Source organism: Gopherus flavomarginatus, chromosome 2 (genome assembly GCF_025201925.1).
Source record: "Gopherus flavomarginatus isolate rGopFla2 chromosome 2, rGopFla2.mat.asm, whole genome shotgun sequence".
Classification (NCBI taxonomy): domain Eukaryota; kingdom Metazoa; phylum Chordata; order Testudines; family Testudinidae; genus Gopherus; species Gopherus flavomarginatus.
Window position 1 is genome coordinate 229,733,024 of NC_066618.1, and position 123,365 is coordinate 229,856,388.

General features: G+C 41.8%; 2 protein-coding genes across 3 annotated transcripts; one reads left to right on the top strand and one right to left on the bottom strand.

Moving 5' to 3' along the window:
- The first annotated feature begins 20,322 nt into the window (after window positions 1–20,322).
- RGS20 (regulator of G protein signaling 20) lies at window positions 20,323–54,887 on the top strand. Its single transcript, XM_050938942.1, has 5 exons — window positions 20,323–20,402; window positions 42,517–42,665; window positions 51,489–51,575; window positions 52,514–52,748; window positions 54,381–54,887. Exons 2-5 carry the CDS (start codon window positions 42,520–42,522, stop codon window positions 54,567–54,569), a joined length of 657 nt encoding a protein of 218 aa, XP_050794899.1. The 5' UTR covers window positions 20,323–20,402; window positions 42,517–42,519; the 3' UTR covers window positions 54,570–54,887.
- Window positions 54,888–59,751: 4,864 nt separating this feature from the next.
- TCEA1 (transcription elongation factor A1) lies at window positions 59,752–118,276 on the bottom strand. Of its 2 annotated transcripts, XM_050938929.1 has the most exons (10): window positions 117,973–118,276; window positions 102,875–102,937; window positions 96,911–97,016; window positions 89,965–90,052; window positions 81,044–81,192; window positions 74,501–74,557; window positions 72,788–72,942; window positions 68,199–68,345; window positions 66,580–66,651; window positions 59,752–61,070 (listed from the first exon to the last, which is right to left on the bottom strand). In XM_050938929.1, the coding sequence occupies exons 1-10, from the start codon at window positions 118,039–118,041 to the stop codon at window positions 61,062–61,064; spliced, it is 915 nt and encodes a 304-aa protein (XP_050794886.1). In that variant the 5' UTR covers window positions 118,042–118,276; the 3' UTR covers window positions 59,752–61,061. The 2 variants fall into 2 exon arrangements, with proteins under 2 accessions (XP_050794886.1, XP_050794887.1); XM_050938930.1 differs by lacking the exons at window positions 102,875–102,937; window positions 117,973–118,276 and adding an exon at window positions 99,527–99,607.
- Between the last annotated feature and the right edge of the window lie 5,089 nt (window positions 118,277–123,365).

Here is a 123,365-nt window from a genome sequence, read left to right on the forward strand (position 1 = left end):
AGGAGAATATATAGTAAAATGAAGAGATCCAGATTTTTACTGACATTACCCCCAGATGCGTTCTGTTCATACGTGTCAAGAATATACTCTGGAGAGACTGTATGAAGACAACCTGGTATGTGGGATGTGTTCAGATGTAGGGCAATACAGAAATCACTCGGGTGCAACATTAACTACCCTTTTGTAAAACTGCAGAGCTAAAGTATTTTTCTTTAGCTAAAAACAAATTCCCAGAGGTGATAACTGTCTACCAGAGGTTTGAAAGCTGACTGAGGGTATGAAACATTATCCATGCAGAATGTGGGTGTGAGTGCAGTTGCAAAGGAAAGAGGTCAAATCCTTCTTGAGCTCTGGATTTTTCAGAATTGGTGCAGCTCCACTGTGTTGTGGGGCAGACAGCTTGATCCCTGGAACGCATGCAGGGGCTTTATACCTTCTCTGCACTGCAAAGCCCAGCTCCATTAGACTCAGTGAGCACCAGTGAGGCAGGAGGGAGCGAGTTTGGAGACAAGCTGTAAGCGGGTGGAGCCAATAGAGCATGGATGAACTAGCTGTTTCCAGAACCAATACATGTCATAGAATCATAGAAGTTAGAGATGGAAATGGCTATTAGATTATCCATTCCATCTCCCTGGGGCCAGGGCAGGGTTGTTCTCTAGAGTACATTTTCCTGTTATCCAGACCATGACCCAAGACCTACACAGCCCCAATTCTGCTGCTGTATTTTCTTGTAAAATTGAGGACCTCACTATTACCAGTTATGTAAACAGATGACTTGTGTTGTCAGCAATTTCATTTACCTACAATACAAACATGTAGTAACTAAACATCCCAAATGGCAGCTCTTCCACCACTTTCTGGAGAGGCTAATCCACAGCCTATGAGAGGAAACTTTTCCTGTTGCTCAGAATAAAACTTTCCTTTCATAATTTCATGTCATTATTCCCAGTCAGATGCCCACATACCACAATCTACTGATTTTTATTAATAATTGGAGATATACCAATCTCCTAGAACTGGAAGGGACCTCGAAAGGCCATTGAGTCCAGCCCCCTGCTTCACTAGCAGGACCAATTTTTGCCCCAGCTCCCTAAGTGGCCCCCTCAAGGATTGAACTCACAACCCTGGTTTAGCAGGCTAATACTCAAGCCACTTATTGTAGTGCCCAGGAGCCCCAGTCATGGACCAAGACTCTCTTGTGCATTCTGGTACCATGTCACATAAGGAAAATAAAGCATGCTTAGGAGCTACTGAAGCTTGGAGGCCACACTAGCAATCAGTGCCATTCCAAGGCATTTTATGCCCTGGAGACAGGAGAATTCCTTCTCTGTAAGCCTACAGAGAACCCCTGTACTAAGCCAGTGTACTCTAGCATGGCACAGAGTTTTAGGTTTAAGTCTTCATACGTGATAACAGAAGTCTTACTGTTAATTAAAATATGTTTTTCATGTTAGGCATCATTAGCCTGCAGCTAACATTGATGTCAAAAGGAGTTCTCTCTGTTCAGGAACTGCAAGACTGGATTTGTTCAGTGATATAACTTAGGAATCCAATCTATAAATATATATTACCCCCCATCACCACAGATGGGAAACTGAGGCAGAGACATTAAATGACTTGCCAAAGGTCACACAGCCTGTGGCTGGGCTGGGGTACAAAACTAGATTTTATAAGATTCAAGACCAACCCTCCTGCCCTAAGGATAGGCAAAGTCAGGTTTCTTTGTTTGTTTTTTTACAGTGACACAGAAGTCTATAAGAAACTCAGAGGTTTTCTCTCTGGTAAAAAGTTGCTACATATGACACTGATCACTAACTACAAATATTTTCTTTAGTTCTATGGATCTGGTTTGCTATTGTTTGAAAAGGATGATAGGAATTTGGAGCTTGATCAGTGCAGTGCTAACTCCTGCTCTTCTTCCTCTCTTTGCCAAGACACGTATTTCAGCCTTCAATGAGTTCTCAAACTTTATTCTTCCTAATGTGAGCACTGCTTCTAATGCTAAACTGCCATATGATACACCAAGCCTAAGAGCACCAAGTTAAAGCATTTAACAAATGGGACTTAAAAAATCATTCTAAGTGACTCTTGAGCAAGTTAGATTCTTATATATTCTTGACCATGCTTCCAAAAATCATTTAAATGAGAGGGGAAATGTATTTGAAAAGTGCTAGGCACCATTTAAAATACTCATGGTGACACTTAAATTAACTCTGTGAGCTGTTTATTTCTAGACTTTATTTGCAATTGCTTGAAATGCCAGGAGGGCAGAGGAATGTCAACACACTAGGAATTAACAAGGGTGAATCAAGCAGTTGCTGATGCAACATTAGGGGCTCAAGATTTCCTGAAAGCTGTAACACACTTGTTGTTGGAGGCTTAATTAATTACTGTTCTAAAATTCTTTGAGATCTTCAGATGAAAGATCTTTCTGTAAAGTGTGAAGCAATACTAATTCATGACATGACCTTTGATAGTTACATGGACCACATGTGGTGTAATAGGGCTCTGACATTCCATTTGGGCTCAGCTCACACATTTCAGGATTCTCAGGTGAAGTGGGAAGGTGTAAAAGTGTGTGTTTACTATGTAGCACCCCCTGCTGGGGGAAATGGCTCTGAGGTGCTCTGCCTCAATTTCTCCTTCACAAGTTCCCAGGAATAATCCACAGAGGCTTATGTCCAATATTAACCCCCATTTTGGGGAACTGGTTTATCAACATAAAATAAACCCAAAGAAAAGTTTATTCCACCCAGTCTCACACTGGGCACAGCATCTCCTCCCTAAGGTCTGTCTGGCTCCCAGCCTCTCCACTAGGTACAGTTATTAGCCCTTCCCAGGCTCTGCTGATTTAGTCTGTCCCCTGGAGGTCAGGGGGTTGCACAGTCCCCCATTTTGGGCCTTTGCTGGATTTTCAGTCTGCGCCTCCAGCTGCTTCCTTCCTCGGCCTTTCAGCAGCAACTCTCCTCTCTCGTCCCTAGCCTCCCTGAGCTGAGAGAGGTCCACAGGTGGCAGCCGCTCCCTACTGCTGTCTCTCCCTTTGAAAGGCCCAGGTGCCTCCCTTAAACCCAACTGGGCAGCAGGTAGGTAATCAGTCACAGGTGGACTGCGCACCTTTGCCCCCTCTTAAAGGGGCCAATCTGGCCATTTGCTTAACTCTAGCATATATACGTATCACCCCTTTTCATTCTCAAAACACTTTATAAACACTGGGGCACAATGTCTTACTCAGGCCAAGCTCTCATTGACTTCAGCTGGAGCCTTTTTCTGAATACGTGAATGATCAGGACCTAAATAATTGTGCCTCAGGTTAGCTACATAATTTGTGCAAGGTAACATACCAGCTCAATAGCTATGCTAAAAATGAAACCCAAGCGTTTTGACCTCAGCTCTAACCATTTGGTCGCAGTCCCTATACAGATAGTTTTCCAACACACCGCTTGTCTCAGTGTGCTCTGTGTCCCAATGTATTCCTGTCAAGTGAAACCATTTAATTTTAGCTCCTTTAAGAGGGATGAGGTGCTTTGATCTTTCATACTTCCATCTGAATGCAAGAGCTGAGGTTTCACTTTGTACAGGAATGATTCACTTAGGCAGAAACAAAGAGAGAGCTCGTCACAGCTTCTTTTTTCAATGCTATTCTGCAATTGCAAGAACATAAAAAAAATAAACAAGAGACATTTTGATTCACAAAGGCTTTTACTTTAGCATCAAGGAAAACTGCTCTGAGAGATTTTATGACTATATGTACTGTTCAGTGTTGCTCGAGAGCCTGTAATAATTCTACAGGCTATAATTAAAGGGCAATCTCTGCATAAATAGTCACAGTAATAACTTATGCACATTAATGGCAGATTACTTGCATATTAATTAAGTGTAAGCTATCCAGTCATCAGGACCATTTTATACAAATTTGCAGTCTTGCTATTTTCACAGTTGTTTGATTGATGTACTTTATCTTTGAAATAGCCCTCAAATTCTCTCCTCTTGCCATGTACTTTGAAATGTAAATATGTTAAATCCTGAGTTAATTAGGATAATACTGTCAAAGAATGCAAAAAATATAACCTTCTTTCACACTAATTCAGACTCCTGAACATGGTTCCATAAATTGTTCAGCAAACCAATCCTAGACTGTCCTGTATCAAAAGGGTTTATGTTTTCATGACTATAAGCAGACCTCTTTAAGTGAAACAAAATATCATGTCAGTACTAAATTCTTCATTCACCCTGAATTCTGAACAGACTAACCATGGGGACATGGAAAATCTAAACACTCTTCACTCACATAGGGAGAGGGAAGCAGGAGCCAGCAACACTGAATTGATGGTGTGGGAGGAGGTGGAATCAGCAGCTCTGCTACTTCTCTCATCTTCCCCCTAGAACCACTGAAGTCCCTCCTACTTAAGTCTGCCTGGGTTGAGTCCAGGGCAAGCCAGGGGATAAGCCACACTGTGGGGCATGCTCCTCAGGTCTGGTGAATGGCTACATGGAAGCAAGTGGCAATCAAGAAAAATATTGAATTAAAATGTAGTACTTTTGTGTATCCTCAGTCCTAGAGCTACAGCCAGAGCATCTTCAGAGCTGCTCTGACTTACAGTGCCAGCATGCTGTCAGGGCTCACCAAAGCACAGTGAGCTTCAGTCATGCCCCATTTCATCCCCAGCATACCTCTCAGGACCAGGAACTGAAGGCATAAAGCTGGTCATGTCAGTTGTATACCAACCAGGAATTTCTCAGTGCCAGGGAAATTCCTATCTGCCTTGGCAGGGTAGCTTTTCAGGCCCTTTGCAGAGTAGGGACCATAGCAGAGTAGGGACCAAAAGATATGGGCCATTCTGCTCTACTTAGTGAATCCTTTCAATAGCCAAAGCAAAGATATCAAGCAATACATTGCTTGTAAACAACATTCTTTGCTTGATAAGTGCTTTCTGTGAACCTTACAAATATCCTGTAGTCATGGACTGCATTTCATTGGCAGATTCTTTCCACAGCAACTGGGGGAATATAACTGTAGAGTTCAAGCCTTTATAAGCTTGATCAGCACAGCTCAGCACTGCTCTCTCATTTAGTTTAATAATAGGATGGCCCTTCCATCCCATTTATTTACAGTAGGTTACAAAAAATGCATCCCATTTGCTTACTCAAAAGAAAAAATGCACTGAGAGAAAAGAAATTCTAACAACAAATCTTAGTTTCAAAAACTGTTAAAGGTGGTTGGGCAGCTGCCCCCCACAGGTACATGAAGGGTTAAAGCAGCCCTCAGGGAGGCTGCGCAAAACCCAGCCAATGGGAGGAGGGCTTGTAGAAAGCCAATCAGGAGAAGGTTTGTTGGAGCAGCCAATCAGGGCCAGAAAGGGCCATATAAGAAGGGCCGCTCACTGGAGATGGGGGCAGTCTCTCCCCAGAATGAAAGGGAAGACTAGCTGTCTTAGAGGAATGCCTTGGATAGAGCAGTGCTGGACAGGGTCAGGGGACCAATAGAGAGTTCCACTCTGAGGACTGCCAGACTGAGGGCCCTGATACAAAGGGCTAGGAAGGGACTAGAGCTCCAGGGAAGTGGCCTAGGAAAATAGGTGGTGGGAGTTGAAGAAGTGGCAGCATGTGGCTGCCAGCTATGGGGTCCCTACGTAGGGGCCTGGAGTTGTGGGTGAGCCTGCTTCCTGCTTCCCCCCACTTGCCCCAAAGTAGGTAGCCAGTATTTGGACTGCATTTTACCCCTTGAGGTCAGGGGCTAGACCAAAGGCTGCAGCAGGCCACAGAAGCAAGTGGATAGACTAGAGATTTGCCGCTTCCTCCAGAAGGGGGGAGAAAGTGGAGTGGGGCACAGCTGGAGGGCAATGCCCAGAAGAGTGTGATACAGGTCTTAGAGGTGGAGCAGAAGTGACAGCAGTGAGACACCACTAGTGGAAGGTGCACTGACAACCAAGAGCTAATTCCCAGCACTGCCAGCAGGAGGCGCTGAGGTAGTGAGTCCTGCCCCATTACTTAGTGACAGCTACATATGTACCTATCACATCATGTACAAGGTCAAAGCCCTAGAAAATCAGGACGTGAAAAGTTACGGACATCATAAATCTCACTGTAAGTGAAAACACATTATTTAGATCAAGTATTTGCAAATACATATGTCTTCACAATTGAAGAACCCTAACTCCCGAGTCAAACTGAATACTATCCTTTCATCAATAACCACAAAAACAAACACAGCATGGAACGTTTCTAAACAAAGAAAAGCTATTAAAGAAACATGACAATTTTCACAATGATCAGCCTCAGCTGCAAGTATAGATACCTATCAAATTTCACTAATATTATACATATAAAATATTATCCTAAAGAACCATTATAAGTACAGTACAACATTTCCACTGTCAATTGAGAAATATATTAACTGACTACAACAGACAGGCAACACTTGCCTGACAACTCTACACAGTTAACAGGTGATGATCTGGATGGAAAATGTTGCAGCAGTGAGTGAGCAAAACAAATGTAAGAGGTTCATTATCCCATCTACATCTTAGGGGTGGGAATACCTTTCCAGAGATTTAAGATCTAGGGTGCGGGCTGACTAGTTCACATGAAGGAATGTTAGGACCAACCAAATTTAAGGGGAAGGCTTGGGCTGGATTTTGTCTCATTTACTTTTCAGTTCCTTCTGTAAATAAAACAAATCTCCAAGTTTTGGCCTGCTATAACCTGTGTGCATTGTGTTTTGGAGCAAGATGGGGAAGTCACTTGCTCACAGAGATATGTTCTACCTAATTGTATTCTTTAAAGAAAAAATATTTAGATATCAAAATCCAGAACAAAAATCTATGTGTCAGAGTTAGTTTGTTGTGTTGTGAGGAAATATTACTTTTTTTATATGTGAATAACATGTAGACATTTACTGTGATAAGTGTCACATTTATAATATCTTAACTATTCATTTACTCATTTCAGTGCTTGGTTTTTGTACGTTTCTTATTAATCTTAACTTTTTTTTTAAACAAGAGTTCAGATCATTCTTTTGCTATGGAAAAACCCACCGGAGGGACCTCTGGGAGAGGGAATGTCTGTGGATTCTCTTGTGGAGTTCTTCCATAAGGGTACAGATAATAGGATGGCTTTTATACCTTTCAGACCTCCCAAGGACTAGGCTGTGGGCCTCTGTGAAGAGTGACCCTCACCGTTAGTGCCCTGGGGAATGTCAAGTGGTCCCCCTCCCTGATATCTACCCTTTCTGCTACAACTTTGTCCCTTCTTTTGCAGCTCAGCCCTCTGGCTGGGTCCCACATTCCGATCCACTCCTTTTAGGGTATACAAAAGAAAGTCCAATAATGAAAAAGTTTTTTGGTGCCCACAAGAGCTTCCAGGTTTTTTTCCTTAGCTTTGGGCACAGGGCCTTCCCCATCTGGATTCCCCACTAAGGGGTAGACTTCTACTGTTGCCCCACCTCTAGGGGTGGATAGGGGAGCCCAGGCCTGCACTCTACACCAGTTTCAATCTAAAGCCCGATGATGGACAGCCAAGTTCTGCACCTTTGGGTGCTAAATAGGTGCCTCCCTGGATCACTCTCTACCTCAGTCCCTTTTTCAACCCACAAAGTAAATTAAAGAACTGAATTAAAAATAAAGTTTCCCACCTTCCCTAACAGTCACTAGTCTCTCCTTTGCAAGCTCGATCAGGTCTCAAGCAACAGGAGCACTGGAGTGATGATTTCCTCAGACCAGATTTCTGTTCCCTTCTACTGCTTCCCTTCTGACCTGCTCTGCTCCCTGTTTTAAGCTCTACCTCCAGCTTGCACAAGCTCTGCAGGTGTGGCCAGGCAGGGTTGCCTGGGCCCGGAATTGCTCCTTAACCCCTTGTTCTCCAGTATGGGGTTTGTACATCCCATCACAGACTCACCCCAATCCTGGCATATTTTTAGTTCCAATGATATCAGTGGTATAAGCCAAGGAAAAGGTCAATCTAGATGACTCTGTCATGCTCGTCTCTCCTTTTTCTACCCACCAACTCCTGTTGTGTTAAACAGTTAAAACTAGTTGCTTAAAAGGCCTCACCTCAATAAACTGGGTTTCTGTAGCATATGACTTGGGCCCTAAACAAGAGGGCAAAAAGTGTATCTCAGTTTATATCCAAAATCCCTGAGCATGGATTAGGCCGGCTCATTCTCCAGTTGAAAAATCAACATGTGACTCATGGCCCTGAATGCCAAGGACGTTTCTTCAAACTGAAGTTTCCACCTGTTAGTTGGAATATTTGATTCTGCAAATTGTTTGTCAGCTGTTATAACTGACAACCCTTCCTGGAGGTCCTGATTAAATAAATCACATAAGCATGTGCTTAACATTAAGTCCATGAGTAGCACATGCTTCAGTGCTTCACCTGATCAGCACCAGAGTTCTTATGTAGTACACTGAGTCATCAAAATCATACAACCCCAAAACCTCAAATCATCACATTTGCTCATTGTCTAGGGTCTCTTAATGCCTGGTTTAAATACAATACTTGGTTGTAAACAGCTACATTTAAATGAAAGCCAATCTCTACTGGGTTCTCCACTTCCTCTCCAGCCCCCTGGGGGAAGTAAGTATAAGCTACTGCAAATAGGTTGATTCCAGACTCATCCTGGCTCCTTTACACTATTCTGACAGAATATTGGGGCTAAAATGAACCAGAGGGGAGAATTCCCCTAGTTTAGGAAAGCATAGGGCCAATGTAGGTGACCATCCCCATCCCACCCCCACACAGACACATGCACACACATAAGCCCTGGTACAGGTGAGGTAGTAACCATACTAAGTGCCCAGTGTTCTGGAGATTTGGAGCTCCAGTGCAGCTCAGGAAAGGAGACCAGAAGTTAGCTCCTGTTTGACATATTTCAGCTCCTACCACAGCCCAGAACCCAGGTGAAGTAAAGCTGCCTTTGCTCCCACTTCCCAACCGTTGACGCTTCTGTCCTGCGTCTCTCAAGAGCCCCCCAGAGTTTGGCCTAGAACATGTAGCGATGTATGTTGTTTGTTCCTTCATGGTTAGGGAAATATTCAAGGGTATTCTAGTGGCAGCCAGGGAGACTCATAGTCTCATAGACTTTAAGGCCAGAAAGGACCATCATGATCATCTAGTCTGACCTCCTGCACATTGCAGGCCACAGAACCTCACCCACCCGCTCCTGAAATAGACCTCTAACCTCTGACTGAGCTACTGAAGTCCTCAAATCATAATTCAAAGTCTTCAAGTTGCAGAGAATCCACCATTTACACTTCTTTAAACCTGCAAGTGACCCGTGCCTTTTGCAGACGAAGGAAAACTGCCCTCCCCACCCCACCAGGTCTCCGCCAATCTGACCCAGGGGAAAATTCCTTTTGGAATGGTGATCAGTGAGACCTTGTGCATGTGGGCAAGACCCACCAGCAACACACCTGGAAAAGAATTCTCTGTAGTAACTCAGAGCCCTCCCCATCTAGTGTCCCGTCTTCAGCCACTGGGGATATTTGCTACTAGCAGTCCTATGTCAGTTATATGCTACTGCAGGCAGTTTCATCGCACCATCCTGTCTATAAATTTATCATGTTCTAGCCTGTTCAAAGATGTGTGCTTCTGAGCAGCCGTGGGGAAGCAAGAGGACCTCTTGAATCCAAAAGATTCCTTAAAATACACTTGGATTTCAAAGGAGACATCAAAGAGACAGCCCCTCATTGAAAACTAAAAGAAGATCCTCAGCTGGCGAAACTTGTCAAAGCTCTGTTGACATCAGTGGAGACCTGGCTATTTATAACAGCTGAGGATCTCCCTCAAAGTCAATGACAAGTACAAAAGTAACCTGTGCTGCCTCCAATACAAAACATTCTTTTCTACTTCTGTATAATGCAAATATGGTTTAAATGCAATGAATTCCCAGCTTCTCTGAGTGTGCATAGGGAGTGGCGGGGGAGACATGCACTGCCAACCTATCTCTAACAGAACAAATATCAGGAAACCCTCCTAACAGAAACTCAAGGACTTCTCCTCTCCTAGATAGGAGTAACCCAAAAAGGGGAGAACTTGGCCCATAATCCTTGGTGTAGTTAGGTACAGTCCTACTCTTTCTACCCCAGGAGACTTATCTGCAGTGCTCACTTTTCCCAGTAGTATTTTAGCTGCTCTTTATCATTATTCTGATCTTTACTTCCTGCAGGAATTATTCCAACTTCTCTCTTAAACATGTTAAAGAAACATTGCAAGGCAGAGTTCAGAATCATCCTGCGCTTTGTGCGTTTGTTGTGCTTTGTGGGGCTGGAGGAAGAGTGGTATGGCTTGGCTTTGCTCTTCCTGACACACTTCACCAATTCTGAGTATTCCTGTTTGTTTGCCTTCTACATTTTACTTTCTGGTACCATTTTTTAACTTCAAATCTTTAAGCACACCCTCATTTGCCACTGCTCATCCTGTCAATCTTCTTTTTCAAGTCAACTAGTATATTTCACTGTAGTTATGGTCTTTTACTGCTGTCCAGCCATCTCCTACATGAGTGAATTATGCTTCCTCCCATTGCACCCACCTTGCTAAACTGATTGATTTCAGAAATGTTGGGAAATGGGCCTGGTTTTGCTCTCATTTAAGTCATTGGCAAAACTGCCATTGGCTTCTGTGGAACATCATTAGGCTGTAATACCCTTGTATTGCCAAGTTCTGCAACTGTGTCTGCAACTGATTCTCTACTGTGCTAACTTCAAGTTGCTCAAGAGCACTGGTTCCAAATTTCTCTATTATTTTCATTTTCCCAATAAGTTCCTCACAATCAGGAGTAGAGGTGGGCCAGCTTCTGCTTTGGTTGGAGTCTGTACTTTCTGGATCCATAAGTTACCATCACATTAATTTAGAAACCTTATTTAATAACATTCTTGGCTGTATTTATTACTTACCAGCTCTCTGTGTAGTTAAAATAGTTTATTATGGCCTAGAGAGCCCAGAGAATTGGTCTAGAAAATTTCTCCTTCTTCTCCTCTCTTGGTGATCTTAAGCAGATACCCATTATTCCTTTTTGTTTTTCATTCCTGGTATGCGCTACCAATGAATTTCACCACCATGCTCTTTGTTCCCATGGTCACTATAAATAGTTTTGAAATGTAGCTCCTCCTCTGAATTTCTGCCTCTACTCTCTCACCTGTGCAGATTATACCCATACAAACTGATGTTTAGTTGAGACTAATCATTGAAGGTATGCCCAGTAGAACATGATAGGATATATCCTATGTGTCTACTTGTTCAGATTTGACTATATGAATATATTTTAATTTTTTTCCAATTAGCGATGAAAACAAAGAGTGCTCTGTTCTCCCCTCACTTAGTAGATATAACACCAGTGGTATGCAGAAAAAATGAGGCCCCCCTAGGAGCACAAGGGAGAATAGTACCATGGCGTGTAAGGTCATTAATCCTCAACTGATTTTTCTTTAGAATTTAAATTGTAGACCAATAGTGACACCTGCTGGAAGTTTGTAATAAGGGTTATTTAAATTAATAGCAAAATATTCCACAATCCATTCTCTAACAGTCTTCTGTTAATTGTGGGGTTTTAAATTAAAATAGGCATTTTCTGACCATTTTTTGTCAAGTCTTTACTATAATATTTGAAGCCATATGGGCGTGCTAATAAAACTTTGCAATGATAGGAGAATGTGTTTTAAAGAATCTTGACTTAATCTACAAGATTTTTTAAATGGTCCCCCAAAAAAATCCAAAAAGGAAAATAAAAAGGACTGGGGCCACACATGAATATAATGCTTTTTTTAATGTAGCTGCATTACATATTTTTAAAATATGTGTTTATTGAAATGAACATAAAAATAATGTCATATAGACTCCTACTAAATCTATCAGGGCTTCTATTTTACAAATATAGGAAATGCAGTGAAAGGAATAAGTAATTTTTATATTGTACCTAGTCAAAGATTCAATTTTTTAAAAAGTCTCTGGGTGCAGTTTCTCAGTAGACAATCGTCTCCTGAGTAATCTAAGCTGTAGACTTCAGGATTCTTCTGTCAGTCTGCCAGATGCCTGGATTCAACAATGTATTAAGCACATGAGCAGTCCCATTGACCTGAGTAGGACTATTCACAGGCTTAATGTTATCTGCATGCTTAATTGCTCTGGTCCGGGGCCAGAATAAGTAGCACAACAATCATCATCATAAATCAAATTAACTCTTCCATTCTTAAACCCCACATTCACTACCCATAACACTCTGAAACATTTGTCTTTTGAGGTGACGTTTCTAAAGTTAGTTGTTGCTCAAAGTTTTGTTCTGTAAGTTTTGTAATACATTTGTGTTATGCAGAATTCGCAAAGACACTGTTTTGTGACTGAAGAGGTCACTTGTCAAACTTCGCACTTGCCATAGACTCTGGGCCAGGTCCCCAGTTGATGTAAATTGTCAGAGATACATTGAGATTTTACGTCAGCTGTGGATCAGCATTTAGTGAGGACTCATGTTTTTGATGTATCTTAAGAAATTTGTTTTACAGGTGACAGTTAAAGATGATTGAAGATGCACTATTATAATTACTGTGTGGAATGTATGATGTGTCCAGAGTTGCATCTTTCCATACTGATTTCTAGATTTCTGCAAAGGCAAAATACTATGTAAAAAGACATCTGGTAAGCATAACAGAGATCATTAACTTTGGCAGAATGTTCATTTGGTGATTGTCTACACTTGAAAACTACCTCATGTTAGGACACAACCTGGAGAAGTCATGACAACTAATTCAGTGTTAAAAACTCAGGTTAAATCTTGGCCCCACTGAAGCTAATGGCAGAAAGCCCCTGTCTACACTTAATGCTAGATCATGTTTAACACTATATTAGTTACCATGACTGCTCAAGGTCATGTGCTAACACAATGTAATTTCCCAGTGTAGACAAGCACTTAGGGTGAAATTTACCTGAGCAAAAGCCTAACACAAGGCCAATGCATCACATTAGTCTCACTTAAGCCTTGTTTTGGCAACCAATTGACCTTGCACTGGACTTCGGCACAAGGGGGGAATTTCACTCTTTGAAAACAAAAGGACTTTGTTTGAAATAAGTCCTTATTCCAGAAGTAAGGCATTAGTTCTAGTTCTTTTTCTATGTCATTACAATGCTTATGAAAATAAAGTATCAGGGGGTAGCCATGTTAGTCTGTATCCACAAAAACAACAAGGAGTCCAGTGGCACCTTAAAGACTAACAGATTTATTTGGTCATAAGCTTTTGTGGGTAAAAAACCTCACTTCTTCAAATGCACCAGGTGCCACTGGTCTCCTTGTTGTTTTTATGAAAATAAAGTACCAACAGACAGTTCTCAGACATAGTGCAATGCAATTCCTTGACGTGCAGATGACCTCACATAGCTCTGCTGTTAGACTGTATAGTCTGGATCATTCAGTCCATTTACAAGATTCCTGTTGATTTTAATGGGAACTTTGGCGTTCCACTCTAATACAATACAGATTTTATTATGATCCCTGACTCGGGGTTTTGTGCTGCCACCCATCAGTATTGTATCCAAGTGCCTTCCATGTAAAATCAGTTAGCAATAGGTTCATTAAGGAAAGACTGGACACTCTGAATGTTACTACTTTGATGTAATGAAAATGTTAAATATGCTCAAAGTATTTCTTGTAATATCTCATGCAATTATGGTAACTTAAAATACACTATTTAAAATGTACACATTTTATGTATTTATGATTTCACTCATGAACGAAGTAACACATATAAAAAAGAATTGCTGGCACTTAGCCATTAAAATGCCTTTGAAATAGAATTTAATTCTGAAAGCTTTCATTTCCCATTTAAAAGCTCATGTCAATCATTACTGTGATTTGTATTAAGGGCACTTTAATGTCTACATAAATGGACAAAATAATGGCTCCCTTAGTTTATGTCAAAATAGTTACATACATTCACTATGAATCATCTTAAATTAACTAATCTAACCAAATAAGAAATATTGAGAACTGGCTAGTTCTTGCAAAGACACAGTCTTACACTCTTCATTCAGGCACAGGCTAATAGGAATGTGTTTATGCAAAGGAGAAGTCAGGTACTGTATGAACCCCAGGTAGCTATACTAACACTATTAAAAATGGCTGCTATGCTGTGTTTTGAAGTGTGATAGAATGAACATTAAAATACATCAGAAAGTAACATAGTGATTAGAATTATAGATTCAACTTCTTTATTACCCTATTTATGATCTTCTTGATCTTAAGATTTTCAGCTAGAAACATCCAAGGGATTGCATTTAGACCTTGGAATAATAACAATTACTGGGATTTTCAAACCCAGGATGACCTAATGATGAAAATATATTGACAGTTCCACCCTTTGGAGACTGAGCCAGCTAGGCCCAGTATAAGGAAAACATAAAATGACAATATTATGTATTGGTGTGGCTGTCAGTAACATCCATTCCTACCTATTCCAGAATGGAAGAAAAGGGCTGTATCCTAAAATGAAATTAAATTCCAAGTTATTTTCTAAGTGTGTTGTCACTAGCTTTGTATGGATTTAGTTGCTAATGTTCAGCAAAGTTTTACAGAGAGATTTTCTAATACTCTTATAGAGCTGTTCTTTATTATTCATTAATACTGATGTTGAAATTGAGTCCTGATCTAATATTTACCTTGAACGGTGCACAGAGAACTGTCAATATTGGATTTTGATGAGGTTTCATTCAAAATGCAATCCATATGTGATGACTCCATTCCTAAATCTTAACAATTTAATCATGCAAACATTTGCAGTGGGTTACTAGATATTGCAGTACATGTAGAGTGCCACCAAAGACCCACCATTTCTTCACTGAACAGCTCAAACCTGAAGAAAGTAAGGGTCTGTCTGCAATAGGAGAATGGGCAGCCTTTCAGGACGTATTAACTAACATTTTTATGTAGCAGATATAATATTGATAAATATAATCCTGTTTCAAAATGTGTTAGCTGGTGATGGCCCATCCTTGGGGGAAGCCTAGGATGAAGTGTGACCAGCAAACACATTTTAAAGGTGTTAAACTCTCTCTACACAAGTATAAGTAAAAGCAGGTTAGCTAACATTTAAAAACATAACCTAGTTTCTTAGTCTGGATAGGCTTTAAGTGAAACACTTCAGCTAAATCCTAAATGCCACTGTCCATGAATGGTCCCATAGGCTGTGTCAGCTCTGATTCAGAGTCCAGTGATGATATCAGTGGGAGTCTTTCCATTGACTTGAAGATTTACCACAGAATAATCTCTAAGGCATAATTGCTAAGCCTTTCCCTATTTTTCCCACCCTCTCATCATAGAGAGAGTGTCATTTAATCATAGACTTTAAGGCCAGAAGGGACTATTGTCATCATTCTAGTCTGACCTCCTGCACATTGCAGGCCACAGATTCTCACCCACCCACACCTGTAATAGACCCATAATCTCTGGATGATTTACTGAAGACCTTAAATCATGATTTAAAGACTTCAAATTACAGAGACTCTGCCATTTACTCTAGTTCAAACCAGCACATGATCTGTGCCCCCATGCTGCAGAGGAAGGCAACAAAACCAAACCAAACCAAAAAAAAACGGGTCCCTGACAATCTGATCTGGGGGAAAATTCCTTCCCCAGACCAAATATAGTGATCAGTTAGACCCTGAGCATGTTAGTGAGAAACATCAGCTAAATACCTGGGAAATAATTCACTATAGTAACAGAGCCCTCCCCATCTATAAATCCCTCTCCAACTGTTGGGGATATTTGCTACTAGCAGTCACAGATGGGTCACATGCCACTGTAAGCAATCTTATATTATAGCCACCATAAACTTATCAAGTTCTATTATCATTGTTGTCAAGCAAACCTCAGTACCACTGAAAACTCTGCGTGTAGGATCAGCTAGGTGGCAAGTAGGATTTAATAACTATGCAGAGTGGCATAATTAACATCACAATGGTGAGCTGTGATCCATATGAAATGGACACTCTGGAGGGGTTTTACAGGGGAGCTTCATAGACAGCAGTGTTTCTTTGGGTTCATGAAGGAGAAATATTAACATGGTAAAATCAAGCTATATTATTTTCTCCTGGGAATATAGTCCAGCCCATTCTCCCACACCCTTTGATAAAATATGTTTGGGATTGTTCACTGTAGTGCCCAACCAGAAAGGTATGGCCAGTACAGTGATGCAACCCTACCACCATTCTCTCACACAGAGAGAACTCAGAGCTCCTTTAGTTTCTTTACAAGACATGCACGGCAGCACCTCTGGAGAAGTCCTAGCAGATGGAACAGCATTTTGGGCCTTGACACAGATGAGTTCACCAATCAGCTCTCTTCTGTTCCTGCCTTTTCCTAACTACTCCAGCCTGCCAAAAAGATATCCACTACAATAATCAACAGGAGTTTGCAGATTTAGGAATATTAGAAGGTCTCTGCCTTTCACCAGCGCAGGGAATCCCTACGGAGAGTTCCTCTCTTTTGCTAACAGATTGGCGGGGCTGGGTAGAAACCTGCTGCAGCTTATGCAGGCTGCTTTCTGTTCTCGGACAGTGCGGGGGCCACTTATCTTGCCCATTTGAAGTTCTTCCACATAAGGCTAATTAGTTTTCGGCCTCATCTGGGCTCCTCGAGGCGGGGCTGATTATGGCTGATTTGCCAGTATGTGTAGTTTTGTTTATTTTTTTTTTAATCTTAGCCTTTCCCATTGATCATACCTAGAAGAAAGGCTTTGCTGCTAAGCAACCACAGGGTTCCTGTGAGTGTAAGGAAAAGCAGCTTTCCCTACAGTTCTCAAATCTGACAGCAGGTTAACCTTGAAATAACAACGCCGTAGCCGTGTTCTCTTGCCTCATTAATGAATGGCGAGGCTTTCGAAGGTGCCTGAGTTCTGAAAGAGTGTCACCCTCAGAACATATCGGGGTTTGTGGGGAGCTTAAAGTGCTGACTTTACACCCTAGGGAAGCAAGTTTCTCTGTCTCCAGAAGAATGCGGGAAAATGGAGATCGGAATTGACGGGGGGTTTCCTGGAGCGCTCCTGGGCCTTGACAAACTTGGAGCTTGGACTGGGAAAACACAACAACTCTCTGTTAGGAAAAGCGGAGAAGCTCTGATGTCACCTGGCGATGCAGCTGCACAAAACTAAGTCATAGAAAAGCCGCATCCTCTGCCCTACAGCATGGAGCTCAGTTAGCTTGATGGTCCAGTGCCATGTCAAGGCTCCCAACAGCAGGATAGAACTGATGTGTGTTTGTTAAAGTTTTAACCCTGAAGCAATAGCATGGGTAGCACAATTTGCCACGAGTAAGCTTCAGAACCCTGGATAGCAGCTCCGCTATTGCTAGCTATAGTCTGAGCTGTCTAGATTCGTTAACTCTGGGTGCTCCCTGCGGCCTTTGTATTCGCCTTTCACTTGTTTCCTTTTCGTGGCATTATTCCCCACCTCTCTTTCCTTTTCACTGCTGCTTAGCATCGGGTGCATAGCGTCAGGGAAAGATTGTGCCAGTGTTGGCCGCCCATGAGGTGTAAGTGTGGGTGTCATTTCTAGAACAAGAATGAGGCTGACTTCTTCGGATGGTTTTGCAAAGTTTATTATTGTGCAAAGTTTATCGTTTCTTGATATCTTTAGCTATCCAGGGGGCGTGGTAGGTATTTTACAAAACTTCAGTCAGGAAAATGCAGCATTAATTGTATCGTAAGCGCTATGTCTTGCTCCTATGTGTTTGTCCAGTGCCTAGCACAGGGGACGGATGCTGAAGGGGGCCTGTAGCGCAAAAAAAACCCCAATGGTAATTAACAGCTAAAATCAAACTTAAGAAAAAAGCGAGGCCATATTTCAAAGTGCCAGACATGTAACGGACATGAAACTCCTTAATTTAGCCGTAGATAGAATGAAAACCAAAGCAAGGAAAGCTCCTCTGCTTGCAATTCCTCGGACTGTTCCTGGAGGGTTGTAGCAGGTTGTGGCACCATCCGAAGCACGGCCGTGTGTCCTGTCTCACCTAGAATTCTCCCGCAAAAGCCGGACACTTGGAGCCGGGGAAAAGGCAGCGGAGGCTGAGGGCTGAGCAGCCTGAAATTTTACAAGAGTGGGAGTTAAGACACCAACGACCCAGCGCCCTCCAGTGTCTCAGCGCTGGAGATGTGAGGTTGCAATGAAGTAATAAACTGGAGAAGCGGGGTGTTTGCCCCTTCAAATAAGTAAACTGCCTTGCGGGTTGGGGCAGAATTAAACCGAAATCGTCTGACTTGGAGCTTGTCTGTTCGGATACGGCTGGTTGACCCCCTTAGTAATGTTTGTTTTCTCTCTCTTTCTTCTCCCTCCCACCCTGCTCTAGCCTGCAAAGGCTTCCAGGCCCCTCTCTCTGCTTCCAGGCTTTTCTCTCTTCCCTAACTACTTCTTTCGCCCTTGGCTTTCAGCTCCCAGGCTCTGCCCTAACTTTACCACCACCCTTCTTCCAGCTCTGCCAGCTGCCCCTCTGTCAAACATCAGCCCCTTCTCAATAGGGACTCTGGTCTCCTGGGGGCAGGCCGCAGCCCCCGGCCAGCTCTGTGCGTTACTAGAAGGCCGCTTGGCCGGGCCCGCGTCACACAGCTGCTTCTTCTGGGAACACCCGATGTGCCAAAAATGCAAAGAAGCCGCGTTCAGGAAACACGGAACTTTCCCAAATCCGTTCAGTGCTGTAAGTACCACTTCTTCAGACAGGTTCCCCTCCCTCTCCTCCTCCTCCTCCGCATGCCTTATTGCATAGAGAGACCTTTGTCTACATCTAGAGAAACCCCTGGCTGGCAGCTAATGTTAACGATTTAACACTACGATCCTGGCTGTAATTGGTAGATTGAGGTGTGGGTGTGTGTGGAGAGGGAATGGCATAAATATTCAAGGATAAGAGCGATGACAGCTGAAATCCTTCAACGCCCCTTGCTGGCGAATGGCAGAAGCAGGGCTGTTCTGATCTATGGGGCTGGCGCAGGCAGCGTTCCCCATAGGTCTGCGTTTGTGAGTAGAGACATGAAGCTGTTTACGATGGTGCTTTCCTGTCAGTATCCTGCTTCCTTGTGCCAATGAAACGGAAAGAGAGCTGTCATAATTATCAGGGCTGTTTGTGATCTCTGTCTTTCTCTCTCTGTAACCAGGGAGCCCTGACTCCAGCTCCTGAGAAGTCGGAGGAAGTGACGTGAATGTTATTTATGTATCAGATCAATTTCAGTTCCAGGGAGATGTTGCGTCGTCCTCCTAACTCCTGCCCCGACAGAGTGGTCACAAAGTAGCAACAAATTTGCAAGTCCTGAGCAGCCCGTTACAGAAGGCGCTCCATGGAGAGCCTTTAAATCTGTGTCCTGTTCACGAGTGTGTGGTTTCCTTCGGAACGGTGTCTGAATGCAATATGAATGTACCTGTTTCCCTGAGACGAATACAGTATGGAGCAGGAAAGATCCATTGATCTCCACATTGGTGCATGATTTACCGGTTGCCATTTATGCACAACACTTTTGCACATTCAGGCATAAACCTTTCTTTAGATCTATTTCAAGCTTCCTGCTACGCCGTAATTTATTCGAGTAGAGGCGTTTTGCCATACAACAAGGAAACCAGATAAGGGGGAAACACGTCCCTGCAATTACCTTGAAGCCCAATCCCTACCCATATAAAAGCAGCAAAGAGTCCTGTGGCACCTTGTAGACTAACAGAAGTTTTGGAGCATGAGCTTTCGTGGGTCAATACCCACTTCGTGGGATGCATGTAAAGATGATCCAGATTTAAGGGAGCCTACTAAAATGAGACCCAAACATCGACCACACAACCTTCTCGTCCCTATGCAGCCCCTCCCTCCTGTCCCCAATACACCCGCTTGTTTATCCCAGAATATCTCCTCCCCGGGGAGGAACAGAAGTTGGATCCATGGAACTCTCCACGCCTTTCCCTCCCCAGTTTGTTGACACAATATGTTTGCTGCAGATGTGGCCCCAGATGTAAACTGCCTGAGATTCACACAAACATGCGTGTGTTACCATCTGGGAACTGACTGGGTTTAGGGGAAGGGAAAGGTCGCCTCCCAAGGCAAGGTGTTGTGCGGGAACTGAGCGAGGTAGAGACTTGGCATTCACGGTTCATTTCTCATTTACTTCGGTCTAGTCCCTTCCTCCTTCCTGTCCTGGGCTGTTGCTCTTCCCTACCCATAACAAGAGCTCGGGAAGGCCGGCCGGACGCATATCCCGGGCATTCTGGTGGTGATTGAAGACGTGGGGGGGGGGGGAGATCAAGCCAGTGGAATATACAGTAAAATAAGCATCCTATAAAAGCTCGGGACGCATGCGCATGGCTGGCGAGCTGCTGTCTCTGGGTGAGTAGCCCACTGCTAACGGATGTGATCAAGGCAAAGATTTCCATCTGGCTCCCGGGACTGATGGTGAAATTGTAAGTACTCTCCAGCCCTACAGTGCTGAGCCTGGACGGCCCAGCGGCTCGGCACGTGGGAGGCGTACGGGGCTTTGGCTTTGCCTGGCTGGGTTTGCAAAGTGTATTTTGGGGCATGAGAATAACAATCGACTGTTTCCTGGTCTGGGAGACCGAGAGGCGCTTCTGGATGGCACTCGCTGTCCCTAAACACGGGGGAGGGAGGGTGTCTCTTTGGATCACCCCCCACATTGAAGTTTGGGGGGTTTCCAGGCGTTTCTTCCATTGCGTGCCTGGGAAGCCTCCTTCGGTGTAAAGGCAGGATCCCTCGCTGCGGCAGATCGTTGCATTGTCCCTGGCAGGCAGAGGGGGATCCGGGGGTGTTTACACGCAGAGCACAGGTGCGGCGCTGGCTCAGGTGTGATCTCACGCGGGCGGCGGGGGCCGGGGGAAGGGGGCTGGCGGCCAGCATGGAAGCCAGGGCTGCCCTGGTTCGTGGGGCTAGACCTGGCGGGCAAGGGGAGCTCGCTTCAGCCTGTGCAGGCGGCGGTGGGTGGCTGCACTGGCCGGAGTGTGAGGGCCAGGGGCAGTGGCTGGCCTGTGGCGCGGAGCCCGTAGCGCCGTGCCCTGGGCGGCGGGCTGCAAGTTCGCTGCGGGGAGGCGGGTGGGGGGTCACTCGGCCGCTTTCCACGGGCGAGGGGCGCAAGGCGCCTTCTGTGGGCAGCCCTTCCTCGGCGGCGGGCAGGGAGCCGCTGGGGAGCAGGGACCCGCTGCACCCCGGAGCCCGCTTGCTGCGAGGGCAGCGGGACCTGGGAAGGCTCCTGCCTAGTGCAGGCGCTGCCTGTCCAGGGGCCGCCTCGGCTGCTCCCAGCGCCGGGAGTGCAAGGAAACCCCCCCTGTGGCGCAGCCCTGGAGAGGGGATGGTCCCGCCGGCTGCGGGAGGCGGGGGTGCCCCTGGGGGGACCCAGAGCGCGGCAAAGGAGACTCCGAGAGCGCAGCCGCGGTGCCCCTCAGAGGCGCCGGAGCGAGCCCCGCCCGCCCGCCTGCAGGGAGGGGCTGCGCCCCCGGCGCGCGCTCGGAGAGAGGCGAGCCCCGGGGCGGGCGCGGTGCTTGCTCCGTCTGGCGCTTTGCCCGCCCGCCGTTCCGGCGCGGAGCTGGAAGCCGCCGAGCCAGGGCAGCCCCGCACCGCCACCGCAGCCTTTGCCTGCCAGTGCGCTCCTCTTGGTGCGGAGCGCCAGGCGGCGCCGTTTGGCTCTGCAAAGCAGCCAGGGGAGGAGGCTCCCGGACGATCTACTAAACCCCGTGTCTGTAGCTGAGGTAAGGGGGGGCAGGGGCCCCCCCCGGTGCTCTTTTTCCTTGAGTTTTCTAGGAATGAGGGAACTGGTTGAATTACACCTAGAGAGTCCTACAAAGCCCAGAGCGTCCTTAGCCTCCTCTCTCCAGCAACAGTCCCACGGAGTTCAGTGAAAGTCACTAGGATCTCTGCCCCGGAAGGACAGCAGGACTGGCCCATTACCTACGTGCCCACCCACTGCCTGAGCCCCAGACTAACGCAGTTCTTACTAGGGATGTCACAAAACAATCAAGTAATAAAGTCAACATTTGTTTCAGGGCGAACAAGTGTTCCCATGATTCCACCATCACAGACCCTTTAAATGAGGTATATATTCTGTGGGCAAGAAAAAAGACCTTTTCCTGAGATCGGTCATTTCTATGGCATTAAACAGAGGGGAATGGGTAATGAAAATTAGACAACTGCAGAAGTTAAATATGATTATCTTTGCACAAGCCAGTAGAAATTACAGTAATTTAATATAGAGGTCATTTCATCTATACAGTCACCCATTATTTCATTTTTGTTGTTGCAAAAAATACATAACAAACGTGTATGCTAGATGGTCATTTCTACAAAAGACATTTAGGCTACTTGCATACCACTCACTTTTCTGTACCCATTGTATCCACAACACACTACCACTGGCTTCAGGAATCAATAGGGCTAAATGCTGCTAGTGTCAATAAACTACATTATTACTATACAGTATGATGGAAGCCAGTTCACAGTACAACGCACCACCAATATGTTATGATGGGAGTCAATTTAAAATGAAGAATGAGGGTGTGTTTCTAAACTCAGAATGAAATCCCAACTGAAAAGTATGTTCAAGCCTCCTGAATGATTTGATGAAAACCATATAGCTACACTACCCTCAACTATTATAACATACTACAGAAATAAGATATGGGCAACCTTATTTATCCTTGATTCTGCTTACCGATATCAATATCTATATGCATATTACCACCTGCATTTGAAATCATTATGCATAGAAGCAGTACTTTTTCCTAAGTCTGTGGTTTCACTTCAGAAATGTTATTTCACACACACATACTCTTGAAGCAAATGGTCTAAATTTTCAGAAATAACTAATGATTTTGGGTGCCTCCGTTTTTGGCTGTCCAACTTGAAACACATTAAATGGACTCTAATTTTCAGAGCATGGAATGCTCAGCACATCTGAAAATCAAGCCTCTTTAAGATATCTCAAGATGAACAGCCAAAAATTGAAACAGCCAAAAAATCACCAGATGCTTCTGAAAATTCACACCAATCTTTCAGGCACTAAGGAAATTTTATCCTCTGGAAGCAGTGCTTCTGGGAATTATGGCTGAAATATGGTAGTACTAGTGGATAAGCAAAGTCACAGTTATCAAAATATCTATCCAAGGATTGGTGGACCCTAAATTTCTATTTAGGGACTGGATTTTGAACTCTTTGAAGAGTTACCTGCCATTTGTTTGTATGAAGTCCACAAGCTATCACTTGATTTATTTTCTTATATTACACAAACAGCAAATCTGGACCTGATTCTGATCTCACATCAGGTTTACACTGGTAACTTAGTGGACTTCAGTGATATTACTCCCGTGTTTCACCTGTACAAGCAAGATTAGACTCAGTTTTTCTGTGTCCAGTGTAGCTATATATATGCAGGAATTTTTCAGTGTGGTCAGATTCCAGTATGGTACAATCTGAAGTGGATTGCAATGGTCGGGTCTAATAGGGAATGCTGTGTGAATCAGTATTTAATGCACTACAAGATGAGTCACCATGATGCAAACCAGCTTTCAGACCAGTGCAGTGTCAGTCAGTTCCTAACACAGTTCAGTGAGTCATATCCAAGCACCTAGTACAATATATGACTCATTGACTAAAACAGCACCATGTGATTCCAATACCCAGTATGAGCTGTCAAAGCCTCTGTGTGAAATGAGTCAGTTCATAGTACAGTAGAATGGGATTTTTTGGAGGCCATTCATAACTAAGCATGATGTGACTGTGCGCTCAGAGGATATGGTATGATGGGAGTCAGCAGAGTATATCAAGTTGAGTAGTAATCCACTATGCGCAAGAGTTCCATCGTTTGTATAGTAAAGTGGCTTGTAAAATATCAAGCTGAATGAACATATTTTAGCCAACTGTATTAAAAAAAATTGAGGCAAATGTTTTCATTGGATATGAAAGCCAGAAGTAGTAGAATTGGCAAATTTCTATATTCTCTGTATTTGGGGTTATTGGTTCCTTGCTGTTTTACATGTCCTACGGTAGATCCTCAGCTACTGTAAATTGTCAGAGCTCCATTAAAGTCAACTCCAGTTGTCACATGAGATAAGTCAATGGAGCTATGACCAGCTGAGGATCTGCCCTGTGGTGTATAATAGGGGGCTGACCATGATTGACACTCATCTGGCATTGTGAAGGGACATTGAAGTGAGAGTAAATTATGAAATTACTCTAAAGCCCCATTGCACTGCCAGAACAGTCTAAAGTATCCTTAATATTAAAGGAGAAACAGGTCACAGATATTTATCACCTACCTTATCCATGGGTATATCTATGTATGTTATTTTTTCTGTATGCACAATATATTTAAGATTCTATTGCCAAAGGCTATCATAATTTCTATACATTCTAGCTGAACTGGCACATAAATGCCAAGGTTATGTGTGTTAGAATTACATACTTTCACTGAGGTCTCATGCAACAGTGGAAGCCCAGAGAGAAGTTTTGATTTTACACAAAATTGGTGCAGTATGTGTGGGGCATCCTCTCAAAAAAGAAACACTGAGACATGGAGAAAAAACCTGTTTCTTTAGAAAGAACGGCAGGTTTTATGTAGAGGACGGTTTTGGTGTGAGGATTGTTATGAGGATGTCAGGTTGGGAGAGAGAGCTCAGTGGTTTGAGCACTGGCCTGCTAAACCCCAGGGTTGTGAGTTCAATCCTTAAGGGGGCCATTTGGGGATTGGTCCTGCCTTGAGCAGAGGGTTGGACTAGATAATCTCCTGAGGTCCCTTCCAACCCTTATGATCATGCAAGGTGCTGAATGCCTCCTGTAATGAAAGCGTATCACAGACCCTTGCAGGATCAGATCCTAAACTGTAAGTGAAATGAGTTGTGTACAGTTCCCTGTTACTGTGTGGGTGTGTTGCATTTCTAAGTGTTCTCTTTGAAATGTAAAGCAATGTTTTAATCTGTATAGATGAACAGAGCTCTTTGCAGGGGCTGCTACTCTGAAAAAATAAGCCACAGATGAAGGCAACCAACCTAGTTTCTCTCCATCTATAAATCATTTTATATAATACTTCTGAGTTTCCCCTGAATCCCACATAGAGGGAGACTACTTTCTTTTGTAATCACACTCACTGATCTTCTATTGGTCACTGATCCAATTCTATTCCAACACCCTCTTTGATGAAGCATCCTAGGTGGCTGCTAATATCATCTATACAGAAAGCTGATCTTGTTTTCTTCCATTCCCACCACCTCAGGCCACCTAATTATCACTGCCGTGTACAGTGGTACAGGAACAGACATCCCAAGTTCTTCCCAACTCTAGTTCATCAAAGTGACTCAAGGTGTGTGTTTATTAACATAAATGATAACTACTCTCAATTTAAAACATTGCCCTTTTTGATGCAGAAAGCTTATTTGTCACATTAATCAATGGAGAGGAAGTGGAGTCAATGTCAAGCTTTCTAAGGGCCCAGTCCTGTTCTCATTATGATCAATTACAATCTTACCCTGACTTCAGTGAGAATATGTTCCAGCCTTAAACACTCTCATATTGCAAGTATATAAAACAAGGCTTTTGAAAGCAAGATTTACCTTGAACTTACACTCACTCATAACTTTTTTGTGACAATGGTAAGGAATCACAGAATCACTTTCTTCTAACTCATTGATGGGCACCATAGAAAAGACTATGAATAAAAATAGTGAATGACAGTAGAGTGATTAACAAAATATTCATAGTGGGTCTGATCCAAAGCCCATTGAAGTCAATGGGAGGTTTTTCATTGTCTTGATAGGCTTTGGATCAGGCCCAGTATAATGACTGAAAAGTGACTGTACTGTGATTATGGAAATCTATGCGCTCTGATTGGCTGTCAGCCATTATTAGACACACACAATGCAGAGAACTCACATACTGTATAATTATTATAAAACAATCATACAATAATGCAAATCAGATCCCCAGAACCAATCAGAGTTCAAGGAACTGCATAATTAGGGAAAGAGCGGGGGAGGAATATTGTACTTGTGCTTCAGTAACTGTACAACATCTTTGCATTGTGGCTAGCTGAGAAAATTCCATTTTGTTGCAATATGAAACAAGGGAAGGATTATGTAATATAAAAGCCTCAATCATTTTTTTTCAGTGCAATTTTGATTTTAAAAATCTGACCTCTGACTATTTATACTGCATGTATTCCTCCTTTGGGTGGTATAGGGAGCTCACATTCCTGCTACAGAGATTAGAAATACTATAAATGTAATAACTCTCTCAACTAAACATCATTTAAGCAGCTTTTAGCCAAAGATACAACTTTCATCCCTGATCTTTGTACTCATTTATGTCCAAAAGGTTAAACATAGAAATGCCACATAATCTGAGTGTCATACAGGCATGCATAAGGGTAGAGAGAGGTTCATATTGCTAGGGCATACATTTAAGCTTTCCATTATTTTCAGATATGTATTTGACTCATTTTAACCCTTGACTGATTTTTAGTAACAATGAGCAGCCAGCAGTTGATTATTGTTAGTTGCATTTGTACATGTTACACACACTACCTATCTTGATAGGAAACATGGATATATCAGATGATGTTTCTTTATACAGTAGACACTTGTTTGCAGAACACCTTGTAAGAGCAACCACCACGTAAAAGGACCGTTTCCCTTGAGAACCTTCCCTGCTGTGCATTGTCCACTTGATAACAACAACATAACCTTCGCTTAAGTGCAACATTTGTGGCATTGTAACATCACATACAGGGGCGGAGATTGGGGGGGGGGAAATGTAGGGGCATTGCCCCACCAAACTACATCTTTCCACTCCGCACCTGACCCCAGCCCTTTAGCACAACTCCAGGGCACGCTGCCCCGTCCACTCGCCCTGCCTGACAGAGTCTGGGTGGAGAGCATGTGTTGGGGGGAGGGTCTGGAAGAGAGGGATTTTGGGGGAGGGGGAAGCTGGTGTCAGGGGAGTAGCAAAGGCACAGGTGCAAACTTTCCTTCTCCCTTCCTGAGCGTCTGGCTTTCAGGCAGAGGAGTGGGGTGGGTTGCTATTTTGCAGTACAGAGTATTGGGGACCCCCTTCCATGCACTGAGCTATCCCATCTGTCTTGGTAGCTAGTGGTGGAGTATGGGTGTGTTGTTTTGCTGTGGGGGGATGGGGAACCCTCATCTCCAGGGCACTGACCTGTCTCCTTCTCCCCTCCTGTTTCCACTGTCCATGTTAGGAGCCACTCTCGCTCCATTGTAGATTGCGCGAGGTGTCCTCCCCAGCCAGCCATCCATCATCAAGGTGGAGCATGAAGCTGCCAGTGGGAACATCCTCAGCCTGTCCCCAGTACTGGGCTTGCTAGGCTGTTTTGCTGACTGGGGGCTCCCCTGCCCCATTTCCCCCAGACTTGGGGTACACACACCCCTCAACTCTCCCCCCTCAACATGACTGCTCCACCCCTTCCAAAACACCATTAGCTCTTCATAAGTCTTTGGTCAGATGACACGTCCCATAACACCAACAGCCGCTTAGGAGCAACATAACAAAAGGGCACCAATATGTTGATACTAAGAAGCATCTGTTGTATCTGGTTCATTGCTTTTTGGGGACATTTTTTCATAACTGAGTAGGCCTTTTTTTAAATTGGGAAAGTGCCAGATTAACAGGACTGGAAACTAAAATCTTCCACTTTTCTACAAAGCAAGCAAACTATAACCAAGATGTTCAAAAATAGCTAGCTTCCAAAATCATTATTTAGGCACCAAAAGCATGTTCTCCGGCCAATTGAAATCAATGGAAGTCTTTCTATGGGCTTTGGTTCAGATCCAAAGTGGCCTGATTATTCAACAGTACTGAGCATCTAGAAAGGGAAGCATTAGGAATTGGTGCCACATGTTAGCAATTCCAGCCATTTACTTCCTTGCCTAAATATGGATTTTAGGAGCCTAACATTGGGCTCTTGCTTTTGAAAATCTTGGTCCATGGCATTGGAAGCACAAGCTTCTCCATTCTGCCACTCAATCTACGTCAGCCCCAACCTGAGCTCTGACCTCTCAGGGCTAAGACTGGCTAATTAGAGGTTAGGGTTTGTGATGTGGACACTTCTCTACCAGAATGAACTGGATTACCAAATTCATTTCCCATTGGCTATTGAACAGCCATCAGATAGTAAAAATTTTTGGTCATGCCCAACCTATATTGGATTTGAATTAGAAAGCTAGAAGGTAAATGGATAATGAGCCCATTATCAATTGCCTGAGTGATCCAATCCCTCTAAGCAAACATAACATGCTGAATTAAATGATAACTATTTTGATTGTTTATATTCGTAAAATTGAATATAGATATTTGTTTTGTTATTGAGCTTAAACATCAAGATGTTTAGAGTATTTGCCTTGACATTTCAAAGCTAATTGTTTGGATGAAGAACAGCTGGCTGAAGCTGAACCCAAGAAAGATAAAGGTGATGCTGGTCGACAGAACAAAGCATTTGGAAGAGTTTTCAGCCATGATGCAGTCTCCTTTGCTGAAAGGTATATCTCCACAATTGGTCAATTTGGTCCATCATTTAGGAATACTATTGGATTTCTTGCTGATGCTAAGCTTTCATGTGGCATCATCAGTGAGTAGGGCTTTCTATCCTCTCCAGCAGTCCAGGAGCCTTTGTCCCATCCTGGCGGACGATGATCTGGCCCCACACCTTTGTCGCTTCTCAGCTGGATTACAGCAATGTGATATATCTGGGCAGCAAGCCTTAAGCATAGTCAAGTATCAGAGGGGTAGCCTTGTTAGTCTGGATCTGTAAAAGCAGCAAAGAATCCTGTGACGCCTTATAGACTAACAGATGTTTTGGAGCATGAGCTTTCATGGGTGAATACCCACTTCATCAGATGCATGTAGTGGAAATTTCCAGGGGCAGGTATATATATGCAGGCAAGCTAGAGATAATCAGGTAGTTCAATCAGGGAGGATGAGGCCCTGTTCTAGCAGTTGAGGTGTGAAAACCAAGGGAGGAGAAACTGGTTTTGTAATTGGCAAGCCATTCACAGTCTTTGCTTAATCCTGAGCTGATGGTGTCAAATTTGCAGATGAACTGAATCTCAGCAGTTTCTCTTTGAAGTCTGGTCCTGAAGTTTTTTTGCTGCAGGATGGCCACCTTAAGGTCTGCTATAGTGTGGCCAGGGAGGTTGAAGTGTTCTCCTACACGTTTTTGTATATTGCCATTCCTAATATCTGATTTGTGTCCGTTTATCCTTTTCCGTAGTGACTGTCCAGTTTGGCCGATGTACATAGCAGAGGGGCATCGCTGACATATGATGGCGTATATTACATTGGTGGACATGCAGGTGAATGAACCAGTGATGGTGTGGCTGATCCCATCCTGGACAATGATCTCACACTTTTACAGGCCTTGGGTGGCAGGCTAGTCCTCGCCCACAGGCAACCTGCCAACCTGAAACATATTCTCACTAGTAACTGCACACCACACCATAGGAACTGTAGCTCAGGAACCAATCCATGCAACAAACCTTGATGCCAACTCTGCCCACATTTCTACACCAGCGACACCATCACAGGACCTAACCAGATCAGCCACACCATCACTGGTTCATTCACCTGCATATCCACCAATGTAATATACGCCATCATATGCCAGCAATGCCCCTCTGCTATGTACATCGGCCAAACTGGACAGTCACTATGGAAAAGGATAAACGGACACAAATAAGATATTAGGAATGGCAATATACAAAAACCTGTAGGAGAACACTTCAACCTCCCTGGCCACACTATAGCAGATCTTAAGCTGGCCATCCTGCAGCAAAAAAACTTCAGGACCAGACTTCAAAGAGAAACTGCTAAGCTTCAGTTCATCTGCAAATTTGACACCATCAGCTTAGGATTAAACAAAGACTGTGAATGGCTTGCCAACTACAAAACCAGTTTCTCCTCCCTTGGTTTTCACACCTCAACTGCTAGAACAGGGCCTCATCCTCCCTGGTTGAACTACCTGATTATCTCTAGCTTGCCTGCATATATATATACCTGCCCCTGGAATTTCCACTACATGCATCTGACGAAGTGGGTATTCACCCATGAAAGCTCATGCTCCAAAACATCTGTTAGTCAATAAGGTGCCACAGGATTCTTTGCTGCTTAAGCATTTAGGAAACTCCAACTAGTACAAAATACTACAGCACATCTTCTTAGCAGCATATGCTACCACAAGCACTCCAGGCCTGTCCTCCATTCTCTACACTGGTTTCCCAGGGAGTGTCAAATCAAGTTCAAGGTCTTGGTCCTTATCCTCAAGACATTCTATGAACTGGGCCCAGGATACCTCAAAGACTGCCAAAAACTCCAGGATGAAGACTGTGGTTGACATCTTACATTGTGCCAGAGGAGTGAACTCTCTGCAGTAAGGATAGGAGACAAGGCTTTCTTGGGAGGTAGGGGGACAGTTCGAGACTGTGGAATGAACGCCCCAAGGAACTAAGGGCCATCCCAAACCTCACCACCTTCCGCTCCAGTGCAAGGCACATTTCTTTGACCTTGCCTTCTCTACCATAAATACATAGCAACATGTATATTGGGAGGAAAAAACACCACTTCCAAAACAAGACTCCACTGCACACACTTCTCCCCCTGGGGAGCGGATGAGAGAGCAAACAACATGTGACAGTTGTTAGTCACATCTCTTAATGCACTGCTGGAAGGCACTCAGACATTATGGTGACGAGCACGGCATGAGAACCTACATTAAATAGACTAGTTTTCCCCTTTTATTTTCAGAATTATTTTGTTGGGCTGTATCTATTTGATTGTTCAGCATGTAAACTTCCATTTAGCGAAGGGTAACCTATTCTGTCAAACAGTAACCAACACCCTCAGAAAATTGAGTTTCCTGTTGCCCTTAACAAACTGCAGAATGAGAAGATCTATTCTTTTCAGGTTACTTTACTTTCTTCCAAAGAAAGTCTTACAGGTCTTATTACCCTGAAACTCTTTTTGAGGCATATTCCATCCTGACTGTGTAGTAATCATCCTTCCATCCTCAAAAGAAAAGTGTTAATATAGTGTTTGATCGTTTTCCATATTTTTCAGAAGTGGGCCCAGATTCACAGGCACTCTCCAGCTGTTCTGTGTTGCTTTGTTGATGCAAAGCAACTGTAAAGCCAGTTTAAGTGTACAGTTAATATGGGTTTACAGCTGTTTGGTGTTCAATGTCACTGTGAAGAGAGTGCTGCTGTTGTGTTGCATTTCATTCTGTAACTTACTAGCACAGAACATCATTCTGTTATTTGCAGTATTCCCCAAAGGGATTATATGCAAGGGAAGATTTGGTGGATTCCAGGAATAGTTCTGTAGGGCTTGTTTACATTTTACCCTGTAGGTCTTACACAATACTCCCATTGACTTTGTGACATCTTCCCTGTCATCTGTCCATCCTCACCAAATCTGTTAACTTTAAAAACATGAACAAACTTTGGAGTGAGGAATACTGCCCTACAGATCCAAGTGCAAGGTATGGATCACCCCCTCTCCTATGGAAGGAAGTCTCATCCATCTTTGCTACACCATTCCCTCCTTCTTTCAGAATTTTCTGACAGCTCTCCACTGGTTTGGAGATCTGTGTGGGAGAATAGGGCAGGGACTAGGGAGAATTGGGACAGGGGAGTTGAGGCAATGTCGCCACGTTAACCCTGTGGAGATGACCTGAGGAAAAATGTAGAAATTGGTATTCTATTACTTTTCTCACAGAACTTCCCTTGAGATGACTGTGTCCAAATAACAAGGAAAATGTTCAGACAAAATAAGGGGATTTTATAAAACAGCTAAATGAATGTCAAAGAAAGAGTCCAAGTCTGTGGATCACAAGAGGCAATAAGACAAGAAAGAATTCATAATTCCTCAGTTTAACAACTTTTTGTATTAAGTCTGGCCTATGAGAGAATTCACTTTTATTTGCAGCGTTAGCACAAGGATCTGACCCAGTGCCTAGGAGGTGTAAATCACCATAGCATCACTGACTTTCAGTGAAGCTTCATTGCTTGCCACCAGCTGAAGATTTGGCCCACAAGCAAGTGTTATCATTGTTAATATTTCATGTATGAAACATAGGGTGGGTTTTACTTTAATCATGCAGGATACAAATATTGATGAAGAAAAACACCTTTTTTCATGTTGATGGACACGTTGTACTTCATCAGTCAGAAAAAAAAAAAAGACAACATTGCTATTAACCAGGACTAGATACATGTAAAAGCAGCTATTAATAATAAGTAATATCAGGTGTAACCCTTGTAGATGAACATCTCTCCTTTTAGCTCTAACAAGTCTCTGATTCTCAAATGAATTATTATTCTTGGTGTGCTTATGTCACAGAAAGCTGTATTTACTGATTGCTGTTTTCAGAGCATGCACCTGGGAATAAGTAGCCAGAATATTTTAGCTGAGGGAGTCACAGTTGCTCTGATATTTAAGGAAGAATGAATGTGGTTTATTCATCTGCTAACTTCATTGTATGACTTTTGTCTGAGCAAGAATCCAGCAAGTGTTGATTACTGATTCTTTCCAATTTCAATAGAAAACTGACTAAGAAATAGTCTTCTGTCAGGTTATGTGTGATCCATCCTTTGACAGGACCAGGTGCATAAGGATGTATGTAAATGTTATTTTCTTAGGAACATGTCCTATGTATCCAAGCTGTAGCATTTAAGATGCATCCACCACCCTTACATTCTCTCTCTCTCTCATGTCCCAAAGCTCAAGGCCATTCCTGCTTAAAAATGAGGAAGTCTTCAAAGTTCCCAAATTGACTGTTCAGCAGTGCAACTCCATTACTGACCCCCTGCACACAGAGGGCTGAGGACTTGCCTCTAGCACCTCAGTTCCAACTGGTTCAATGAATCAGAGCTCATAACTCAAACCTGGATCTGACACGTAACACAGAGTATAGCAACCAGACTGGCTGGGCTGTGGGCCAAATTTAAGCTCTCATTTGTGCAGATGTATGAAGAGAGGCAGCCAGGAGAGGAGGAAGATTTGTGCCTGGCTTCCTCTCTGCCCCTTTTGCCACCTGTGGAATCTACACATTCTCGGTAGCCAGAGTGCGGGAGTGGTCATTCTGAGCTAAGCTGGGCTGGAGGGGAGCAATATTAGTGCATGTTAATGCTCCTTGCTTTGTTGGGATTCGTCACGTCTGCAATAATACAATTGATTTCCATGCTTGTTGCTCAATGGAAGGCACTTTGATCATTCTGCTCAATGGAGGGCACTTATAGCATTTGTTTTACTGGTATTGTTCATACATTATCTAACAGCAAAAACTTGGCACAAGGTTGTGAGGTATTTTTATTAGGATTTGTTTGGGATAGAGTCAGGATCGGATTAAGGCAGGGACTTTAGGGGCTGCATCCCAGGGCCCTGGCTCAAGGAGGGGGCTGCAAAAATAAATCACCGGCAGCGATCTCCAGGCCAGTGCAACAGGGCACTGAGACAGGATGCCTGCATGCCGTGGCCCCACGCCACTCCCGGAAGTGGCCGGCTGCTAGCACGTCTCAGTGGCCCCTGACTGGTGGGCAGGGAGGCAGCTTTGTGTGCTGTCTCCACCCCCAGCACCATCCCCACAGCTCCCATTGGCCGGTTCCCAGCTAATGGGAGCTATGGGGGCATCGCTTGTGGGCACGTGCAGCTCATGGAGATGCTGTCCCCCTCCCCACAGGGGGCAGGCAGAGAGGTGCTAGCAGCAGGCCGCAGACACTTCTGGGAGCAGCTTGGGGCCATGGCATGCAGACAGCCTGCCTGAGCACCCTGCTGTGCTGTGGGCTGGGAGCCACCTGTGGTAAGCGCCAGAGCCTACACCTCATACTCCCTCCTCTACCCCAATCCTTTACCCCAGATCAGAATCCCCCTCCTGCACCCAAACTCCCTCCCAGACCCTGCACCCTCTTCTACACCCCAACCCCCTGCCCCAGCCCCCTCCTGCACCAAACTCCCTCCCAGGAAAAAGACTTGTACACAGGGGCCTCACAAAATGTAATAGCCCTGGGCCCATGGGAGAGTTAATCCGGCCCTAGGGATAGATGGAAGGGAATAAACCAAGGCCAATGAAATGTAACATCATTACTGAGAGCTGCACATTTAGACCCATATACAGCAAGGCTCTTAAGCACATGTTTAAATTTAAAGACCATGAGTGGGATTATTCACATTCTTAAACTTCAGCATGTGCTTGAGCACTTTGCTGGATTAGGCCATAGAGCTAAAAACAGTTTATGCTCAGTTTCGTTGAGCATAAAAACAAGAGCTGGTCAAACAAAATGTTCCAATCCAGTGATAATTGAGTGCTACAGCAATGTCTATGGTAAATCCAAATCTGCTCTGTAGAGAAGGGGCTGTTTGCTGAATGTTTGTATGTGAATGTGATGTTTGAAAATGGTGCTGGATTGACATGCTCTGAAGGCTGACGTTCATTTGAGCTACAGAGCAAGCACTGCATTGGTGGCAGGGGCAGCATCAGGTTCCACCATTGTCTCCAGGGAGAAAGATTCTAATTTCAAGGCCATTCTGGCTTTAGCATCTCTGCTAATTTGCACCCTTGTCTGCAAGCCTGTCACCAAACCTGATGTCAGTTTTTGTGATGTGTTCTCCCCATTGACCAAGCAATGAATGGAGACCAACTCATTTCATATAAATCACTTACCAATCAATGGATTGCACTCAGTACCTAGTTTTGGTCACTAACCTGATCTGAAAAGATGATCTTCTGGTGACAGGCTCCAAAGCCTCTAGCTAAGAGACCAAACGCTGAGAAGCCTTCTATGGCAGGTGATAGTTTGTGTGAGTTTCCTACACCTCCACTGCACCCTGCAAAACAGAGCTCTGACTTGGAATGCTACAATATGAAAGGAGTAACAAGCAATTTAGAGACATGGATAGGGACATATCCAGTGTGTAGAATGCTAGTCCATAAGTCCCAGACCCTGTGAAGGGAAGGAGCACCCCTTCTCCTCTCGATCACCCACAAAAGCAGTTGTAGCCAAGATGAGCACAGGTTATTTCACACTATTGGAAATCAGGCATGAGAATTCTGCACTCAGTCTCTCTGCTCTGCACTTCTTATGCACATGGTAATTTTCCTTGGCATATAATCCATTCATTTCGTTTGTATGCTGATCACCAGGGTTTAACTCTTTACACCTCTAGCAAACAAATGTGTACGTTCCCTCTGAGAGCTATAACGTTTTCAAAGTCCATCAGTCATCACAAGCTCTTAATCTTGGTCATAGTGCTGAATTTTGATAGAATTTCATTTTAAAACATTTTTAGCTTTCCTGTAAACACTTTTACACAGACAAAATTGGCATTTTCACAGTGCTGCAGGGCAAGAAAGTCATTGGGCAGACTCTAGAAACTGTTATGGGTGTAGAGGTGATGTTTCCTGCTGCTTTCCCCACTTAGGGAAATGCATGAAATTCACAGGGTAGAGTCACACATTGCTAGAGTGGAAACACTTCCTGAACAATGCAAAACACTATGAATTCTCTATTCCACAACATTCCCCTTTCATCTCTAGATTATTTTAGATCGGGGTTCTCAAACTGGGGGTCGGGACCCCTCAGGGGATCGCGAGGTTATTACATGGGGGTCGCTGGCTGTCAGCCTCCACCCCACACCCTGCTTTGCCTCCAGCATTTATAATGGTGTTAAATATATTAAAAAGTGTTTTTAATGTATAAGGTCACCAGTACAAAAGTCTGAGAACCCCTGTTTTAGCTCATGTTGAGATTGCATATGTTGCTACTTGTATGTATTGTCAATTTTTTTATAAACTATTCAAAGACAACAATTTCCACAAAATGCAATTTCTAATTGAAATTTTTCATTGTTCAGAAGATCTGAGGTTGGAAAATAAGTATTAGGGCCCAATCCATCCAGAAGTCAGTGGCAAAGTTTCCATTGACCTCAATGAGAGCAGAATTGGGCCCATTGCCCAAATTATTTTTCCCCTCCAAATACCCTTGTGGAAAAATAACCTTTACAAAATACCAGCCATTGATTCTGTGTACTGTAGCAACAGGATCACAAATGAATAATTCCTCCTGATTAATATCTACTGCTAGTCTCATCACTGATTAAAAGATCATATACAGTAGCTTATCTGCTGATAAACTTAAACCCTTTCGCACCAACTGCATAATTCAGTCAACATTATCTCACTCATACCCTAATTAGCAGCTGCAGCGTTACACACAAATATAACAAAACTGCATGATTTAACAGCAGGAAACACAAACTTTCCATATTGTCTAGAGCATCTTAGTTTACTGAAGTTAAAATATGAACTGGCTCCAAGTGGTAGATGTGTAACTTGTAATCGGAACATATAATGAAAATATATCTGAAAACAAAGAATATAAACATTAATTCTAGACAGTGTTCAAAAATCTTCCTCCAGCCAGGCATTCTGTCCAGTCATTCTATCATAGAAACTGTTTTTATAGGCCTGGGTCAAATCACCCATTCCTATGGTGAAGCCAACGGAGGGGGGTTATGGGGAGGAAAACACTGAAATTCTCTGTGCTTAGGCACTCCCAGATTGTTTAATTGTTCCTCTGTGGGTAGCTATGGGTCCCCAGAGCCTACGGGTTCTGCATCGATCTTACGGGATCTGATGCAGACCATCCATGTAGCAGCACTTTGCTTTTGTACTGGCTCTGGAATGCCAATGTCCCCTGTCATCCCCATTAGAGCCATGGATTTCCCAGCCTTCCTGAAACTTCCTTTAAAGGATTTTTCCCTACAGCAAATGTGGGGCCCTAGGAAAGGTAATACTGTCCTTGCATTGGCTGGATAAATGGTGAAAATTTATTTTTTAAATTAAAGTTAGTCACACTGGCACTGGGTACTGATATGTCTTGCAAAAAACTGCCAGAGAAACATCAAGGCCAAAGGAGTGTGAGCCAAGTAGTTAGGACCCTGATCTCCTGGTTGAAATTATTGTGTATGTGAACAGCACCATGGTGAATGTAATACTGTTGGCTGTTAGGGAGCAGCTTTTGCAGGTCATCTTCAAGGAAACTTCCCTCTTGTTGATCCTGTAGGTACATGGTAACTTTCTCTTGCACACACAAGACATGTATTTTCAGTCTAGACGTGAACTCCTGACTCAATTAAAGTCAGTAGGAATTTTGCCATTGAGTTCACTGGGACCAGGCTTTCACTCTACATACCTGTGATGAAAGCCTAATCAAGTGCCACAGCATATGAACTGCAGTGTAAAAAACTCTCCCCCCTACCATCCCTGTAAAGTCCCTGTGGTAATTATCAGGAGTCATGTCACATCTTTGAATGGTGAAAATCTACCAGCCACATCCTTAGATGCGTGAATTGGAAGAATTGGTCAACTTGGTCACTTACATGAAAAGTTGTTGGAGCAATTGAAGACAACTGTTACATCAGCAGTGAAGGAAAATATCTCAGAACAGTATTTGAACTGACATTCCTTTAAAAACTTATTTCCTAATTTATGGTTGTAGAAAATATCAGCCACAATATTGCATTTATTTTGGTGGCCCTTTCTTAAATTCAGCTGTTCTCAATCAGTTTTAATTAATCTCAGCTGCTAAACTTGAAAGAGGTACATTCACCCAGCAATATAGCATATCACCATACCTGGCTACAAAATTATAAAAGATTGTTCTGTGTATGCACACTATGTGATTTTCAAACACTTGTGTCCAAGTCTCCATTCTGTCGGAGTTATGCTCAGTACAGAAACTTGGACGGTCAGCTGTGGCTTCAACAATGCTCTAGTTTAATTACAAGTTAGATGTAGGAATCATTGAGTGAAATTCTATGGCTTCTATTCTATTACACTAGACTAGATGAGCATAACTGTCCCTTCTCACCTTAAAATCTGTATTGAGGGCTATCCAGAGAGTGATTCTGTCCCCAGCATGCTAGAGCAGCCTCAAGGCTGCTCTAATTTAGACTGCTGCAACAGAAAATAAATGGAATGCAGTGAACTCTTGCTACACACCCTCGCCCCTGGCCATGCTGAGGATGAGGGAGGGGGAAGCAGTCTACCAGCTCTACATCACATCACCAGGGACTATTTTACCCCATTTATGTTTTATCCTGCCAAAAAGCCAGGTTGGAACTGAGAATTGCCTCCAAGAGAGCTACCCACCCCTTGAATAGACTAAAAAAGACCAAAGGGAATTTTAAAACAACATTCCAGCTCTGCACTTTTGGCATGATTTTCAACCCAAAGTGTAACTCTTTCAAAAAGTGATAACTGCTTGTAAATAAGGTCATTCACTAAGGCTGCCCTCTCAGTAATAGATATCACATCTCTCAGTAATCACATTAGTGATCCTTTAGCACAAGTGAGTCAGATTCTCAGTTGGTGTAAGTCAGAACAGCTCTATCAGAGTCAGCTGAGGAGCTAACAGCATTTGTTTGACCTGAAAGACTTATACATGTTATATGGCTGATTGAGCTTTGAAGGAGGAATATTGTGGAGCACACATTTTTTTCCCCTCCCTAAAGTGAGATCTCTGCTCTGCTGATTTAAAAGAACAGCTGAGTTTGAAGAAGAAATGAAGGACCTGATTCTCCTATGCCTTGCACTTTGTGTGGTCATTTACTCCAGTGTAAACTGGGTGTAAAATGCTACTAAATCAGATTAAAGATAGGTTTGAGCTTCTGCATTCAGATTCAGAGTCAAAGTTCTTCAAAACGTAAGGTGTCCATATGTAAGATTGTGTCTCTGGCCCATTGCTAACGTTGACATTTACACATAGAATATAAAGTTTAACTTTCTTTTGTAGATTCCTACATACAATACTTGGTGGAACAACTGATATATCTATCTTGGCCCTATCATCATGATAGCTGAGACCCTATACAAAATCAACTTTCCTCTGAAAACAATACTGCAAATGGCCGCAGACCTGATCCAGGCATTCTGAGATTGATGTGGCTTGGAATCAAACTATTGCTCTATCTCAAAATGGTCAGATTGTCACTGTGATATTAGTCAGAATCAGCATGGTCCAGAAAATAAAGTGAAATCCTGGCGCCATTGAAATCAATCATAAAACTTCCATTGACTAATGGAGCCAGGATTTCCTTCCTGGAGTCTATTCCTAGCTCTCCCATTTACTTGCTGTGTCTCTTTGGACAAGTCACATCATCTCTCTCTGCCTTGGTTTCCCCTTCAGCCTCCCTCCCGGACTGTAGATTGTAAGGTCTTTGGGGGGCAGAGATGGTCTTTTACTGTGTTTGTATAGCCCTAAGCATAACGGGGCCCAATCTCAGTTTAAGCCTCTAAGCACTACTATAACACAGACTAATAATAATATTGCGATAATGGAGAAGTAGGCATTTTGTTTTACAGTGAGGATCTGCTCAGAAATGTGACTATGAAAGACAGCTTTGATTTAAGAGATCTGTTTGTATTTAGAATGCTTTAGTGACTAAAGTAAGCGTGAATGAAGTGATGTATAATGCCACCTGCTTTATTACAGTTCAGTTCATTTCTAAAACCAAAGTGGTGTTAAAAATATTAAGAGACCCAATCATCTTGTCATTTGCATGCACACAACTGCTGTGGATTCCCAAAAGAGCTGCAGGTGCACTATTCATTGGACTTTCCTTAAAGCAAAGTAACTGCTTTGGACTAGTCATCTTTAAACCAATAGCTACGTTCTTGCAGGAACTTCTACTTTTGGTCTCCGTATACTTTTTAAACATTTTTGTGCCATCTTAAAAATGTGTGTTGTCATTTAGAAATATTTACAAAAATCATTTAACTCTGAGCAAGAAAATTACTTCATATTTAAAGGGGAATCTAATGTTTCAGTGTGTACATCTGCTAATGAAGCGTAGAGCTTAAATGAGATGCCATATTGTACCTTTATTTTTTTCCTCCTCAACCCTTCATAAACTATAAACTGGGATATAAATCACATACGATGAATATTGGCTTTACATTCATAAAGCTCTACAGCTTCCAAAAATCCTTTGTTAGAGTGAGCACTTCACAAGCTACATTATAAACAAAACACTATTGGGGGGAGGTGTGAGGAGGCATTTGCTACAGAGATGCTTACATGCTCTTCCCTCACACTGAAGTATACCAGAGAATATCTTGCAAAATAAATTAATCTGAAAGGATAATAAATCTAAAATAGTAAAAATCTAAAATTATAATTTTATAAATAGATCCAAATAAGGATTCTTTGAAATAGGAGATATTTGCGGTGGGTGAATAGGTACATTGACTTATTCACCTCTTTCTCCTATGCCCTTCCCCCTCCAAACACAAAAAACAAAACAGAAGACTAGCTCTCCTAATCAGATCATATATCAATTCAGTTGTAAAGTGGGTTAGAGGTATTTATGTGCACAGAAGCCGCATAAAACATCTACTAAACAAAGCTGGATGAATTATATAAATAGCACTCATTTGATTCCAATTAGAAATTAAACTTTTCTAATTGATAATAAGAAAATGATTACTCCCTACCAGGAGCTGGGAATACGTCAGATATACTATTGTCTCCTGTAATGTTTTGTTTATAATTACTTTTTATTGTAAGCACAAACATGCTTTGTTTTTCAAAAGTAGGTACTGAGAAGAAAGCTGAAAATATTCAGTATTTCCTTCTACTGTAATGAACTTGAAATCTAAGCAATAAAGAAATAAGAATGTACAGATGTATTTTCCTTTTCATATTTATTCTTTCATATTTTAAAATTATCAAGCTGGTATTTTGGGAAGTAATATTCTTGCTTATGTTTTAGATTTTTGGTCATTTATGGACTGGTTGTCAAAGGGAGCAGATCCATAATGGGGCATCATTCTGTGTGTTTTCTCCCTATTATATATGAGCTAAGACATGAAAAAAATATCTTAGCTCTGCTGGTCTGATGTTAACCGACAAAATAGGTGCCTCTGCTGCTGTGCATGACATACACATTTTCCCTTGGACAAGGAGATGGGTTCTAGCCAAAACAAAACAAAAAAAAAACGCTAACCTATATAATAGCATCAGTAAAAGGAACATCAAAAAAAAGCATTGATCATGAATTAATACTGCATTGAGTTGGAATAACCTGCACTTTTTTACATACATGATTTTGTGGTTTTTGTAGCAATGCCTGCTGCATATGGATTGAGCACCTTTCTTGCCACTATAGTCCTGCATAAATATATCTGAACACAGAGAGATGATTTTAACATGATGTTCTCCAGCTCATCAGATAACATCTCATACCAGTTATTGAATCACAATGATCAACTCCCCAAAATCTGCCACTATTAATGGTATTTAAACTCCTCTGCAATTTTGATGGTTTTAGCAACCTACAATGAACAATACCAAAAAGTATCACTTTTCACAGGAGGAAGAATAGCTAAGTATCCAAAATTCATCTAAAATCATAATGAAGTAAAGTGCATTTGTCCCTTTAGGATTTGATATTTTATCCATGTAATGAAGTCAACTTGTAGGGTATAGGTCAATAGGCAGCAAGTCATTCACAGGGAACACACACACACACACACACACACACACACACACACACACGCAATTCTGCCAACCATAAGTTCAAGCTTACAGAGAGGGCTCACAGAAAGTTACATACTTACATGAGAAACTGCAGTGACTCCAGACGGACTAGTCACAAGTTTAAAATTGCATATGTACAGACTTCTTTGCAGGCTTAGGGAACCAAGCAGTTTTCCTAGAACAATCTAGAGGCATCCCATGCTGTCCCCACTATGAACTATCACATGTGGTCTATGGTTATGGGAATAGACTGCTTAAATCTTAATGTTGCCTGGCCCATGTCTATATCTCCTCAGCAGGAAAGTAATTTCCTCCCCACATCACGAAGACTTTGACTTTTGCTTGAAAGAAAAGCTGTGTTAAAGGAACACGGAGTCAGACCCATGACAGTCAGTCAGATCCTAGCCTTTCCCCTTTTCGGTGGTCTAAGGAACAGATTTTCCAACTTTTTCAACACTGACTATGGAGCCCAAATTCTTAAAAAAAAGTTCATCTCCCATTTACACACCTCTAAGCCAGTGCAGAGATCACCAGCTGGGAAAGGAGGAAGAATCAAAGTCTAAACTATAGGTCACTTCACCTTTTTTTCCTTAGAGGTGGCATTATTTCCAAAAACAAAAGTCAAAAGCACAACGAATTAGCAACACTACTGGAAAATAACCACTGGGAGCTTTCCAGCTACAGCTAGCTGAGAGAAGAGGGAACATAAACGACCCCCATGATAACCTTCTTTGAACCCACTTCCACTTTCCACCCAAATCAGTTGTTATAAGAAGGAATCTATTAACCCCTTACATTCTGGAGTGCCTTTACACTTTGTCACAGAACCTCAACAAAGAGGTGGATTTTCCCAGCAGCTTCCAAGGAGAACAGCAGGAGCCATCAGATTCTGAGTTCTTTTGAAAATCTGGCCTTAAATGATACCCAGTGAGTCTTTTGTGCAGAGATTAATTTTTTCCCCTTATTTTGGTTTTTGCAGCCCATGGGATCGGAGCGGATGGAAATGCGCAAACGGCAGATGTCTGTGGCCCAGGAGACACCAAGTTCCACACAGGCACAGCATGGCACTGGGAATCGAGCTTCCAATGCCTGCTGCTTTTGTTGGTGCTGTTGTTGCAGCTGCTCATGGTATGTCTTTTGGTGTCTCAACTCAAACCTACAGGGGTGAGTGATGGCCAGTGATCAGGACAAGAAACAGCATAGCACTTGGGGTAATAATACAAGTTTAGAACAACAGGAAAAAGATGGCTATATTGCAATTCTGGATACAGTTTTCAGCTCCAATTCTTGTGGGTTTTCCACTGAAATAATTAAGGATGTAAAAAGAGTTCTATATACCAGCATCAGCTGGGTGTGTGTGACGGGAGGGCCTAAGATGGCACTTTAAATAAAAAGGTATGTAATTCTTTTCTTAGCACTGCTCTAGGCTGCACGCACATCATGGTAACAATTTCCTTGTTACTAAAGCACCACTCCTGTGTTTGATGTTGTACAAGACAGAACAGTCCAGTTCCAGCACCAAAAAAACCCTTACATTCTAAGGCCTGGCCCTTGTCTACACTAATGGGAAAAGTGTAACTCAAATCGACGTAGCTTAGGTCTACTTACTGCAGGGTCCACCTACGCAATATCAGTGAGAGATGTTCTCCCGTCAACTCCCCTTATTCTTCTTGATGCAGAGGAGTACAGGAGTTGATGGGAGAATGATCTGTGTTAGATTTAGCGGGTCTTCACTAGACCCGCTAAATCAACCACTGATGCATCAATCACTGCTCACTGATATCCCGGTAAGTGTAGAAAAGCCCTAAATAATACAGAGAAGACAAGACACACTGGGAGGCACAGACTAGGGAACGACTAGCATGTAAAAATTATTATTGCTAAGTCATGTCTTCTGGGCACTGTAGAAAAAGTGAGTCATTAGGAGGGTTTTAGACTGGAACAAAACAAAGAGGACATTGATTTTTCAGAGGTACTAAGCACCTGCAGTTCCTGGTAAGTCTATGGATCAACTTCAGGCATCCAAGTCTGAAAATACTGGCCTCTATGCATGAGGAGCTATACTGAAAACGCTTGGAGATGGTTTTGGGGAAAATGGAACATTTAGGTTGGCATCACTGGTGAAGCAAGAAGATTCTTAAGGTTGACGAAAGAATTTTTCTGTTGACCTAGCTACTACCTCTTGGAAAGGTGGATTAACTATATTGATGGAAAAACCTCTTCCATCGATGTAGGAAATGCCTACACTGTGGCATTACAGTGGCACAGCTGCAGCACCATAGATAGGGCCATACCAAATTCAGGGTCCATTTTGGTCAATTTCATGGTCATAGGTTTTTAAAAATCATAAATTTCATGATTTCACCTATTTAAATCTGAAATATCATGATGTTGTAGTTGTAGAGGTCTTGACCCAAAAAGGAGTTGTGTGTGGAGGTGGCGGGGTGGTCCACAAGATTATTGTAGGGGGTGTTGCAGTACTGCTACCCTTACTTCTGCACTGCTGCTGCTGGTGGCCCTGCCTTCAGAGCTGGGCAGCTGGAGAGTGGCAGCTGCTGGCTAGGATTCCAGCTCTGAATGCGGAACTGCCACCAGCAGCAGCGCAGAAGTAAGGATGGCACAGTATAGTATTGCCACCCTTATTTCTGTGCTGCTGCCCGCAGAGCTGGACCCTCAGTCAGCAGCCACCACTCTCCAGCCGCCCAGTTCTGAAGGCAGCAGCACAGAAGTAAGGGTGGCCTGGTATGGTATTGCCACCTTTACTTGTGTGCTGCTGCTGCTGGCAGGGCGCTGTCTGCAGAGCTAGGCACCTGGCCAACAGCCGCCGCTCTCCAGCTGCCTGCTCTGAAGGCAGCGCAGACGAACGGTAATAATGGGACCCTCCTAAAATAACCATCCAACCCCCTTGCAACTCCCATTTGGGTCAGGACCCCCAGTTTGAGAAATGCTGATTTCCCCCATGAAATCTGTATGGTATAGGATAAAAGCACACAAAAAACCAGATTTCACAGGAGACCACCAGATTTCACGGTCTGTAACACATTTTTCGCGGCCATGAATTTGGTAGGGCCCTAGCCATAGGATGTGTGTACAGACTAAGAGATGCTCTAGCTCCAAAAGATGTTATGGTCTTGATGCAGAAATTACTGGCTCGGTTCTATGGCCTGTGTTATACTAGAGTCAGACTAAATCTATAAATTTTGGCCCAGTAAGGCAAATTTAAATGAACTTAGTCTGCAATGTTAAGTTCCTAATTTTGCTTCCTTGCATTAAAATCAATTCTCGCTCAAATGTAGAAAAACATGGCTCAGACATGGAAGTATTATCATCCCAATTTTACGGCAGAGAAACTGAGACACAGAGACATTGAGTGACATGGCCAGTGTCACACAAAGCAAGTTAGGATAGAGGTAGGAATTCAGGAGCCAGGAGATCTGAGTTCTAATTTTGTGCTTTAACCTCAAGAAACAAAAAGGGAAATTGTTCATAAGCAGTAGAGATAGATGTGATTTAGTGCAGGGTCTCTTTCTATCAGAATGATTATGGCCATGTTTAGTAGTATTGTCAAGAATGAGATTCTGGCAACTGCAGAAAGCTTATTAAGCCACCAGATCTTTATATGCTTTGCCCATTAAAGGCATTACATACTAATGCTAAACAACAATAACCACCAACTGCAGGTAGTTATAACATTGGGCTACTTTCACCCATGGCTCTCTGAGTTGCTATACACTGCCATATTAAAATTATTCCTCTAGAATAGAGAGGACAGAAAGGTGCAATGAAGGAGAGTAAGGTGGGTTCAAATCTATCGGTCAATGAGGTTCTTATTTACTATGAGAAATCTCAATAGCTGTTAGTGACCTGACAGAATATCCAGTTTTGCATTTAAGGTCCAGGCCCACTAAAATAGAATAACTATATAAAGATGATCACTACAGAGCTTTGGGACATTTGGTTCCTGGAAGATGTCATAAGAACAAGTTAAAAATTAACTTGTACACGGACAGTTCCTGCAAGATGGAGAACTCCCAGTAGGAATTGAGGGCATTCGGCTCCTAACAGGCAGAAGACAGCACTACCTATATTTAGTTTCTCTCTTACTACAGGCTTTTGGTTTTCTTGACTAAATATGAGGCTGCCATCCCTTTATTTATTCCAGGAATTCATATTTTAGTAGCGTGTCGGTCAGTCTTATCACAAACTAAAATAGCCATCCTTTTTCCTTGATAAGTCATTTGTCACACTATAGTGGTATCTTACTGTACCATTAGTGATGATAATAGTTTTTCCTGAGTGAATCTGCAACACTGTACCAAATCGATGGAACTGCATGTGGCCAGGACCCCACTCCACCCATTCACTTTTAAGATCCACTATTTGTGGACAGAATAAATCTCTCCTGCTGTTCAGATTTGCAAGACTGAAGACTTTATCCTTGAAGCTTCTTTACCTCACATTCAGATAAAAATAGGCAAACTTCTGGGTCCAAAAATAAAGTGGCCAACCTGTATATTAACTGGTTACTTACTGAAACTGTGATTCTTTGAGATGTGATATAGACGTATATTCCACTTAGGTGTGTGCATGCCCAGATAATATTGCCTAGCAGTACCCATAGAGGAGTAATGCTTGTGCCTCATGGCCATAGCCCCTCCCTTAGCTATATGAAGTGGCACAGCCCTGCCTCCCGCCCCAGCTTCTTCGCTTCAAATGCCCAGAGACTAGACTCTGATGCAGAGGGCATGGTGGGTGGGTCATGGAATACACATCTGCACCACATCTTGAAGAACCATAGTTACAGTAGGTAGCCATTTCTTCTTTGAGTAGATGCAGCTGTGAATTTCACTTAGGTGACTTACAGGCAGAACCCTGGGAGGTTGGGCTCAGTCTACCTAAACAAGGCTTGCAAGACCTCCCTACCAAAACCTGCATCCACCCTGGAAGATGCGGTGATGACATAATGGTTCATAAATGTATGTATGGACAACCATATGACAGCCCTGTATATGTCCAATGTTGTGATGTCACTCAGGAACTCTACTGGCGTAGCTTGTGCTCTCTTAGAATGAGCTTGCACCTATTGAGGAGGCATAGCTGAAGTTGTTTCATATGCAGTCTTGGTACAGGATCTTATCCATTTAGAGAGTCTGTGAAAAGACTGCTTGCTTTTTCATATGATTTGCATATGTACAAATAGGCAAGGCAAAGCCCGAAACAGCTTAGTCCTATCCAGATAGAAGACTAGGCATCGCTTGACATCTAATGAGATGAATATGGCTTAGGAAATAAACAGGCAAATATACTGCCTGGTTGAAATGAAACTGAGAGACCACTTTAAACAAAAATTTTGAGTGTGATCATAAAGTCACTTTGTCTTCAGACAGTTGTGTATAAGGAGGCTCCACCATCAGAGCGTGCAACTCACACACTCTTCTTGCAGATGTTATTACTCTGCTTTCCACAACAGCAGAAAGGGACACAATGCCAGAGGCTCAAAAGAAGGTCCCATTAAAGCTGCTAGGACTGTGTTAAGGTCCCACAGAGGAACCGGCTGTCAAACCAGAGGATGAAGAAGCCCTTTTAAGAATCTTGCTACCATGACAATGGAGAAGACTGACCTGAATGCTCCAGCATGTTGATATGCTGTGAGCACACCTGCTGACCACAGACCTTCAACTTTCAGTAACCCCACACGTGCCTCCCAACCTATCAGAGAAGCATCAGTGACAAGAGACCTGGTTAGTAAGGACTAGACACCCTGGCAAACCTCCTCTGAACACATCCACCACTGCAAGGAGTCCAGGACCAGTTGAGAAAGATAGGTGTAAAGAGTCAGATGGTAAATAGTTCCAAGTAACATTTGGAGAGGGCGAAGGTGCAACCTTGCAAACTGGACCACCTGCATGGAAGTGGTCACGTGGCCCAAGAGCCTCAGGCACATCTGAACTGTCATAGAAAGCTGAGGCTGGAAACCAAGATAAAGATGGTGAATTACCTGAAAATGTAAAAGCAGCAAAGAATCCTGTGGCACCTTATAGACTAACAGACATTTTGGAGCATGAGCTTTCGTGGGTGAATACCCACTTCGTCAGATGCATGTAGTGGAAATTTCCAGGGGCAGGTATATATATGCAGGCAAGCTAGAGATAATGAGGTAGTGCAATCAGGGAGGATGAGGCCCTGTTCTAGCAGTTGAGGTGTGAAAACCAAGGGAGGAGAAACTGGTTTTGTAATTGGCAAGCCATTCACAGTCTGTTTAATCCTAAAATGATGGTGTCAAATTTGCAGATGAACTGAAGCTCAGCAGTTTCTCTTTGAAGTCTGGTCCTGAAGTTTTTTTTGCTGCAGGATGGCCACCTTTAGGTCTGCTATAGTGTGGCCAGGGAGGTTGAAGTGTTCTCCTACAGGTTTTTGTATATTGCCATTTCTAATATCTGATTTGTGTCCGTTTATCCTTTTCCGTAGCGACTGTTCTGTTTGGCTGATGTACATAGCAGAGGGGCATTGCTGGCATATGATGGCGTATATTACATTGGTGGACGTGCAGGTGAATGAACCGGTGATGGTGTGGCTGGTCTGGTTAGGTCCTGTGAAGGTATTGCTGGTGTAGATATGTGGGCAGAGTTGGCTTCGAGGTTTGTTGCATGGATTGGTTCCTGAGCTAGAGTTACTATGGTGCGGTGTGCAGTTACTCGTAAGAATATGTTTCAGGTTGGCAGGTTGCCTGTGGGCGAGGACTGGCCTGCCACCCAAGGCCTGTGAAAGTGTGGGATCATTGTCCAGGATGGGTTGTAGATCCCTGATGATGCATTGGAGAGGTTTTAGCTGGGGACTGTATGTGATGGCCAGTGGAGTCCTGTTGGTTTCTTTCTTGACCAACAGTGTGTTTCAGGGGACAGACTGTGTCAGCATGCTGTCTTGTAAGTTCAGACAGCAGCAGGAAGCAACCAGTCTTGAGGCAGAGGGAAGGGGGAAACCCCATTAGCCCCTGCCTCCCTCCCCAGCTCTCTGCAGAGCAGTGTGTCTCTCTCTCTCTCTCACACACACACAAACACACACACACCCTCCCTGTTCAACAGCACAAGCATTCCACACTAATGGTTTGCCTTCTGTCCCGGAGCAGATCAGCACAGCACATGAGGGCTGTCAGAAACGGAGCTTTGAAAAGGAAGGGGCACATGCCTTCAGGGCAGCCAGCCAAGTTCACAACAATGAGCAGAGCGTCCACTTGAAGGATTATGGGACACTTTGGAAGGCCAACTGATTGCTTTCTGTGCTGTAATTTGTGTACACTGCCAATGCAGCACTGGAGCCTTTGCATTGTAAGGCTTACGACTCATCGAATTGGGTTTTTTGGAATGCTACAACAAAGTGGCTTGGCAATGTGTACACCTCGGAAGTTACACCGCAGAAAGCTGCTTTACTGTGCAGTAACTTGCCAGTGTAGACAATTTCACACGAAAGGACTGATTGAGAGACATTTAGATCTGGTCCTAAGAAAACACCATCAACTGAATAATTTCCACACCCCACTGAGTAAATGAGCCTCCAAGTTCCAGTGGATTGACAATGGAGTAACACTGGTAAGATTAAAGAGTCAAGGATGGTTTTAGCCCATAGGTGTATACGTATAAGATACACCCATAGCTATAGATTGCCCAAGAAAAGGAAATAAAAGCACTTCATGTACACTGACTTAATGGATTAATATAAACTTCACTTCCCACTATTTCCTTTGAATTGTTGATAACTACTCCTCCACTCTTTTATCTGATACTCTCTGTCAGGCACAGAAAAAGCAGCATAAGTGTTAAAATGGTACAAAGCAAGCTATTTCCTCACTGGGGTGTTGAAATTACTCAATTTTGATGGTGCTTAAAATTCCTATTACCATTTAAGAATAGCCTGGGAACTGGGTGCAGGCAACAAAGGAGCTTTTCTCTGCCTTAAAATCACTTCTAATTTTCTGTGAACAACTGTTTTATAGTAGCAAGGAATGCAAAACAAACTGCAATTAAATGTTCTATTTATAATCCCTATTCACAGAATGTCTTTCCTCAAAATAGCTCAAGTGCTTTCCACTGAAAAATTATGAATAGAAACAAAAATAACGGTCCACATGAGTCATGTGGCTGAGAAGCAGAGACTTCACTATTCGCAGCCCTTTCAATACTAGAATTAGAATGAACCATTACGGGCCTAGGAAATGAGTCCCAGTGCCTGGATGCCCATAGTTTTTGCTGCAGTTATAACGTAAGTCACATACTTGTTATCCTTTTGGAGCCTGAGATAGATGTAGCTATGTAAATATTTTGTTCTCTCTGCTCTGCACTTTTACACTTGTAGGGAGTCTTCCTCTCTGCAAGAGTAGCTACCATTTTGTGAGGCACAATAAATATTGCGTATTACAAAGGAGGCAGAATGCTATCCTATGGAGACATTTGTTCTTTTGTCTCCTTCAGTCTAAAATATGTCACACTGCAGCATATTCTTGCTGTTTATGGGAAAAACAACTTTAAAAAACAAACCAACCGGATCAATGGTCACCATTAGGTCTTCTGGGCCCTTCTCCACCCCCGCCCTCCCACCCCGCTCCTCTTTAAATCATGAGACCATGGGGATAAGGTGATATTATGGTTCTTTTATAATTATGCTGCTTCTCCCTTTACAGAGAAAGTTAATTAAGAAAGCTCAGTGACTTGAAGGTATTACATAAAATGAGCTGCAGTGAGTAGTGTGACCCCTGTACTAGGTTCCAGCAAAGGTTCTCCACCTTTCCACTGTGTCGACTACTTTGTAGGAGACAAAGCATCTCTCCTCCTTCCCAATCTTCAACTGCACTGCTTGGTCCTTAACATTTTTAAATTCTACAGACCTGCAGGGAGGTCTCCGCAGACTATAGAGAAATGCTTCAGGAAGGAAAATGTTAGAACTAATTCAGGTAGCGAAGTTGGAGGTAAGATATAAGCCATAAGTTTAAAAGGAGGTGATCAAATGAAATAGGTAAACCTAAGTGATAACCATATCTTTCTTTCATGTAATGGAGCTAAAGATAAATCAATAGATTGATTTCAAATTATTCCCCAGAAATTCTATTAAGCTCTCTGGTTTGTCAGGTGTGGCAATAGCCTGGAAATCCAGTGACACTATGAATAGTGCCTTATACTTGGTGCCTTCTTCTCCTGACAAATTCAAAAGTGCTTTACAGAGGGAGAGGGAGAATAAGATCAGTTTATTCCCTCCTCCCCTATAAAACAGAATATAGCAGCCACTCTGCGAAAGGAAAATACACAAGCTTTGGAAGTTTTAGGTCTAGAAACAAGGGTAGGTTCTCTAACTGAAAGCACCTGGGAATTTAAGTGAGCTAGAAAATTACTACTAATACACTGGAATTTGACCAGGTACAGGACTGGACACCTGCTTCCAGTGAAGCGTGCTGAGAGAGCTTTCAATGAGCCTCGGTGGGGAGATTTTGGCATGTATTAAGCCTCATATTAATCCTGCAAATACTGAGTTTAATGCTTATTACCATGAACAGTCCCAGTTACAATGCTGGCCACACTATGTAAAGACATATACTATTAAGCATAGTACTTATTTCCATGAGTAGGCCCACTCAGAGAGCTAGTCCACAATGCTAGTGTTTTCTGGATTGCACCTTACATTCTGAAGCACATATCAAACTCCTTCTAGAGTGCACTGAGAAACTACACTGAATAGCCAAAATTCTCCTGGCAACTGAAGCAGCTTTGTTAAGGTTGCTGGATTTACACTGATGTAAAACCAGTGCATGAGAAGAATCATGAAATAAAAGGGTACAGGTAATTTCTATCCCTTTTAGGTAAGGTAAACCAAATGTGTGTAAAATATTAAATATCAACAATTTGATGTCATTTCAAGCTTTTCCGTATATAAACTTGACTGAGTTATCTGTTTGCTACCTTGCAGTCTTACTGTTAGGAATCAAGATGAAGAGAGAGCAAGGAGGACATCCCATGAACTCAGAGCAGAGAGTATTCCAAACTGTGAGGAGAGGTATCTTTTCTTTCTTTGAGCATTTATATACATAACAGTTAAATCTGCAAGGCAAATGGTTTGAAATGCACAAATTACTCCCCTGCTGCCATCCATGCACCACCTGTTTAAATTCAGTTCTCAGCCATCTCTAGCTAAATGTTACTAACATTCCCACTCGAACTGCTCTTTAATTCATGGCCTGATCCAAAGTCCATACTTTAAAAATATTCTGTACTGGGATAGCTTACACTGTATGGTGGTACAATAGCAATAACATAGTAAAGACAGAATCTCCCATTCTCCTACAAGTCTAATTTTTTCCTCCCTCATTGCTATAACTTTTGTGAAAAACTTAACCAATCAAACTGGTAGTGCCCAGCTTTAAATAAGGAGTAATAAACAAGGGAGAACATAGATCCTATCACTAGTCAGGTAACTAATTAACTTTTTCCATCCTTTCCTGGGTGCTCAGATGCTATAATGGGGACCTATACAAACCAAGCTAGGAGTATAGCTTTTGTGGTAACACCTATAAATATATTAATGTCTTGGCCTTCACTGTACACATAATTTATACAGTAATGGTGACATTGATAAACCAAACAAACAGATAAACCAAAAAGACAACTGTGCATTTGAAGCCTAGAAAGCATGTTCAGGGGTTGCATAAAGGTTTTTTCTTGTACGTTAACTTCAGGCATTTCTTTAAAATAAAGCTAGTGTAAGTCATCGGAACATTTGATCACATTTTATCTGCCACAATCCTCCAATCCTTAAGTTTATTATTGCTTCACAGCAGGGTGATAGTATTGAATATCAGTTAACTGTCCAACCTACAATGCGTTAGACTCACGTAAAGCTCATTTTTTTTCTTTCAGTGAGAGCAAATGTCTTGTCTAGTAACTGAATTTTGAGTAACTAGCATCAATATCTCCTTTTCTATTCTCTCATTCAAGTCCCACTCCTACTCTTGAAGAAGTAAATGCTTGGGCTCAGTCATTTGACAAGTTAATGATCACCCCAGCGGGCAGAAATGCTTTCCGGGAGTTCCTCCGAACAGAATTCAGTGAAGAGAACATGCTTTTCTGGATGGCCTGTGAGGAGTTAAAGCAGGAATCCAACAAGAGTGTCATAGAAGAAAAAGCAAGGTTAATCTATGAAGATTATATTTCTATCCTTTCTCCAAAAGAGGTGTGTGTCCCTCCACAGCTCATTCTTTAATTCTGCATTGCACAGTGGTGGTTGTAACATGAATAAAGGCAAAGACAGCTAAACCAAGGGATACAGGTCTTACGACATACACTGCTAATAATTAGGCTTGGCAGAATTTGATTTTTGTTTGTTTATAACAGATATCTATTTTAAGCTTAATTTTTATTTACATTTTCGGACTTCTGCAATATTATAGGTTTTAAGCATTTTTCAATTTTTATCCATTTACATTTTCACAGTTGTAGAAAATTATGTCAGGGTCAGACAATTACTTAATGACAGCAGACCCTGGGGTTCAAAAAGCTAATGCTTTATAACTATTAAAACACACAATGTCAACATGCATATCGAAATATACAAAGGACATTTCCTTAAATTCAGCTCTAAGTTCTCAAGCAGCATTTTTCTTACTTTGCCTATCTGTAAATTTTGATCAGACGGAAATTTTGGTTTGTGTAAACAGTGAAATTGATGCTTACCTACATTTACTGATAGAAATCTAATCCTTCCAAGCCTACTAATAATGGAGACTTAAAAAAAGAAGGCATCAGGGTGCCATGGTTGAAACTATCCTCCATCTTCCCAGTTAACAGACAAAGCAGCAGATGTGGTACCATAAAACACTGATGTTAGACACCTGTAATTCCTAGGCATAACAGGGCAAAGAGCATTGTCCTCGCTTAAATAGCCAAACAAGCTAGGTTTTTTTCTTAGCAGTAAAAAAGAAATGGGAGATCTTAAAATGTTTAAAACCTTTTTTAACTGTAATTTGCTATGAAATATAAAGGAATTGCTCAAATATAACCTGTTTTGAGAACTCCTGCTATATAGCAAAAGTTAACCATAAATAAAAGTTTATCTTAGCTTTGTATATCTGCTAATTTTATCTACCAGTCTGATATTGGCAAATATTTTATACACTGAACATTACACTACAACAAGTTTGTTTAGTTGGTTTCTTGTTTTGAAGGACTATAAACTCAAATATCAGCCAAAAGCTTATTAGCCACAGTGGTGGAAAAAGCACTACTTGTGTACAGATACAAGCGCTACTGAAATCTAGTAGCTGTTAACACAATATCTTTGAGACTGCCACCTCACTGAAATTTAGATTTTCACAATATCGCTCTTATATGAAACCATGATATAACTATTTGCAATTCATGTCTAATTCTGCCTGCTCTTTAGTAAAAGGATTTGCTTAAACAACATTTCTACAGGTTGCAGCTTCTTTCTGGTTAATTCTGCTGCTATGAATTCAGCCTCAGACAACACTTATTCTCAAGGAAATGAAAGCTAGTCACACAAAATTAAAAATTCACTGCACTATTAAGCAGAAAGAACAAAAATTCCAGCTGTACCGTCAGAATTTAGCACAAATAGGATTCCAGACAGTATTGTTTAAAGTAAGACTGTCTTTGAGAGTATTCCACTACTTGAGGAGATAATTGCATCCAAAGTTAGAAGTGATAATTCTATGTATATCTGAGACCCTTTACACTTTGTTTGAGGGGTGAAGATTGAAGGGGGGGAGAAAAAACTTTAAGTGGGTAGAGCTGGAAAAGTGCATGCGCTATTACCCATGTCAACGAATGCTTTTTTAATACACAGGTCAGCCTGGACTCCAGAGTAAGAGAAGTTATCAACCGAAATATGCTGGAACCATCACAACATACTTTTGATGATGCACAGCTTCAGATTTACACCTTAATGCATAGAGACTCCTACCCACGGTTTATGAACTCTGCTATTTATAAGGACTTGCTTCAGTCCTTATCTGAGAAATCCATCAAAGCATAATATTTTTTATTAATGTATTTATTAAAAAAAAAGAAATGGAACTCTGGGCTACATCAACCAACAGGAAATTTAGAGTTATAGGATATTTACCTGAAAATAAACTCAGGCATATTTTAATATGGACTATCAATGTTTTAACCTGCAGAGGGCTCTGACACCCCAAGCTAACTGCAGCCTCTGATCAACTTAAGTGACACTTTGCAAAGGAGAATGTAGAGAGAGTTGGATGTTAAAAAAAGTCGTATTTTTACAATAGCAGAATGTACTTGGACATGAACTTATAGGAGAAGTTAAAATTACTACTCTGGAAAGAAAGAACTCTCCAATTTATTTTTTTAAACTGTTAGTTATGACTGCTCTCACCCTTCCCCCCACCATTGTGCAGCCACAGTAAAAATACTTGCGCTGTTGATACTTGGGCTACACTAGACTGAAGCCTCACATTTTATAATAGTACAACCTGGTCACTACTTATGAAGTGGAGATGGTACTTGTCTTGGAGTGGCTACCTGATACATATAAGCAATGTGCTCATGGCAATGAAATATAACAACCTCAAGTTTATGGAAGCTAGTGGTTTGGAATAATACTGCCTATAACATTCTCTTTACTGAAAAGTGTTATTTTACTATCAGAGTCTGCTGGAAACATTTGTAAGTTCATACTGTTAATGTTTATAAAAGCTGAAGAATTTAGGAGAGGGAAGAGTCTGGGCATTTATAATCATAAATAAAGCACAAGAATTGTCATGTGTTGTTCTCTTCACTGCAAAGGCAATGCAAATAATGGTAATTAATATTTCAGTATTTAGTCCTTAGAGCTCTGCAGTAGCAGCCATTTGACGTGTTCACAGTTGCTGAAAATCCTAAATTACAGGCCAGATTGTTTGGGGGGTGATACTCATACACTTCATACCAAAGCAAGTTAAAACAAGCTTCCAGGGATATGGCATTAATTCAGGGTCAGAAGATCTCAAAGCAAAGCAGTATTCTTCCACAAGCTTCACAAGCTTCCTACTTGTATTTCTGGTATCCCTAATATATTGCACTTGTATGTGCAGATTAGTGCTTTTTGCCAAGCCTCATACCTATTACCATATGGCATTTCAACACACCCCAGAATTAGTTATCATAGCTAAATCTAAGAAGAAGTTAAACAAATTGCCTTTAAGTACAAATTTATAGATCCATTTTTACAGAGTTGCTTAATCTATAGTAATTAAGCCAAATACACTGTAGTTTAATGTAATTCCACTACATACATTTTAGTTTACTGTAGAATTCCCTTCATTGGTAGTTTCCTATGTATTGATTCGAATGAATGCAGTGAGATGTGAAGCAGAAGGCACGTGGAGAGGAGAAGGGTAGAGAGTGAAAAATCATCTCTTTAAAAGGGATTCATATAGGTAGTTTTGCATTACTTTTTCTAGGAAGCTATTGCAATCTTTCTCCAGCCTATCAGCAGTTCTCCCATTTGGGCACTATGATACTAAATACCTTCTTACTGGAGGAAAATCCAGGCATATGCTAATTTCCTTGCTTGTTCAATGCACCATGCAGGAGATATGTTTTGCTCTTTCAGCGTTAATCCCATTAAAAAAAAATAATGAGCTTTGTCACTACACAATATCAAGAGAGAAGACCTGATACAAGGTAAGTTGTAAGCAACAGCTGTGGCCAAAGTTTCCATCATCTATTTCTATAAAAAACAACAACAACATTTAACATGTCAGTTTGAAAAAAATGATTTAAGCAACATTTAACAAGTAACACTGCAAAACAGTGCTGCCAGCTGCCTTGCGGGGTTGGATGACTCAGTTAAAAAGAAAAGAGCTCTTCTAGGTCACTGGTTAAAATCTGGTCCGAGTCAGTAGTGACTGTCAGTTGTTACTAGAATACATTTGGTGGCTGGTTATGTCAAATTAGAGATCTCAGTCCAGGTCACTGATATATCCACAGCATAAGACAATATTCAAATTAATAGTTTCAGTTTACACTGCATATTAACTGGCATGCTGGCTAGTAGTCTCAGCACTAGCCAAAGATCAAAATAGGCATGTTGGTGAGGTAGCAGTGGGAGAACTTGGGACTATCACTGAATATGCTGTACTTACGTATTAATTTGGTTGTGTCAGGGCTTTCAGAAGCACCCAGATGACAAAAGAAGTTAAACTAGGTCACTTTCAGCTTGCTAGAGAGATCAGATATGTCCATCAGAAAAGTTCAAAGCTGTGTCATTTCATGAAACTGACAATTTAGTTTTGTTTAATGCTTCCCCCATCTTTTTAAAGATGCCTCATTAAGAGCTAGGAGACAAACAGAGCAAATGTGCATCATATGAAGTGCAATGAGATCTAGCCTATTATAGCAGCAAAGAATCCTGTGGCACCTTATAGACTAACAGACGTTTTGGAGCATGAGCTTTTGTGGGTGAATACCCACTTCTTCAGATGCACTGCTATGTACATCGGCCAAACTGGACAGTCTCTACGGAAAAGGATAAATGGACACAAATCAGACATTAGGAATGGCAATATACAAAAACCTGTAGGAGAGCACTTCAACCTCCCTGGCCACACTATAGCAGACCTTAAGGTGGCCATCCTGCAGCAAAAAAACTTCAGGACCAGACTTCAAAGAGAAACTGCTGAGCTTCAGTTCATCTGCAAATTTGACACCATCAGCTCAGGATTGAACAAAGACTGTGAATGGCTTGCCAACTACAGAACCAGTTTCTCCTCTCTTGGTTTTCACACCTCAACTACTAGAACAGGGCCTCATCCTCCCTGATTGAACTGACCTCGTTATCTCTAGCTTGCTTGCTAGCATATATATATACCTGCCCCTGGATATTTCCACCACATGCATCTGAAGAAGTGGGTATTCACCCACGAAAGCTCATGCTCCAAAACGTCTGTTAGTCTATAAGGTGCCACAGGATTCTTTGCTGCTTTTACAGATCCAGACTAACACGGCTACCCCTCTGATACTAGCCTATTATACTCACTGGAAGAGACTTACTGAAATTAAAGACATACTGTCCAGAATTTTTTTTTAATTTATCAGACTATTGAAAGGATTTTTAAAATCTAATTTGCTGATTTCTACTGCTTTTTTTTTTTTTTTACTTTCTGCACTTCACTTCACTTGGACAATTAAGCTAGACTGGTCAGTGTCTTGGGAAATTAAAAGTTGAAGGAAACTTTCCATTCATTTCTGTCACACATCCTCCTGTCACACAATTTCAGGATATTGGACCTATGCCTCTTCACAGCATCTCTTAAGTACTAAATTTTAGCATTTCTTGATTTTAACTGAATTTTATACAAGATTAAATAAGATTAATTAAATCACACATTAAAAGAGCTCTCTCTGTATTTTGTTTCACTATTCCTAACTATGCATATACTCATCTGAGGTGAAATATACTAACCTTTTCCAAGGGCCAAGTTTTGGTCCCACTGATTTAGGAAATACTAATTAGATTGTTATAGTCGGCAATAATTGTTACAGAAATATGAGGACAAAGTGATCATATCTACACAAGTTATACAGAACAAATGAAGTCAAAACCATTATCACAGGATCAATATATCCTGGCTTGAAAAAAAAAACATTGCTGGTTTGCATTGGCATTTATCTAGCAGCAGGACATCATTAAGCTGCACTAACCTTCTATTCCACTGGTACTAGCTTTTAAATGTCTGCACTTTATATACCAATAACTCCCACAGAACATTCATACTCTTAAAGAGTATTCTTTTCATGCACCTGCTAAGCAATATTAAAATTGCATGGACCCCTTCAGCCAACACATCAATTGATGCTATCCACATTGTGCTTTAGACTGAACTTTAAATTCCAAATTCATTAGTACAATATAATGAAGTACAATACACCAAACGTCTGCAGGTTACACATTTTAAAATCACACAAAATTTTGTTCCAGTAGCATGGTGTTCCAGTATCTAGGTGTCCTTTCTAATAACAGAGGGACTTTGAGACACAAAGAATGACCATTAAAGCCTTCTTAATATGAAATTTAAAAACTAATAATTCATCCTGAGAAATTGTGTTTAACTTCTTCAGCTAAAGACATAGCCAATTTTTAAACTATTAGTGAGCATCAGTCTCAGACTTGTTAAAGAGAACACTTTTTATACTAAACACACTACAATAACTTTATGGGGAGAGGATAACTCAATTTAATTCAGCAACCTAACTCAGTCAGTAGGGACTAAGGCCCTTAACTTGTCCCATTTTGGCCAATGGGAGTTTTGCCCAAGTAGCTGTAGGATCTAGTACCAGAAACTGTTACTACCTACTGGCTGGGGCTTTAGACGAAGAATATCTCATTCCAGTTCTCACAAGAGTCTGAATTGTGATACAGGCTTTAGTGATTTGTGGATTTCCTGTGCGAAGTCTCACAAAACTGAGCAGGCATGGGAAGTGAATTATTATTGTATCTTATCATCCAGAGAAGCTATCCTTTCATGTAAGGGCAGAGATAGGTTGAAGGTAGACATAGTGTGAGGAACTTCATATACACCACCCTGTACCTGTTCTGTAACTAAATGAGATTTCCCCTGCTGTCAAAGTCCAGCTGGTACCGAAGTCACAAGGACTATATTTGCTTAATACAATTTGTTAGACTTGTCCTTTCAGAAGTGCCCAAAAACAAAGGACAGACACACGGATACTAAACATCTATAATTAAAGTCATTTTTTTGTTGTCTAAGGCAACTTAAAAAATTTCAAGATATTTTCAGATACATAATTAAAACAGTTGTGCTAAGTTTTAATTGTAGATTATTCTGTTCACTTTTCAAGTCAGTTTAATTTTAAAAATACCTTTCTGAATTAGAGCAGAAATATCAAACAAGCAGAATCCAAATTCCATAAAATTATGCAATAACCTTTGAAATATTTGAATGATTTCCTCCTTTTTAAAAAGCAGATGTGTCTATAGCAAGCTAAATTCTTATCCACATTTATTTTCCCTTCCAAAAGAATAGACTATTTTTCTCTTTCAATAGGAAAGTTTGATTTGTAATGCAAAATTAAAGTATTTAGCAAACTCTTTTTTGGGTTTCACAGCTTAAGTGTTTTCAGAATTTAACGCTGCCTCATTTGAAACCATGTCTCTACCATTACAAAGCAAATCAGCAAATTCTGTCCGCCCATTCCAGTTAAGGAGTTTATTCTCCAGAAACTAAACGGATTTACATACTACAGCTACCCACAAATCCCTCACGCATTGATTGGACAGACCTTCCCCACCAAAGTTTAGATAAATATAAATATAAATATAGAGGTTGCCAAAGATGTAAGAATCTTATGTCCTCTAACCATGCTGGCTCTTTGCTAAACAGCATTTGCAAAGTGTTTTAAAAGGTGCCCTGTCAAAAAACAGATTCTAATAAAACAAATCTTTCTATCATCCTGGATGGTGAAAGACCATAATTTTAATGATTTATTCTGGTCTCTGGTTTGATCACTGGCAACAATGATTCTACATATCAAAATAAAGTTCATTAGCAGTTCATGGGAAACTAATGCCAGTTATATGAATTGATGTAAAGTAATATTACCTCCCCAACCAGTTTATCTTTTTATCAACTGGTTTACTGACCGTCATTTAAACAGCCTGCCACAAAATGTCTTTGCTCATTTACAAAGTCTAAAATAAACTCTGGTATCAAACACATACGCAAAACAAACCAATTAGATCAAATTTAAACAAACTATTTAAGTCATTTCTCCAGAAATAAAATCTAGTGGTAGAAATATACAGGCTTTAGGGCAATACAATAAATTGGACTGATCAATGCTGGTTACATAAGCAAACTTATCCAAGCATTGTAACAGAATAGGTCAATAGATCCATTAACAAAGTTCCAAACTTCATGATCAGAATTTAAGCATTAATTCATAAATAGTATGTACAAACCAGACAGAGCCAACAAGTTGCAATTTAGATACCATAGCAGATTTGGTATAATTAAAATGAAGTTAGTTGTCCTTCCTCCCCACAAAATTAGTAGGAATATGCCAATAAGAAACCAATACAAATTTCATTCATACTTTTTTAACATCGTTGAGAGGTAAAATATGTCTGGTGGGTATGTTTCAGACTGTAAAAAAATATACAGTACATTGTTCACATAGTTAAGAAAAACAATTCAGTTACCAAAAGTTTATTGATAAAAGTTTAATGTCAACTTACTTATAAAAATGAAAAAATATTTTGAACATACACCATACAATTGAGCATCTGGGCCCTACTGACTATTAACTATAGGAAAGCATTTAAGGAAGTTGTGTCAAAAACCAAAGGTTAACTCCAGGGATGTATGCTGCTATTAAAAAAAAAAAAAAAAAAAAAAAAAAAAAGGTTTCTTGTTTGCAGGAACCTACATGCCTGGCCTAGTTCTTAAAACTAATTACAAAATCCTCTTTCATACTGGTCCAGGTGTCTTGACAATTGTTTCTTCTAACAGAACTGCCAAAAGAAAAGAAATATTTTATGAGGTATCTGCATACAGCTTATTTCTAGTTCTTTGCAAGAAGAAAGAGAAGAAGGCACTGCTCTAAGATGTGGTAATTACTAGTTACAGCATTTGCTTACATTCAAGATTCTTTACAGGGTTTGAAAATCTTTTTTCTGTTCACTTGCCCACAGTGAGTGCAGAGAAAAGTGTATTTGGTCCTGAAGCCATTTGTATTGATATGAAAGAATTTCTAGACGTGACAGGTTATTAAATACCTTGAAGTGTGGGTTTGACCTAACATTAAATAAAAAGGGCAAAAATATAGGTTAACTTTATAAAACTTCAGAAAGGTTCACAAAACGAAGCTTTCCCCTGGCATTTTCCCAATTTTCTTCTGCTGACATTTTTAGCATGGAAACAATATACACTTCTGGGGTACTACAACAGCCTAATAGGGTGAAGAAACTGTAAGAATTAGGGGAAAAACAGAAGTCTGATAGCCACAATTCACTGTACAATGGCCCAATTAAGTAAAGAGAGATTTTTTTTCTCCTAATTATAGTATTGTCTTCACTATACTGGGCCATTGTAGCTCACCAGAAGTTTTTGAAATAATCTTCCAAAATACAAGAATTTGTGTAAGTCAATTCCAGAGCACTCTCACCAACCCTTCCCCCACTACCCACCAGCTGTCTGGCAGCAACAGATCTTCTTGCCCTCTCCACTGAAATGGAGAAACAGCTGAAAGGTGATCAGGTCTCTTCACAGGAGTGCAATTAAAGGGAGCTCCTGGTTTGTCTCTCCTCTTCCTCCTGCTGCTAGGAAGTTTGGCAAAACTCCCCACTAGTGGGCACCAGCTCCTCCTTTGTTCCCATTTCATATCCATCAGCTTAGCAAAGGTACTTTTATGGCCCCTATTACTGTAGTATCTGACTGCCTCACTATTTTTAATGAATTTATCTTCACAACACCCGTTGCGAGGTAGGGAAGTGCTGTTATCCCCATTTTGCAGAAGGGGAACTGAGGCAGACAGACAGACTAAGTGACTTGCCAAAGATCACACAGGAAAGTCTGTGTGAGAGGGAAGTATTGAACCCTGGTCTCCAGAGTCCCAAAATAATGCCCTAAGTTCTGGAGCAAGCCCTCACATGGGCAGAAAAGGAGGAGAGGAAAGTGTATGGGCATGGGGCTCCCACAAGCCATTTAGAGGATACTAAGCAGAGGAAGAGGGGCTGTGCTCCCCGACACTCTCCACTTCTACAGATCAACTTCAGTTTTGCAATTTTGTAGTCAGTGTGGGTCCCGCTCTAAGTGTGCATGTGTCTCATGTACGTAAGACTAGAGTTTTTGTGAATAGCAGTGTCTATCAGGGTCACATATGCACCCTTGGCTTCCTTGGGCTCCCATAGGAGGGCATACAGAACAGGGAGGTAGTGACCCTCCTTCATTCCCCTCACAATTCAAAATCTGTATAGCTGAGGACTCTGAAAAATTGGTGATAAAGGGTGGGATGGGGGATCGACACTGGCTACAACTTCTCAAAGAACTACAGTTACTGTAGGGTCTGTAAACTTGCTTTCTTCTTTGAGTACGTGTCAGCGTGAATCCCACTGTAAGTGACTGGGAGCAGTATCTTCTCCAAATTTTGGAAGTGAAGAATCTCGGCTCTATTAGTCAAACAGGAATTGGAATACTGCTCTTCTGAACTTGGCATCTGCCCTGGCAGCCATGTCAAGTGCATAGTGTTTCAAAAAAGGTCAGTGGGCTTACTCCACAAAGCTGTCTTACAGATCTCTGAGATCAGTATATTTCTGAAGCAGGCCAGTGGTGGCTGCTGGCCAGGAGCCCAGCTTTGAAGGCAGCACAGCTGCCAGCAGCAGCGCAGAAGTAAATATGGCATAGTATGGTATTGCCACACTTACTTCTGTGCTGTTGCCTGCAGAGCTGAGCCCTCAGGCAGCAGCCGCCACTATCCGGACACTCAGTTCTGAAGGCATCAGCACAGAAGTAAGGGTGGAAAGGTACAGTATTGCCACTCAGATCTGCGCTGCTGCTGGCGGGGCAGTGCCTTCAGAGCTGGGCACCCAGCCAATCGCCGCCATTCTCCGGCCGCTCAGCTCTGAAGACAGTGCAGAAGTAAGGGTGGCAATACGGTTGACCCCCTCTAAAATAACTTTGTGACCACCCTGAAACTCCCTTTTCGGTCAGGGCCCCCAATTTAAGAAACGCTAATCTCCCCTATGAAATCTGTATACAGTAAAAGCACACAAAACACCAGATTTCACAGGGCGGGGGAGACCAGATTTCATGGTCCATGATGTGTTTTTCATAGCTGTGAATTTGAAAGAGCCCCAGCTGTAAGAGAACTTCATTAAGCTTCCACATGGGAGCAGGGTCTCTAACTGGAGGGCAAGTATGGAGATGGTTCTTGAGAGATCTCAATACCAAAAGATGTGAAAAGACCAAGTGTGCCTATATCTGGGTGCGGCATACTGATATTGCTACAAGATGGACTTTGAAGGAGCTACTAGCTAGTCACGCTTTCTTCAGGAGAAGCATCAAGACTAGAATCCTTGGTCTTAAGGCCTCAGTTGCCCATAAGAAAAACCTTTTCCACATCAAGGAGTAAGTCTTCCTATTGGAGAGTTTCTGACTCTGTAAAAGGATCTCCTGAGCCTGCAGAAAACAGTCTGTCAGTCCTTGTTCAAACAGCCTACACCACAGATCATGCAGCGACTGTGGGTCTAAGTTTAACCCTGGTTCTGTGATAGCATGTCCAAACCCATGAGAAGATGTGTGTGTGTGCACGCGTGTGCATGTCCGGACATCTGCAGATCAGATGGCCAAAACTGCCTTGGCCAGTAGGGGATATCACAATGAATGTAACTTTAGTCTTGTCTATTCCTGGATGTGATCCTGGGGACTGGTGCAAAGACATGCAAAAGTACTTGAGAACCACCAAGCAGACGGGAACTGGGCCTGTACCCCTTAGACCAGAGGTCCTCATTTGACACTATTTGCCATGGCAAACAGATGAGAATACCACACTGGTGAAATATTGGGTCTGGGATGGATTTCCAGTGACCACTTGTGATTGGTTACCATCTTCCTGCTTAGAAGTCTACCAGGTTGTTTCTGACCTCTAGTAGGCATTTACTTGGTAGTAGGAGTCACTTGGTGGTGATGGCACCATTTCCAGGACTCAACCATCTCTAGGCAGAGTGGGGATGATCAAGCATCTCAATCTCCAAAGTGTCCATGACCTGCACCCAGCTCTTGAAAGGTCCTGAAGTTGTCCAGTGCCTGTATCAGCACCAAAGCTACTGTCTTTCCCGGGACAACGATAAGGCGCTGTTAGATAGCAAAAGTGATCATTTGGCCTCCTGCTGTCATGTCTCTGCATTCCAGTGACAGGGGTCTTGCTAGTGAAGCTGCAGGAGAAAGGCACCACCTCCTTCTTCTGCAAAGACAGTAATTCACTCCTACAGGCCTGAGAAGGTGGGACCCAAAAGCCCCAATAGGGCCACAGTAATATTCTGTATGTGCACAGAAGGCTGGCTGGTTGCTGGCTGTGCTAGTGCCAATCCCAGCATGCCTGTGATTGCGGTCTGTAGAGAGCATCTGGTTTCTAAATGATGATACTGCTCATAGACCTCAGCAACAAATCATCTCTGCTGGATGTCAGAGAAAAGGCAAGGCTGGGGATGGTGAGGAGTACACTTCCACAGGCAGCACTGATTCATAAAATGCTATCTGCTCTGAGGACTATGTCAGTGCAAATGGTCTCTCTCAATGCTGAGTGTGGCTCTGGTGTGCTCTAAGTCTGTATTATCGATGCTAGAATGAATATCATGGGGGGGGGGGCGTATGTCCGGTACCAGAGCCATACTGCCCCACAGTCAGTTCCTTTCTGCGTATCTTTGATGGTAGGTGTGACTTGCCTTCTGACATCTTCCTGTAATCCTCTTTATGAAACAGCACAGAGCTCATTCCCCAACCATTCAGGGTGGCCTCTTTCAGCACCGTTTCAACCTCTGAGGTGTCAACTTCGATGCTGGGCTTGCTGATGGGCTTCAGTGCCAGACATGGTACTAGTGCTGATATTGATGCCCGGCCTGGCTTTGGCACCACTTTCTCTGCTGAAGTCTTCAGCATCACCTGCCTGTCAGTTAGATGTAGGCTTGACCATTAAAGGGATCTTCAAATTCAGCTCTTCTGTCTCTAATGGCACTTTCACAGATTGGTCTGGAATGAAGCTTCAGCCTTGCATCCCTTGATTTGTGGGTTCTTTCAGAGAAGGAGAGGCAGACTGAGCATCTGCTTAGACAGCAAGACTCTCCCAAGTAGAACACACATCACAGAATGGACCAGGCTTGAAGATTGTAGAGTTTGAGTCCACTATGCCAAATTACTGTTCAGTGGGGGGGTCAGGGAATGTGCAGGTGCGGGGGAAAGGGCTGCAAGCAGCTTTCTATTTGACAAGCACTAAAAACAGACTAGCATAAGAAAATAAAGAATGAAGATGGTTCTGAAGAATCTCAGAAGATCTGAAGGAGTGTTTTGAGAAGTCTAGCAGGTTGAACACCAGCTAGGTTCCACCTTGTTGCCACAGGTGGCAATACGTAATTGAAGGAGGGTCACAGCCACCTCACCTTTTATGCCCTCATACAGGTACACGAGGAGCCACAAAGTGTATGTGCAACCCTGAGGGACATGGATATTCATAAAAATCCAGTCTAACGTGCAGAGGTTCATGCAAACCCAGAGCGGGATCCACATTGACACATACTTGAAAAATGAATGCTACACACTGTTGGAAAGCCTGAGACCTTTGCTTTCCAGTGCATTTATTTCTAATCCTATTTGTTCATAATGTGTTTGACCTGAACAGTCACTGGCTCCTAAGACCAGCAATGCTTTTTTGCACTGATCCAGGACATTATAGTAAATTGCAGAGCTTGGTCCACTGTAATTTTTATATTAACAATAAATATAAAAAATTAAAATAAATGAATAACGGTATTCATTGCACAGTACAGCAACATTTTGCACTCTACCTGAACTTCTGGCTTAGAAGTGATATTACTGAATCCTAATTGAGAATCTATCCTGAGTTACACAAATGACTGTCTAGATCAAATAGTTTCATCTTGCTTTCCTCCACATGCTTCTGGATTAAAATTCTAGCTGTTCTAAGTGTTTAGAAATCCTGTACACTTCATTTTACACTACAGTAAGCCTTAACAAAAAGCTGAAAGACAAAACAAGACCACAGGGAAATATGAAAACTGATTTAATGGACATAGGTAACTGGATGGCTTGAAAATTGCAAACTATATAAGTTTCTCCTCCAAATATATTTCTCGCTTAAAAGTATTTGGCAATATTTACAATTTATCAAACTGGTTTGAGAAGAAAAATAAAAGATTAACAACTCAAATAGGCTTTTTGTAATCAAAAAAGTAAACTTGAAATTTGACCATCTGCTACTCAATATACAGAAGAGAACAAAAGCTTTACCTTCCATCTGTTTCCACATTCGTTACAGACAACAAATGTTGTCATAGGTTCATCAGCACTGCGAGTTTGAACCTACAGTAAAGGGAATGGGGAGGAAAGGAAAGGAAAGGTGTTATCACCATAATCCTGTTCAATTATTTCCCACCTGTTCAATGTAAAGTTACTCAATGCTAAAATAAAATTTGTATATCCTAAATAAAATTACCATAAGAGCTATCCAAATGTGATTTTAAAAGTTACCATATTTGAAATCCATTGTATAAGAGTGCTTCAACATTCCATTTTAAGTGTTGCTATAAAGCTTAAGAATGCAGATTCTCAGCCCCCCACAACCTACTCCAGTTCACAAAATGGTTACACCCTCACATGTGATATGAAACTAGATGAGTTAAAATCTAAGCACCAAGTCAACTGAACACGCGAGAGTACAAACTAGGCAAATAGCTAACAAATTGGAATTACCAGATTTTTTGCAAAATAATCATGACTATTTCATTTTGCATTTGCAGAAAAAAGGTAGTAAAACATCTGTGCCAACACATCCATAGGGAAACCCCTTTGTTTGGCTGATTTAAGTACTAAAAAGTATCCATTTCAATAATGAAGATCAATGTAGCACTGTGCAAATATTTTTGAGTTTTGTTTTTATGGAAGTAGCAATTGCACATTCTGCATAGATTTACATAAATATACTTATGATGAGGTGGACTAAAAGCATAAAGATTCAGACAGATTTTTACTGCAAGTGTTTACATCAAAACATGTTAGATACTAGAAATATAAACTGAGTTTATTAAGCTCAAAAGGTATGCACTGCAGCAATACCGAAATCAACATGGACTTGATTTGCAAGCTTTTTGCACACAATTCCTAATTAAATTAGTGGGAGTTGCATGAACAGAAGGCTTGTAAATCAGACCCTATTTTAATAAAATCATAATTAATGTTGAATATTCATGCTCATATGCAGAGGTTTTCTACATATTACATTTGCCATCACCACCCAAATACACAGATAGTTCAAACACACTGAAGCACTAGTAATAGCAGTTAATCTCCCACATATCACAATTTTAAAAATAGGTAGAATAGGAACTCTAGCAAAGAATTGCTGAAATGGGGGAAAAAAATACTTGTCAATGTTAAAGAATTTCTAATACATCCTTGGAAAGAGTTTAATTAGTGTTGGGCTTAACTGCTGATTTCTAGGAAGAGTGTTTCTAGTTACATTAAGTTGAAGGATCGAGCAAAGAGTAGCAAAGTAATAAGATGAGTATTTTCTCCATAGAAGCATATACGAATCTATGAAATACCAACAGAAATAAGAATATTTGGAAGTACAAATTCACTGTTCATAATTGGTTGTAAAAAGAGGCTTTTTTTTTGCGCCAATGTTTAACTGCTATTTTTCTAAGAGTCGAATATTAATTTGCTTTAGGCTAATGAACCAAGAAATATTTAAAAGTAACTCAAATACTGCTATATTATAAATGACAATTTTCTTCAACTATCAAGTTACAAAATGCTGAAACAAAAATTCTTTTAAAAAAAGAGAAAATTTCCTTAAAATTGAGATTCAGCCTTGACAAGAAAAAAAGAGAACAAGAATGATTATGTACCTGTGTGTAAGTGCAATTCTTCTTTTTACATTTGCCACATGTAAACAGGTCAGTCTGGGTGCCTCCTGTCTTAGCCATCTGGTGCTCTCTAATAGCTTCTTTGGTCAGATTTTTGCGCATCTCTTTCAGCTCATCACTCGCCATCTCCTGTTATGGACAAAGACTGTCTACCATAACATTGTCAATTTGCTGTTGGGACGTCTCTTCTTACAGTTTTGACACACTATTGCTAGTATGACAGCAGTATACATCAACCTAGCAAATTTCATTTTGAAAATGTATATAATCATATTGAAGATAGGGTTTTGTTTTTAAATCCAGGAATACCTATCCTATTAAGCAGCAAAACCATTCTATGAATCTTGGATCTCTTATCTTTGCTAAATTCACACTGAATAAGCTTCAACTTTAGTTATCACAAATTCCACTAAGTTTGCCAAAGATGCTACCTAAAGTTAAAATATTTCTTCATTCTTTACACTGTTGGTGAAACGGCAGAAGTTACATAACTACCAAACTTGCAAAAATGTTTGCATGCAAAATATGTCTGACCAGTGACTATCAGAAAGGCTAAGTGAAGACACTAGTTAGTGTAGGGGTAAAGAAGAAAAGGTGGTAGAGAAAGGTCCCCAGGAATGAAAACTTATCCAATTTTCTGGTTGTGAAAAATTTAAACTCACTATTTTTGTTTCTGCATAACCAAAAGTTTATTTCCACCATGAAACCCTCACAGTGCAAACAGTTTTGCACAGCTGTCCTCTCTTAACAAGAAATGAATATCTGGATAATTCTAGTTCACTCTTATAACATAGCATTGTTTGATAATGAGAACTGAAACCTTCTACCTCCAGTTCATGATTCAAATTTAGCTTAGTATTGTAATGATAAAAAATTATCTGATGCTTGTTCATTGGCCTTGGAGATGAGAATTTAGACTTTAGACTAAATTTATCAACATTTAAAACTGCACCCAAAACTCATGCATTCTTCTTGGCACTCTCAACATGTCTAAAGACAGAATGGGAATGGAGAATGAGCTTCCCCTTGAAAAAGGATCTCTTCCAGAGTGGCCACTCCAAATCAAGATTGAGGCCATTTTCTCCATTGCCTGTGCTGTAACTCTCCTCTGGATAAACACAAACTTCAGTCTTCATTGCTGACTATCCAGCACACCTCATGTCAAGGTTCCTTCCCCACTCTGAACTTTAGGGTACAAATGTGGGGAACCTGCATGGACACTTCTAGCTTAGATCTGGTAACTCTGCCACCATCCAGAAATTTCAGTGTCTGGAGCACTTCCTGTCCCCCCAAAACTCTCCCCTCCCTGGGTGGCCTTGAGGGACTTCACCGATTCCCTGGTGAGTCCAGATCCAATTCCCTTGGATCTTAAAACAAAGAAAAATCAATCAGGTTCTTAAAAAGAAAGCTTTTAATTAAAGAAGAAAGGTAAAAATCATCTCTGTAAAATCAGAATAGAAAATACTTTACAGGGTAATCAAATTCGTATAGCCCAGAGGAACCCCCTCTAGCCTTAGGTTCAGTTACAGCAAGCAGAGGTAAAATCCTCTCAGCAAAAAAGGGACACTTACAAGTTGAGAAAACAAAAATATGACTAATCCGCCTTGCTTGGCTATTACTTACAAGTTTGAAACATGAGAGACTGATTCAGAAAGATTTGGAGAGCCTGGATTGACGTATGGTCCCTCTTAGTCCCAAGAGTGAACACCCCCCAAAACAAAGAGCATAAACAAAGACTTCCCGCCACCAAGATTTGAAAGTATCTTGTCCCCTTATTGGTCCTCTGGTCAGGTGTCAGCCAGGTTTACTGAGCTTCTTAACCCTTTACAGGTAAAAGAAGCATTAACCCTTAACTATCTGTTTATGACACCTCATGTTAAAAAAATTTGAATTCTGAAGCGCTTTATCCAAACTTCTCCGTCATTCAAGGCATAGTTACTAGGCTGAGAATAACATGTAAAGATTTTGGTCTAAAACCAAAAATATTTAAGTCAATAGCCAAGTGACTGGCCTCCATGGCGTCTTGTTACACAAAACGGCAGCATTACAGAGTTAGTAGCTTTCATTTCTAACTTCTGTTAATTTTTTTTAAACCTTTTTCAGGGTTTCAGACACCAGACAGTTTTTAAACTGCAACAGAGCCTAAGCAAGGCAGCTCTCTCTAAGGAAGCTCTCTCCAGATATTGCACAATAGGGCTTCAAAATCAGTTTTAATTATGTATGTTCCTATTTTATACACATTGCCCTTTATATAAAGCATTTTATAAAATAATAAGTCCAAAACTTCACACTTGTTAGCTCAAGTTTAAAAGATGAGATGTTAAAAATTTTAAACACGTAATTGATACTAAGTATCAGAAGGGTAGCCGTGTTAGTCTGGATCTGTAAAAGCAGCAAAGAATCCTGTGGCACCTTATAGACTAACAGACGTTTTGGAGCATGAGCTTTCGTGGGTGAATACCCACTTCGTCAGATGCATGTCAATAGTAATTGATACTGTTTCTTTGAAAATATTCTTTGAAAATATTCTACTCTGGATACCAGTTAATTGTTTTTACTTCAGTTTACCTGATCAGCTGGGTGCTCCATACTTTCTTAATGTTTTGTATGCAGGAATGAGCATTCCTAATTTTTCCACTTTCCCAGTATCTGCATAGGATTTAGCAGTTCAATTAACATTGCTCCAGATTAAATACCTATCTCCTCTACATCAGCTCTCTTTACAGATATTTAGCCACTTAACTCAAAATCTTTTTAGTCTGAAATGAATTTAAAATCCCAATAATGATTGACCCTGAAGCGTTACTTTTATATAAATACAATGATCAGAACAAAATAGAACCACATAGAATTAAAATGCCATCTGATTCTCTTTACAGACATGTACTGGTCTGCCAGCCTAAGTATACTTGTCTATATGCACAGATCATTTTTCTCTTGAAGAACAAAGTTCACCATTACTTATGGCCTGTATGAATAGCTTATTTTCTGATCTAGTTCCAATCTTTTTTTTTTCTTTGCCTGTTTGAGCACAACAAAATTTAAAAATGCTGACAGTTAAAAAGCTCTTATTAATTAAGCTCTTATTAATTCTGTTTTTGTTTTTATCATAGCCTCTAATATAATGTGATCAAGTTCATTGTTGCTGCCTCTGTAGAAACTACACAAAGGCACTGACCCTAGGAAATTTCATTTAATGTTCCTGAGGCACAAGCCTCATATTCTCCTCTCCAATTATTTTCATATTCACTTCCTAAATCCACTTCGGATCACCACATTTTTCATAAAACCCCGTGCTACATAACTCAAACATTTCAAGTCAGCATAAATTGTTGCATCAACTTGTATGGTCAGTTCCCTGAACCTTTTTAAAAAAGACACAAAATAGGGTTGTTAAGTAGATTGTTTAAGCTACTGCACTTAGCAGTTATTAGACTGGACAGGGGTACACTGTTTTCTGTCAGTTTTCCAATGCAAGTTTCCCTTTTTAAGCTTTTCAGTATCAAAAGTTAACTTGGGAAGTTAGCTAGAGAGGTTCTGTCTTTCTTATTAACAATTCTGCAGTAAATTCTACTTTTACCAAGTTTTAACTTGCTGTCTTGGGTTGGCAAGCCATCCCAATTCCTTTTTCTAATAAGATTTTTAGTGTTCTGTCAAATACAAGTACGAATTTAGTCAGTTTTAAAAAACTTTTCCCTAAATATTGTGCCAGTGACAATTTTAGTGATCTGTACATCCTACGTTCCTCCTTCTTTGTAGTAAAACTCAGAACGTACCTAGTCAAGTTTCTTTCAAAGGCATTTTTAAAAACAACATTTAAAAACAGTCATCAGTACTTAATCTTTTTTTAAAATATCCATTGTTATAGTTTAAATTTAGTTTGCTTTTCTTTAATAGCAGGATCTCATTTTATTATCTTAATTAGTCCATTTTCTAGCTTATTCTTTCCCTCTTATTTTGTCTTTTTGTTAAAAAATAAATATACTTGGGTACTACAAAGTGTTTGCAGTATGATAAACTAACCTCAAAATTTTAAAATTAACAGAAATTTTAAATAGTACTAAAAATAGCTCCAAAGGGTCTCACTGCCACTAAGAAAGGAGACTCACTTGTAAAAATCAGGATGATATATCTAGCTTAGAAGTAGTCAAAATGCTAAAGCTAGCACTTGCCAAATATAAAGGCAGAGCTCTTTAATACTGATGATACAGTGCACCCAAAAGGGCCACAACTTGTTAGCCTGGGAACCACAATCCTCCTCCCCTAATTTGAAGGTTGTTGCTGGTACAGGCTGCATTTTTTTAAATGCAGTACATTCTACTTCTAAGCTTTCTCCCTGAAGCACTCTCAGGAACATTCTACCTGCCTCTTGCCTTATTCAGGCATCACAACTTTTAGAATTACCCCACTATTTTTATGAATCTGCAAGCCATTATACTGTTGATAATTGTGTTTTCTCTTAAGTGCCTATGCTTATGAGAGTGTGAAGATACAACGTATAAGAATGTTGATGGCTTGTATAGTTAAGTCAAACAGAGTGATACAAGTTACAAGACCTAATATTTACTTACCTCTGCTGTCATTTTGGCAAACCTGTCTGGAGGTATGTTCCCACATAATACATTTTTTCTTAGATTAGGGTTCTTTGTGTCCTTGAGATTTGCTATTCTACTTCGTACCCTATTTTTGTATTTCATGTCAGTGTTTTTCAATTCTTGATATATAGGTGCTTAGGACTTAAGGAACATATCATCAACAAGTAACATGCAGAACACAATATAGTACTTCATTGCTTTGCAAATGTTTGCCCAGGTTTACACAGGCTTGGCAGGATTAGATTTTTATCAGTAAATGTCAGTAAAGATCAATTTTACCATATACACATAGATGAAAAATATTTCCATCAATAATAACAGAAATGTACAGATCAGCACAGTGATATACTGCTTGAGAATATATTAGTTTTATTTAAAGATATTTACTTGGTATATTTTAACATGTGATGTTGACAATTTGTGTTCTAATCGTTATAAAACTAAAGTTTGAATCTCAATGTCTATGGTCATTAAATAATTGTCTTATCTTCCTCAATTTCCCACAACTGTGAAAATTTAAATAGATAAAAATACTTACAAGCAAACATCTATACTATCTACCAAAATTATTTTAAAAAACAGAAATAAAATTCTGCTAAACCTATTCTTTACGCTGTTGATCAGTACCTTTCTTAGCAATGGTTGCCAGTGCTTGAATTACATAATTTTCTCAATTTCTTCTGCTCAACTCATGGCAACTAAGTAATGAAACTACAGATCTCTCAAGATCGCTCTTTGACTTGTGGGAGCCTCCCACAAGAGTGCAACAGGCATCTTAAATTCATTCTGCTGAAGAACTGATTAGTTTCCAAAACAATGCAGCGTTGATATCTGAGCATCAATAATACCCAAACAAATTTCCAATGAAAAATGCAGCTTCCAAAATTTTCAACTTGGCTACCTGATTTCTGTACAGAAAACACTCACGTTTTATACTAAATGGCTGGGTAGCATCAGAAAGCTCAGATTGTTACTATCTATATAGTATTTGGTCAATTGCTAAGTAATAGATGTTGTCTGTTGCCAGTTTGGCTTCTTTGAAAACATTTTAAAGTCAATTTAATGAAGTTGGGGTGTGTGGGTGGAGGAAGGAGTCCTGATTTGTGTAAGCATTAACCATATTAGAATTAAAAAACAAAACAACAAAAATTACACTTAAAGCAAAAGAAGATTAAGCACTTGAATAATGCCAAGAAAATTTGTGACTAAGATTCATCCAAGATATAGGAACACAATAACAACACCTAGCTCTTATAGAGCACCTGTCATCGGTAGATTTCAAAGCTAAAGCATAAAGAGAAGTAACTTGCTCAAGTCAGAGGTGGGAACAGAACCCACTTCTGCCAAGAACCAGTCCATAGCTCTATCTACTAGGCCACACTTTCTCTATAATTTCACCACCGGTCACTTCAGTAAGATATCTGCTATAGCTGCTGCTAGCAGCAGCAACCTTAGAACTATCACTTAATTAAAAAGAGTTCTGTATGTAATTTAATGTACATAAATAGTGAGAATTGCTTCTCACTAAAAATTTTCACACTGCTGTACTGAACAAAATGAATATTTTCCTACTGAATAAAATCAAAGTTCATTATATGGAACAAACTTTTTTTTTTCCCATTTAAACAGTAATATAAATCCATCAGCAAATACTAATTCTAGAGCACTTAGAAATACCACAAAGGATATCTTCTTCAATCTGAGATCCCAGCTCTTCCTCATCAGCACCAATAGCAATGTAGTCATCTGAACAAAAGAGAAGCTTGATTATTAACCTTAAGTGGACATCAGATTTCCTTAGCAGCTCAAGTATCCACTGGGAATCCTGGAAAGCATAAGTTAATGCATACTATGGTTGTGGCATTTCAGAAAAAGTAGTGCACCACATACTTTTATGGTAGCAAAACCCTGTTAGCTCATTATTTTGCAGAGCACACAAAAGGTAACGACAACAAGATTGATAGAAAAGCAACAGCCTAAAATCTTAACCAGCAGCTAAACTGTAGATGTAGGTACTGTACAAAGAGCTTTTGTGTTATCAGTTAAGTCTTGAAGATTCTACTCAGTTTGACAACTGTCAATCTTTGCTTTGAAAGAAAAAACTGATCTATCACTTCAACATGTGTGATAAAATTCCCTCAAGATAGCATGGGTACATTCAATTAGAGTTAGATGTTAGCAGAATCAGTAATTAAGTTGTAGAAAGGAGCTTAATGGACATTAAAAATATAAGGAAAGCAGACAAACTGAAGTGCAATAAAACAGGAAATTTAAAGTGGTAAATAAAATAGGTAAAATACTTAAACTCTAAAAGACAGCACAAAAAGTTTGGCCTGAAATGCCCAATCTTAGCAATCCCTGAGTAGAGAGTTTGGAGAGAAAAAGTAAAAGAAACATTTACTTCCCAATTTGACAGAGGACAGGCTAGACAGTGCAAGCACACTATCACCATTTTCCACCTTTCTTCCCCTCACTTTCATTTGCATTCTAAAAAGATCAAAGAACACTATCAACTAGAAATTAAGTCAATTTCATAAAATAAGTTAAAAAATAGTTTCAGGTACCATATTTATCAAATGCCCATGTCAACTTTTGTGTTTTACAATCACATATTCCTACTTAAAAAAAAAAAGAAGTGTTCTCCCCTTTTGCTGTGTGAAAAGCCAATAAAAACAGCAGAATATGACTGATTACTGATGGGTAAAAAACAGTGAAAATGCCTACACTCAAAATGCTGTCAAAATGCACAATGTAAAAAAAACTAAAGAGAAGAAATAACTCACTAATCTATTAGCATAGCAATAATTTTAGGTAAGTTTCCAAAGACAAGTGTGATTTAAATTGACCTTACATAAAATTTACAAAAGTTACCTAAGTGATTCATGTATCAGAGGGGTAGCCGTGTGAGTCTGGATCTGTAAAAGCAGCAAAGAATCCTGAGGCACCATATAGACTAACAGACGTTTTGGAGCATGAGCTTTCGTGGGTGAATACCCACTTCATCAGATCCATGTACTGGAAATTTCCAGGGGCAGGTGTGTGTGTGTGTGTGTGTGTGTGTGTGTGTGTGTGTGTGTGTGTGTGTGTGTGTGTGTGTGTGTGTGTGTATATACACACACACACACACCCCTGGAAATTATATATATATATATATATATATATATATATATATATATATATATGCATGCAAGCAAGCAAGCTAGAGATAATGAGGTTAGTTCAATCAGGGAGGATGAGGCCCTGTTCTAGCAGTTGAGGTGTGAAAACCAAGGGAGGAGAAACTGGTTTTGTAGTTGGCAAGCCATTCACAGTCTTTGCTTAATCCTGAGCTGATGGGGTCAAATTTGCAGATGAACTGAAGCTCAGCAGTTTCTCTTTGAAGTCTGGTCCTGAAGTTTTTTTGCTGCAGGATGGCCACCTTAAGGTCTGCTATAGCGTGGCCAGGGAGGTTGAAGTGTTCTCCTATAGGTTTTTGTATATTGCCATTCCTAAGATCTGATTTGTGTCCATTTATCCTTTTCCGTAGAGACTGTCCTGTCTGGCCGATGTACATAGCAGAGGGGCATTGCTGGCATATGATGGCGTATATTACATTGGTGGACGTGCAGATGAATGAACTGGTGATAGTGTAGCTGATCTGGTTAGGTCCTGTGATGGTGTCGCTGGTGTAGATATGTGGGCAGAGTTGGCAGAGGTTTGTTGCATGGATTGGTTCCTGAGCTAGAGTTACTATGGTGCGGTGTGCAGTTACTGGTAAGAATATGTTTCAGGTTGGCAGGTTGCCTGTGGGCGAGGACTGGTCCGCCACCCAAGGCCTGTGAAAGTGTGGGATCATTGTCCAGGATGGGTTGTAGATCCCTGATGATACGTTGGAGGGGTTTTAGCTGGGGACTGTATGTGATGGCCAGTGGAGTCCTGTTGGTTTCTTTCCTGGGTTTCTCTTGCAGTAGGAGGCTTCTGGGTACACGTCTGGCTCTGTTGATCTGTTTCCTTATTTCCTCGTGCAGGTAGTGTAGTTTTGAGAATGCTTGGAGGAGATTTTGCAGGTGTTGGTCTCTGTCTGAGTGGTTAGAGCAGATGCAGTTGTAACTCAGTGCTTGGCTGTAGACAATGGATCGTGTGATGTGCCCGGGATGGAAACTGGAGGCATGAAGGTAGGCATAGCGGTCGGTAGGTTTTCGGTATAGGGTGGTGTTAATGTGACCATCACTTATTTGCACCGTGGTGTCTAGGAAGTGGACCTCTCGTGTAGATTGGTCCAGGCTGAGGTTGATGGTGGGGTGGAAGCTGTTGAAATCGTGGTGGAATTTTTCCACAGTTTCCTTCCCATGGGTCCAGATGATGAAGATGTCATCAATGTAGCGTAGGTAGAAAAGGGGCGTGAGTGGACGAAAGCTGAGGAAGCGTTGTTCCAGGTCGGCCATAAAAATATTGGCATATTGTGGGGCCATGCGGGTGCCCATAGCGGTGCCACTGATCTGGAGATATATATTGTCAACAAATTTGAAATAGTTGTGTGTGAGGATAAAGGCACAGAGCTCAGCAGCCAGTTGTGCTGTGGCATCATCAGCGATACTGTTTCTGACAGCTTGTATTCCATCTGTGTGTGGGATGTTTGTGTAGATAGCCTCTACATCCATGGTGGCTAGGATGGTGTTTTCTGGAAGGTCATCAGTGCATTGTAGTTTCCTCAGGAAATCAGTGGTGTCACGGAGATAGCTGGGAGTGCTGGTGGCATAGGGTCTGAGTAGAGAGTCCAAATATCCAGACAGTCCTTCAGTGAGAGTGCCAATGCCCGGGATGATGGGGCGTCCAGGATTTCCGGGTGTGTGGATCTTGGGTAGTAGATAGAGTAACCCTGGTCGGGGCTTTAAGGTTATGTTGGTTTGTTCTGGTGTTAGTGTAGGGAGTGTCCTGAGTAGATGGTGCAGTTTCTTAGTGTATTCCTCAGTGGGATCTGAGGGAAGTGGCCTGTAGAATTTGGTATTGGAGAGTTGTCTGGCGGCCTCCTTTTGGTAGTCAGACCTGTTCATGATGACAACAGCACCTCCTTTATCAGCCTCTTTGATGATAATGTCAGGGTGGTTTCTGAGGCTGTGGATGGCATTGCGTTCTCCACGACCTAGGTTATGACGCAAGCGATGTTGTTTTTCCACAATTTCTGCCTGCGCACGTCGGCGGAAGCATTCAATGTATAGGTCCAGACTGTTATTTCGACCCTCAGGAGGAGTCCATGTGGAGTTCTTCTTCTTGTGCTGTTGGTGGGAGGGTACCTGTGTATCAGTGCACTGTTCAGTGTTGTCCTGAAAGTATTCTTTGAGTCAGAGACAGCGAAAGTAGGCTTCCAGATCGCCGCAGAACTGTATCATGTTGGTGGGGGTGGCAGGGCAGAAAGAGAGTCCCCGAGATAGGACAGACTTTTCTTCTGGGCTGAGTGTGTAGTTGGATAGATTGACGATATTTCTGGGTGGGTTAGGGGTACCACGGTTGTGGCCCCATGTGGCAGGTAGGAGTTTAGACAGCTTACAGTCCTTTTTCCTTTGTAGAGAGGTGAAGTGAGTAATATAGATCTCCTGTCTCCTCAATGCCAACTCTGCCCACATATGTACACCAGCGACACCATCACAGGACCTAACCAGATCAGCCACACCATCACCAGTTCATTCACCTGCACGTCCACCAATGTAGTATATGCCATCATATGCCAGCAATGCCCCTCTGCTATGTACATCAGCCAAATAGGACAGTCTCTACGGAAAAGGATAAATGGACACAAATCAGATCTTAGGAATGGCAATATACAAAAACCTGTAGGAGAACACTTCAACCTCCCTGGCCACGCTATAGCAGACCTTAAGGTGGCCATCCTGCAGCAAAAAAACTTCAGGACCAGACTTCAAAGAGAAACTGCTGAGCTTCCGTTCATCTGCAAATTTGACCCCATCAGCTCAGGATTAAACAAAGACTGTGAATGGCTTGCCAACTACAAAACCAGTTTCTCCTCCCTTGGTTTTCACACCTCAACTGCTAGAACAGGGCCTCATCCTCCCTGATTGAGCTAACCTCGTTATCTCTAGCTTGCTTGCATATATATACCTGCCCCTGGAAATTTCCAGTACATGGATCTGATGAAGTGGGTATTCACCAACGAAAGCTCATGCTCCAAAATGTCTGTTAGTCTATAAGGTGACACAGAATTCTTTGCTGCTTCTAAGTGATTCAGGAGACAAATTACATTTACCCAAGCATTTAAGTCAGTTAGGCATCTTAACTGTCATTAACTGCCAGCTGGACTTCGACACTTCCAAAAAACATTACCCCTTGTCTAACTGTTTCTGGCTGCTCTCTGCAAGTGAGTCTGTATAAAAATGGATGACTCAGTATTTAGAAAGTGAGACCTACTATGGGGGAGAGAGTGTTAACCTGTGGGCAGGACTTGGGCCTACATATAACATTGCTCTAGCGCAGTGGTTCTCCGGTCCGCTGCTTGTTCAGAGAAAGCCTCTGATGGGCCAGGCCAGTTTGTTTACCTGCCACGTCCACAGGTTTGGCCAATTGCAGCTCCCACTGGCTGTAGTTCGCCACTCCAGGTCAATGGGGCCTGCAGGAAGGGCAGCCATAGGGTGACCAGACAGCAAGTTTGAAAAATCGGGATGAGGGTAGGAGGTAATAGGCGCCATTATAAGAAAAAGACCCAAAAATTGGGACTGTCCCTATAAAATCAGGATATCTGGTCACCCTAGGCAGCCATCACATCCCTCGGCCTGCGCCACTTCCCACAGCCCACATTGGCCTGGAGCGGCAAACCATGGCCAGTGGGAGCCGCGATCAGCCGAACCTGCGGACACGGCAGGTAAACAAACCGTCCCAGCCCGCCAGGGGCTTTCACTGAATAAGCGATGGACCAGCTTTGAGAACCACTGCACTAGGGCTCAAAGAAAAGGGGACCCAGGCTTCATTTTCTGAAGGAAGAGAGAAAGTAGCAGGAAGGATCCAGGCTGCCTATACATACATTGCTTTGAGCACATTGATCTTTTTATACATAATTCTCAGTATTATCCCATTTGGTATTTTCACTCACTTATACTTTGTAGTGCCTTAGTAACAAACTTCATACAAAAACTGTCATGCTCAAAAATCCCTTAAAAAAAAAAAAGTTCATTGTCCTTTTCACTACACAAGTCAGTTTGAACCAAAGAGAAGGTTAATAATGAACAGATTTCGTTCCTACTGATAAGGGACTATGTACATTTTTGGAATAAGTTTTGAATTTAGTTTAAAACTGAGAGTTAAATATATATAATTTGGCTAAAGGATAGCTTTAGAAGGATGGGAGCATGAAACGGTACAGTTATTTGAAGGGTGTAAACATGAGCAGTAATAGAAGTTTTTTGTGAGGATCTCATGGAGATGTACAGATTAATGTGCACAAAATGTATAGGTTATTTCTGTATTTTGAAAATAAATAAAAAGAAGCAATAGGGTGAAGTTAAAGGTAAATGTAGGAACCGCAGGAAAACAAAAGCCTTGACAGAGAGGTCTACTAGATTACAGAATAACCTCCCAAACGAAGTAGTGAAAATCTTGTTTTTCAGTATAAAACACAAAGGTGTAAGAAAACTCCTGGCAATGAAAACAAGATGGAACAGATCATTTCACAGGTCTTGTCCACCTCCAAATTTTATAACTCTCAAAACACATGGAAGCTAACACCCCTAACACTGAACGAGAAGAGAATACGTCTGTCATGGATTGGATACTTAATTTTAAATATGTCAAATTCTTTATCAAAACACCAGTGCCAGATGTATTGTAACAAAATTAAGTTTCAACTGAAATGGAAACGGAGCTTCTGGCTACCAGAATTTGCAAGGTCACAGGACCCAGGGGGACACTGTGGTAACCCCCACCCGAAAAAAAAACAAAACACTGAAACTGTATCTTTCATGGAAACAGATTAAACTGATGATACATGCTAGCCATTATCTCCTTGTATCATGAAGAGGATTCTCTGCTGTTGGAAAGTAGTTGTCAGATGGGCTGGAGCAGGAAATGCATGTTTCCTTAGCATGTTTCCAGGCTGCCAGGTTTTTGCTAATCTGGATGAACCTATACCCGACTAGCCAGCCTAGTTGTATAGAATTCAGACTGGTCTGACAATCAGTGCTAGGATACACGGGAAGAAGAAACAGAACAAAATCCAATACTGTAAATAAGTTCTACAAAGCTCACCCCCTGTTTTGAGAGCAGCAGCCAGCATTTCTCTACATTTCACTCGTACAGAATCTGAAGTACTTGGAGCCCGAGGAAAAGAAGGGATGAAGGAATCAGATGAAGCATTAGCCTCCTCTTTCCTGATGCTGGAGTTGCTACTGGAACTGCTAAAGTGGGTAAAAACAGAAAAGTGGCATGAAATGTCTTTTCTCCAACGTGTTTCACCCTAGACCAAAACAAACTTTTTGTTTGATCTTTACATCTCATTAACAATATTCCCATAACAGAACAAAGATAACATTTATGCAATTATTAGAGCTATAGACATTGTTGAACTTCAGTAAAAACGATCTTTGAAATACTTGTTTCTATGTGATACGGGGTACAACAATTTTACTAAAGAGGGTGCCCAGGTCAAGTGATCCTCTGGGCTCACTTGTACTATAGGAACCACTCCAGCCCCCACTTACACCTCCAGACCCCAAACATATGCAGTTTACAAGGAATGAAACACAGATCAGTCCCCCAGTATTCGCATTGTAAGGGCACTAGCCCCCACCAGGATGTCTTCCCCCGAAGTGGTGGCCTCTCAGCATAGACTCCTAGACTCATAGACTCTAGGACTGGAAGGGACCTCGAGAGGTCATCGAGTCCAGTCCCCTGCCCTCATGGCAGGACCAAATACTGTCTAGACCAGCCCTGATAGACATTTATCTAACCTACTCTTAAATATCTCCAGAGATGGAGATTCCACAACTTCCCTAGGCAATCTATTCCAGTGTTTAACTACCCTGACAGTTAGGAACTTTTTCCTAATGTCCAACCTAAATCTCCCTTGCTGCAGTTTAAGCCCATTGCTTCTTGTTCTATCATTGGAGGCTAAGGTGAACAAGTTTTCTCCCTTCTCCTGATGACACCCTTTTAGATACCTGAAAACTGCTATCATGTCCCCTCTCAGTCTTCTCTTTTCCAAACTAAACAAACCCAATTCCTTCAGCCTTCCTTCATAGGTCATGTTCTCAAGACCTTTAATCATTCTTGTTGCTCTTCTCTGGACCCTCTCCAATTTCTCCACATCTTTCTTGAAATGCGGTGCCCAGAACTGGACACAATACTCCAGTTGAGGCCTAACCAGCGCAGAGTAAAGCGGAAGAATGACTTCTCGTGTCTTGTTTACAACACACCTGTTAATGTATCCCAGAATCACGTTTGCTTTTTTTGCAACAGTATCACACTGTTGACTCATATTAAGCTTGTGGTCCACTATGACCCCTAGATCTCTTTCTACCATACTCCTTCCTAGACAGTCTCTTCCCATTCTGTATGTGTGAAAGTGATTGTTCCTTCCTAAGTGGAGCACTTTGCATTTATCTCTATTGAACTTCATCCTGTTTACCTCAGACCATTTCTCCAACTTGTCCAGATCATTTTGAATTTTGACCCTGTCCTCCAAAGCAGTTGTAATCCCTCCCAGTTTGGTATCATCCGCAAACTTAATAAGCGTACTTTCTATGCCAACATCTAAATCGTTGATGAAGATATTGAACAGAACCGGTCCCAAAACAGAACCCTGCGGAACCCCACTTGTTATACCTTTCCAGCAGGATTGGGAGCCATTAACAACTACTCTCTGAGTACGGTTATCCAGCCAGTTATGCACCCACCTTATAGTAGCCCCATCTAAATTGTACTTTCCTAGCTTATCTATAAGAATATCATGCAAGACTGTATCAAATGCCTTACTAAAGTCCAGGTATATCACATCCACCCCTTCTCCTTTATCCACAAGGCTCGTTATCCTATCAAAGAACGCTATCAGATTAGTTTGACACGATTTGTTCTTTACAATTCCGTGCTGGCTATTCCCTATCACCTTACCACCTTCCAAGTGTTTGCAGATGATTTCTTTGATTACCTGCTCCATTATCTTCCCTGGCACAGAAGTTAAACTAACTGGTCTGTAGTTTCCTGGGTTGTTTTTATTTCCCTTTTTATAGATGGGCACTATATTTGCCCCCTTCCAGTCTTCTGGAATCTCCCTCGTCTCCCATGATTTCCCAAAGAAAATAGCTAGAGGCTCAGATACCTCTTCCATTAACTCCTTGAGTATTCTAGGATGCATTTCATCAGGCCCTGGTGACTTGCAGGCATCTAACTTTTCTAAGTGATTTTTTACTTGCTCTTTCCCTATTTTCTCTTCTAAACCTACCCTCTTCCCGTAAGCATTCACTATACTAGACATTCCTTCAGACTTCTCAGTGAAGACCGAAACAAAGAAGTCATTAAGCATCTCTGCCATTTCCAAGTCTCCCGTTACTGTTTCCCCCTCCTCATTGAGCAGTGGGCCTACCCTGTCCTTAGTCTTCCTCTTGCTTCTAATGTATTGATAAAAAGTCTTCTTGTTTCCCTTTATTCCCATAGCTAGTTTGAGCTCATTTTGTGCCTTTGCTTTTCTAATCTTGCCTCTGCATTCCTGTGTTATTTGCCTATATTCATCCTTCGTGATCTGACCTAGTTTCCATTTTTTATATGACACCTTTTTATTTTGTAGGTCACGCAAGATCTCAAGGGTAAGCCAAGGTGGTCTTTTGCCACATTTTCTATCTTTCCTAACCATCGGAATAGCTTGCTTTTGGGCCCTTAATAGCGTCCAAGTCCAACATAGCACAGGGAGTGGGCCCAATCTATAGAGTATGGGGTATCCCCCAGGGTCCCAAGCCCAGCTACAGCTCAACTTGAGGTGCCAAGGGAGGCCCTCAGTAAGGCGGTATGTTGATGCAATGGTTCCCCTCCTGGCCAAGCGAGGTGTGGTCATTGGCCCTCAGCTCAGGAGGGCTGTCAGTCTATTCCTGGTACTCCAGAATCTGGACAATCCTCTCTGATTTCAGGTCCATCAAGTGATTGGTAGGGGAACCGTGGCCCACCCATTCAACTGAGTTCCAGCTCAGGGCCCTCAAGATAGACAAGCAGGATCAGGGTTTACCAGCTCTGAGGGTATGGCTACACTTACAGCCGTACAGCGCTAGGAGTCTTCGTACAGCTGTGCAGGGAAATCGCTGCAGTGTGGACACATTTGCAGCATTTGCAGCGCTGTTGGGAGTGGTGCATTGTGGGCAGCTATCCCAGCGTTCAAGTGGCTGCAATGTGCTTTTCAAAACAGGGGGGTGGGGTGGAGTGCGACAGGGAGTGTGAGGGAGACAGAGAGAGTGGATTTTTGGAGCTGACTCTGTTGTTAGCTCCCTGCCTTGCAAGTTCTAAGGACTGGAAGATACATAGCATCTACCTTCAATCATTTTAAAAGTTTCGACCCCTTCCCCCACCCCTCTCTTATTCACTAAATGCAAATTATGCACTCCTAAATAGCCTTCAGACGACATAAGCAGCTGCTCAACACGGACTCCCCCCGCCCCCTCCACTGTGTGGATTCTCTCCTCAAGCAAACAGCTGCGAACATTCCAACATGCATGCCTCCGCTCACTGGCTCGAGCAAACAGGAGCTGTGTTTGTTTTTTTGATAAGCAGCTCCGGGTGCCCAGAGTTCAGCCACTCTTCCGGTTTGTTACGAGCAGGCATTCTGGCATACCTCCTAATACCCTGGAGGCCAATTACAGCGCTTTTGGTGGCCACACTTGACGAGCAGTGCTGCATCACCAGCGCTGCAATTGTTATAGTAGACCAGGTGTACAGCCAGCGCTGCAGCCAGGGAGTTGCAGCGCTGGATATGCCTTGCAGGTGTGGACAGTTACTAAGTTGCAGCGCTGTAAACCCACCACCAGCGCTGCAACTCTCCAGTGTAGCCATGGCCTGACAGTGCCTAGAGCTGCTTCCTACCTTCCCCTGGGCCTCTGCAGGCTCTTCAGTCTGTTGGTCCATTCATCCCTTTTTGGGGTGTTGTCCCTGGGTGGCTCTTTAGCACTTTACTGACAGAATTTCTCTGGCCTGTTCACTGTCCTGGTAGCTGCCGTGTCTCTCAGCTTCCCAGCCCTTTTATCCTCCCAGCTGCTGTGAGGATGCCAATCAGCAGCAGCCAGCAGTGCCTGTATTGCCCTTTTGTTGCCGGGCCAACGACATACACCCCACGACACCTTGCTCCACACTGACAGCCAAAAGTCTGCTGAATCTGTTAGTACATTCGGGTTTTGTGGGAGGTAGACTGCCAACAGGGTAATCTGAGCTGACATCATCAGTTCCACAAACTGACTGCTTCTGCACACAAGGGGAAGGATCACGCTCCTCCCTGTCTATTGATGCAAAAGTCCCAAGCCTTTCCCAGCTCTGTCCTCAACAACTCTCTCACACAATTCCCTTCCTTTCATTGTACTCCACTTTCCTGAGGTGTCTTGCCTGTCATGACTATGTAAATATTGTATATTCCTTAAATTAGCTTTTAATTATAAATGTCACTTTATTCTTTTAGAATTTTTATGGAAATAGAAATGGGTGGTAAAGGGCTTGATTTGAAGCACTGTCCCTGTCTCTTCCCCCTGATCCAGGTTGAATGCCTAAGATGCCATTTTTGGTTTTCCCACACTTCATCACAACACCACCAATGTGTTTCTGATGTCCAACATTATGAGGGTATAGTGACTTTGAATGAACAAGAGAAAGGCTTTGCAAGCCCTTCAAACTGCTTAAAGCTCTAGAAAATCAATGTTCATCCTGGATTCTTGTTATATCCAGGTGCTTTGTACTGTCTGGTTGTCCACATGGGCTCCTCAACCCAATAGGGATGTGTCAGTAACAATCACTTGTCCGGTGCAGAGGCAAGGAAGGGAATGCTCACGCATACCTGAGAGGGATTCTTCTACAATAATAGGGACAATATCACTTTGGTGGGAACAGTCACTATGATGCTCAAGGACTGTAAGTGTGGAGAGTACACTGTTTGAAGCCATGTTTATAGGCAACAAAGGTGGAGCCTTGCAAATGACATGACATAAGTACATGAGACCACATGGCCTAAGAGAGAAACAGAGGTCTTGACAGGCACTTGGGGGTTGCTTATGACCTGGTCTACGATATTGTTCATAGCTTGAAACCTGCCCCTCCGCAGGGAAGCCCTTGCCATGACTGAATTTAACAATGCCCCCAATGGAGTCCAAAGTCTGCATAAGCGGTGAGGATGGATTTTTTGGCATTTATACTGATCCCCAAAGAGGAGAGAAGTTTCAGCATTGTCCTTTTAGTGTAATCTGGTGACAAGGAGCCAACAGCTGACACAGGGAAAAAATGTGAAACCACAACATCTGATATAAACTGCTACTACAGAGCACACCTTGATAAAGGCACTGGATATAGTAAGAGCAATGCCAAAAGTGAATATCCTGTATTGAAAATGGTCAGAGCCCAGGAATTTGAGACATCTGTGAGCGGGGTGGATGCTCAAGTGAAAGCAGGTGTCCACGCTGAGAGCTGTAAACCACATACCCTTTTTCAGGGATGGAATTATAGATACCAACATGGCCATGTGAAACTTGAGTTTGCAAACAAAAACATTCAGATGGCAGAGGTCGAGAATGGGTCTCCAACAGCCCTTCTTTTTAGGCACTAGGAAGTATGTCAAGTAAAAGCTTCTCCCTTGGTACTGAAGAGGAACTTGTGCTGTTGCACCTCACTGTAAGAGGGATTTCACTTCTTGTTTGAAAATGTTCTCATGAGAGTGGCCCCTGAGAAGGCGCTGGGGAAGCAAGTAGGGATAGCTATTGAATAGCTATAATGGATGACGTTCTGCACCCATTTGTCCATTGTTTTTGCACTCTAGGTGTTCAAAGAAGTGCTAGATGACCCTCAAAGGATGCGTGGGAGTCTGGAGACATTAGATTTAAGATATGTCTACACTGCAATGAAAAACCCACATCTGGTCTGTGCCAGCTGACTCAGGCTCACAAGGCTCGGGCTTCAAGGCTGTTTCATTGTAGTGTAGACTTCTAGGCTTGAAGGCTATACTGCAATGAAACATGCTCGCAGCCCAGGCCAGCTGACATGGACCAGCTGCAAGCATCCAGGTGCTATGTAGACATACCCTCAGTGGTTTGCAGCTCTCCTGTCAAAAACAATGTTTAGCTGAGAACTGAGACTGGAATGAGAAACCTACTGAGGAAGGTGTGGGGAAGTAGGCCTTTTGAACCCTCTGTCTCTTATGGAGTGGCTCATAAGGTCTTTAGTGGAAGAACTGTTGAACCATCAGTCTAGGCTTCTAGGACTATCAGTGAAATTTTCGATTTGGGGCAGATGCATGTGCATTCTCAGGGGGTGGAGGGTGGCCCTGGAGTTCTTTAAAGTGTGTAAGGACTCATCCATCTTCTGATTATATAGTCAGTCTCCTTGAAAGCTTGGTCCTCTATGGTGTTCTGACTCTCCGGGGAAACCCCAAAGCACGGAGCCATGACTCTCTGTGCATTACCATGGTAGTAGTCATTGCCCTGGAAGATGCATCAGCGACATCTACTGCTGAGTGGAGAGCAGTCCTGGCAACCATTTTCTGTTCTGCCACAAGAGCCTGGAAACAAGCTCTGTCCTCCTGTGGGAGTCTGAACTGTTCAAAATTCACAGAATTTCACAAAGTTGTACTTAGCCAATAGTACTTGGCTATCCTGAATTGGAGTCTAGAAGAAGAAAGACCTTTCTTCCCAGTAAGCTGAGACACTTGCCCTTCTTATCAGTTGGGATAAATCAGGTAATATTATTGCCTAGATCTCTTTGTGGTGGCCTGGACCACTAAAGACTTTGGAGCAGGGTGAGAGAACAGAAATCCCACCCCTCTGACTGAGGGGTGGGATTTCTCTGTTTCTCTGTCCTCTGGGGGTAGGGGTGCAGGTAGATGGGATTTGTTCTGCCTGGCTTCAGGATGGTTTTCTTAACAGGGAACACTTTTTGATGGAGCCAGAGGACTGAAGAACATCCAGAAGCTTGTGTTGAGGATCCTGAACCTCCTCAAAAGAAATCTGCAGCTGTCCTGTAATTCTGTGCGTTCCCCTCCTCCCCGATGACTATGAGCAATTCCAGGAACAGAGACACTGGAGTCACTGCCTCATCTGGACAGGGTGATGGCAATCTTGTTGGTTCTGGTGGAACTGCCAGATTCGGTGCACACTCCTCCTCAGTTGGATCCTCAGAAGGATGGGTTGAATGAGGGTTGCGAAGGTCCCCATGGCATGGTGTACCAAACGCTCCGAGAAAGGTGATGAGGTGGAAGTTGGTGCCAAGTTGGTCAAGGTCCTCTGACCGGGAACATGTGTTGTGGAAGAAGGAATAACATTTCACTGGACAGTTCAGACTCTTCCAATGAGAAGAAAGCCACTTCTGGTTTCAACAGCAGTACCAACCATGCCACTTGAAGTTAAAGCCCAAAGATGGAATGAGAGACACACTCCTCCCAAAGTCCAGCTCCCCTGGCCGAGTTATATATTCTCGCAAGGAAGGACTTGATGGAGTGGGACACTGAGTCTGCAAAGCAAAGATATTCACATGAGAAGCACAGATCTCAACTCTTTCCCAAGCCAGAGGGGTCCTGTCCACCCAAACCAAAAGAGCTGCAGTAAAGAGTTTATGCCACAGCAGTTTAAGGTAAAGATAGTACCGAAGGTAATCAGTGCTCTCAGTGATCAGTTTTCTTCAGTGCAGGTGCACCACAGGTTTGTGTATGGGACTACCAGAGGTCCCAGTGCCGTCGGATCACAATCTGGTGCTGATGGAGCCCTAGACTTCTCACATGCCCCTGAGACTTAAGATGTTCTATGTTCTCTTGAGTTGAAGCTTATATACTTGCCTGGTTTAGGCAGGGCTGAATCAGATGTCTTCAAAGAGGATTTGGAGGAAGACAACCTCATGCTTACGAGAATGCTCCTTGCTCTCCTGACAAGGCCCAATGATGGATTTCTGGGGGAGGGGGAAGACTCCTTCACTCTTGAATTGGACCTTGTGGCAGAAGACACACTTCTTGCTGAGTAAGGCTGATCTATGGGGCGGAGGTTCCTTGGGCCTGGGTCCAATTGTGGTCTCACAGCCTCTTCCATTAGGTACTTCCTGAAGAGAAGTTCCCACCCTTCCCGAGTATGGCAGGGGAACAAAGGGCAGGTATTGTACCTTGCTACAATGTGGGCTTTCCTTGAGATAGTATAAGCAGCAGAGGTGGTTATCACTGACCAAGAAGGAATACAGACAGGAACCACAAAATTTGAAGCTCGGAGTCCAAGGCATAGTCCAATACCCAAACAGAGTGTGCACTTCTACGATAAAGAGATTGCATTACAGTACTTGTATGACATGAATAGAAAAATACTATCTTATTTTTACAGTGCAAATATTTGTAATAAAAATAAATAAAGTGTGCACTGTACACTTTGTATTCTGTGTTGTAACTGAAATCAATATATTTAAAATGTAGAAAACATCTAAAAATGTTTAAATAAATGCTATTCTATTATTCTTAAACAGTGCGATTAATCGCATGATTAATTGTGCAATTAATTTTTTTAATCACTTCTCAGCCCTAGTTTCTACCTAAAACACAAGATACTGATTAAAATAGGCTGGTTATTGTTAAGACTCCTAATATTGTAGAGTAAGAATGTTAAATAGATGACTTCAGCAGGCAGGATGGATATTTTGACTGCCTAACTCGTATTGTAGCTAGTCACCAACCATTTTTTCATATTAACAGCAGGATTGACTTACCTTCATCCCCACCACAAAGATCTGGATGACTATTTTGATCTACAATGATTGGTCAACCTTGATGACAGTGCAGGCATCACCACTTTTTAGACATTGATTATGTGTTTGATACAAGAACATGGCAGCCCTCCCTAGTCCCAGGTATCCTTATACAAAAATTAAATATTTAGGGAAGTACCTATGAAGAATTATTAATGTGAAGAATTAATTTCATCTGTCGTGCTAGTTCATTTTATATTATACACACACAGAGGTTCAAATACCTTTCTTCTCTTGCTTCAGGACTGTTTTGTGATGAAGATGCAGGTTCCTTTTTCTTGTCTTCAGAGTCTTTATCAGTTGACGGTCCATCTGGAAATGTACAAACCATGAAATAAGCATTGCCTCTTATAGGACAGAAATGGCAGCGAAGTATAAGTTAAATGCAATGCAGTTTATTTCCATAAGGGCTGAGTACCCACAATTTGCACGGGAATTTGAGTGTGCTTAATACTTGTGAAAATCAAGCTACTTATTGAGGCATCCAAGTTTGAAAACTCTGCCCTGATGATTAGGATGAAACTACAGCATATTCATTGCTTATTTAAAAGCATCATACAGTTATATAGTTAAGTCCACACAGACAAGACCAAACAAAACAATAAGGGAATTAAAGGCTTAAGAGACTATCAAATAAGAAAAAAAAGAATTACTTATTTAAAGCTCATCACCCTGAATGAAGACAACAGAAAAGAAAACATAAAATTATCCAAATACAATAGATACTGCATTAAAATGGAGGAGGTATTTTAAAAGTCCTGAAGATTAAAATAAAAGAAAACCCATAATATATATTTATGTATTAAGAAAACTAAAACCATAAGAATAATGACTAGTTCAACAAGTACACTGTTAAGACACAACAACATTGCATTTCTCATATAAAAGTAAAACCGATCCCTCCCCTTTTTTTATGTATGAAAAGGTAAGTGTGCTTTAGTTGTTATGGTGATTACTTATCTGATGTATAATACAGGAAATATTCTATATATGCAGACAACTTCACTCATTCTTATATTCTCTTTTGTCAACTGCATGAATATTTTCACCAGGAATTTTAGAGTTGTATTAGCACTTTGTCATCTTTTTCCACCAACTGGCCTACAATTTCACTTGATGAATCTCATGTTATACCGATATGGAACAGACTGCCTAGGGAAGTTGCGGAAGCTCCTTCACTGCAGGTTTTCAAGAAGAGGTTGGATAGCCATCTGTCTTGGATGGTTTAAACACAACAAATCCTGTTCCTTGGCTGGGGACTAGATTAGAGATGACCCTTACGGTTCCTTCTAATGCTATAGAGTTCTAGAATATCATAGGTTGCGGATTCACAAATAATTCTCTGATACATCAGCAGCAGACTGGGAAACTCTTTTACCAGTCACTTTACATAAGGAAGGTGGGTGGAGGTAAGAGAGGTGGCTGACAATTTAAAAAATGCCCTCCATATTTTAATATTCCTGCAAGCACTAACAAAATAATCTTGAAACACACAATATACAAGTAATTACACTTGTCAGCAATTTACATCCAAGGAGGAAAAATACTGTAGTGGCACTTTGAGAAGCAAGAAGCTATGAGAGAAGAGATTCACAGAGAAGCAGAAGTAGAGCAAGAAACTCCAGATTATGACGTATGAGAGTAAGGAAAGTCTGTTTGGTATGGTTTATAAGATTTCCTTATAAAAAGACAAACCAGGAGAGATGTTTTGACACAAGAGTAAAAGGACTGGTTTTCATCATACATATTACCTCCCTTTTTTTGTGGTGCAGATATCAGTCGCTACATTGGGTATGTCTACACAGCAAAAAAAACATCTGCAGTATGGGAAGGTCCCAGAGCTCAGGCTCCAGTCTGAGGCCAGAAACCTACACAGCAATGAAACAAGCCTGCCACCCCAGCCCCGTGAGCCTGAATCAGCTGGCATGGGCCAGCTGCAGGTTTTTCTTGGCTGTGTAGACATACTCATTGTCTCCAGGAATATAAAGTATGTTTCCTCATTGGAAATCCAGGCCGTATTATTGAATGATTCTTTTTCTAATCAGACATTTTAATTTACATAGGGTAGTTTTCAGATTATTTGAATGAACTTATACAGGAAAATGATAGATGACAAAAACACCCTATCACCTGTGGGTATATGTTTTTCACAAAATGAACACTCTGTATCTGACCTCTCAGCCCTCTTCCTCAAAGGAAACCTGCACAACCCTTTTAAAAGATGAGCCTGGGAGCTTAAATTCATAACTTTGCTAGATGCTAAAAATCAGACTGAACAGACACACTGAATTTCTGACTTATTACAACAATCTCTACTCCACTAACAACCCCAACCCCCAGCGGTTTCCCCCCCTTCTTCCATTCCTCCCTATGAGTGGAGAGGTGTTAGCTGGCCACTTCAACTTGAATGGTCACTTGAAATGTTTGTTAACTATTTATGCTAAACAATCTGTTCAAACATTGGCTTGTGACACTCTGATTAAGTTTCCCAGACCTGAACAACTCTCTCTAAGCTCAAAAGGTTGTCTCTCTCACCCACAGAAATTGGTCCAAGAAAAGATATTACCTCACCCGCCTTGTCTATTTGTTACATAATTATTCACTTGAGCAATAGTCACAACAGGCCCTTCCCTCCAAAGGTCAAGCTTTTTATGGGAATTCAGAAGCTTTTCAGAAGTATCCTAACCTGACATTCGCAGGTTAGAATACTTCATGGTATTTGCTATGTGCTCGAACTTACTTGATATAAAGTAATATCAACTAACTGTCACTACTTGCAAAGATTTTTTTCCTCTCATCAATCTGAAAGATTTTTTTATGACCTCCAATAACACAGTTTGCATGTTCATCTGAACTGTATCCCCTTGGCCTGTGTAGCTTCTAAGATCTTCCAAGCATTATCTGCACTTTGTGAAAACTGATCTTGTCCTATAGCTCTCACCAAGTCTCCTTTCAGAAGATGCTCAGAAGCCACCACCTGAGAATCTAGTAAACCAGCTTCAAAAAGATTGTAAGCAGTCTTTGTTTTCACACTTCATGTGGTTCTCATCAAGGGAAATTTTGATTATTCTCTGAGGTTCAGAACCCCACCTGATTTCTCTTAGGTTCTCTTTTCATTCTTAAAAGTTCCACAAAATGTTTAATTTACAAAGTATACACAACCTGTCAAGTAAAAAGATGTCAAGTTCAAAAATTCAGTTATAAACAACTCACAAAAGGTTTCAGAGCTCAGAACAGTTAACAGCTGGCCACCTCTGTTGCCATCTTTGATCTATACCGTTTTACAAGCATTACAAACAGCATAATTGAAATTATTTGTACAGCAGCCAGACATACAGTATTCTGAATTCTTCTGTGAAAGTCAAAACCAATGACAAAACAAAATGAAGTCCCTAACTTTTCCACCCTCTTGGCCCAGTTGCACAACTCTACAGTGTGCTATAATGTGTTGGGAGATTATAGCAGTGAGCCAACATTTACCCTGATATGCATGAGAAACAGATTTACACAGTGACCAAGGAAATCGCTGATTGAGTCAGTTCTGTGCATGATCAATGCTATGTTTTCATATATAGCTCTGATTTTAATAGACCTTACAGGATACACAGGTGCAATTACACACATTTCTCCTGAAATAATAACTGAGGTTCTGGATACAGTGTCGTCACATCTGTCTCAGAAAAAAGATTCAGTTTTAATTACCACCAACACAAACTCTTGCTACCAGTTTTCCAGTTCTTCAAAACTTTAGTGTCACTTGATATCAGTACAGTTACAGGCAAGAATTCTAGCCAACCAGCGTTTTTATTGGGAGTAAGAATGATCTTTTACTGAACTTACAGTAGAACCTCAGAGTTATGAACACCTTGGGAATGGAAGTTGTTCATAACTCTGAACAAAACCTTATGGTTTTTCTTTCAAAAGTTTACAACTGAACATTGACTTAATACAGCTTTGAAACTTTAAAATGCAGAAGAAAAGTGCTGCTTTTAACCATCTTAATTTAAATGAAACAAGCACAGAAAGTTTCCTTACCTTGTCAAATCATTTATTTTTTCTTAAACTTTCCCCTTTTTTAGTAGTTTACATTTAACACAGTACTGGTACTGCATTTGCTTTTTTTTTGGTCTCTGCTGCTGCCTGATTACATATTTCCAGTTCCAAATGAGGGGTGTGGTTGACTGGTCAGTTCGTAACTCTGGTATTCATAACTGAGATTCTACTGTGTTCAAAGTGTACATAGAAATAGGTTAATTCTTCCTCTAAAGAGAAATACTTTCATGTGTCTCAATATTCTAATGTTTAAAAATCAGTCACCGTCAAGGTAAGGATTGGTAAAGACAAGCAGAACAAATACACTGAATCCAAAGGAACATTTGTTATGTTTTGGAAATTATTTCTGCTTTCATTTAAACAAGAAACTCTTTACCAAACTTTAAAGCCTGGCATGTTATTACCTGAAATCTACTCTACTCAGTCTTTTTGTGGGTCTTTGACTGTTTCTCAAAGAAGTAATTTCTGATCCAGTGTCAGATTTAGGCAAAAGCAGCTAGCCTCACAGCAACAAAGTAAATGCCAAAAGTTGCAATGTTTGCTTACTATGGAGAGGCTGCAATTACCAAAGTTCCAGTCAGCTGACCTCTTTTTATCCTTATTGCTACTATTTTTGAATCTTTTCTTCAATTTATGAGAATTTTTAATCTTCCATTTATGTATTTTGTCACACCAAGAAATGACAATATAGATGTCCTCTGGACTATTTATCTATCTTAGAGGTCCTCTTAAGTACATGGGACAAAAATGTAAGGCATACATTCAGACAAGGCCAGGGGAATGAAGTTTGGTGGACAAAATTTGAAATTCAGATTTTTTATCATCACTTACTCCATTGTAATTTGAAATCTCATCCTATTTACTGTTAAAATCTTTCCTTCACTGCCAGAATTGCAATGTATTTGTTTATTTTTAAAGCTATATTCAGCAGACCATGAACTGGTGATTAATCAGCATTTTTATGATCTATCCAAGATCTTCCCCCAATTTCTAAAGTATGTCCAAGATCTTTCCATTTCTTCAAAACCTCACTAACAAGAGAGATCTGCTACACCTACTTGCTAGTGATATTTGACTATATACTTCTGGAGTAGTCATTTTGATCTCTAGTAACTAAATATCTCAACATAATTTAAAATTCAGGAGACATAAGGACAACTCTTGCTTATCCGTGGTTTGTTTTTAAAAATAGTTCTCCAGCTTTACGATCCTGAGGAAAATCCCAGTGGAAGCCATCAGCAGTTCTTTCACAATATTTTCAAATTAATTATTTGTATTAGATGGGGGAAACATCCTCACAATAATTGGAAAATGTTTCTCTCCTCAAAAAGTTTGGCTTTCCAGGATATTTTGAGATTGTTGAAAAAGGAGAAACATGTCACTGGAAAAAGTAGATTAAAGTTAAGATGGTTGAAATTAAAAAAAATATTAGCACATTCCACAGATTTGCACTGAAAACAATAAAGAAAATATTTGTTGCCTTAGTGATTGGGATAATTTTCTGTAATTTATAATAAGTTTTAGAAAGAAGGGTATATTTTTAATTTATTTACATCAGAACAGCAGGAATTTACATTTTGAATAAGAAATAGTTTGTATTGTTCTCAGCATTTATCAGCATTTTCCTCAGCTGTTTTTATATGGAATCAAACTCCAGTTTTACATAACAGATAGACAAAGTACATGGAAGACTTCACTAAGTTTCATATTGACATAAAGGCATACAAAAATGTATGCATTTGAGTTTATTAGGTTACATTTACCAGTGACATCAGATCAAATTATTGATCAGGTACATCTCTTGGTAATGACGACACAGGACATGACTTTAGAAGCTTGTTCACCAGTATACTTGCTGCACTTCAGACTTCTGGCTTCAGAAAATGCCTGCTCAACCAGATATTAGAGTCCTATATATTGTTTCATGCTTTCATTCAGTATTTACAAGCCTTTACTTTAGAAACACCCCCATTAAGAACACTCCCATACTTTGTAATTTTTTTTATTAAAACGCTTTACTAAAATGGATGCCAAACCATTCCTGCAAGCATTTAGAAAAAAGAGTGAAAGTGATGAAATTAGATTGCCTTGAAATGCATAGCTAGCTAACTTGGATGACTGCTGGCATAGCACACTTGTCTAAACTGAAAAGACTTCTATTAATCCAGCAGCTCTTGTAATTTCTGTAAAACAAAAACAGACCTCACACTTTAAAGATTAAGCTACCAGAAGAAACTCCCTACATTTAAGTTTATGTGAATGTGAGATGAACCCACATATAAGTTATATGAGTAATCATCAATGTTCCAAATAAGCACTGTTCATGAGTTTCAGATTCAGGTGTTTAAAATTGCACTAAGATTACAGTGATGTGATTTGTCCTGGCATAAAAAATTCTGCAAGAATAATCTCCTCAGATGTGTTAATTGGTACACAATATTTAAAAGAATACTATTGAAGTTCCATCCATTTTATTCATGTGTCTTTGATGAATATTGAGGTTTCAGAAAGTCAGCAAAAGGCAAACAGAACTAGTTAGACTTTAGTTTAGTTTTTAGTTTTCTTACTATAAGATTGGACCTATGTACTAGTCATAATACTAATAGCATTAAGTTAACTTTTGATTTTTGTATTTTCTTTCCCTATAGATTATGTCCCACTGACAATTAAGATTAAAATCCTTTACATCACCTTTACATCAAGGTGTTAAAGACTTGAGAAGGCAGAGAACAGTTGATTCAGACAAACAAAAGGTCAGCAGGTTTTAATGCTGCAGTAAGGCCACTCTGGCATTTAGTTCAGTAGCAAGTACTGAGACTGTCCAAAAGATACTAGTCATGTCACAAAAATGTGCTTCACGCTTCTCTGTTCTTAGCAACTCATTATCCCAATGAAGCTATGACTATGGCCCTTAAGGGGACCCAGGAGTAATGCAGTGATAGAGGGCACAGGGGAAATGGAAATGGTACAGGTGATGCAGAAAAAGCTTCAGTATTGAATGGGAGAACTGGTGAGCCAAGAATAAAGATGGTAGCAATAGTTTATAATGCCCACAATACAAATAATTAAATGCCTGAGGGAGAAGGAAGATTGTTAAAAAGCTTTTTGCAGTCATACCTAACAGCTTTTTCCAAGACTTGATGAGAGACTTTGCTAAAGATGTAACCTCTTCATCTGTGCTTTGCTTGCGTATTGCATTCACTGACATTCCAATTCTTGTGGACTGCAACAGAAAAAGATACACATTACAATTTGTGAAAGACATTTAACAGATACAAAAAGCTAAGCTGAATTTTGACAATGCCAGGTAAAAATCTAAGCATTCAGTCAGTTATATCCTTATGAAGCTGACTAAAATTACTTTAAGTTGCAAATCTTTACTGAACTGATTTTCACAAGACATCCTTCACATTTATACTGATAAGATAAAACATTAATAAAATTCTATTGATAGGAGCATGTAATAAAAAAAAGGTTCACTTAGAACAAAATACATGTTTTATGATTTAAGTGGGGTGGGTCGTTCAATGCTTTAGACAGAGGTCCATTCTAAAAAAGGACAATAGAAATTGCATCACTCAATGTTATCCTATAGGATGACCTCTTTCTCTCTCTTTTTTTTTTTTTTTTTTTTTTTTTAAAAACAGCCATGTTACCTTCAAACCTCCTTTGGGGCAATGTTAGTGTATTAGAAGTCTGCTCTCTCAGCACAGGATCCTATAATATTTCAGTACCCTTATTATTCACAAGACTGGTAAAGGCAGAGTACAAGAGATGGGACAAGATGATATATCTATAAACATAAAGAAATCCACCTTTTCTATGAGGCTGCCTAATAACTGCTGTTCTCATTTTAGTGAGCCAAGAAACTTCTCAGGAACAAGTAATTTAAGAAACGTACATTTAAAAATGTCAATAATGTCCCTAAAGTTATCAGCAGGTAAGTATGCCCAGTGGTCTGCGATGGGATGGGATCTGAGTTACTACAGAGAATTCTTTCCTGGGTGCTGGCTGGTGAGTCTTGCTCACATGCTCAGGGTTTAACTGATTGCCACATTTGGGGTCAGGAAGGAATTTTCCTCCAGGGCAGATTGGAAGAGGCCCGGGAGGTTTTTCGCCTTCCTCTGCAGCATGGGGCACGGGTCACTTGCTGGAGGATTCTCTGCAGCTTGAGGTCTTCAAACCACAATTTGAGGACTTCAATAACTCAGACATAGGTTAGGGGTTTTTTATAGAAGTGGATGGGCAAGATTCTGCGGCCTGCACTGTGCAAGAGGTCAGACTAGATGATCATAATGGTCTCTTCTGACCTTAAAGTCTATGAGTCTAACAGCATATTGTAGCTGCCAACAGATAATTCTCACTGTTTTCCATTTTGACTGGAAAGCTGTTTTTAAAAGGTCATGTTTATTGTCTGTTTCCTTGCCCTCAAAGACAGCTTAAGAACTACTGCTCAAATTTCCCAGCCTGAAAAGAGGAAAGTTAAAAAATTCTGTGAGTGTGTGTGTTTGCAATGAAAGCTATTATGCAACCTAAATTACAGCAATGGCTTGCCAAAACTTTAAAATATAAAAATGATTTATAGATGTTTGCATAGTGTTAGAAATTTTGAATTTCATAATTATGATCAGTTTAGATCGGTGGGATTTTCACAAGCACTTAAGTGACTTCAAAGAACAAATCCCATTTACTTCCCATGAGATGTGCTCCTAATTTACTTAGATTCCCTAGACCAGTTGCTTTCAACCCGTGGTCCGCGGACCACAGGGGGTCTGCAGACTATGTCTAAGGGGTCTGTGTAAGGTGACTAATGAAAATAAAGATTCATGCCCCAGAAAAGGCATTCGATTTTTCTGATCAACCAAAAGTATGTCAATACCCCCACCTACAGGTCAAAGCCTAGAAGTGTTGTCATTAAACTGAGCATAAGCCCTCGTCCAGACTAACCCGCGGCATCGGCGGGTTAAAATCGATTGCTCGGGGATCGATATATCGCGTCTAGTCTGGACGCGGTGTATCGATCCCCGAGCGCGCTTACATCGATTCCGGAACTCCATCAATCCGAACGGAGTTCCGGAATCGACGCGGAGAGCCGCGGACATCGATGGCGCCCCGTCCAGACTGGTGAGTATCTCGATTTTAGAAATTCGACTTCAGCTACGTTATTCCCGTAGCTGAAGTTGCGTATCTAAAATCGATTTTAATTCCTAGTCTGGACGTGGCCTAAGTGGTAGTGTCCTTTCTCACGCTGCATTAAATGCCGTGCTAAGGACATGCAACATTTATAGCTGAATTCTTTTTAGTCACTTTTCAGTCTAAGACTTCTATGGTAAGGGTCTATGGACCACACATCAAATTTCCAAAGGGGTCCACACCTCCATTTGAAATTTTTTAGGGGTCTGCAAATAAAAAAAGGACTGAAAAGTACTGCCTTAAAAAATCCCACCCTTCGGCAAATAGCTCGGAGAAAAGCTAAAATATTGATGGAAAGGATCCTAAAACATGACTAGCAAGAATTTTATTAACATTCTATCCTTTTTGTCTTATATATTGTATACATGATAAACTCATTTACTACTTTGAGGATACCTGCCTGTTAGTAGCAGCAATTGAAACTCCAAGTGCAACTGCCACCAACAGTGTTCGGAAGAGATTCTTCTACAATCCATTCCTTTTATAACTTAGCAGGTGGGGTATAATCTCAATTTAGCACAATAATTTGTTATTTCTTACTTTAATATACTCCCAAGTAATTCAGGGGTCTATCCATGTAGAGGAATATTTTTCCAATTTCCCCTCTTCCTCCTGCTCCAAAACTGAAACATCTGCCAAAAAAAATTTAATACAGTTTTCTAACTTGATTTCAGATTACTTTCTGCTAAAAAAATAAATAAATAAATAAATAAATAGCAATCTTGCTTATATAACACTAGTCTGTCTTTATTGCCAAATTTTAACAAAGGTTGAGTTACTCTTATTTCAAGTCATTTAAGCCATTAATGAAATGTGTATTTCTCATATTGCTTTTAATAGGCTCACTTTTTTTGCATTCCTTTTTGTATTTTTGTCAAAGAAAAGAGACCTTCAAACATCTTAGGATCTAGCTGCTATTCTATTTAACTCTGTAATGGCCTGGTATTACTATTTTTCTTCTTTAAAGAGAAAATTAAGAGGGTTTTTTTTTTATTTATATTGGCAGTGTAACACATTTGTTCCTCTACCCCATGCCCTCCACCCAATCAAAATCCCAGGATCACATTTTTGTGAGCAATGAGGAATATGACAACTTCTCAAGTTTCTAACTAAGCAGGTGATTCTTGCAAGGTTTTAGTAAAGGAAATCCATCAAATAACCTCAGGCCTCAGAATTAGGAAATCTCAGATTTAAAAAAAATGTGTGATTATTAAATTTTAGACTAAATGAGATGAGAGGCGTGTGTGGCAGAGAAATGTGTTGGTCAAAATGTAGCATGATATGGCTTATACAGAACAGTGATGAAAATCTTAACCTATCTGGCTTGTTTCCTCGAAGTCTTAACAAATTAAGCACTTTATTACTTAACCAATGAAGTAAACTATCCACCATGCCCTTTTACAAAGCTATTCCAATCTTATATCTCTTTTGGGGGGGAAGAAAAATGTGATAAGGAGGAGTTTCTTTTACAGATCCCATAACTGTCTCAGGACACTGCAACAAGCATCAGGCAAGATAGGAGAGGTGGAATACATTGGACAGGTATCTGCTCCCTCTTAGGGAAGGATGGCACTATCAGCTCAGAGAGCAAAGAACACAATGTTATTTTGTTTGGTGGGTTTTTCCAATATCTTAACCTTATATGTAAGAAAAATCTTACATAAGAAAAATCCATGATTAAGTCAAACCTGGAACGTTAGCTTAATATAAAGTTACAAGCAACAACAAACTGAGAATTATGAACTATGTTTTGGCACAACAGACTGGCATTTTTGATCTTAAAGTATGGCATTTTCTTCTTTGATAATTTAAGCCAATGTACAGCAATAGAGAGGTAAAGAACATAGGATAGCAATGTACGTATCAGGTATGAAACCTATATTTCTTTGGAACTATGAACTGGAATCCCAGTCATCAATTTGTTTCATCAATTTTGATGCAGTTAAAACAAAGACCATGCTTAATCCACATGGACCTTGAAGGTCTCATGCAATAAGAGTGGAATTTGTCCTGCTGTTTTTAGTCAAAGTTTCTCCATCCCACCTCAGGCTTTCATTCATGGCCATGTAGCTAAATTGGTGCACAGCGCCGCCATCTTCCCACCTCCTAGATGGCTGGACTTTGGCAGTAGAGGAATTTATACATAGTTTGTAAAGCACTTTTGGATCCTTCATAGACTTCCATAGCTAATAAAATTCTTTGCATTTAGTATGTTAAGCGGCAAATATAATTTTTTTTTTAAATGGATGGTATTTTTCCTGCAATGTTTAACTCAACCACATTGGATACATGTAGTCTTTTCTCTGGAAGAGTAACAATATAATTTATAAGTGTACTCCACAAAATATACACGACGTACAATGTGGCAAGGCTAGCACTGCAACTGAAACCTTAAAATTAATCAGAAAATGCAAATATTTGTGCAGCCTTAATGTTAAAGTGTCATTTGGAAAGACTGCATTTTACACACAACGCCTCTAATTTAAATTGTCACAGCGGTAGTGTGCATTGCAATGTCACAAAGGAGAAAGGCCTTCATTAGACTCTGGTAAAAATCTTAGCTGCCTATTGAGTTTTTCACAATTATCATACATACAATTATTTTAGCCCAAGAGCTTACTCACTGCTGAGTAACATGCAAGTTTCATAGTCCATCTGCTTTTAATCATACAAATAAAGTGTGGAAATTCTTCTAACAGAGTGGGAAAAAACCATTCAGCTTCATAACTCAGACATAGCTAGAAGAGTTTCCTTTAAACTTGCAACCACCAAAAATTCATTTTTTGGCCGAAACTAGATTATCGAAAAACATTCTATTAAAGTTATAAGCAAGTAAAAACAGAGCTTGATTTGAAACTATCCTCCAACCTTAATTATAGCTCTTGCTACCAAGAGTTACAATTCTTAAATACAATACCATTACTTTCAAAGTATTGTTTCCTCATGGGACAATGCTAAGAACTTTGCAGATTCTGGAAAATTTCATCATCATAGATTTCCACTCCCTTCAATGCAAGATTACTTGTTGCCCAATTAAAGCCTAGTTTTCAATTAAAAGGTATACCTGGACATAGCTAAACCTCAAAAAGAGAGCTAGATTGTGCACCACTCTCAGCTCACCAGATGCAAGGAGGAGCAAGGGAATATTAGGCTCCCCTATGCTTACCTGCATAGCTGTATAAGACCTACCCTATTCACCAACTTAGATACAAGGAAAGCAGGAAGGGGCTGCATACCCAACATTTCCCCCAGTGAACAGGTGGATGGGGCAGAGCAGAACTCTGGCGCCACTCACTTATGATCTGATCAGTGGAGTTGACTAGATCCAAGAGGGAGAGAGCATGCTAGACCTGTAAAGGGTTGTAATAGGTTTCTCTCCCTCAGTGCAAGAGCACAGCAGATTTGTGCCTCTAATATACGTCTGAGACATCCTACTAATAGACCCATATATAAAACAGAAAAGTTTTAAAAGCATCTGCAAGGGCTTGCTCCTGGACAAGAGCTAATCTGAAAGAGTTGCCATAAATTGGTGTGGAGGAAAAGACTGGTTATTTACCGCACAGTAACCGTGGTTCTTTGAGATGGCTTGTCTGTGTGTATTCCAGTTACAGTGGTGCATGCAAACTGACAGAAAGACTCAGTCTAGGTAAATGGACAATATATTTTGTTTTATTATTTGCAAAGCAGCATAGGTGTACAGTACTTGACAGGCAAAGAGGCAGTTCCCTACCCCAAAGATTTTGTAATCTAAATGAAACCTTTTCCACTGTACTCCGATGCAAGGAACAGAGAATATTCTGGTGAACCTCAGATCTGCATTTAATAATCTTTTATTTTTGCCATTTAAAAGCTCATATTTAAAATATATCAGCAATGTAAAAAGTTTACCTGTAACAACTCAAGGGTCATAGGTATATTCTTAAGCTCCTTTAGCAAATCCAGTGCCCCAGCCTGTAAAACATGCATAAAAGTATTATTCAAAATATATTTTATTTCCTACACGGTTAACCTTTAGAATACGTAGCAGAAAACAAGTGATATCTCTTTATAACCCCACAGTATATGTTTTAGTTCTGTGAAAGGTTCCAGACTGATAACTCTGGAGACTTAAATACTATTTATCCACAGAACAAGCTTAGCACAAGAAGCAACACTGCAAGTTTTTCCAGATTCTTAACATCAGTGTGCCTCAGCCTCAATCTGAAGGTACTATCTTGGGGATGAGAGCAGTTTAGTCCCACACCATTTAGTTTTTGGTCTCTCTATTAAGATTGCCAAGTAATGCCATTTGTGGGGGTGGTTACAGTCACATCAATATGTATACCTTGGAAAGTGGATTTACAGCAGACTCATTTCACTCAAGTTCACCAGACAGACATCACACAGCAGTATGTTTCAGTCTGTAATGACCTAGGCTAGATTAGAATAAGAAACCTGAAGATGAAAGGCTCTATATAGCCCACTACCAATCCTCAGGTAACCAGTTCCTCTACCAGAAATATTTTTAACTAGATTTATGTTGGCGTGGGTAGAATATCAGATTATATACATTTCTTTAAAGGTATCATACACAGGTAGCCAGATTACAGCACTTTACTAGATATAGGTGTAGTTTTTCCCTGGGGATGGTGTTTATTTTTCTAAATCACTCAAAAGTTCTGCAAGTGAAAAAAAGTTGAATGAAGGCTTCCTTTCAAGCCTATATCTATCTGCAACCACTCAGATCACTACATTCATCGCCAATCTAACACACAGAATCCGATGCATGTACTGCAAGTGGATCTTTCATATGAGACCTTAAAATGAGGTTCTGCACCTAAAAGTTAAATTGCAGAGCACGGATCCACACTTGTCTTAATCTCACTAAATCAAATCTAATCAGTTTACATATGAAAACTCACTCTCTCTAATGAATAACACTGCAACTCAACCTGGAATCTGAGTTCTTTCTGGTTCATGTATCACTGATGTAGATTCCAGGGATTTGGAGCGGGGCCCAGAGCTGAAGGGCAGAGCAGCTCCGGAGCAGTGGCACTGCAGGTTTTTGCCTGGAGCTTGCTCTGGAGCCGGAGCACAGCTCCAAAGCCCTGGTAGAGTCATCACCTAGTTAATTTTGTAGGTGATGCAAGATCCAGAACAGAATCACTCAACTAAGCTGCACTGAGGTTAGGCCTACTAACAATAGTTTAAAAAAAAAATCCCTAAACTTTAATCAATACTGTAAACAGGTATTATTCTGAATACACTCAGGAAGCAAGATTGGCTGAATAAGGTGTCACTTTTAGTCACACTCCAGGGAAGAGGGAAAAAAAAAGTTCTCTCTGAGATGCATGGACATTAAGGATTCCATTGCAGTTTTATCAAGGTTGTGCGTTTGTCCACACATCTTGGACAAAATCTTCCCCCCTCACCCTAATGCAGTGTACTGTGCCCTATGCTAGTGGTTCCCATCCCAGAATGGCTGTGTTTGACTAGTATTCTATATACAAGCAAACTACAGCTACCAAAATTGTGGGTAACCAAAATCATTTATTTTATCCAGTGATACCCTGTATGCTTATGAACTCTTAACTGGTGCTGCAAAGGAAGAGCATGCAAAGTGAATCCTGAGCAAGTATCTCTGCCTAGTCTCCCCTGGTTCCTAACAAAGGAGAACACCTGTCCAATGAAGTTTAGAAGCTCTGCACTGTAGAAAAGAAGCTTCACAGAAATGGATCTCCCAGTTATGGAAACATTCAGGTATTTGGGGGGCTGTATAATGTCTTGTGTTTTACTCAGGATGAAAAAGGCTATATAGATGCCTCACCAATCTACTAGAATTCTTTGAGGGGGGTCAACAGGCATGCAGACAAAAGAGATCCAGTGGATATAGTGTATTTAGATTTTCAGAAAACCTTTGACAAGGTCCCTCACCAACGGCTCTTAAGCAAAATAAGCAGTCAAGGGATAAGAGGGAAGGTTCTCTCATGGATTGGTAACTGATTAAAAGATAAGAAACAAAGGGTAGGAATAAATGGGCAGGTTTCAGAATGGAGAGAGGTAAACAGTGGTGTACCCCAGGGGGTCTGTACTGGGCCCAGTCCTATTTAACATATTCATAAACAATCTGGGAAAAGGGGTAAACAGTGAGGTGGCAAAATTTGCAAATAACTATCTTGAGTAGTTTTGTAAGTCCCAGGCAGACTGCAAAGAGCTACAAAAGGATCTCACAAAACTGGGTGACTGGGCAACAAAATATCAGATGAAATTTAATGCTGATAAATGCAAAGTAATGCACAATGGAAAACATAATCCTAACTATACATATACAGTGATGGAGTCTAAATTAGCTGTTACCACTGAAGAAAGATCTTGGAGTCATTGTGAATAGTTCTCTGAAATCATTCACTCAATGTGCAGCGGCAGTCAAAAAAGCAAAGAGAATGTTGGGAATCATCATGAAAGGGATAGATAAGACAGAAAATATCATATTGCTGCTATATAAATCCACGGTACACCTTGAATACTGCATGCAGATGTAGTCGCCCCATCTCAAAAAAGATGTATTGGAATTGGAAAAGGTTCAGAAAAGGACAACAAAAATGATTAGGGGTATAGAACAGCTTCCGTATGAGATAGATTAATAAGACTGGGACTTTTCATCTTGGAAAAGTGGCGACTAAGGGGGGATATGATAGAGGTCTATAAAATCATGAGTGGTATAGAGAAAGTAAATAAGGAAGTGTTATTTACTCCGCATAATACAAGAACAAGGGGCCACCCAATGAAATTAATAGGTAGCAGGTTTAAAACAAACACAAGGAAGTATTTTTTCATGCAATGCACTCTGAACCGCCTTACCAAAGGGTGTTGTGAAGGCCAATACTATAACTGGGTTCAAAAGGGAGCTAGATAGATTAATGGAAGATAGCCATTGATGGACCTATTAGCTAGGATGGGCAGGAATGGTATCCCTAGCCTCAGTTTGTCAGAAGCTGGGATTGGGTGACAGGGCATGGATCACTTGATGACAACCTGTCTGTTCATTCTCTTTGGAGAACCTGCCATTGGCCACTGTCAGAGGACAGGATACTGGGCTTGATGGACCTTTGGTCTGTCCCAGTATGGCTGTTCTTATGTTCTTACATGTAAAGTATGATAATCAGCACCCAACATTCATTAACAAATCCTTTAATAAACTTCTTGTGATACAAATTTTATATTTATTACTAATTATCCTAAATTCCATGTGTTTCATTTTTTTGAGGGGGGAAAGGGGAAGGGGGCACAGGGAAAGGAAAGAAGGAGAGAGAAGGCCAGACTGTATCTCACCTCTGTACTCATGATTCAGAAGCTTTAAAGAAGCAGCCTTCTGATTCTGTCCAACTATACACTTAACCACCATCTCCAAGCAATTCAGTGTTTTTAAACGAACTCTTTGCTGCTAAGAAATGTCAGACTGGCTGGCTTGTAGGCCAAAAGACTTCTTCTGTGGTTACAACACAGCAGAGGTAGGAAAGCATAGTCTGTCTCCCACACCCTCTCATTGTACCTCCTTCCTGAACCTGAAAGATCTCCAGGAATTTTAGTGTACTTGAGTTTTCCTATGTAGTTCAGGGTCTATTCAGTTTTGTTTTTGGCTAAGACAAACAGCCAATTAGTGCAATTTGTAGTTTGTGATGTAGACACCAGTCCACTAGGTACTAGACAGATCAATTAATTTCAAAGACTGAACGGTTATTAGATTCTAACAACTGTCACTAATAACCTGGATGTACAGCTACCCAGTCCCTATAACAATTCACTTTTTACATTATACCCTCGTTATTTCTCATCTCCTTTGGATTATGGGCCATTTATTTTAACCACTGATCCTATATACTTCTGCAAGTCTCCTCCTTTCTAGACACCAAGAAAGAAAGAAGGAGTTGTCTACCCGTACAGTGCTGTAGTGAAGACATCACTATATCGATGGAAGAGCTTCTCCTGTCACTGTAGTTGTTGTGTCTACACCTGGTCGATATAACTAGGTCGCTCAGGAAGTGTGCATTTTTCACACCCCTGAGCACTGTAGTTGTACTGATGTAAGTTTGTAGTGTAGGCCTTAGACTGTTTAGATCTCCTCCCTGCATTTAAGCAAATCTTTATCAAGCATAGCTTACTCTACTCCTGTGAGATGTGGTTAGACAGTGGCTGTTCTACAAGGCCAAGTACATCACCTTCCCACTGCTCCCAGACCATAGCCGTCCAGAGCTGTATCCCACAGCATGCTCTCCTCCTCGCTCGTTAGCACAATCCCACTCTTCTCTCAGCCCAAATCTCCCTTTCCCACTTTGAGTTTGTTTACTTTTATTACAGTGATGCCTGCAAAAATAATACTGACATGTTTAACTGAACATTTAACTTTTTACCCCTCATCTCTTTGCTTACAAAAGTAGAAGTTTTGTGCAGCACAACCAATATAACTATAGAGGAGTAAATTGGGTTTTATTTTGTATCTATCTATCATCAACAAAATGGTCAGCTAAGTTCTGACTGCTGATTAATTTAGTGGTGATGATTAAGGCTTCGTGTTTGTCACAGAAGTCACAGATTCTGTGACTTTCCGTGACTTATGCAGTGGCAAGTGCACCTGGCCTGGGGGGCCACCAGAGCAGCTTGGGCAGCCCCTTGGCCAGGCGCACCAGCCACTGCTGGGGCAGTCGCAGCGCCCCCCCCCACACACACACCTCCAACAGCAGGAGTTTGGGTCTGGGGAGGCTCAGAGCTGGGGTGCAGTGCTTACCTGAGGGGAGGGGGGCTCCCCAGAAGAGCAATAGTAACTCCCCTCCCTCAGCTCCTAGCTCCATGTGTACCCTCTGCCCCCAGGCACCACCCCCACAGCTCCAATTGTCCATGTTTCCCAGCCAATCAGAGCTTCAGAAACAGGGCTTGGGGCAGAGCAGAAGCAGCACATGGTGCTAGGAGCTGGGATCCCTGCTTCCCAGGAGCCAGGTAGGGAGCCTACCCCCAGCCCCACCCTCCCCAGCATCCATGGCGCCCCCCCCGGGGTCGCGACTCCCCCTCTCCAACCTGAGCACCCATAGCACCCCTTACAGCCTCCCCCCGGACCACCCTCCTGAGCCACACTTCTCCCAAGTTTTAGTCATGGGCATATAGTAAAAGTAATGGACAGATCACCAGCCACCAATTTTTATTTACTGCCTGTGAACCTATCTGTTCTATAATAGAGTTGGCTGCTTAGTCACTCATAGGACTGGTCTTCCAAGAAATACAGGGTAGAGTATAATCCCTGAACTTTTAGGGTTTTTTTAAATCTTTACAGGCCTTCTTTTTTCTGTTTTTTTCCACAACAGAGGGTCACAACTCAATTCCTCCACCAGCAAAGGTATGTCACCTGGGAAACCTCTGGCCAACTTTAGGCAATTTTCATAGACCAGGAATGAGCAAAACTGGAGGTGAAGTTGTATACTGGACTGCTGGTATTTCAGATATCATTGAAAGATCTAGCTTCATACACGTTTTCACATAAATAATGTAATGTATTGAATTACACTTAAGGCAAAAGTCTGAGTAAGAGTCATCGGCATCTTCTTCTGGTGTTAAGATGTATGTTAGTGCTGTACTGTTAGAGTTATTCAACAATTTCTTGGAAATTACACTGGAGGTGGGGGAAGAGGGGATTGTAACACTGTACCTCAAAGTAGCACTGTGGAACCCCTCTATTCACCACTGTCATATAATTATGATATGTTTTGTACAAAGTATCATTAAGTCTTGATCAGATGAACATTAATATCCTGTTGATTGTAAGTACTACCATTATATGTGAATTTATGAAGTATTGCTGTACATGCTGCTGAAACAGGTTGTGAGATTGAGAGATACCCACAACAAGCCTTTCAGTTGTTACAAAGGAGGGCCAGACAGACCTTGGCGGCCCATCAGAAAGAATCCAGTACCTCAGAGAAGGCACATATGCAGGGCCGGATTAATGCAGGGGCTTAGCAGCTGCAACCCAGGGCCCCAGGCTAAGGGGAGCCCCAGCGCAGCAGGGCTCAGGCAGTCTGCCTGCATGCTGTGGCCCCATGCCATTCCCAGAAGCAGCAGCTGCTGGCACGTTTCTGTGGCCCTGGCAGGCTCCGGGCATTGCCCCCACCCCCAGCACCATCCCCGCAGCTCCCATTGGCCGGGATCTGGCCAATGTAAACTGTGGAAATGGCGCTGGAAGGCAGCACATGAAGACACGCTGTCCCCCTCCCCCCAGGAGCATGCAGAGACATGCCAGCAGCCGGCTGCTTCCGGGAGCGGCATGGGGCCATGGTATGCAGGCGGGCAGCCTGCCTGAGTCCTGCTATGCCACCAGCCGGGAGTCACCTGTGGTAAGCGCCTCCTCAGCGGAGCCTGTACCTCGCACCCCCATCTTCACCCAAACTCTCTCCCTGACAGAAACTAACATAACAGCTGTTCTAAGGTAAGAAGTAGGCTATTTTGAATTAACTTAACTATAGTCTACATGTTTTAAAACTGAAATGTAACCACAGAACGTCTTTATGTTAATTAAAAAGCAAGTTTAGTATAGCATTAATAGCCTCGATGCCATAATTGTGATAATTTTGTTTTAAATTAGGAAAAAGACTTGTATACAGGGGCCCCACAAAATCTAATAGCCTCAGGTCCACAGGAGAGTTAATCTGGCCCTGCTCATACGCCATGGGAGTGGACTAATCCATGTCACAGCAAGGATCTTTCTAGCAGCTAGAAGTATAAAAGAGTGGCAGTGACATAATCACTTGGCCTCTCTTCCCCTCGACCCCATCTCAACACCTCGAAGATCGTCTGGAAGGAAGTCTAGTCTGAATATTGAGGAACTGTAAAGTTCCTGTAACATCTGTTAGGATTCAAATCTTGCTTACTCTGCTAGTGTCAGAATTTAGATTGCATTTGTATTTTTATTTCTTAGGTAACCAACTTGAATCTCTACGCCTGCTAATTATAAACACTTCAAATCTATCTGTAGTTAATAAATCTGTTTTGTATTTTACCTAAAACAGTGTGGTTTTGGTTGAAGTGTTTTTGGGAATCTCAGCTCAAATTACAATGGCTGGTGCAGGTCCACCTTCCTATGAAGAAATGGTGAACTAAGTAACGAGCTTACACTAGTCAGGCTTTTGATCAGTGCAAGACGGTATAGTTCTGGGATGGGTTTAGAGCTGGGGGGAAATTGGCTGAAGCCTCTCTACTGGTTCATGAGTGGCTGGGAGATCATTCATATAACTCAGTTGGGCACATGCCCATGTCCCTGCTGTAGATGGCTATGTAAGTGCGGTACCTGTCAGAGGTTCGTAGCTTGTCACAGCATCACAGTGTGATAGGGACACCCCAGGTTGTTGGGTTTGGAGGGCTCAGAGGTCCCACAGTCCAGGTTACACCCCGAGGACTCCATGACAGGAATAACCCAACACTATTTCTGTTTTAACATAGAGCTAATGTACGAAAGAGGTTGAAAACCGCTTTATCAGAGCAACTATTTTGTGAAATAGTGACAATTTTCTGCACAAAGAAAAGCAGTAGTTCAATATTTTAGTTGGCTCTGATAACTGGTGAAAGGACCTACACTTACAATCTCATCTCAGTCATGCACAGCCATCCACTTGAAATGGCAAATAAACTTTTGAAGTAACTTTATTCCTATATAAATCTTTAAAAAACATACTCCCTTTTCACAATTGCTTTGTTAACACGCTCAATAACTGAGAAACAAGTCTCAATATCTAGCTAGTGCAGTTTACAAACAAAACAAAAATATCCCCACACAAGTCACCCAGATTAATCAAATCACAGTCTGAGGGAAAAAGTCTGCATTGACTAATTTAAAAGTTATGGGTTATAAAACAAAGTAACTTTTTAAAGGAATACCTATGTAAAGTCAGTTACACATTAATGGTCTGTTCTATTAAGGGGAGTGACAATTTAAATCTAGTAAGATTAAATACTTCCTCTTATCTTTTCTTCTCTAAACTTACTGAACTGTCCTTGGTTTTTGAAAATTCATATATGCAACACTACCTCTGCCCACATGCTCCTACGCATTTCAATAAGGACATTCATTACACTGATGAAAATATAAAATAAAAATAAACGGTACACATTTTTGACTAAGACTACAGGTAAGGTGCAACTGAATAATGAATAGTACATTCAATTTAATTATAATCTTATTGGAGGAACAATATAACGTATCTAAGATGTGTGTCAAGTGTTGCATGTTATAAAGTGTAGTATTTCAATACAATCGTGAAACAAAACTACATATTACTTTTGATTAAGCTAAGCATATTAGTTCAGCACAGCAGCAATTTAACAAGCCAATTTATTATTTATAGAACACTAATAGTCTACCCATGAATAAATGGATGTCCATGTCTATGTTATACTTTTCAATTAATCACACATCAGATTCCAGACAACTGGGATACTACAGCTCAATGTTCTGTTATGAGCCATGGAGAAAGATTTTCAGTGGTAGGTTAAATAAAATCATCCCTTCCCATCTGTTCTTTGACAAATTAGGGCTCAAAAAGTATCCTTGGAAATGTCTGCGCATAGACATATACGTCAGTCAAATCATTTCCAGTTGCAGCAATGCATCAAGATTTTATTCAAATGCTACAAGGCAGTGTTTTTTAAAAGGGGTACTGTCAGCATAAAAAACTAACTAAAAGATTTTCCACAAAGAGCAGTTCATACTGTGGAAAACTAGGTAAATATGAAGTTTCTGTCAGAAACTTAGTTATTTGTGTGTGAGAGAGATCACTTATCAATTAAGCTTCATCCTCTAATAAAATTATAATCGTGTGTGTGACAGCTTGGTAAATTTCAGGAATGGTCTGTATAGTATGTCATTAATATAGTATTCTGATTATACTGCAGGGTCAAGTGAGAATGTATTGCAAGATTTGAAAAGAAATACAGTAACACTAGCCAAGAGCAACCACTCACAGGAGTTAGGCCTTGGCTACACTGGAGAGTTGCAGCGCTGGTGGTGGCTTTACAGCGCTGCAACTAAACACACCCTGGATACAGCGTTGCAACTAACACATCTCCCTGGATACAGTGCTGGCTGTACTCTACCTCTGCCTGGGGAATAATGACTGCAGCGGTGGTGATGCAGCGCTGCTCTGCCAGTGGGGCCACCAAAAGTGCTGTTATTGGCCTCCAGAGGTATTCGGAAGTATCCCAGAATGCCTGTTCAGCCACTCTGCTCATCAGTTTGAGCTCTACTGCCCTGGCCTCAGGTGACCCGCCCTTTAAATACCCCGGGAATTTTAAAAATCCCCTTCCTGTTTGCTCAGCCAGGTGTGGAGTGCAATCAGTGAATCTTTCCAGGTGACCATGCCTCCACGCACCAAACGAGCCCCAGCTTGGAACAAAGGCAAGTTGCTGGACCTCATCAGTGTTTGGGGGGAGGAAGCTGTGCAGTCCCAGCTGCGCTCCAGCTGTAGGAATTACGATACCTACGGGCAGATATCAAGGGATATGATGGAAAGGGGCCATGACCGGGACACGCTGCAGTGCAGGGTTAAAATGAAGGCGCTGCAGAGTGCCTATTGCAAAGCCCATGAGGGAAACCGCCGCTCTGCTGCTGCCCCCATGACCTGCCGTTTTTATAAAGAGTTGGACGCGATACTTGGGGGTGACCCCACCGCCAATCCGAGGACTACGATGGGGGGGGTAAGGGGGAGAAAGGCGGAGGAGGAGGGGGGGAGGAGGAAACTGAGAGTGAGGGTACTAGAATGGTGGGGAGACACCCCAGAGTCCCAGGAAGCATGCAGCCAGGAGCTCTTCTCAAGCCAGGAGGAAGGTAGCCAGTCACAGCAGGCGGTACGTGGTGAAGGACAAGCAGAGGAGCAGGTTCCCGGTAAGCGGCTTGTATTTTCAGGATGGAAATGTTTCAGGAGAGGAGGGAGGGTTAGAGCTGCATGCATGCATGCGTGCCTAGATGTGGAATAGCCCATTGATGTGGTCTATCACGTCGTGGTAATCGGCGTCGGTAATCTCTTCAAAAGTTTCAGCCAGAGCGTGGGCAATGCGCTTGCGCAAGTTTATTGGGAGAGCCACTGTGGTCCTTGTCCCAGTCAGGCTAACGCGTCCATGCCACTGTCCCCCCACCCCTTGCGGCACCATTGCTGAACACAGGCAAGCTGCATAGCGGCCAGGGTGGAATCCGCATTGCTGGAGAAGACCCTCCCACTCTTCCCAGATGACCCGCAGCTGCGAGATATCTAGCAGCATCAACTCCTGCTGAAAATGTTGGAGACTGTTCAGTGTAGGTGCCCCCTGCAGATGTTTGCTTTCCCCAATGCACAAAAACCCCAGTACAGCCCAGAAGCAATCAATCAATCAGTTCCCCTTACTCACCATTTCGGGGCTCCTGTGGGTTATGTGCGCTCTCTTTGGCATGGGAAAATTATGCTATTGTGAAGATGATAAACTCCTTCACTGTGTGGGAATAACTGGCTGAGATATAAACAATGCTGCCTCTGTTAACTGTTTCCATGTTTGCCTTTCTACAAGCAACCTTGACTTCTCGGATGCCCGTATTATCAACAGCTGAAAGACTCCAAAACCTCCGGAAGAAGCCGCGAAAAAGCAAAGACGACCTGCTGCAAACAGTTATGGACCACTCTGCCAGAGAGAATCAAAAACTGCAGGACTGGAGGGAAAAGGAAAGCAGGATCCGCCAGAGAAACGCAACAGCCAGGAAGAAGAGCACAAAGCAGCTGATAAGCATGCTGGCGCAGCAAGCAGACTCTGTCCAGGCACTCGTAGACATTCAGGCAGAGCACTACCATGTCAACCACCCCCACCCCCCGTGCCAAAGCTCTTTCCCTTGTGCCCCAATGTCAGCTCAAAACCCCCTTACCCAGCATCCAGGTTCTTACCACCACCACCAGCTGCCTCCAACACCTGTACGTTCACCAACTAGCCCTGAGAACTACAACCCTTACCCTCTGCACTCAACCCCCCTCACCATGCAGTATAGGCATCCTGAAGTGCAGCAGTCATTGCACAGCACTCCAGACATGACATATTCAAACCTGTGACTGTACAGTTCCCCACCACACCCCGCCTGCCCTTTTAGGTTCCCAAAATATTGTGTGTCTGTCAATAAAGTTCTTTTCTTTTCAATAAATGAATTCTTGGCTTTGAAAACAGTCTTTATTATTGCAGAAAGTCAAAAGATACCTTAGCCCAGGAAAGAAACAGGCACTGCAAATCAGCTTAGGAAAAACAGAATCCTACTAACATTGTAACCACTGCACTTCACTCCCATGCAAGGCACCAAACATGACTGTTGGTTTTCAGCCTCAAATTCCTCCCTCAAGGAATCCCTAATCTTTGAAGCCCTGTGCTGGGCCTCTCTAGCAGCCCTGCTCTCTGGCTGTGCAAATTCAGCACCCAGGCATTGAACCTCAGAGGTCCATGCCTGACTGAATCTTTCACCCTTCCCTTCACAAATATTATGGAGGGTACAGCACAAGGATAACCGCAGGGATGCTGCTTTCCCCCACGTCTAGCTTCCCATACAGAGATCTCCAGCGCCCTTTTAAACAGCCAAAAGCACACTCCACAGTCATTCGGCACCGGCTCAGCCTGTAGTTGAACCGGTCCTTGCTCCTGTCAAGCTTCCCTGTATATGGTTTCATGAGCCAAGGCATTAACGGGTAAGCAGGGTCTCCAAGGATCACAATGGGCATTTCAACGTCCCCTACTGCGATCTTCCAATCTGGGAAAAAAGTTTCTGCCTGCAGCTTCCTAAACAGGCCAGTGTTCCGAAAGATGCGTGCATCATGCACCCTTCCAGGTCAGCCTGTGTTAATGTCAATGAAACGCCCACGGTGATCCACAAGCGCCTGGAGAACCATGGAGAAATACCCCTTCCGATTAACGTACTCGGATGCTAGGTGGGGTGGTGCCAGAATAGGAATATGCGTCCCATCTATCGCCCCTGCACAGTTAGGGAAACCCATTTGTGCAAAGCCATCCACAAGTCCTGCATGTTCCCCAGAGTCACGGTTCTTCTTAGCAGGATGCGATTAATGGCCCTGCAAACTTGCATCAAAACGATCCCAACGGTCAACTTTCCCACTCCAAACTGGTTCCAGACCAATCGGTAGCTGTCTAGAGTTGCCAGCTTCCAGACTGCAATAGCCACCCGCTTCTCCACCGGCAGGGCAGCTCTCAATCTCGTGTCCTTGCGCCGCAGGGTGGGGGCGAGCTCAGCACTCAGTCCCATGAAAGTGGCTTTTCTCATCCAAAAGTTCTGCAGCCACTGCTCGTCATCCAAGACTTCCATGACAATGTGATCCCACCACTCAGTGCTTGTTTCCCAAGCCCAAAAGCGGCATTCCACGGTGCTGAGCATTTCCGTGAATGCCAGCAGCAATTTCATGTCGTACACGTCAGGCGACTCGCTATCATCATCGGACTCCTCATCACTTTGGATCATAAGGAATAGCTCAACTGCCAAACATGATGTGCTGGCGAGACTCATCAGTATACTCCTCAGCAGTTTGGGCTCCATTTCCCACAGAAATCGCGCTGCACAGAAACCGTTGAGGGAGTCAAGATGGCGCCAAACGTGGACAGAAAAATAGGGATTACTGAGATGTGAAGCAATGCATCACGGGGCGTTGGGACAGGAAGCAGAATGACCCGCACCCTCCGCCCCCTTCCCACAACCTACGGTGCCAAAATGGGACGAGGTGCTCTGTGGGATAGCTTCCCATAATGCACCACTCCCAACAGCGCTGCAAATATGGCCACACTGCAGCGCTTTTCCTACACAGCTGTACAAAGACAGCTTTGACTCCCAGCGCTGTACACCTGCAAGTGTAGCCAAGGCCTTAGTAAAAGTGGTCTCTTGTAAGAGATGGTCTCTCTTCAAAGGTTTTCACATTAGAGTGTGGTGGTGTTCTGTGAACTCTGCAAGTAGTCACTCGTGACAGGTGATCTCTCTTCAGAGGCGGTCCCTAAGGCAGGTTTTACTGCACCTTACAATTTGCAAAAAATTATTAAGGAAAACATAGAAAAGGAAAACCCACTGAGTTGAATTCAGGTGCTCTTCCTGTAATTGAAGGTAGTATTGTAATTATCTGTGCTTACTGTCCTTGGTACATACATGTGCATGTAGAACGAAATAAGCAGGGAGCAGAAAAAAAGAAAACATCAAATGAATAAACAAGGGGGAAGAGAGAAAAAAACTGAGACTATTCATCCTCTTAGAAAAATTTCAGTCAGACCCAAGAACATTGTGTAGACTAGGAAGGTTACCTGTTGCCACCACTGCTACACTGGTGCTGAACCTGGTTTAACTGATAGGGCTGATTAAAATGCACCAAGGTTTCTGAAACAGCGCTCAATATAGTTTGCCCTGGTATACAATCACAGTTAGACTGGGTTCGACACCAGCCAAACCATAACACATTACCTGCAACAAGTAATTTTTTCTAACACAGACAAGTCTAGGAAGAGCAGCCATGGAAAGATTACACCTTAGACAGAAAACAAAATTTTCCACACTGCATCTAGTTAAGAAAAATTCTCTAGAGTGCATTCCCAGTCAGCTCATTCTTGGACTCAGTGAGATTTAGGATTTAACAATCTCATTAAACACAAAAATCTAACTTTAAAATACAGTTGTCTGATTTACTAGTCCATACAGAAAATACCAATAAATGAAACAACAAGGATGGTATTGAGTCCTGTGGCACCTTATAGACTAACAGACGTATTGGAGCATGAGCTTTCGTGAGTGAATACCCACTTCGTGGGATGCATGTACAAGCTCATGCTCCAATACATCTGTTGGTCTATAAGGTGCCACAGGACTCTTTGCTGCTTTTACAGACCCAGACTAACACCGCTACCCCTCTGATACTTGACAAGGATGGTATTGTTTCTCAAAGCATCATAGGTTCATAATTCCCCTAACCAGGTTAACAGACTGTCCCTGGAATCTTGCAGTGACATATTTGTAAGGAGGGGATACACAGAGGATGGGATAAGCATTCTGTGTTAACTGCCCAAGTAATGTGTTGATTCACACGAACAAATCGAGGTCTTTAACACTAGAGAACCTTGCTTTCAATTTGAACTAACCATAGGGATCCAAGTGTTCTGTAAAACTCCACCTCCATTCATACGGCCCCAGCTGCTACTTATGTTTATTAGTGTAGTAAATACGTCTGGCTTTACCATTTGTCTAGAGTAAAAACTATGAACTGTCTCAGCTGCCAGCCTATGCTGTGCTGGGGGCTGTTACAGAGGGTTGGCACAGCTAATCCCCAGCGCCAGAGCCACTCTCCACTGTTCAGTTCGGGTTATAACATCTCACGTGACACAGCTTCATGCCAGTGATCGAAGCCAACGTGTGTGATCGGACCTGTCTGCCAGGCCGGGCTGCGGGGCGTTACCGGGGCTCGCGGGCCAAGCCGCCACTTGCTGAGCGTCCCCTCCCCAAGCCCATCGAGCCTGCTGCTTCGCTTGCTGCCGGGGACCTAGCGAGGGGCCGTATTCCCTGAGCGCAGCAGCGCCCGGTGACACGGCGCGGGCACAGCCCACGCGGGGCAGGGGGTTTCTCTGGGCGGGGAGAGGAGTCCCCGGCGCGCGCCCCGGAACAAGCCCACTCAGGACAAGAGGTGCCCGGGGCTGGCCACAGAAGACCCGGGGCCGGAGCGCTGCAGCTCCCGGGCTTACGGACCACTGGCCGAAGGGGCACCGGGAGCAGGCGGAGCTCGCCCCGCCGAGCGCCAGGCACCTTCGGGGGACGGCTGGGGGCGTGCGCGAGCCCGGGCCTCACAATTGGGCGCGAGGCAGCCTGCGGCGGGGCAGACACGGAAAGTGGCGCGCGACGAGCGCCGGGACCCCCAGCTCTGCCAGGAACCAGGGCGGCCCCGCGCGGGAGGAGAGCGGGGCGCTGTTCCCCCCGCCCGGCCGCTCACCGCGTTCTTCTTCTGCACCATCTTGTCCATCTTCTTGGCGATGCGGATGATCTCGTCTTCCGTGCTCATGGCTGCGGAGGCCCGAGTGGGGCGAGGGCCGGGCCTGCGGGATACACAAGAGAGACGAGAGGGGGCCGGCCGCGGACGCAGCCGCTCAGGGCCCTCCGTGCAGAAATGGAGCCAGGCCGCCGGATAACAAATGAACCCAGCAGCCCGAGCGGCGGCGCCGGCGCCAGGCAGCGCTCATCAAGCACCAGCCCGGGGAGACAGACCTCACTCAGGCGGCCCGAGAGCATCCACCCGCGCGGGGGGAGCTGGGGAAGGCGGGGTTAGCGGCGCGGCGAGGCGCGGGCCCTGCCCCCACGGGCGGGAGGTGCCCAGCACTCCGGAAGCAACGAGCGAGGGTGGGGCTGGTGCCGGCCGGAGTCCGGCTCGCTGGGTGCGTCCGCGGGGCTGTGGCGCGCGCACAGGTGCGCTCAGAGCATGCGGCCCGCGCTACACAGCGTCAGCTCCGCACCCCGCTCCTCAGGGCCGTGGGGAGCCAGTTCCCCCGCCCCTGCGGTGCGCTAAGTGCTGGGCCCGGACAGGTGCGGGAGCTGCAGTCTTCAGTCCCTGGTTCCCTGAAGGCGCGTCACAGCGATCGCTTCTAAGGACGAGCGGCTGCTCCGCTCGCCCCTAAAGCTGTTACTGCCTGGAGGGGAAGGAGGCTCCCCACAAGCCTCACCCGCCTTGCTTCTTGATTGGGTGGGAGCAGGATTCCTAACAAGCCACTTTCTGCTCCCCTTGGTGGTTTCACTTCACCAAGGGCATCTCTACACTACAAACTTGAGTCCAGCTACAGTTCTTGCTAGATCTCATATTGAAGATCATGGTGTAAAGAGACGGTGGCATGCAAGGATGTTTCTGTCTACCCTTTTCGGGCACTTTTAAATTAGTGATGTCATACCCCTTCTGCTCTAGGCTGCGCGAATTGGAGTGGTATGCACACACCATTCTCTTTGTGCCATGTTGAATATAACATATTCACTCAACACATTCAAACCTGTGGGTCTTTACCGTGTGTGCGATAAGCACAACTAAACTAGCTTAGGTCAAAACAATATAAATATTTGTGACAAACGAAATTTGACAAAAATCAGTATTTCTAAATATTGTTACTAAACCTAATCTCCATGGATTTGTAGCTAAAAGAAGGAACTTTGAAACGAAAAGCAAGTTTTTCCGGTACTCCAACTATGGCTGAAATAAATGAGCAAAATATTGTGACACTTCAAAGTGAGGATGAACAATCACAGTCTTTTGTTGCCAAAAAATCTTTTAGTACTAGTGAGTTATCCAAGGTGAAAGAATTTCCACTGAAGTATATCAAAAAACAAGAAGAAGCAGGTGTTAAAGGACTGAAATGAAAATATGATGAAAGTTATTTGTCTATTGGTTTTATGTGTGTTGGAAATAAAGATGTTCCTGATGTGCAGTGCATCGTGTGCAACAAAATACTAGCAAACAGTTAATTGGCTCCTGCTAAATTTCGTAGGCATTTGGCATCCAAGCATGCTGAATATAAAGACAAAGATATAAGTTTTTTCAAGAGGAAGCGTGACTCACTTGGAAATTGTAAACTTTCAATGATTAAAATTGCTAAAGCAGACAATAAAAGTACAACAAAAGTGCAACAGAGACATCTTATTGAGTATGTTACCATATAGTGCTTGCCAGAGAAGCTCACACTATTGGAGAAATGCTTATCAAGCCTTTCATGAAAGATATTTGTAACGTGTATGTTGAGCGAGCAGTCTGGTAAAAAAAATTGATGCTATACAGTTGTCAAATAATACTGTTGCACGCCGTATTAAAGATCTTGCTGATTACATAGAAAAAGAGCTAGTTTGCCAACTGAAAATTTGCCATGAATATTCATTGCAGCTAGATGAGTCCAATGACGTTTCAGGACTTGCTGTGCTACTAGTATTTGTCCGATACAGATTTAATAATATTATTGAAGAGGACCTGCTCTTATGTGAATCTCTGCAAAGCAACACAACTGGAGAAGAAATAGTCAATTGCGTCAACAATTTTATCAGAAAGCATGAAATTAGTTGGGGAAAATGTATTGATGTATGTACTGATGGTGCTCAGGCAATGATCAGGAAGATGAAGGGAGCTGTAATGCAAATCATAAGTGTGGCACCAGAAAGCACTAAGAGCCATTGTGTTCTACACAGACAAGCACTTAAAGTTAAAAAAAAATACCAGCCTATCTGAAAACTGTGCTTGATGAAGCAATACAGATTATCAATTTTGTCAAATCTCGACCACTTCAATCCAGGTTATTTAAAATTTTGTGTGAGGAAATGGGTAGTCAGCACAAAGCACTTCTTTTACAGGGGTGGCTATCCAGAGGAAAAGTGCTTGTGAGGCTTTTTGAGCTTTGTAGTGAACTACTGGTATTCTTCACTTCAGATAATTCAGGATGAAAATTTAATGACTGTCTGACAAATTCCTCATGGCTAATGAGACTTGAGTATCTTGCAGATATTTTTGCAAAATTAAATGAAACTAATCTGTCGCTGCAAGGAAAGAATGTGACCATTTTTACTACATAGATAAAATTTCATTGTTAAAAAACTGGAATTCTGGGCATCTTCTGTAGAACAGAATAACTTTGACTGCTTCCCTACAGTACATGAACTTCTGACTGAAATAAATTCTACAGTCCATGAAGAAGTTTCCAGCACGATTTTACAGCACTTACATGACTCGCAGGCCTCTTTTTTAGAATATTTTCCTACAACTACTGATGATAATGCTTGGGTTCGAAATCCTTTTGCAATTACAGCCAAACCAGTTGGCTTTACTGCGCATGATTATGAAAGCCTAATTGACTTAATTTCTGAGTCTGATTTGAAATAGAAGTTTAAGGATCTTCCGCTGAATAATTTTTGGAGCAGCCTAATAGAAGGGTACCCTAATGTGGCTAAACATGCAGTTCAAGTGCTCCTTCCTTTTGCTACAACTTATTTGTGTGAGACAGGATTTTCGTATTATACTGCAACAAAAAATAAATATAGGAATAGACTTGATGCTGCGCCTGACATGAGGATTCAGTTTTCCAGCATTATTCCTAATTGTCATAAACAGATAGTTAAGGGTTAATGCCTCTTTTACTTGTAAAGGGTTAAGAAGTTCACCTAGCCTAGCTGACACCTGACCAGAGGAACCAATGGGGAAACAAGATCACATACAGCCCCCAGCTAAAACCCCTCCAACGCATCATCAAGGATCTACAACCCATCCTGGACAATGATCCCACACTTTCACAGGCCTTGGGTGGCAGGCCAATCCTTGCCCACAGACAACCTGCCAACCTGAAACATATTCTCACCAGTGACTGCACACCACACCATAATAACTCTAGCTCAGGAACCAATCCATGCAACAAACCTCGATGCCAACTCTGCCCACATATCTACACCAGCGACACCATCACAGGACCTAACCAGATCAGCCACACCATCACTGGTTCATTCACCTGCACATCCACCAATGTAATATACGCCATCATATGCCAGCAATGCCCCTCTGCTATGTACATCGGCCAAACTGGACAGTCTCTACGGAAAAGGATAAATGGACACAAATCAGACATTAGGAATGGCAATATACAAAAACCTGTAGGAGAGCACTTCAACCTCCCTGGCCACACTATAGCAGACCTTAAGGTGGCCATCCTGCAGCAAAAAAACTTCAGGACCAGACTTCAAAGAGAAACTGCTGAGCTTCAGTTCATCTGCAAATTTGACACCATCAGCTCAGGATTGAACAAAGACTGTGAATGGCTTGCCAATTACAGAACCAGTTTCTCCTCTCTTGGTTTTCACACCTCAACTGCTAGAACAGGGCCTCATCCTCCCTGATTGAACTGACCTCGTTATCTCTAGCTTGCTTGCTAGCACACATATATATACCTGCCCCTGGATATTTCCATTACATGCATCTGAGGAAGTGGGTATTCACCCACGAAAGCTCATGCTCCAAAACGTCTGTTAGTCTATAAGGTGCCACAGGATTCTTTGCTGCTTTTACAAAAGGAAGGAGGGACGTTTTCTTTTGTTTAGAGTCTCAGTTTCAGCTGGAGTGAAAAAGATCAAGGAACCAGCCTCTTATCAGAGTAGTAAGTTTTAGAAAGGGATAAATAGGTTTATGTTTATTTTCTTTGTAACTTGTCTTGGTGCCATTATGGGAATTATCAAATTTGGGTATTCTTGTGTGTATTAAAGTTTTTGCCCAGGGGAACATCCTCTGTGTTTTGAATCTGTTGTCTGTGAGAGTAACTAGTATGCTAATCTCTCCCAGAGGGGTTTTCTTTTACCTTTCTTTTCTTTAATTAAAAGCCTTTTTCTTAATACCTGATTAATTTTTTCCGTGTTTTAAGATCCAAGGGAGTTGGATCTGGATCCACCAGGAGTTGGTGGGAGAAAGGAGGGGGGGATGGTTAATTTCTCCTTGTTTTAAAATCCAAGGGGTTTGGATCTGTGTTCACCAGGAAATTGGTGAAGTCTCTCAAGACTACCCAGGGAAGAAAAGTAGTGCTTGGGGGTAGTGGCAGCGATACCAGATCTAAGCTGGTAATTAAGATTAGAAGTGTCCATGCAGGTCCCCACATCTGTACCCTAAAGTTCAGAGTGGGGAAGGAACCTTGACACTAATATTAAGTGAATTTGTGATAGAAAAATGCAGAAACAGCAATCCCAGTCAATCCAAATTTGTATTTCTGTTTATAAAAATAGATTTTCCTAGTAAAAATCTAATTTGTTTGGTGTTTGTGTATGTATAAAAACAGGTTTTTTTAAGTAGAACACTTTTTAATTTTGACTCTTGCACTTGATTTTTGTACTACTTTATACACGCTTTCCAGTTAGAAATTGTTAGTTCAAGTTATTTTAAATTGTGTTTTTGCTTTGTTTTAAAAAATAAAATATATTTGAGCATAAATAATGCAATTTTTTATTTGAAAACCAAACAACTACAAAATAATGTGTGTTCCGTAATAGACTAAAAAGTGTTCTGTGGACAAAAAAGTTTGGGAAACGCTGCCTTAGTGTATACATGGACACTGCCTTGCCCTAACTACACCAGCATAAACCCATTACCTCTCGTGGAGGTGGAGTTATTTTGTCTTTTTGGTGGTGTAGTAGGGCACTTACATCAGTGGGAGCAATGCTGTAGTGTAGACACTGACATAATTAGGTTGATGTAAGCTGCCTTACATTGACCTAATTCTGTAGTATTGACCAAACCTGAGACTGGAGCTTGTGTCCACACTAGTCTAGAAATTGCCAACCTTAGCTCTTGTGTAGACTGGCCACATGGTGTTTTAACTCTCCTCTTGTCCA

Bases quoted from the DNA above. Each gene is read 5' to 3' on its own strand.
- RGS20 (XM_050938942.1), top strand. From the start codon at position 42,520: ATGGGATCGGAGCGGATGGAAATGCGCAAACGGCAGATGTCTGTGGCC. The intron at 42,666-51,488 runs GTATGTCTTTTG...GCTACCTTGCAG, and splicing joins TGTTGTTGCAGCTGCTCATG to TCTTACTGTTAGGAATCAAG. The intron at 52,749-54,380 runs GTGTGTGTCCCT...TTTAATACACAG, and splicing joins CTATCCTTTCTCCAAAAGAG to GTCAGCCTGGACTCCAGAGT.
- TCEA1 (XM_050938929.1), bottom strand. From the start codon at position 118,041: ATGAGCACGGAAGACGAGATCATCCGCATCGCCAAGAAGATGGACAAG. The intron at 97,017-102,874 runs GTAAACTTTTTA...TTTCTGTTGCAG, and splicing joins TGACCCTTGAGTTGTTACAG to TCCACAAGAATTGGAATGTC. The intron at 90,053-96,910 runs GTATGACTGCAA...GTACATTTCCAG, and splicing joins GTCTTGGAAAAAGCTGTTAG to ATGGACCGTCAACTGATAAA.